The sequence below is a fragment of the Coloeus monedula genome, assembly GCF_965178545.1.
Source record: "Coloeus monedula genome assembly, chromosome: 3".
NCBI lineage: Eukaryota > Metazoa > Chordata > Aves > Passeriformes > Corvidae > Coloeus > Coloeus monedula.
This window is the reverse complement of record NC_138783.1, coordinates 86,017,409-86,161,587: the sequence shown is the minus strand read 5'-3', so window position 1 is coordinate 86,161,587 and position 144,179 is coordinate 86,017,409. Positions and strand designations below refer to the sequence as shown.

At 41.1% G+C, this 144,179-nt stretch overlaps 3 protein-coding genes across 4 annotated transcripts in view; 2 read left to right on the top strand and 1 right to left on the bottom strand.

Moving 5' to 3' along the window:
- The window catches only part of SLC9A7 (solute carrier family 9 member A7), an 80,210-nt gene extending 44,477 nt beyond the window's left edge, over positions 1–35,733 (bottom strand). The window contains exons 1-5 of the mRNA XM_082279184.1: positions 35,390–35,733; positions 2,671–2,870; positions 1,293–1,370; positions 552–628; positions 1–29 (exon numbers count right to left, since the gene is read on the bottom strand). The exon at positions 1–29 is cut by the window's left edge and continues 84 nt beyond it. Of these exons, the coding sequence (XP_082135310.1) occupies positions 1–29; positions 552–628; positions 1,293–1,370; positions 2,671–2,870; positions 35,390–35,660 (655 nt within the window). The 5' untranslated portion in view covers positions 35,661–35,733. The remainder of the gene's footprint in view (positions 30–551; positions 629–1,292; positions 1,371–2,670; positions 2,871–35,389) is intronic.
- An 18,347-nt stretch (positions 35,734–54,080) lies between these two features.
- Positions 54,081–69,534, top strand: RP2 (RP2 activator of ARL3 GTPase; the record flags this gene model as incomplete). The annotated part of the gene is made up of 5 exons (XM_082279492.1): positions 54,081–54,221; positions 64,295–64,960; positions 66,607–66,721; positions 67,887–67,972; positions 69,395–69,534. 5 exons carry the CDS (start codon positions 54,081–54,083, stop codon positions 69,476–69,478), a joined length of 1,092 nt encoding a protein of 363 aa, XP_082135618.1. The 3' UTR covers positions 69,479–69,534.
- Positions 69,535–75,701: 6,167 nt separating this feature from the next.
- JADE3 (jade family PHD finger 3) lies at positions 75,702–143,756 on the top strand. Of its 2 annotated transcripts, none has more exons than XM_082277535.1 (12): positions 75,702–75,745; positions 97,126–97,178; positions 112,497–112,556; positions 113,691–113,773; positions 124,277–124,434; positions 126,267–126,457; positions 128,603–128,814; positions 131,366–131,533; positions 137,270–137,386; positions 137,846–138,319; positions 140,612–140,729; positions 142,237–143,756. In XM_082277535.1, exons 3-12 carry the CDS (start codon positions 112,508–112,510, stop codon positions 143,127–143,129), a joined length of 2,463 nt encoding a protein of 820 aa, XP_082133661.1. In that variant the 5' UTR covers positions 75,702–75,745; positions 97,126–97,178; positions 112,497–112,507; the 3' UTR covers positions 143,130–143,756. The 2 variants fall into 2 exon arrangements, with proteins under 2 accessions (XP_082133661.1, XP_082133660.1); XM_082277534.1 differs by lacking the exon at positions 75,702–75,745 and adding an exon at positions 79,236–79,352.
- The last annotated feature ends 423 nt before the right edge of the window (positions 143,757–144,179 follow it).

The following is a 144,179-nucleotide window of genomic DNA, read 5'->3' as shown; positions in this document are numbered from 1 at the left end:
TTAGTTTCACAACCCCATACATGAGATTCCTGAAGAGAAAGAAGATAAAACATTCCAAGTCAAACAAGCTGGTGCATTTCAGACAGGCCAAGGGAAAGCAATATGTGATTCAGAAGACATCATGTAAAACCAGTAAGCAAATTCTGAAATCTTCACACAATTAGCAGAGTCTACATGTTTCTTCCATTTTCCACCAAATTTTCCCTGCTCAAAATTCCCCTCAGTATTATTTCACCCAACACAATACACAGGCCAAAAGCTCTGAGGTAAGAATAGTCTTCAGATTATTTCTCTAGTGAAATTCTTTGAGAGACAAGCCAAGGTCACCAATACAATTCAGGATTTCTGTTATTCAGAATATCCATATAAAAGACACAGTAATATGAGCAGCATAAGAGATTGTAAGCAAGCAAACCAACATGACCAGCTATCTGGAACTAATTGTGTGTGTATATATATATATGAAATATATACATACAGGCAAAGAGAGAGCATGCTTTATCAACTTAAACTTTTACTGTCGAGAGGAACTGATATCAGAGTTCACTTACCCAATAATAAAACAAGAGACTGCTGTTCCTAAAAAGGCGTAAGCCAAAATGGACCCCAAATTCCTGAAGAAGTGTCTCTGTGTAGGAAAAAGAGGTTTATATACTTTTTTCAGAAAATTTATGTCACCCATTCAGAACCATATAGCACACTACTTCACCTGCATCAATACACAGAAACATACCTCCATTCCAGAGAAACATTTCAATTACTGCTGTGTAAATTCAATCCAACTTCAAGAAATTGAATAAACCAGATCTGTGCCATGCATTAGATCCTACATGTAACTTATTGACAGAAAGCTTTTTGACAGAAAGCAGCACTGATTCATGGTGTCTTCAAGCAAGATCAGAATCTGGGCCCTTCTGCCATTAAGGGTCCGACACAGCTCCACTGGGATTCAGGGTTAGGTCTGCTTCTCAGCATAATTTACTGCATTTTGGACATTTGAGAAGGACCAAAACAATTCATAATAAAACATCTTTTACTTTAAATGAAACTGACATTAATGTCTGGCTAGGTTCAAAGGAAAACAAATCAGCAAAATTAACTAGAGTTTAATACATTTATACTCAAAAATATATGTATTTTCTCTTAAAACAATATGACCTAACCATCTCTGGAGGAAATAAGATTTTTCTTACTGTAAGCAAATGTCTGAAAGGAGACTACTGTCCTGAACAAATCAGCAATCTCACATGAAAAATAAAGGACCTATTCTCCTCAGAAGTTATTGCACTTACTTTCTTCAGGCTATAACCAGCATGAAAAATTATAGGAGGCAATAGAATGTTGAAAAAAACTTCTGGGTCAAATGTTACCTAAAAAATAAAATATGAAATTTCAATTAGAAACAGACATACACAAATTGTTAGGTCTTTTTCCTTGCTCATTTTCTGACAACCCCTATTTTTGGCTGTTGATACAGATAAGTTGACCCTCTAAAACATTGGCCAGCTCCATTTGCACAGAGCAGCAAAAAGTTGCAGTTCTTGTTGGTAAGTAACATCTAGAAAGAACAGGCATTATATCCATTACCTGTGATAATCTGGCAGGTGTCCCAAACACAGTCCTCTATTTTAAATTACAAATTTCTAGTAGAAATTATACTGGAGAAGATCTCTCCTATTGTGATACCTGATATTGGTACAGCTGCTGTTTTAGTTTACTTTTTTATGCAAGTTTAGCCACTGAATAGTTATTGTGAGACAATCAAGTCAGATACAAGACTTTTTCAGAAATTTGCATCGTACACCTCTTCCATGTATTTCAGTAGGAGTTCCAGATATCCAAGAACTACACTACACTAAAGAACAAAAAACAACAGTTAAAATGCAAACAGAAGACCTTCACACGTGTGAGACTAACGAGGCTCTCTTCACTCTCTGCCTAAGCACAGGTTAGAAGACAAACACTACAACTGTGCCCTCCTAGAGTAGGGCTCATTTCAGCTAACTTGAGATACCTACAGCAGACAGATACACATAGACAGCTAAGCTCTCTTCATAGTCTGCAGAAAGAAGTATTTTTAGATCACAATCCTGTACTTCAAAGCCTAGCTTTGATACACACACAAGGTGATTAATTCCTGACACTGAATAAAAAGGCAAATAACACATCTGAATAGCTGCTGATGGGTGAATTTCACTTCCAATACCAGACTGTCTCATTTGGTAGTTTAGAGGGTGGAAGTAGTAACTATTTCCTGACAACAAACAGATTTTAAAACCTTAGGGGAAAAAAAACCCAAAACAACAAGGAGCAATCACTTTCCACTAAGAAATTATCCTTTTCCTTATATTGCGTTTATACAAGACAGTGCTAGGCTTTTTTTTTCAGTTCAGCTGGTCTCTGTGAATTCTACAGATGTTAGAAACATACATTAAATCTTCAAACCAAGGCCTTTAGGGAAGCACTACATACATGTAACAGAGCAGAGTTTCTCCAGCAGTGATATAGTTCATAAGGTGCTTTTGAATTAAGCATTGAAGTGCTGTTACTATCAGGAATACTGACACTTGACACTACCTAATGTTCAAACGGGATAGAGAAGGGAGGAGGGAGGGAAGCAGAGATGAAGGAGAAACACTCAGCCAAGCACAAAAAATGGTGTAGCCTCACCTTCCTCAACATGTCATTTTGCTCCACGTTGTGGATCTTCCCAGGGCTTATTTCCCCTTTGAGCGTATACTCGAAGAACTTGCCGCTGACATTGACCAGCAGGGTGGTGAAGGGCCTGTCCTCCTGCGAGCAGCTGAATGGTTTGTCATGGCCACTCGTGGAGGGAGTCCCATATCTCAAGATCACCCCAACTATGAGTCCTGGAAGAGAGGTAAAAATCCAGGAGGCTGATTTGCTACTCCTGCACCTTTACAATTTTCAAACAGCATCCAAGGGATCATGGATGGACTTTACAAGCATATGTTCATCATAAACACATTGAAGTGAATTGTTACTATCAGTTTTCTGCAGAGGAAGAGAGGCCCTGAGCACATCAAAACCACCAATGAATTTGAAGAATCTGCTACCTGACTGAAGTGACAAACAAAAGGTTCCATTTCAGTTTTTGTCTTCCTCACCCTCATTCACATCTCAAAAGCGTAAACCCCCAGTCACATGAGAAGCCAAACATTAGGACACATCAAATACGTTTCACCTGCCTTAGGAAAGAACTGAGCAAACACACTATTGCCAGAAAACAATGACTGCTGGAAACATGTGACCATAACTGATCTGAAATGGTAACGTTTGCCATATTATTTTATGCGTGCAGCAAGGATGCAGTTTTTAGTCTCACAATTCTAGGTAAGTAAACAATGCCTGTTGCACAATCTTCTGTGTACTCCACAACCTTTAAAACTAAAAGTCAGATGACATGCACAAAGAAGCCACTACATGTCATTTGCAGGCATTTTCCACATTTGACATAAAAAAATACAGTAAGGTATAAATGAGCAATCCTAAGAGATCCAGGATTCAGGAACATAATACTTAGCCAGCAGAGAGAATCCAACCAGAAGATACTATCCATAACAAATGCATCAGAGACAGTGACAAAAATAATTTGTAACTTAATGCCAGGGCGCTGGAGGAGCACAAAGTTTTAATTGAGAACCATTCCTGTCACAATGTACTAAGAAAAGAACTTCTGCAGAGAGAATATATAAGAACAGCCAAAACAGGTTTTGGTCTGGCAAGTAAACAAATTGATACCCACTTACTAAAGACTCCCCTGTTGCCCTAGGATGATGGGCAATTTAATCCTTGCTCCAGACAACTGCAAGATGAATATTTGATGCTTTCATTGACAAGTCAGTAGTCAACGTTGGTTTTGCTCCCTGTAAACCCCACCTCTGCACCCATAGTTTCCCCAGATAGTAAATGAAGCTGACAGGTAATAACCAGAAAATGAATGAGGTAAAACAAAACAAAACAAAAAATCTACCCCACACAACAAAGAAGCCAAATAGACTTTTTGTTATGACATAGTGCAAAGAGTAAGCAAACTGTGCCCCCAAAAAGCCAACCCAAGGAACACACCCCATTCTCTTCAAGTCCATAGTGACAAAACTGTTTTAGTGCAAGGTACCTGCCACAGCAAGTAGCAGCTGTGGCACTAGTGGGAGGCTCATTTTCAGCCTTCCTTCTCTAATATCAAGAGAAGAGAGCAGCAACAAGATCATTCCAAAATAATTGGAATATTAAGATACGTTTTATTTAGAAAAGGGAAGCACATACTCAGAACACAGGGGAAGAAATGCCTGGAGCAAGACAAATCTACTGAAATTTCAAATGCTGATGATTTAAAAACACGGATTTATAGAAGCATCTCCTAGCACCACCGGAGCATTTTACAGCTACATATGATGGATGAGGCAGAAACACAGCTCTGCACAAAGTGACAGGTTACAGCCAGTCACCTTCAAGCCACTTGCACTACCAGTTATGGCTACAGACACCTTCACCAACCCAGCAAGCAGCCTAAGCTTTCTGCTGCTCTCACACTGCTCACAGCTAGGAAGAGCTATGGTCACAAAATACATCAGGAAGACTGATTGTGGTAAAAGCTGATCTAACCAGCATCAGCCAGAAATTCTGTAGTAAATCAGAATACAGAAAGAAAACTGTACAGATGAGCTTATACACAGCTGTGGCACAAAGCCAATTCTATGTTGCTACTCATCTGAGAATAGAGAGGGGGACACTGGTAGATGTAATAGATTCTTAGGGTCAGAGACTGTCCTTAGTGAATGCATTGCAAAAGCAGATGGGAAACCCCATTACTATTGCGTTATGAAGAGAAACCTGAGAGCCGGAGGGGTTTGCACGGTATAACTGGATATAATCCACTTATACATTTTCCTCCATAATAAAATATACCAATTATATTTATAACTAGTACTTAGCATTTGAAGTAAAACATTCTACCCCATATTCTCACTATCCCATGGCCAGTAACACAGGTACAGGGAATTTTCATATACCTCCTATTGATAAAACAGCAAAATTGATTAGTTTTTTGCACTGAGCACCATGCAGTTTAGGAACATGTGGGCCCTGCAGTCAGGGTCCTGTCTTGCAGCAGGTGCACCTGGAGCAGGTGCCTTTGTTGAGGCAAAAGGCTGTCAGAAGCAGTCAAGTGGGTAAAGCCACCCACAGCTCAGTCATTAAAGGAAATAAGTATGTAAATAAAAGGGGCCCAAGGAAGACACACAGATTCCATGGCCAACTTCATTAGCAGAATATTGGACATTTGTTAGTTCAAAAGATGAATTGGAAGAATGGAAATCTCCCTGACTTTACAAAGGTATAGGCATACCGCTATATATATATATCATATAGTTCCAAACCAACAGGTTTTAAACATTAAATAGAAACATTAAAGCACATGTTTGGCAGAAGTTATTAGTGCTTTTCTAAAAATAAATTTGAAGTCTTTGTGGAAAACTATATGGAAGAATTTTCAGTTTTCCAATGAACAGCACAACTTTTACATGATAAAAAGTTAGTGGACTTGTTATGTGATTTTCTACATCCCATCTCACTTGATAAAACAACATTAACGAAGCTCAGACAGCTCAGTCAGCCCTCCAAGATCACAAAAAACTGAAACCCCAAATGCTTTTCAGGCAGAACAACCTGCCTGATTTATAGCCTCAGAAAGTCCTTCTAGGGCCAGGGCATCCTCTGTAATTCTCTCTGGATACTTGATTTCAACCATTCCTGAAACATCAGAGTTGCAGCTAAGAGGAAAAAAACAGAATAGAAAGAGAGATACCTGGAATTTTTCAGTGAACAAGCCTAGACTAAGACTTACTTCTAGGCTGTTAACATAAGCATAAATTCAATATAGCTCTGTTGTTTATTTGGAAGCAAGGAACGGTTGCTGGAATCTAGGAACGGATATAGAAGAATCAGTGCATAAACTCTGTATTACTCCTGCCTGAGGGGTCACTGCTGAAGAGTTTATGGAGAACCTGGATCAAGAACGCAAATATTTTTCTGACTGCTTCAGAGCACTCTACCTCTTCAAAAAGAAAACCTCTAGGCCAAATAAATCCAGCACTGCCTTTTATTGGAAGACTGTCACAAGGGAGGAAAAACTATAAATGGATACAAATACTTCAAAATATGAGAAGCGCCTTACTTTCAACGTTTTGGGTTATGGAAACTATTGCAAGGGCAAGTTTACATCATTGCTCAAGGACTCTTAGGAAGGATAATCTCAAAAACTAATTCTTAATACCCTGTATGCATGACTTGCGTTCTCACTTTTAACAGAGAATATTTATGCCAGCAGCTTGCCTGTACAATGCTGGTCATGCAGGTTGTACACAAAGAATATCTTACTAGAAATGAAGCATTAAAACCTGGGAATATTTTGTCCCTTCTGAAACAAATCACTATTGATAATGAAAAATATTAGATTTCAGACATAGTCATAGAATCATTTAGGTTGGAAAATACCTAAGATCACTGAGTCCAGCTGTTAATCTGGCACTGCCAAGTCTACCACTAAACCATGTCCCTAAGTGCCACACCTACATATCTTATGAACACCTCCAGGGATAGTTACTCCTCCCACCTTCCTGGGCAATTCCAATGCTTGACCACCCTTTCAGTGAATAAAACAATCCTAATATACAATCCAAACCTCCTTTGATGCAACTGGATTGGGCAACACCAATCTAACAATACACCATTTAAAATGTCATCTTTACTTTTGGTTTTGTTTGAGTACAGAAGTCACTGAAGTGAGAACATGAATTTAGAAAGACACACACAACCATGAGTACCTTTTTCTGGTGAGAGCTGTGGTCTGTGTGATTTCCAGCCCAGTTCTCTGCGGAAGTAGCCTTGAGGTTTCAGGGAGCGCCAGCTGGCAGCTGGCTGCAGGAACCAGAGGCATTCACCCTTCACATCACACAGTTTGATCAGTGAATTCAACTTGATCTGTGAATCAGTGGACTGGATCAATCTGTGAGCTCAAACCTGTTTAGATACAGTTTATTTCGTACACTTCTGGTAAAGGGCCAGGCACTGAATATTGAGGGTCCTCCCTTTTCAATCTTCAAGCTGAAGGAGACGCGGTAGAGATTTTACTGCTGTTTGCAGCTACTCTCTGGGGAGGCAGAGAAGAGAGGGACAGAATCTTCTGGAAAGCGCACAATGATTAGGACTGAAGGCAACAAACTTGTTGCAGTGCAGGCAAATAAAATTAGGCAAGGTTTGTTTTTTAAAACAGTGAAGTGGCCAAGCACCAGAACAGGCTGTCACAAAGGCTGCATAATCTCCTTCCTTGCATATAGCCAAAACTCCCTTGAGTACGGCCATGAACAACCCAAGCTGTGGGGGCCTGGTGTGAGCAAAGGGCTGGACAAGACTACCTCCCGACATCTTTCCCATGAACATTTGGACCCCTCAGACAGATACTTTATACTGCAAAAGTTTCTTTAAAATCACCTTAATTGATTTCTGGATCAGGTCTTGGGGTTTTCTGTTGCTTTGGAGCTGAGTTTTTATTTTGTTTAAATGACAGACTACACTCCTAACTCATTAAGTCAGAGCAGAAGAAATAGCAATGAGTCTTATCATAAAAGCCAAAAATATACAGCAGACTAGGAAGGGGCTCCTTTTACTTCCTCAGTCCACCCTGACTTGCCACCTGCCTTGGGCTTCAACTGACCCTATCAAAAGCAGGCAAAAGGGGTGACCAGGAGATATTCAGCTAATTCCACATAAGTACAGGAAAGCAGCTATTGTGATACATCACATAAAGCTCTTGTTACTAATACTTCTCTCTTTTATTTTTAGTGCAATAATAGTATATTTTGGAAGGGACACTACAGCAAACTGCTGACAGGTTTGTGAAGCTGGGCAACACTCTCAGTGGTGAAAGCCAGTCTTCGCTTGGCAGAGGTTTGTCTTCCCTTAGTGCAGCCCACATAGAGGCAGAATAGCACATTTTAGGCACCTGAACACCAGCTTCTTTGGTGATAGAGAGTAAAATACTGTTTGCTTTTGAAAATACACACAAAGAATATGAACAAAAAAGAGGACTTCTTATATTTAAAAGTCTAGATTTTTCTTCTCTACTTCCGAACTGAACTTTTTACCAGCTTGAGGACAAAGAAACAAAGCTGAAAAAAGAAAACTTGGCAAGAAGGATGAAAGAAAGCCCTGTATGTATTTTCAAGGTGAAAGACTAATAATGATATACAGTGTTTATCACATAGATCACTTTTCTACTGGATGTTTGTGTGCATCAAGATACCACACTTGGCAAGCTTTACTTTAAATAGCCTGAACACCAACAGATAAAGTATTTTTCCTATTACAGTGTCAGCCTTTGAACCTCACAGTCCACACCTTTAAATTTCACAGTGATTTATGAGGAAGTTTCAACACTTGTACATAATAATTCAAGCATTTTTTTCTGATCCAGAACTGAGCCAATAATGTTGCATATTAAAAAAGAAAAGAGATCACATGTTACATACCATCTCCAGAAGCACTAGCAACTCACTCTCTCTACCATTTGCTTGCCATTCAATGTACTACCCTGTACAGGAGGGCAGAAGAACACCACTGTACAACCCCTTGAGGAAGGGTTAAGAAAGTTTCTGCAGAACTCCAGGCCTCTGATAGCATCTGCACCTCCCCTGTACTCAGCCTTGGTGAGGCCACACCTCGAGTACTGTGTCCAGTTCTGGGCACCTCAGTTCAAGAAGACTATTGAGGTGCTGGAGCAAGTCCAGAGGAGGGCAGTGGAGCTGGTGAAGGGTCTGGAACACACGTTCTGTGAGGAGCGGCTGAAGGAGCTGGGGTTGTTCAGCCTGGAGAAGAGGAGGCTCAGGGGAGACCTTATTGCTCTCTACAACCACCTGAAAGGAGGCTATAGCTGGTGGGAGTTGGCCTCTTCTCCCAGGCAACCAGCAGGACAAGAGGCAATGGCGTCAAGCTGTGCCAAGGAAGGTTCAAAGTGGACATTAGAAGGAATTTCTTCACAGAAAGGTTGATTAGACATTGGAACAGACTTCCCAGGGAGGTGCTGGAGTCACCATCCCTGGAGGTGTTTAAGAAAAAACTGCCACTCAGTGCTATGGTCTCTTGACACCGTGGTGTTTGGTCCTGAATTGGATTCAATCTCAGAGGTCTTTTCCAACCTAATTGTGATTCTGTGATTCTGTCTTGCACTCAGCATGGCCAATCTATTATCTACTTCCTCAATGGTGCAGTGTTGCCAGCGTGACATTCACCAGCTTGTCACATCACTGCAGAAGATGCAAACTTTGAAAAATGGGAAGCAGTTTATGTTCAGCAGTGTAAGCACATGACAAATTCTCAGTACGTTTCAGAAAAAAAAAAAAAAAAAAAATTAAACCCAGCATTTTTCAACAGGGAAGGAAAGCAGAGGATGCCGATTCTTGAAGTCTGGAAGAAATTTTGAGGCTATCCAAACCCTAAAATTCTGAATAACAGATTCAAGGTCAGGCTTTGTCATTGCCTTAGGGCTATTTTCGATAGGGAAGTTAAAAGACAGTAAACAAGCGGGTAGTTCTTCCTCATTGTAGGCAGACATAGCAGTATGCTATCAAGGGCATCTTTGTAGTAAGCATTTTATTCACTTTTAAAATAAGCCAAACTAAGCATAGTTTTGAATTTAAATAAGCAGATTATACAAAAAGGTTATTGGCACACTGTGCAGAACCAAATGTCAAATTAACTTGCTGGCTCTGTGCTGCCAAAAGTGTGCACTGTGCACTCGTGCCTCATCGCAAGCCTTTGGTTCCAAAGAACTCGCAGGAGTGTAGGGATCTAGCTCTTCTTCATGTTGTGTCATGTTAGTGTGATTTACATACTTACATGTATAGCAAAATGGTAAAAAAAAAACCTATGAACTACAGGGGCAGGCAGGTATGCTTTATTCTGTAATGCACACTCTTACTGATGATGGGGTTAAAGAACAGGTTCAAGGAGGAAAAAGAGTGACTTAAAAATACAACTATCAAGAGATTTAAACAGAAGATTGCTTTGGCTTTTCAAAAGTTAGTTTCTGAAGAACTATTAAGTTTCACATACAGTTTTACATTTGCACAGGAGAGCTATAACCCCAGAATTTTTTTTTCCAAATAATTTGGAGGGACAAGTAGACCATATTAGCAATAGAGCAACCACAGAAATATGACCACAAATATGTGGCAAAATGATAGCTAGTAGGAAAAATTGCTCCTTGTATTCTCCCCTAGAACCTAAAATCCAGAAAAAAACAAAAAAGAAGTTTAAAAGCATTAAAAAACCCCTAAACCCACAAAACACACACACCCCAACCCAACAACAATCTGTCAAACAGCCTGAACTGACAGTCGGCCCCAGAAGATGCTGCTGTCCTGTGGTAATCACATGTGGCCTCTGGTCCAAGCATGGGACTATGAGTCAAGTCTTCTGAGCCAAATCCCAGCCTCAGTAATAACTCAGTGAAAGACCTTGGACAGGCCAGAGAAGACAATTTAAAGAGACAGTCTCAACTTAGAAATAAAATATCACAGTTATAAAGGGCACAGGTATTTGTCAGAGATTACAGAGTCTGCAACTAAACTCAGGTGTTGGCAAGTTTAGTTACCACATAACCATTGTTTCATGCAACACAGATTTAACAAAGCAATTGCTGTTAAATACTTTATAAATGAAATTTTTAAAGCTCCTTTATACTTTTAAAAATATAAGTTTCCCTCCTTATTTATAAAACACAAGTAGTGAAAGCCATACACGTACTAATACCACACAGGTTCCTAGAGGCGTGAGCAGCAATGGGCCATCACAAAGACACCAACCTCTGCCCCACTGTGGCTCCCTTTCCTTCCCTCACACAGGAGTGACTCCCTAACAGAGTGCCAACTGCAACTGGTCCCAATCCCCTGCAGCAGCAGCAGAGCTGAAGCATTTCTTTCAATACAGACTTCTAAGCCAGATGAGTAAAATCCCAAACACTGAGATTCTTTCCCCCAGGCTCATCAGTGACCATGCTGGCAGGCACCAAGAAGAACTAACAGCAGGACCAGCAGGAGTTTTATGGTGTATAACAGAAAGCTTTCTGCTTAATCCTTGTGTTCTTTTACTGCTTTTTCTCCCATTTGCATGCTAGAATACTCAGCAGATCTCAAACAGGAGGCCACAAGTTCCTCAGAGTCTGAAAAATATTACTGTCAAATCTTTTGTTACAAAAAGATTTAGAGTAATAGCACCTGGCTCAGGCACCAGCAAGAAATGAGCTTTCCAGTCTAAAAAAAAAAAAAAAAAGAGCCCAGAAAATAATTATCCCCTCTCCTAAAGCTTCAGCAGAAGGAGTTATTAATCTGTCATTGCAAGGAGTCAGGCTTCAATCTAACCCAATTGAAACTCATTAAGCAGCAACAATCTCTGTGCTGATGCTGTCATTTAATTTTGAAGTTTTGACTTAAGGAGAGGAAGAAGGGGGAAGGGGCAGGAAATACATCCATCTTGGTACAGGTTTGGGTTCAGACATCCCACAATAGCTACAAGGAGTGCAGCTAAGTCTGTTTTCTCACTAGGAATATTTTGACATCCCAGCCTCAGGCTCTCACTCATTTGAAGAAAGTAATAGATATGTAGGGAGGCCTTCATCCTAAAAACCATTTCTGGCAACTTCTGATTAAGACAGGGGCCAAAACAAAGTCTTAGGAAGAAAAGAACAAGAAGAAATTTGAACAAGGTGAACAAAATAAAACTTCTATCAGGAAAGTTCTCCTTGAGACAACTGAAAACATTCCAGTACTTCTCTCTTCCCAAAGATCTTTTTGCACCAAGCCCTTTCTGGTTACATAACCTTCTACATGTAGAAGAGACAAAGGTTTCAAGCTGACTGAATTTTCAAGGAAAATAATTTTTTGCTGAGGTAAGCTCCATGTTCCCTAACTGTGGGCAGAAAACCAACCAGCACTTATAGATAAAATGGTTTGTGGCTTACAGAGAAATGCACTGACCCAAAAGACAGAAATAGCAGCAAGATGATGACTCTGGCTTTCTGTGATCATTATATCTGACCATAGAAGCCTTGTTATTACAACATCCAAACATATACAATCCAACAGAAGATCTACCCTGTCACATAGGAGCAACCTGCCCCTTACAGACATCTCCCAAAGCAGAGTCAACAAGCCACATGTTCCCCCTATTTCTCCTTTCTGGGTGACTGCTCTGAGCACAGGCACTTCATTGACCACGGCCTTCCCACAACCACACCACAATTCTCAATCCCACTGTACAGCTGTTCTAACATCCATCCCACTATATGTGCTTTGAACCAAAAAAAAAGCTGGCAAATGCTCCTCTAGAACCTTATGGACAGCTGTCCAGAGGAGCAAAGAAATCTACTATTACTTGTTTTCCTATGTAGTTTGAAATTTAAGCAGTTGTTTTAGTACTAACTGCAGAAGCCAGCAAATGACTTCTGCCATGGCCTGCAGTGCATGAGCAGTTTCATGACACTTCTGTCTTCCTGACTGATTCACATGAGTTGAAGAAGAAAGAATACACTTTGAGCTGTAACAAAAAAAGCCATCCAAAAGCTCAGCCTGCTAACAAGCAGCACATTGTCCAGAGGTCCCACAGCTGCAATTCCCAACCTCCTACACAGCCTGTTCCCACCTTCCTTCTTTCCTCCTAAATTGGCACAAGCTGTACCTTTTTCCATCTGAGCTCACCCTACAGTTTCTAGCCACTAACTTCTTCTGCTCCCACTGCACACTGATGCCTCCTTGCCTGCTCCAAACAGATCCCAGGTGCTGCTGCGGCCTGACATTTCTGCCATGCCTTACACCTTTTTTATCACCAGTGGTGCCAACATGGTGCCCAAGCAATCATATCCATTTCATCTCTTCTCTGCACTCCACCTCAACTCTAACTCCAGCGTGACTCACTAGTGGCACAGAAGAGGATGGGAACCTATGATTTCATGTCTCCTCCAGGCCAAAGGTGTCAGATGAGTGCTAATAAAATCAGAGTTACTAGAAGTGAAGAGCAGCCAAATGCTGCTACATAGAATAATGTGATCCACAGACATCCAGGGCAGCCACTGACACCACAGGGATTTGGTGCAAGACCCCTCAGCAGGACAGAAAAAGGTAGGGAGTAAAAGTCCATTCCAAAGACTGATCCCACGAGCTTCCTCTTAAATAAGCCATTTCAAGTGCATAAAGCATATTTTTTTTATCTATGCTGCCTTTTGGCTATTCATTCCTCTCCCCTGCATATTCTCTTGAACAAGATCAAGAACCTCAAGATCAAACATAAGAAATTCTCATGTTGAGACAGCAGGTTTTCTCACACAGTTTCAACACAACAGCTCTCAGCCCTACACTAAAATTGGACATGTGCAAAATAATCACTATAAAGCAGTTCTTGCACCCCAATGTAGACGAGTGCTCTGTCAGGAAGATACCAAGCCAGAAGAAGGATATTCATTTCACTTTTTTCATACCATAGCACTTTCGGGGCTGTTTCAGATAAGCATCACCAAAATACCCTCCAAACTTCCCTAAGTTTTTTCTTGTGACATGATTTATATGAATTCAAAAATATCCATTTTCATCAATAAAACTATGTTTAACCAGTTCAATTAGAAAATTGCTTCAGTCAACTTTCTCTTTAGATAATTAACTGCACATGATAATTACAAAAGCCTGTGAATTTATACATTTGCCACTAGAAGTATGAACAACTCCCACCTGACATAAAACTAGAGGACAGGGGATGGACTTGCACCCACACTCAAGAGGTAGCACAGAGAGTAGCAGGCCAGGAAACCAAGCACGGCTGCCCACCATGCACATCCTTCACCTTTTTTGTATACATGAGTTTAAGTAACGTGCCACATCACTGCTCAGATGTAACCGTCACAGCCTTTTCTTTTCACTTTTCCATTTAGATTTTTCAAGTAAAATACAGTATCAGCTAATTCTGGCTTCTATTCAATTTCACTTCTCTAAAGATACTCTTTTCTTAGACTAAGAAAATGCATCACAGAATAATACAAGAGCCAGTGACAGCAACATGTAATACTTTATAATGCATTTTACCCAGCCTGCAACGGCCATCCCAAACCACAGAAAAAGTACCTCGTTTAATAGCAACGTGCCTGTTAGGGCCCTGGTATCAGATAAGTAGTTGAAACTGACAGAAGAAAAAAAAAAACCACAAAACAATGGTATGTATAGATAAAAGGTTACTCCACCCTCCCCTAAGTGCTGAGACATTCTACGTCCATCAACACTGTTCATGGAGAGAGCTAGCTACCTCAGAGAACATGCAACTGGATTTTTGTTTTTAAAATTTACGTGCTAGTACTACTGCTGTTGGAAAACATGGTTAAGAGATAGATGACTAACTAGATACTTGGAGAAACTCCTCTTGAAACTTTAAAAAGTACTTACTACAAGATTTTTTTACCATGTGAATTTGCAGTTAAATGGCAGTGTATGTGCACTTATTAATATCCTCACAGCACAAAAGCTGGACCAGTAGCTAGCACATAAAGACCCCAGATTTACTTCAGTGGAGGGAAAGTATCTAGGGCAACTCATTGCAAGCTTCTGTTTTGCCTCCACCAAGCTTAGTTTTGGTACCAGCACCCCGTATACCTTGACATTTAGGGAAGCCACTAGAAGTGGTGAATGGCTCTTGCCCAGAGCCAGCAGGTAACAGCTGTCATCTCTTCCTCTTCCAAGCAGCCAAGTGTTAAAACAAAGATAAGTCAGCCTCGGATTTCCCATTCCTCCCATTGCCGCTCAAAGCACCAAGTCAGAAGAGAAATAACTTTTCCTTTCAGCCCTCTGCTTGAGGCTTCCAGTTCAACAGAGCATTTTCAGCACATGATACTTTTTACACCTCAGAAGACATGTTTTAATATGTCTCAGAGTATTACAGTTGAGTTCACATACACCTCATAGGCAGACACTGAATCTCTTTTGTGGAGTTCGTGTTAAAAAAGCCACAGATGTGCAATAAATGAAGTTCATTTTTTTCAGACACAAAATCCCTGGTGCACTTGAAGAGAGTTCTGATTTAACGATTTGCTTTTTAAAAGCCATTAGCAGTTTGTGAGAGCTCCCACACATTTCTCTTTCAGGCTGTTCATCATGCAGGGTGGGGGGAAAAAGAAGAGTATGCAGCTGCAAATAAAACAAATTACAGTGTTGAAGAGTTAGTACCGACTTAAGTCTGACAAACAAATCTAAAAGTTCAAGCTCAGATACAAAATTTAAAGACCTATTAGGACAAAGCATCTGCAACTTGCAACTGTTATAACTTCAGAGGAAAAGAAATGACCAAAAATTCACTCAAGACTCCAGGAAAAGAGAAAAAAAAAAAAAGGAAAAATTACTTTTTTTTTGTACTTTAGATGTCCGCTGAATGTTACTTGCTAAAACCTAAAAAACCTTTTGAGACCTAAAAGAAGCCACTTCCGTGGGTTTAAAGACTGAAATGTTTTGAAAGAGTTTAGAAAACTCCCAAACCACATAAAGAGCTTTTCCATTTCAGCTACCCAGCTTCTTACACAAAAGTAATTCAAAATGTTATCAACTATAGCACAGATTTCCTTGGTGAAATATGCCAATGTAATGACAAATACTTCTAATTTGTGCATTACTTTCTACTGGCTAAGGGTTTGCGGAACAAAGGAAGTCAGATTCTTTACTTAGACTGCCCAAAAACCAGAAGAGGCAGCAGTTTCAACAACAGCCTCCAAGTCAAGCTAGCAAATTTACATTCATAATGCAAAGGATGAACACTTTCCACTATGACAAGTAAGTCCAACTGGTGGGAACCTGCTGATGATTAGCAGTCCTAAAAATTGACTCCGGTGTATACAAAGACAAAAACAGAGCTCAAATCAGAAGCCTGGAATGAAAGAACCCCTATGTTCACAGATGCTGCCTAAACAAGTTTACTCAGACTGTATTCCTCCAAGATTCCCCAGGGCTTTTTACTGGAGACAAATACAAAAAATTGCCTTTATGGAGCAGGCTCAGCTGCATTTTCCTAGTGCATTAGCAGACCTTTATCTGCTGCTTTCACTGTTGCCATTTCACTGAGAGATACGAGTTGCCCCTCTCATTCATCTCCTGTGTTCCCTCTGGAAAAGTCTAGGTCCCAGTGAGCCACTCAGCAACAAGAGGACAACCAGAACACACAGGCTGCAGCACTACCTGGACACTCCTAATACTCATCCTCCTAAAATGGCAGTCTGAGCCTTGCCACAGTCCCCAGTGATCAGGAGCAAACCCAAGGTCTTGATGTGCTATACAAAGTATTCATTCTGCAAATTCCTTGAAGGTTTAATACAACAGGAGCATGGAGCCATTAAATTGATTACTGCTCTACCCATCAGACATGGTGTTGCAAGCACACCTCTAACTTTAGAGTCTGGTGAGAACTCTGGCAAAAGCAAAAGGTGGTTTTCAAAAGAGCTGCCCTCACTCTGAGGTTGCAGAGTATGCAGAATGAATTAAATATTAAGGCCAGACAAATTGCAAAGATGTCAACAAGACTCAAGACTTTGCAATCCAATACTGACAGGCTGAGCAGTCACTGTGGTATCTTCATCTAATATTGCTGTAGATTTTGCAAAAGGCATGACTGCACAAAAAGTAACTTGACTTTTTTTCAGACAAGGAGTAAAAAATATTTCTGTCAGAACAACATTTCACAGTTCCAGTTTCTGAGGAAATGTCTCATAAAAGCAGGGCAAGTTCTGTTAAATAAAATTTATATTTTATATCTTCTAGTCCTGTCCTCATTGATGCCTGTGATTTAAAATAAATTAACTGTAAAAGTTTAACTAGAGAGCTCCATAAAAGATTTTTAAAAGGAGATTTAAAAAAGAAAGTCAAGACTTCTTTAAAAAACAAACCAAAAAGTGGCAATAGTGAGAGCAGGTATTTTAGCTGTTAAAAGAATCACTTACTATGCTAGGAAGAAAAATCCAAACAAAATTATGAGTGTTTCCAAAGAGGCTTCCATCACAATTCTGCCATTGGTTATGAAAGAATAGAAACAGCTCTGTATATTTAGGCTTCCACATTTACCTTGATCAAAACTACAGCACTGACTCAAGGGACACCAGGAAACACATGGATGCTGGAGCAGGGATGGCACTGTGATCTAGCTCAGAGAGGGAGGAAAAGGGGGTGATGGCAAACTGACTGACAACAAAGCAAAGACAAAAACGCTTCCCAAGAAGCAAAGTGCAAAGAAGCTGTAACCAAAACCACATTCCCTGGCTTTTCTTTTCCCTCCATCACTGGTACCATTGCTTTATCTTAACTCTAGTGGTGTGTTTCTGCACAGAACAAAATTTTCTAAAGCAAACTGAAGTGTTCCACTCTGCACAAACAGCACAATAAACTTCATTTCAGTTTGTTTTAGAAAATTGCTCTCCACTCCCAGAATCAGCAGGCAGAACATGAGAACATTGCACTGGGTCAGACAGCTCAAACATAAAACCCAGCCTCATTCCAACACATGCCTTGGATTTGCTCTAAGATTAGCCTTGCTACACCTCACAGAAGATTCTGTGCACTAGGATCATTTGTTTGATCCTAGTGCAGTTTGTTAAAAATTGTTAAGGATATCAGCAAGGTGGGTCTCTTCCAAGAGTGACGAAGCCTTAAAGCAAAACCATGCTCTCTGCAGAGTTAGATTCCTAACTTGAACCCATAGGAGCCACCAGGTAAGGCCAACAACCACAAGCGCCTTTTCACCAGGGGACATGACTTGGCATTCGTGAACAAATAAGTATTTAGGGGTTTGGTTTAGAAGAGCAGTGGGCTTTCCAAGTTTCACTGATACATGAGAGGATATGTGGGAGCATAAGAAAAGAAAATCCCAATTGCAGGCATCAGAAAGGAACAACTGAAAGATGCAGTGAATGCTTTAGGTCTTGTTCCTTGCCACAACACCTCACCTGCAAGGTGAGGTCATAGCACTGCCCTGGAAACACACTGCAGGGTTTAATGTTCATGCGTACCTCGGGAGTAGCCATCACATTCCCAAAGAATAGGAGAAGGAAGGAAGAAAACTTCTCCTTCAGAGACACATGTTACATGGTTACAGCTTGATATACACCACATTCAAACTCTCTTCCAGAAGCTGACAGACACCACCAGGAGTAAAGCAGACCTTTCAAGTCAGCTGGTAATTTCAAGGTAATTTGCTGTTTTGGATACATTATCTCCAACAGTATCTAGGAGCTGATCCTCACTGCTGCTAGAAACACAACACCCTTGAGTCCAAGACAAAGCACAAGTTAGACTAGTACAGCTGAAACATGGGTGAGGCACAGTGGCACAAACACAATGATGCATTTTCTCAGAATGGACAGAAGCAGTGCGCAGGTTGATCTGGAACACTTTCAGAGTGTGAGTAGGACAGTCATTATTTTTACAGTATTCCAAGACCTGGTGAAATATCCTAGGAGTCCACATGAACATGGGATACAGTAATATTGGACACTGTTATTCAGTTTTCTGTGACAGAAGTAGCATGGAAGCTGGTTGATACGCACATACTATACAGTCCAGTCCTTCAGTGCGACCTGTCAAAATCATCAATAGGAACATGAAAAAAATGTTATCTGTGACATGGCTATGGTAATACAAATCCAGCCTGACAGCTAACAGCTGGGCAACTGATGTCTACAGAAGTGCAAATATTCAATTAACAACATCTATGAGCAATAATCACAGATGTCCTGATGTCAGGAAATGCAGTCACACCAATTCCTGTCAAACCAGGGAACACACATACATTAGCAGAGAACTGCAAAAAAACACACCACTGTGTGCTCAAGTCTAGTACTAGCAAAGATCCTAAAAATGGCAAGTGCATACAAAATAATTTCACTGAAAATCTGAAGAAAACTGTATTCAAAATATGCACCTAGGTGTCTCATCTAGTACTGTGTCTTCATCAAGGGAAAATCTTTTCTCTCTTGCTGGCTTGCTTCCTTTCCTCTCTCTCCCTCTCTCTGAAACAGCTGCTGTTTTCAAGCTCTTAGTTTGCTATTCAAAGGCCTTCATGCAAGAGTTGTCAGTAACAAACTATCAGTAGCAAAATACTGTTCAGAGAAGATTGTCTTCAAAAAGCACCACTAATGTTGACAACTTCAGTAGCTGTATCAAAGTACCTACATTTACTTGTTGACTCAACCGGACGAGATTCCACAGTGAAATCTCAAAGGCAAGGAAACCTTTTTCAGACCAGAATATTAATACTGTATGTAATAAATGACACTCACTGAAATGCTGTATTTTTCTACAGCATTAACAGGTGTTATATTTGGTTTGTGCAGTTGCTAAACCAGCTACTGCCAGTGGAATCGGAAGCCCCAGGCAGTCAAGACATGTCCGTGCCAGACACACTACTCACACGTAGTCTCCAAAACATTTACCAAACAATTTCACTTTAATTCTCTATTTTAAGTATCTTCCTATGTTTTATTTATTTGAAGTGCTGGTTGTAGTTGAACCAGACTGTTAACATGAGATATTCCTTGAATTGCTCCAGTAATGGAGCACTGGGAAGTGCTGCATGCCACGTAAGAGTACAGCAACTGCCCAGTGACCATTTACTCCTGATTAATATCTTATGCAGAAGAGACTTTTATTACTGAGGATAAAATTGCTAAAGTTCTTTATCCAAACATGATGGAAAAAAAGTCTGCATTTACCCACACCTACAACATCAAGGGCAAATTGGAATCTGAAGGCACACAGCTCTTGGTCACAGTACTATTTATATTTGAGAAACACAGGGAACATTTCAGACTCCAGAATCAACTCTGATCTTCAGCCAGCACAGCAAAGTGTTTCTTGTTCAGTGCTCCTGGCATAATACAGTGCAGCATCCCACTCAGAATTACAAGCACCTTTTTGATAAGACTTGTCTGATAAGACAAGCACAGCTAGCAATGGAAAGTAGAATTAAAATCTAAAATTACAAGCTTTCAGTGAGAAATAAACAAATCAATCACACTTAGGAAGAGAGACAGCATGTGCTGTACTAGTGTGTCTTGGATTTTACACCACCTCTGAGTACTCTACTGTGCTTTTAATAAAATGAGTATGTTACCCAATGCTAACATTTTTTTCAGCCCAAATACTCCACGATATACTGACAACTGAATAAATGCCTGGGACAATCTGCCCATTCATGACCACTGGAGTTCATCATTCCTACTTATTCTTCATCCTTTGCAGATGCAGTAATCCTTATGAATGCAGGCTTTCTTCAAATTGTAAAGAATGGCAATAGGGCCATAATGAGAATCCATCCAAAGTAAATCCAAGCCTTCAGAGCACGCACTGAAGATTTGCTGATCTGTAAAACTGTCAGCTAGAAAACATACATATTACAAACAAAACAGGAAAATGGTGGAAATTGAGTCAAAATGGTTTATGAAGCACTGCAGCATTTAAATGCTGTATTTAAAAAACCACATGTGCTTCTGTATGAATAAAGTTGTTCCACAGTACCTTCCCTCCCAAATACAGAGAAAGGCTACCTTTCCCCACTCCTTTTTATTTAGGCATCAGTAACGCACAGAAAGAAGGAATGACAAAAATATAAAAGAGGTTACAGGTATGCTGAAACATTGGTGCAGGTATTGCAGAGCTTTCTGTTGCTTCTGTACAAAAGTATGTTCATGTCAGGTCCTGACAATGATGTGTTCTGAAGCTGCAGCAATTAAAATAGTTCTTTAGAAAAGAAAAATTATTGCTGCAATGCCTATTCATGCCAAAGACCTCAAGAGAATTACTGCTTCAGTGAGCCTTTCCTCAGCAGCAGGCAAAACCAGCTTCACCGTGCTTTTGCTAGAACCCAACACAAACAAAAAAATTTCTCCCAAACTCTAAAAATATATTACACAATTGCAAATGCAACCCAGTAAAAATACTTTTTTTTTTTGCAAAGCTTTTAACAAGCTGTATCAATTTAAGCAAGAGGAATTGTTATGAAATATGAGCAGGTTAAGCAACAATAAATGGGAGATCAAATTGGATAACTGCTCCTTACAGCAAAGTGTTACCTAGCTATTAGACTAAAGTATAGAGAACCAGTTTTGGGATTGGAGATAATTATCCTGAGAAAGCAAATAGACTCTTCAGCCTACCATATTCTTCTGGAATAAATGGCTGTAATATTTCAAAAGGAACAATAGAACTTTGGGGATGAGCACAGCATTATCATTGCGACCATAATGTTTTAGGCTATGAGATCCAGATGGGTGCAGGAGAAAGTGTCACATTTGTTATCATAGCAAAGCATTGACAAAAGGTGCTCCCAATTGCTCATGGTAAATACTGACAGACTGAACTGTCAGATCCTTGGGAAAGCACTCAGAGTGTCAGGCTGCCAAGTTTTAGACCACAAACATATCAATTTAAAAAAAATGGCAGACAATATCACTACATATATAAAATCCACATATTCATTATCCTGCATAATCACTGGTCAGTACTAAAATATTTCCTTTGAGGACTGGATTCAGTTTTGATTACTCTCTGAGTAAAAGATCATATTTTCCAGCCATCTAAGTGGAAAATTCACCATTAAATTCAACTGAAAGTTAACAAGGTGGACCACAATTTTTCTGCCATAACAGTAACTAAAAATTTGCACCAAATCAAATGGAAATAAAGGACTGAGAGAATCTTGCAACACAAGCAATGCACACAATGCCCAATATTAAGACACTTGTGGCAAACACCAAAAACCCCACACAGCACCCAGGAAACCCCCCATTAATTGTTTTACCAATACCCAGACACCCTTGAAAAGAAAAAAAATTAGTCAGCTCTTTTTATAACTGTTGACTAGAAAAAAAGGCCACAAGAAGTCACTCCTCTCCTCTGTGCCAGGTTAAGACCCAGCCACAGAGAAGGGCGCTCCAGCAGCCCCATGCTCTCTAATTCACACTTGTCCCCTAAGAGAGATGGCAGCCTACCCGCTTTGCATCGCGACGATAAAGAAAAGAGTATGGGCGTGTTGCAGGCACAGGTAGATCTGCAAAGTCAGATTGTGTTTAGCTGGGGCCCTGTGTGATCCTTAAGAACAAAGAGCATGCACAGCATTGACTGCTTCAGAGTAGAGGTTCCGCTTTTCCTGGAACTGTAAAGACAATGCTGATGGAAATCACTGAGTAAAGACAGAATCACAGCTCACGATCTGAATCAGCTGTGAGTTTCCCAAGTGATCTTGAGCAAACCTTTCCTGTTGCACTTCAGATCTAGTATAATTTTCCATCTTTGAAAGGCAAAAATTTAAATCAAAAGGTTTTACAATGCTTGGATACTTCGTATTTCATGGAGCTGTAAATACACACAGGAACTGTTTTTCCATCCCATATAAACATGCAGTTTATAAAAAGTTTTTATAAAAACTGGGTTCTAACTTCAGGCTGATGAACATCAGTAGCCCAACTATTCCCCTACTCCCTGCTATCACACTGTTCCTGTAGGTGTACCAAGCAAGGAGAAGTAGAAAGAAAAAAAGCAGCAGCATAAACAGGTGACTAAAAATATTTTTGAGGGCTGAACAATTTACTTGTGGTGGTTCAGAGATGGTGCAACTGACACTGGCTTCTGAAGACCTTTGTCATTATATATCTCAACAGCCTAAACCCAGTCACAGCCAGGAACCCCCTCCTCAGTTAAATTCCTAAGAAAAAGTGTTCTTTTTCAGGATTTCCTATTTATTACCTCAAAGGTTTGATGTTACTGGACTGTGACCTGCAGACCAAATATAAAGGTCAAACAAATAGCACAGAAATATAGCAAGGAAAACTAGTCTAGTAAATCAGAATATTTTCTTCTTTGCAGAGATGCTTCTAGTTTTTCAGCCATTGATTTCCCACCCCTAAAAAAAAATCCATATGCCCCCCCAAATATTTCTGTCTTCCCATAGCCAGCATCTCAATCCATTTCAATAAGCCTGACTGAGTCCTCTGCCTTTGCCTTGGCTACATCTCCTTCTGCAGACACAGTTCAGCCAAGCATTTCCCTTGGGGTACCTGTTGCTGCAGGAATATGTTCTGCAACTTCTGGCCAGGTTAGGTGACTTCTTTGGTACTGGCTGACCTCCTGCTCACTGAAGCTTACAACAAGACTGCTTCATCCTCAAGCCCATGAAACCCTAAGTCATAGATAAATTTTCCTGGCCAATACAACTACTTGTCTAACAGAACATGTCCTGCAAATGTGACATCCCAGTAGTAACTCCTACTCCAAGGAACTTGGTCAGTTCAAGTTACAGTATGAAAATGAGCTTTGTTCCAGACATAGCAGACATTTTAAAAATAGGGTATTGTTTTCAAATTAATTTTCCTTAACTTTGAAGCCCAGCATTATGGAATGGACCTCTGGCAAAGAAGCTGATAACAGAAATAAATAATGTCTTCCCAAACCTTTTTAACAGCTCTAGAACACCCTCCTTGTTGCACCAGTCCACTGCCTCGGAACCGCTGTCCTGTTTGAGCAGGAACTTCCCATAAATCTGCATTTGTCAACAAGCTGCTGTTTCAAGTCTCTCAACCAGTAAGGCAAATACAATGTAACAGGCAAACAACCTACAATGAAAACAGTTAAATTTAGGAGCACACCTAACTATTAACTTCAGGTGTATCAGCTTTCCATCAGTCATATATTTATCTCAGTATATGATTCACAGACTTTTTATATTCTCCACACAACATACACTCAGTTTATGTATCAGGACAACAGAAAGAAGAGCCTAAGTTTTAGTTGACAAGTTTTTCTGGTGCCATTAAAAAAATACCATATCCACATGTAAAATGGTGTATTCTCTATACTAAATCAAATGCAAGAAAACACTGTTTCCAATCAAGTGAAGCATCAGAAATCTGTCTCTGTGCTCAGATAGAGTATTACACAAGAACAGGCTATTCTGGAAAGTGAGCAATTCAACTCTGAGCTGTGCATGCTGTGTGTGGGTGCACACACATGGGTCAAATGTGATCTGTTCAAGGATCAAAAATGCCATGCACGTATTGCATCATTTGGATTCTGGCACTTTGACATAATTATAAAAGCTCGAATTATTTTTCTTATGCATTGCCCTTTTCTACAATTAAGGGTTCTGAAGAGCTTGGAAGCTTTAGATCACTGAGAGATGGGGTTTTTTACAAACTTGTTACGAATGTGTTACTTAATATAAATGTTACAAATTAACTCAAATTTCCTTGTTGACTGTCAAGGAAAATTCTATAATATAACCCTGGTGGTAAATAGTCTCAATGGTCCAAGTTTTCTTCTCATAGCTGGGAAATCCATATGTTGCTCACGAGTCAAACTTTAAGCATTTTTTTAAAGTATAAGAACTAAAAACTAGGTCTTGGTCCGGACACAGTCTATTAGCAAATTAAAAAATGTTAGTTTGATTCTTGTTATGATTAAATGGTCACAGAGGGAGAGGCATCTTTATCTTTCACTTTACTGAGGACAGCTGAGAACACAGCAACAAAGCATGAGAAGGCTAAGGAAAAAAGTTTCTTATAACACAAACAGCAAAAGTTTAATCTGAACAAAATTCTCCTGTGCCTTAAGAACCAGAACATCAAAGGAGCCAATGCTGAAATGAAAGCCTGGACTGTAGATGTGTAGAGAGACACAGGAATTCATACTTTACTCATATGTTACCTCGACCTACACAGCTTATAGGTGAAGACAAGGCACAGATAGTTTCATCTGTGGTCGGGGGAATCAGTCACAGTGATGGAGACTGTGGTTGCAGGAGGAAGATAGAAGTGGTAAGCTATTTCAGCCATTCTGATCTTGAGCCAATCCTCACATTTCCATGAGGCAGGGAAGTGAGGAAAGGTTTTTAGTTTAGACTGGGGGGAAAAAGAAAAAAAAAAAAAAGGTAGGTCTGATGTATGGAGAGGAATCCAGGCTGTCAGCTTTAAAATAAGCTATTGGATGCACTGCGGGGAGAAGTGAAGTAACAAGGAAAGAGTGTTAGGAGATTCCCACAAAAAAGCAGGCAGTCAGCATAATACAATTTCTAGGAGAGCTAAAATACACGACAATAGTAATACCCACAGGAACCACTGGAGAGCAAGACTTAATGTGCCAGAATCATGAGAATGAAGAAAGAAGAGCAAAAGGAGGCTAACAAAATTTGTATAGACACCATGCTCCAAAAATTGTGGGAATCTCAACTGCCTCTTGGAATTGAGGCAGAGTTACCTAATTAGGTACCTAATGCAGAAAAAAAACTTGTGGCCTGCTAACAGAGAAGTAAAGACCACCTCTGACTTTGGCTAGTGAGCTCAGCAAACCTAATGCTTCAGAGACAGATTTTAGGTTTGTCTGTTTTTTGTTTTAAGAATATAACTCTAAGTTTAAGCAGTTCCTAGAAGGTTGAGAGCCTGATAGGGGGCCTTAGCTTCCACAGGCTAAGAATAAAGTGATCATAAATGCAAAGCAGATTGTGCTTATACCTCCTGCCCCAAATTTCAGTCTTTAGGAGAGGGGCTATGTCATATATATGAACAACAAATAATGCAAAGTTTCCCCTGTCCATAATTAGGTTTGACAAAACACTATCTAACATCATAAGCACCTGATGCAATGAGATTAGATATTTGTGTTTGAAGCACAGAGAAAAAAAGATGTCACTGTCCCATCTTTTGTACTTTGGAAGAGATCCCAAAGCCATTAGGATCAAAAAATGAAAATGTTGAAATAAGTATACTCAAGCATTTGCCAGCAAAAGCAATAAACCCTTTTTATGACTCCCTGAGGAAATGGGGGACATAATCAAGTACTAAGTATCACCAAGATATCTATGTTGACATTTTCTGTTTCGTGCAGGCACATGTATAATCAGAGTATGCTGCAATTATATTTTGTTACTGCAGCTTAACAAGCAGATCATCATTAGGAAATCACTCACTAACTCTTCAGTCATGCAGTGCTGAGGAAAAGATTAATTTTATATCTACGTATCTCTGTAAAAGATAATCAGAAAGATTGTGTGTGTGTATACACATTGCTTTAACACAAGTGAACATGGTTGAAAGAAGGTCAAAAGTCTCCAGATATAAAAATGAAATTCACAAACAAATTTTTGCAAAGTCAGACATACTACTGTGCAGAGACCAAAAGCAATAAGGTTTAGCCTGAAACAGTGTCCTGGCACTCAGTTACCTATATAAAAGCCTATTCCAGATTTAACATTATTTCACACACAACACATCTTCAAAATACCCATCTTCTTCCAAGAATAATTCATTGTAACCCATGTCTGGTGGGGATACGTTCCCTGTAAGACACCAGTATTGCAGATAGGAATGACAAAGCCACACCTTTTATGCTGTGCAGCAGTATAAAGATGACTGTCAAAGTATAAGTCTTCAAGACAAACTGAACAAGCAGAAGTGCCTGCTTGAATTTTGTGAGCCAGGAGAGGATGCTACAGCCAGCCCTGCCAGGCATGTCTTGTGGAAGGTCACTTATAGTCAGCCTCCTCTTCTCTTAATATGTAACATTACATAATAATAAATTAAAATACCAAAGATAACCCAGGAGAAACAATCGGGTGGCACTTCCCCAACAGAAATAAACCTTTACACCAGTTTTCTTCTTCCATGTTATTCTTGTATTTTCCAGACAGTGCAAAACTGCGGTGTAGCCAGTGATGCCAACTCCACGCCTGTGAATACCCTTTCCTCCCAGCTAGCCAGGGAGCCCTCTGTGTTTGCTACTTTGAACTCCTCCAGGGAGCCTAACTTCTAAAGGATACTTTGAAAGCATCAATTACACAGCAAAGCTGAAAGCCAATTAAAATAAGTTGGTATTTCAAGCCATGAATAACCAGTTTAAATATAGCATCTAGTAGCAAACACAAATACAGCATGAACTGTATTCTCTCTCTCTCAACCACTTTAAGCTATCAGCTTCATTGCTCCTACACAGAGAAGCAAACACAGTATCAGCAAGCCAGAACCTAAGTAAGTCTTTGGTGAATTGCCATTACATGGAAAAGCCAATCCAGATCACTTTCAAAGATGCCCATATGAAGCCTCTACTTCTCCAAATGTAATTTTTAATACTTCACACTAGATAAAAGTAGAGTTTGTAGTTCACCTACTTAATCAGCCAGATCCTGAGACTGCAAGTAACAGTGCTGGGTATACAAGGAATGTAAATACATGATCTCCATACTCAGCAGAGTTTTGGAAGGGACAAGTGTGAGGTTTTTTTCAGCAAAGACTGTAAAGCAAGTTCTCTAACTGCAGCAGAGGGTGGATTCTGTGGCTAAACATTAACAATTCACTCACTAAGAAGGCATTTTAAGAACAGTCAAGTTGTCTAATGGATAAGGAAAATCTTTTCAGAGTAAGACCATTACACAATAAGTAAGTACAAAGAAGACTGACACAAAGGAATGAGAAATAGGAGGGATTGTGCAGCAGTAAAACAACAGCAGAGAGGCATATGGCATTTAAAATGCAGGTCCCCCTTTCACTACTGAAGGACTTGATATCAAGTGCTAAGAAGTGTATGTGTGGGGGAAATAATTTCTTAGAATTGGTGTGGAAGCAGATAGCTTTCATTCTAATGGATTCTGAGTGAAAACCAAAAGCTAGTCATATCCATGTGGGACACTTGCTATTTTTAAACTATCATCAGTTATAACATCTTTCTGTTAGTATCTCATATTCAAAGCAATGGCAAAGGTTAACAGCAGTTTTCATATTTAATCCAGTTCTTGAATTAATGGAACAGCCTCCAAGCCTCAGAAGCAATAACTACATTCACAGTGTGTTGGCACTGCTCATGGACACGGCGTGTCCTGCTGCAGAGCTGACACAGGGAAGGCTCTCACACGAAGGTGACACCAAGCCACACAAGCAGCTTTCTCTTCAGATAGCTACTGATAGGAAGACATGCAGGTGCACACACCACGTTTCCATAATCAGCCAGCACATTGAAGACTGTCATCTTATGCATAGACAAGTTAATTGCATTTTAGAATACATTTGTACCATGCTCCTTTGTTTCCACCCCTTTTTCTAAGAATAGTCCACCAACTTCATAGTAAAAGACCAGGTGAACATGTCAAACTTACTTTTTAAAAAATCTCCTCAATCCTAACTTATTTTTTTTTAAGTCTAAAGGAGAAGTGAAGACAGCTATGGAAAGGCATGGCATTCTGATTAAGCAGACCACTTTATTTAAATATTTCCACAAAGCCAGCCCACCAAGACCCACAGCTTTGCTGTTCAAGCTCCCCCCTCAAGGAGCTTGCAAGGTAACAGAGGAGGAATCAGTAATATGCTCATAGTGTGCACTTACAATATGCAACAGGTATCTGAGTGCCTTCAGCTGCCTTTAAAACCATCTACTACAGACCTATTTCAACAAGGAAGAGGCATTTTGAAAAAAGCTACAAACAGAGAAAGTGGCAGCTGTGAAGTAGCCCGGACTACAGCAGACCTGCAAGTCCCACCAGTGTGGCATTAGGGCCAGGACCCTCCAGTGGCAGCAGATCTACACCATTGCTGAGCCATCAGGGGTAGCAGTGTAGCCAAGCCCACAGACACTCCTGGCAGCAGCACTGCATCCACAAGAGCTCTGCCAGGAGAGGGGTGTGGTCTTTCTCCATGTATCACTCACACACACATCTGCATCAAGAGAAACGAAGAGCTTACACCCAGCCTTTGAAAATGAACATGGAATACCAAAGCCATGAAAAAAGCACAAGAAACCACACATCTCCTCTGGCTAAGAACACAGTTCATCTCCTCAACTTTAATTTAGAGGGAGCCTTCAACTCCTTCTCCCCCAATAAAAGAAAAAAAAACCTGCAACAGTTTCTTCCACCGTAACTCCCAAGGCCCTTTAGGTACTTCTAAAGTAAAGAGAATTGTATGATTTCAGGACGCGGCAGAAAAAAACCACAAACCAACTGTTTCCTACAATTTTGCTTTTCTCCCTTCACAGTTAATTGCAGGCTGAAGTGCTTTTTAACAGGGGAGAAAAAAGCAGTGCATTTTAGCTAAATTACCTCTCTCTGGTAGTCAGAAAAGATCTGAACTGCTGAGAATGACTGTGTATTCTTTATAACACTAGTAAAAAACCCTTCAACATAAATACTGTTCTAAAAAAATTGCTTGTATCACATTATTTCAATGTAGACACCACTTAGTCTAAAGCAGGGCGAGAAAGGCTATATTCAGTATTTAATGGGGATAAAGCTTTAATCCTGAGTCACAAATAAGTACTATGTGCTGAGAAAAAAAAAAAGTAAGTCTACAAGCTGGTATTTATGGCTGTCAGCATGGAAACAACAGACTTGAGTCAGATACTGAGGTTGTCTCTTGAACACACAGGGGAAGCTCAGCAGCCCTGTGCTGGACTCAGAGCATTTTAGCATGTAAACAAGGAGAGAGCATCCGTGGTACACAACACCTGTTAAAGACCTAGATAGGAACTGCAAAATATTTTTACTTCTGGCTCCTAATAGGCTGAGATACATAGTTCTGGACTGCAAATTGCATCCTCTTTCTTTTCTAATAATGGTGGAGCTGAGGTTCCTGCTTCACATATCTGGTTTCTAAATCAGTCGAGGGTGAAGCTGCCACCTCTACCCAATGGAGAGAATGGTTGTTCATATAGCAGGAGATGGGGGTGGAAATAGCTCCCTACCAGAACCAAGGAAAAGGTTTCACCCAACTCCCTAAGATATTTTGAACTACTCTGCAGAGCCAATTGGTATGGGAGGCCAACTTTCAGAAGGAAGGAGTGGGGAAAGGGCTGCTGTGCAACAACAAAGTGAGATTTGTGGGGACTGAGGACACAAGAGGATCATAGCTAGCTGAACCATGACAATTTTCAGTCACAGGGAATCAAGCCCAGAGCTATCTTTGTGCGCTGCAGGAAACCATCCTGGCTTGCAGTCAAGGCCAATCCCCCGAGAAGGGAGAGTTTGAGTAAGTCAGGGGCAAGACTTACATCTGTTTCCAGTTGTGTCAGGAGCACACACAGCAGAAGTCTAGAGTTCTCTCTAGTCACTCTGTTAGTGAGCCCAGGACACACAGTACTTAAGAAAGGTTGCACAGATACACCTAAATGCTGCCCAGAGCTGGTGGTACAGGTGACCCAGAAGCAACTTCCTGCTGTGTGGATAACTGCTTTGGGTGAAGGCAATTTCAGCGTTCAGGTGCTCTAATCTTTCTACGGCACAGGAAGTGAGAAAGAACTATTAAAGATACACTACAAAGGAATACAGCTATAACCACTTCTGTTCAGCACAATACTTTTAAATTAAATATCTAAAAGAACAGTATCTGAACTGTTCAAGCTGTTTGAATGACCAATTACAGTTCGTTTCAGAAAATTTACAGTGCAGTATTGTGAAATCCAGAGATAAGATTACGCACCAGTTGCCACACAGATTTTTCTTAACACAGCCAAGAAAACTTTCCCTGTAACTTTTCTATGGCCATCTTTAAAACAAAGGCTAACTTTACCAAACAAAAAGGAGGCAGGTGAAAATCCAAACCTGATCTCTCCCATCAACCTCTTCCCAAAAACATAGACCCCAAAGACTAAGTAAAGAAGCACCAAGATCGGGACACCATCAGCACCTGAGAAGTAATTTGGGGCATCCTGTTAGACTTGATAGCTTTTGTATACTCCCTCACCATCTCCTTTTCCATTTCTTCATTTGTGCCAAGAGCAGAAATTACTAGAGTAGCTGCAGATGCTCTGCATCTACAGATCAGATCTGTCCTTGTGTTCTTTCAGGGAGAATCATTGGAGGACCTGTACAGAGACACATTTCTATTGCAAAATAGCAAAGAAAAACTGGAAGTGGTTCCAAGAGAAATATTTTGAAGTGGAAAAAGGAAAACCTCAAGCTCCTACAGGGCCCAGATAAATGCAACACTAACCTGTCATGGGACCACCTCACTCTGACTACAAGCTTGTGTACCACATATGGGTTACCTCCCCTCAGCTCAGCACACTCCAACCAACCCAACCAGAGCACTCACACAGGAGCAGAAGGCAGGCAGGCGTGTGAGCTCTGTGGTATTACAGATCTGCCATCTGTTTGTGATAACTTTCTAATTCAGATGAGAATTACAGTACACGCAGAGGAACACCTCTCCCCTTCAGCCTCTGTGTGGTTCCTACAATTACACGGTGCTTCAGAGCAGTACCAACTTTAACAGCCAGGTATGTCACCAAAGGCTTCCTCACACAAAAGAAATCCAAGTTGCCATTTCTCTCTTCTCTGGCTTATGCCATGATCAGATGGTATTCTGGTGTTGGTTTGATAGAACTTCTCATGAAGATGAAGTTAACAAACATAAAAATGAACTAATTTATCTTAATTAAATACTCTGCCCTTATAAAAACAAATTAACAAAACCCCCAAACACACAGTAACAACAACAAAACCCTAACCCACATAAACAAAGCAACCCAAATGCATGGTCATGAGGACTACAGACGAATTGTACTCCAAAGATATTTCAGAAACACCAGCAATTTATAAGCTATCCAGCTACCCCTGCCTGAAGAGCAAACTTGAAATACATGTAAGTTAATAAAAGCTATATAGCATTTCTTCTAAATTTCTCTCACAAGAAGAATTTATGGTTTTTCCACCCAGTCACAGGCCATAAAGCAAGCTCACAGAAAAGATTTGTATTACAATTAAAACACACTGAGCAGCCAAAAAAACTGAGCAAGACTTACCTTAAAAGCCTGTAACAATGTGATTTAAAATAATATTCGGGAAGAACAAGCAGGTTGCCAGAGAAAGGATAATGTTCTCAAAACTGGGTGCTCAGTTATGATCCTAAATCTAGTATTAGGAGGCTTATGCCAAAGGGGCTTATTAAAAACCAAGACTAACATTATTTTGCTGGCAGTGGAGATGAGTTAGGTCATCTCTAGCATGAGTAGATAGATACTAGAATTCTAACAGAGAGCACTGCAGCCAGATGAACTAAAAATAGACCTTTTCTGTATATTGCTCTGTGGATACAGAAACTTAGTCTGACACAGAGTATTCCAGAACAGATACAATGTTACAGCTTTTCTCTCATTTGTGTTCCACAAAAGGTAATCTATTCCTCTTAATAGATTCTTTTTCTTTCACTGTACCCAAGTTCAGTTTGCTTTTACTTTTCTCTGCAGCACTAGCACATGTGGCCCCCAGGCATTCCGGAACAACCCCACGGACAAGCAGGTACCTGATGGGACTGACACCTACGCTGATTCATGGGTGACCAGTTGCCTGAATTATCACTTATGAAAAGGGACAAAGTAATTGCCTACTGGCAGTGATACCACTGGATCTGCCGGGAAACATCTACATATCCAGACAGCTGCCTCCTAAGGAGCAGAGTACCAGGGGCCCACCACCACTTCCCACCCTTAAGTCCACCCTGAGCTGTCCAGGTGCACAGCCCATCATGTCCTGCTGCTCCTACCACACGGTGATGCTTCTCAGCAGAGAACCAAGAAGCTTGCAAAACTAAGTCGCCAGTGAACCTCTTCAGGACAAACATGTCTCGGAACACTTCACCCTCCAACTCAGACCAACGCTAAGAAAAGCAAGCATCACAATCATTATCACAAGTTGAAATACATGTGTCAACAAAGTTTCAATTCCTTAATTTCTCTTTTGTGGATTGGTGTTTGCTTGCGTTGTATTGGATTTTTTAATTGCTCCATAATAACTTGCATTAGCAATATTAGCAATACTGTTGCTGGAGCAGCTGATATTTGCTAGTATTTAACTTCCACAGAGCAGCACCTTTGTTGTAGTTTCAACACTAGAATTTAATTGTATTTAGCACTTTATAAGCTAAATAGATACTTGTGCTTTTAGGACTACAAACTGGCATATTGCCTTATCATTTTGTGTTTAAGGCAGACCAATCAAACATATGCACTTTAAATACATATATAGTTTTTTCAAAAGTGCATTTCTTAGATAGCAAGTTATCAGCAAAATAGAAACCCATCTATCAGTTTAACTGCTGTCTTTTAAGCAACAAGGAAGAGGGGACTTAAACCCAGTTATCAGAACTATAACAGAAAGTTACTATGGCACTTGCTGTGTTATTCTTTTTCCTCTAGAGAAAGTCTGTGAAATGCTTAAGTGAAGCCAGGTCTCAGCAGAGCTTTACCAGCATGGAGGCAAACCATGTTAGGTAGGAACTGAACCCGCTAAATAGGTTTCCTGGGATGTTTGCCATGACAAGGCAAGAGTCAGTTTTTTTGGGGGCAGAACACCATGTATTTTGATATAATAAGGGGACTCATTTAGAAGGCAAGTGTATTGAGGAATGATCTATGAAAGCAAAATTATTTAAGTGAGGGCACACCCAGAAAATGCAATAGTTTGAGCCAATTACTCTTTTTTGGATGCTGCCAGTGGGGCTGAAAAAGACATAGCATAGTGCCTTTCCTAAGACAAAATTTCAGCACTTGTACATCAAATTGGGAACCTAACACCCCTTTCACAGATCAGGAACTGTGTGTTAAAGCAAACTAATTTGAGTTTAATAAGAGGCAGAATGCCTCCAGTTGAACAATTTCTCATTTCCCACGCAGCTCATCAAAACACAAACCCAAATGCCCTTGATACCCTGACACTTGTATTGCATGCATTAGCACACCCACATACCCAAGATTTTCAGCATAAACTAAGCCACTGAAATGATCGTAAAACATCATAAATGAAGTTTCCAAAGGTGACAACACTAGGGTAATACCTAAACATCTTCAATACCACCTTACCCTGTCTCTTTTCCAATCAATACAGACAGTTAGTCTACTGTCTCCTGGGCACTCTTCAGCTGCTAAGCATTATCATGCCAACGCATAACTTACTTACATGCCAGTTGTTAATTTGTTGGTTTTCAGCAATGAGAATATGTAAAGTACACAGCAATGCAGCAAGGAGATCAGTGACTAAGAGCAAATTGGGATGGTTTAAGAGAAGCATCAGCAGAGGAAAATTCCACTGCTTTGCAAGCAATCACATAGCTCTCAAGAGCAGTAGTAGTCATCGCGGAGGAAACGCTTCACTTTTCCCCTCCCCTCGAGTGCTGAATTTCTCATGTATGTTTACACTCAATATGCTTATCCCGATCAACATCGGGCAGGTGTTTCACACGATTCAGCAGGAACAGATTCTGCTGGCGAAGGAGAAGAAGTGCCCTCGGCACTTGTGGCAGTAGCCAATCACCAGCAGACAAATAATTTTTCAAATGGATGGCTGCTCTTCAGCGCAGCCCGCTACGCTCTGCGTAGCAAACTGCGCAGCGAATACAACCGTGGAGTTCCCCGCGGAGCGAGGGCTCTGCGTCCCCAGTTCAGGCTCACCTGCCGCCCTCTGCGCCAGGCATTCACAGCACCAGGGAGAGCAGACCAGCACCATTAACATTTTCCAGCAGAACCCGACTTCTCTGGACCATCAGGCCCACATCGCAGGGGGGACAGACAACTTCTCCTGAAGGATTTACTATCCCTTTACTCATATCCACCGAGGAGAGGGGCCTGGAGTGGGCGAACTCAACTCAGTACAGCCCTCGTTCCACCAGGAGGGCTCGGGATGAGCCGCGAACAGTGTCGGGGCGTCTGGTGTCACTGCAGTCAGCCAGGATCCGCAAACGCGGGCCGCCAGTGACAGCAGGGCGCCGACAGCCAGGGACCAAACCCGGAGGCTAAACACGCTCCTTTCCGCGCTGTGCGGCCACAGCTCGGCGAGGACAGCGCGATGGCGCTTTCCAAAGTCATCGCCGCGATGACTTGCACGGCTCCGCACTCCATGCTGCTGAAGTGTACTGCCGGCCAGCTGCCTTTCTGCGGCGGGGAGGGTCACTGGAGTGCTGTCCCCGGCAGCACGGCCACGGCGGTGGGGCGCACCTTCCCGCAGGACAGCGCTCCGCTGCCGCACGGAAGGCTGCGGACCGCGTTTCCCCCTCAGTGTCCTTCTGTCCCCAGCCCCAGGAAAAGCACCGGCGAGGGGAGGGGACCCAGGAGCACCGGCGGAGACTGTCGGGCTCTGCGGCGAGGGGCTCCCCCTGCCCGGGGCTTGGCCTACCCGGGCGCTGCCGCCCGCCAGCCGCAGCGGCTCGGGGCTCCTCCGGCGGCACGGAGGGGCACGGCCGGTACCGGGCCCGCCGCCACCCCCGGCCCCTCCCGGCACCTGCCGGGGCTGAGACCTGGGGCCGAGGCGCGGGCGGTGCCGCGGCCCCGGAGGGACTCACCGTAGATCATAGCCAGGCCGGTCTCGTGGAGGAATCGGACGCGGCGGTGCTTGAAGAGCCAGATGGTGAGGATGGTGAGGGTGAGGAGCAGGATGAAGGTGAGCAGGCTCACGCTGTCCTGCCGGTGGCTCTCCTCCGCCTCCTTCTCGGTGGCGAGCTCCTCCATGGCGCTGCTGCTGCCGCCGCCGCTCCGCTCCGCCGCTCGCAGCCCCCCGGCTGCCAGCAGGAGCAGCAGGAGCAGCGGGAGCCGGCGGCGCAGGGACTCGGCCATGGCTGCGGGAGCCGGGATGTCGCGGCGCCCCGTCTCACTCCGGCGGCGACCCGCGGGCACTGCCCACCGCCTGCCCGGCTGGCGGGGGAAGGAAAGAAGGACGGCGGGAGGGGCGACCCCGGCGCGCAGGAGCCCGCCCGCTGCCGCCTCCCCCGGCCCCTTAAAGGCGCAGCCCCGCCGGCGCTCGCCTCGGCCGGGCAGCGAATGCTGGTCCGCCGTGAGGACGCAGTGTCGCTGCTTCTCCAGCTCCCGGCCCGGCCAGCCCCGCCCGGCGGAGGTGAAGGGGTGGGTGGGATTTCCCCCCACCGCCCCCGCGGGGCTGGTTCTGCTCCGGGAGCTCCAGGTGCCGCCTCGGCGGCGCGGGCAGAGCTGCGGTGCCGGTGCCGCTCTCCCTCCCCGCGGTGCAAGGCGAACCTGTGAGCGGCTCTTACACCGGGGCGGTGTTGGAAATCATCACCCCAGAGACCACCTTGCCAACTTGAAGGTTTTCATCCAGGTACATCCTACTGGACATTTGCTTTTAGAAAGCAAGACAATTGTAGGAAATGAATAGAGAGCTAGTCAGCAATTTTCACTTGAAATCTTTTTCTTTTCAGTAAAAAACAACATACGTTTACTGTTTTAAAAATAATCTCAATTTAGGGGAAGGAAAGAAAAGTCACTTTTTGCAAGCAACCCCAAATAAACACCTTCTCCTTTAGTTTTTTTTTTTTTTTTTCTTCTTAAATGAATCGCAACACCTTTAAAAGATGAAATACTGAGTAATGAAATTGTTTGGGTTTAAAGAAATACAAACAGCTGTAAAACTGGGTTTGTTTTTGTTTTGGGGGTTGGTTGGTCGGTTTTGGTTTTTTGTTTTATGACCTTCGGCAGGAGGGTGCTTTGCCTTTGGCTACCAGAGGAACACCCCCCAGCTTCCAGTGGTGGTGTAAGCAATGCTGATATTTCTGCTCCTGGGGCGTTTCTCCTAGTTGTTACTTTCAGTCACAACATCTAACGTGTATTTATCCATTATTTTGCATAAAAAGAAAGCACAACTACTTTGGCCACATGTTTAATTAGTTACATGCTAGGTCTTATCTCCTTTAATGATGCGCTCTTTCTTAACATCGTTGCCACGTTTCTGTGGATGTTTATTAGGGTGCTCTAGTTACAAGAAACTTTTTTCTCCTGCTAATGAATCTGAAATTGTCTTTGTGTCATATGCTATTGTTTAGGAATTCGCTTTTATATATATTTCAAGATGACAGCTATGTAAATCTACACTTCTATTTATATGTAGTCCTTTTAAACATGGTATTTATGCAAACTCTTCTTAACAACCTTAAGAATCCAGTGTAATTAGGTGCAATTATATTTAATATTTGATTGTGCAGGGCTGAAAGTTTACTTTGATAGTGCCATCATTTGTAAACCTCTTAGAGATGAAAAGCAGTAATTTGCCTTGAAGACCTAGCTATTAAACCTATGAGAACCATTAAAAATTACTGCCTCAAGACTGACTTATGTTAAATCTCACATTCAAAATTAACATTTCTGGTACAATAAGAGGCATTATACCACTAAATCTTTACTGTGTATCTTTAGGATATACAATCTACATACAATGTAACATATACCTTTAGGATATAACAACCTACAGGCCTCACAGCAGACTAGAGTTTTGCACTACCGTGCTAAGTATGTGTAATGCTAATAAAGTTGTAAAATTAAAAACTGAGTAGCAATAACAGGCTCTCCTCTGGGAGAGCTGCATAGTGCTGCATAGTGCTGGGCAAAGTCTGTCACTAAGTGATGCCTCTTTTTAAGGAGACAATTTCCATGTATATTGTAATTTTATCCACCTCTCAGCTGAGCTGCAGTCAGGGTCTTAAATTACTTTCTGCAAAGCCTTCCACCAGTAACCTGTGTTTTATTCTTCAACAGTTCTCTGCATACTATGCCTCTTGCTCTTCAGGCAACAATGAGAAATATCCAGGCAATTATTTTAATACTTAAGGATAATAGACAAATTTTCCTCTTTTTTTTTTTTTTTTTTTTCCCCCAGCTGAACTCTTGTTTATGGAGGAAAGCATTCATCCATGGTTTGGCGTATCAGTGCTACCATCAGCTCAAGCCTTGAACACTCACATTCCCATTTCCCAGGCTTTTTCACTGCTGTCCTGCCCCTGTAGCCTTGGATAGGTATCACCTTATCCTAGGAATCTTTCCCCAATTATTTTTACCAAACTAAAAATATAATGTTCACCACTGTTGTGATGAGAATGGTGATGGGAGCATGATTGTTTCTGCCAGTGTAGAGTATCAAAGTTTAATAGTGATGTAATTCACTTCTCTTCAGCTCAATGTTCTGTGTAATAAGTTGTTGCCAGGGAACTTGATATGCAGAGCATATTTGGTTCAGACAGGCCAAAACTTGCTGTCTCTTACACTCATGGATTGGTATCATGGCGCATAAATACTTAAACTGATTTAAACAGCATCATCTAGAGTGTATGCTATCAACTAAGGAAAAAAGGTATCAAGTTGAGCTTCTTTATACATCTCTGTAAACCAGGCTGCATCCTTGTAAGAGAGCCGTGTTGGCATAGCTCAGTTCCTCACAGCGGTGTAGCTCCCGGTCTCCATGCCGTCTTCAGTCCATTAGGGCCACCAGTAATCTCACCTCAAGGGGTAATTCCAACACCATAATAACCCTGCAGTTACAGTTTGTGCTCCAGACTTTTTTTGGCAGGCCTCCACCTGCCTTCCCAAGCTGTTCTGCACTAAAACTTCATGTTCTCTACAGGTGGGACCTCTGCCCAACAGCCACCACATATGTTGCAGAAGTCAGCCTGCCTGCTTAGCAAAACTGTCATTTGATTCTATTCTGCTTTCTTTCCATTTGTTAATTTTGATCTGGGCCCAGGCAGAGGTCTTTGATCTGCTTGCTGTTTTAGAGGCCCTTCTTAAGGCAGAAACAATAAGGTGTCCTTTGGGAGATGGAAGGCCAAGTGGATAACAACAGAGGTATCAAAAGCTTCAAACTAAAGCTATAAGATGGCAGTGAAATAGGTCAAAGGACAAAATATAGCCATTCAACAGAGTTCAGCCATACTTGGAGGGATGCAGGAGGATTTTTGTATTAAATGCTAATAAATATTTACATTTGCACATAGTTGGTAATTGACTTGCAGGATTGAGTCATATGAGTCTGGCCAAAACACCGCAGAGTGAGATATGGTTCAGCTTACCCTTTGTCTACCAGTCTTGTCTTATTAAAATGTTCATTCTGCCAGAAGCACCATCAAAGAGTCCATTCAGCACTGTTATAACTTCCTGTGTCAAGAAAGTCATTGTTATCACATGAATTGATACACACTTCGGATTTATTCTTGTTCCCAGAGTTGAATACTGTCATGTAAGGCAAATGCAAGGTCCTATTTTCAAGCTCTCTCTCTCTCCAACTGTTGGTGGTAACATCATCCACTCCTTGTCAATCACACTGGAGAACTGGTGCTCTATTGAGACCTTTTCTGTATTATGCAAGTCTGTTGAGACTGGCCCTTTGTGCTGCTGAAAGCAGCAGTTTTGAGATTTTCACTGATCTAACATGCTGTTGTAGGACTGATTCTGATGGAGAAAAGTCTCACTGTTGCTTGGGCTTATAAAAAAATGGAAAATCAAAACAAATCCTTATCTTAATGTGTGTCATGTTTATGCAACTGCCTTTGCATGCTCATATCTTCTAGCACGTTAATCCAGAATGCAGTAGGAATTTGATTAACAGGCAGGTCAGCCTTGTAGAACAGCTGCCATGTCAGCCACACTCCTTTCTTCCCTTTTAAGCCAAACCCTCCCCTCACTGTGCTTTAAAATGGCAACTCATTTTGAACTTATACCCAGCTTCTGGCACCAGTGACGTTGTCTTGTGGGCTACTTGCCTGTGTCCATGTAAGATATCCACATACCTCAGGACCCCATAAAACACACCCTATTGAGATGTGAGGTTAAACACAACTAAGTGTTCTGAAGCTGAATTCTGAAGAACATGTCATATTTTTACTGAAAACCATTTTTTTTTTCAAATCTCCAGCTGGTTAGAAGTGCTAACAATTGTGACACATTTTTCTGCTTGTACCAGTTCTGCAGAGGTGTCATATAGCTGAGAAAATGTCAGAACTGCCATTTTCCATCAATGCAAGTGCAGAAATCATAATTAGCCTTTCCAATAGACAAAAGTCTAGCTAGAGTAAAAGCTGCTCTGTGCTATTTGCAAGGTACAAGAGTCACGCATTGTGCAGCCACATCTCAGAGCTTGTATGTCATGGTAAATGTTCAAATTGTCTGAGAGGCATATGACTAGAAATTTTATCTCTATAAGAGTGCTCTGTCATCTCCTGTGTACCCAAGCAGATTTATTTCCCCTTCTAGCTGTATGTGATATCAGCAAGTGCCATTCTTTTGGGGACAAAGCAGGTTGTCTCTTATTTCTCAGAAGAAGGCAGTTCATTACCCTTGGCAGGTGCACATCATGGTTATGACTTTCAAAGTTGTAATCACTCGAAGAAGAAGCTAAGAAATCATTCTTCTCATCACTCTTCACTTCCCACCATATTCCCCATAAATATTTAAACAAGTGAGTACCACAACTCAACAAGTGCCACAATTCAACCTGTGCCAGAAGAGTCTGAAAAACATTCTGGAAAAGAGAAAGTGAGCCTCAGTTGAGGCTTGTGATTTATGATTTAACCTCATGCACAGAAGAAGGGGCTATGCAAACATCACTTGAAACTGCAAGCATGTACAGAGATGCTCTACTGGTGACAGCTGTCAGTTGGCCACTACCAGAAACAGTGTCTGCAAAAGGTTTCCCTGCATGCAGTTCTGAAGCGTAAAGGAGAAAAGATCGGGAAAAATGTGGGTACAGTGTTGTGGCATTCCGATTTGTTGTAAAATATTTCTATTCCATATTTACACAATTATACCAAACCTTTTGGCAAAAGAAAGCCGCTGTTCTCTTCTTGATAGAGAAACAGTCAAAATTATGCTTCATTAAATCTTAACTATGCTCGATATGTATGCCTGTAGGCATTGCATAGGCTAGAAAATGAGTCTTAGTAAGTAAAGTTATGCTAAGCATCTTCACTTCATCTGAATTAGGCAGCCCGGAGGCATGGCTAGACATCGGACAGAAAAAGGTTAGATCTGTCTTAGGAAGTTACGTCTGAAGGTGCTTATTTTTGCTCTTGTTCTGAAAAGAAGTGATCAAACAGGAAACTTCCAGTTTCTCCTACAGGAAAACAAGTTTTCCTAGAAAATATGAGATCTTAAAACATCCATGGAGAAGTGGGTTTTAGCAATAAATTACTCCCATCATACTGAACAACATGCTCTGCTGTTTTGAAAGAGGTTTGAGGTATAACTGGAGGTAAGAAGGTATAACTTGGCTGCCACAAGCTCCATTTCTGCTGAAAGAGCTGAATTATTAACAGTATACTAATACAGTCAATTTGTATAATCTAAACAGTTTTCTGCACAAATTAGAAGTAACTTACTAAGAGAGAGACAGAACGTCAGTTAACTGGCCGGAAAGCATAGGATGGCTGAGGTTGGACGGGATCCATCTTTCCCAACACCCCTACTTAAGCAGAGACACTTAGAGCTAGTTACCCAGGACCATGTCCATACAGCCTTTAAACAATTCCAAAGATGGAGATTCCACAACCTCTCTGGGCAACCTATGCCAGTGTTCAGTCATCTCCAGAGCAAAAACTGTGTTCTGATGGTCAGAGGGAACATTCTGTGTTTCGGTTTGTGTCCATTTCCTCTGGTCCTGCCACTGAGCACAGCCTGGCTCCATCTTGTTTACACCTTCCCTTCAGATATTTATAGACATTGATGAGATTATCAATATATGATAAAATGAGATTAGATTATCAACTATGAGATTGTGAATATCTAATTTAGCAACAACATTTATCTCCAGAGCTTTTCATACTGGCAAAAGTCTGAGAGTGGTGTTTCAAAATGAAATTTAATTGTAAATCTTTATTACTGTGGAAACTAAAGAACTGATTAACTAATACTGCTCATTTTGAGAGTCTGAAAAATCATGTAGGAAATTTGGAGATATATTTTTCGAAAGGCTACACGGGCAGCCAGTTCCACACAATTTGGGAGAACCCTGAGTCAGGGAGGCAGAAGGGGCTGCCAAGTTGAAAGATGAAGGTCAGGCATAAGTTCAGAACAAGACAAGGTGATGCCAGTACTGGGAGATGGTTGTTCTTTTCCAAGAATAAGCAGACTTGGGCTGGTGAAGACAGTGCTGCTGGGCAAGTCTTAGCTTCTGGGAGACCCTGGCTAATACCAATGGCAAGATCTAACGGGAAACACACTGGCTTCAACAGTTGAACCCCCTCAAAACAGATCTGCATCTATTGGAAAAATTATGATAGTAGGTCTGGGCCACATTGTGACAGAATGAGAAGTCTGATAGCTCCCTAAAATATGCCTATTGGACATGCAGCTTTCATGAGGATGATGCAGATAGGGGTGTTTGTTACTTGGTTGACTGCTAGGCTGCTGGCCAAAGGCAGAGAGGAGAAAAAAAAAAAGTTACGAAAGACTGAAATCAAAAGACAGAGAGTAGTTGTCAGCTGCTTCAAGGTGCAATCAATATAATTGCAGGCTGTAACCTCATTATAGGAAATATCCAAGACAGATATGTTACTCGAATCAGCATCAATATAGTCAGATCAGACTATTGGTATTGTAAGACAGATACCACCTACAGTATTGTAAGGAAGGATTTGATGTTATACTGCACTGTCTTTACCTGTTTATTCCTTATTTTAGTAAATAGAGTACTTCATTCTATAAAGAAGGTTTTCCATGTTAATATTATTTGCATACTCCCAGTTCCTCATGCTTCCCCTGTTGTTTGCTAGTTGAGATAAATTCCAGGTTTGGGCAGTAGAACAGATGGAGTGATTTATTGTGGCGTAGTTACTACTTGCATAAAAAGCTGGGACATCTAGAGGCGAGAGCAGTGTCTGCAGATCCCGTCAGTACAAATACATCTACTCGATGAGGGTATTACAGCACTTTCCAAAAGCAGCTTAGATAATAAGTACATCGCATGACCTCTAGTGGTATTAAGCCCAAGGCACTGTCAAAGTCACTCATAGCAGTTTTGTGCTGCTGGGGAAATGCCAAGGTCACAGAGGAACTATCACATATGTGATAGTTCTGTGCTGCTGTACCCCACCTTACTGCCAGATTTATGCCAGCGCCTATTTTGTCCTGTTGCCAGGGTAAGACTGAGAAAAGTTTTTAATTCAGCAAAAATTCCAAACGTTCAGCAGAGCGAATGTTTTGCAGCAATGTTTTCATTGTCAACTAATAACACATTGTCATTAATCTTTCCTGGTGTCACAGTATAACTCCAGCCAGCCACTTGCTCACTTCCTCCACAGTGGGATGGAGAAGAAAATCAAAAGGGTGAAAGCGAGAAAACTCTTTGGCTGGGACAAAGATGGTTTAACAGGGAAAGCAAAGGCCATGCAAAACAAAACGAGGAGCTAATTCACTGCTTCCCATGGAGAAGACAGGTATTCAGTCACCTCCAGGAAAGTTGGGCTCCATCACATGTAACAGTGACTTGGGAAGACAAATACCACCACTCTGAATGTCCCCCCTCTTTTTTTTAGTTCCCCCCAGCTTTATATGCCAAGCACGAAACCGTATGGTGTGGCATATCCCTGTGGCCAGCTGGGCTCAGCTGTCCCAGCTGTGACCCCACCACACTCCTTGTGCACCGCAAGGCTCCTCCCTGGTACGGTGAGGAGCAGAAAAGGCCTTGACTCTGCAAGAACTGCTGAGCAATAAGGAAAATACCCCTGTGCTACCAACACTGTTTCCTGCACAAATCCAAAAAACAGCCCCATATGAGCAACTATGAAGAAAATTATCCTGGCCAAAACCAGCACACCTACTATGGTCTTCATGTAGAGAAATAAGGAACCCGGAATTATTAAAATGCCCTAGGGTATATTACCGTGTCCTGCAGCTGTAGGGAGGAGGAGAGAAGATCCAGCAGGCAGGAATTGTGCTGCAAGATTGATTGATTGAATTATTTTACAAACTCTTTTATAGACTTTTTTCTTCATAGTCTAATTGGACAAAGGATCAGCCACCCCTTGGGGTGATTGGCTAAAATCCTAAAACATCCATTGTCAAAACATTTTCCTACTGTACTATAAACAAGACTTTTCAAGGCTGCAGATGTTTCATCGTTTGTAGAACTCTGCTACTATCTTCTGTGAGAGAAAAGTCTCTCATGGACTTAGAAAATAGCAAGAAAATTCTGGCTAGCAGCATTTTTGTATCCACATGGAATCACCAGTGAAAGAAGGAATGACAGTGAGAACCAGGAGGTAAAATTGTTAATGCTTTCTCTGCAGTGACTCAAAAAGTCAAAGATAATGTTCTGATTCCCTGTTTTTGTGGGTTCTATTTCCTTGAAGAAGTGCAGCCATCATTGCTGACATCCTCTCAGAGGGTCTGGAATCCCCACAGCTTGAAAAAGAAGCTAGAAGTGATCCACTGCCTGGGATATTGACTTTGGCAGCAGGGAAAGACAAGACCAGGTCTGCCAGAAAGAAACTACTGCCACGAAGATGAGGTGGAACTGGCAACAAGTGTGGCAACAGAAGACACTGAACACTGAGCACCTCACCAACTGTGTGATTAGGAAGCCAGGCTTTCCCACAGGACTGGTCAGAGAAGCCTTCTCACATGAGTTGCTGATGCAGCCTCTGGGCAGAACAGTAGGTTGCCAGACACCTTGAGACAGAGAAGCGAGGTTCTTTAAAGCCATGGAGCTTGTTCCCATTGTTTCCTTTCTCAAACATCATATTCTGTGGCCTCTGAGACATGCTAAGTGTGCAATGAGTCAGTCCCCAACGCCCCATCCATGGAAAGTATTTCAGTGCTCTGCCACAACTGAGAGAGATGCACTCACATTTTGATAAAGTGCAATTGCTCGTTATGGAAGACATATTTTGTTTTACTTGCTCTTAAGTGCAGTTTCACTCATAGTCTGGTGTTTGGGGTTTTCTCTAGTGCGTTTCTTTGGCATTCATGGCACCAGGCTATTTTGATGTCTTCTAATTATTTTCTTGTTGTTTTCCATTATTTACGCTTTAGTCCTTTGGTACGTAAATAGCTACAAAATAGAGAGAGGAACTTCAAAGCAAATTATTTTAAAAGGAAATAATTTTAAATAGGCAATGTAAAAATAGACCACAAACCGGTTTAATCCAGAAAACTAATATTGTGTTTACCGTATCTTTAAAAAGCATTTAAATTCTAATATCTTTTTTGTGTGCCTGAATAAGATTTTAAATGGATTTGTTTCAGGGTATGATCCAGGGTTATTTACCCTCTGTTTTTATCTAAATAGATATGTCACCTTCATAAATAACAAGTGAATATAATTTAACCAGTTGTTTGAAGCTGAGTTGTTATAGCAAGCACCTCTTTAACGTGTTTGTGAATTGATTTGGCCTTCGATTGTGTGTGTGAGCTGATTTGGCTTAGCTGCTTTTCAGATGTAAGCCATTTCTGGCATGGACTGAGCTTTCATTTACGTATAGCACCTATAACTTGGAGAGAACTCCTGGAAATAATCAATGACAAACAACTGAACATAAGAAGTGTAATTAACCTAAAACAGCCTTGCCGAAAATTTTGGCGTCTACGTCTGTGTTCAACACTGTTTACTTTACTAAGAAAGAAAAATTGGAAGTTGAGATAGGTCTGATTAGCTACCATCCAAAAGTGCTTTTCTGAGTTGAATTGCCATCCCCACATTTTTTTCCATGGCCTACAAAAAGATTGCTTTGAGTGACAAACTCAGAGTTCTATTTCTAACTAATAGACCTACCATACTATGGCTAGGGAAGTCTACCCCGGACTCTAGTTTGTTTGGCAACAATGGATTCCAGTGAGTATTGTGAACTGAAAAAGAAAAAAAGGCACTTCTTGATAACTTGCCTGAACTGAAGACGTTCAGTCACTAACAGAAGTACAGGAGAGACAGGTTTTTTCCTTATATGATTAAAACCAGAGACAACTATTAGACTTTTTCTGGGTACCTACATCCTGCTCAATAGGTCTGAAACAGAGTAAAGCGTGAGTCCCAAACTCAGCTATCATTATTAAATTTTAGTTCTTTTTTTTACTTGGCCTTGTCCTGATGCCTCTCTGGATTAAAATGTTTAGAGAGGTTACTGCAGTTTGAATAACCCCTGAGCTCCTAGAAGGAGAAGGATTGAAAATCATCAAAACAGCAGCAGGTTGAATGAGAAAAGACTTAATTTGCCTTATATCAAAGATATTCCCCATTTTCACATTGCTCAGTGGCCAGCTCTGCACCAGTTTCTCATTACTTGGCTGTGCTTCCCCTCTTTTGACTTTTAACTGTGGATCAATTTGCCTAACTACATGGAGGCTATGTAGGGTGTACTTACCCCCATTTATGATCACAGGATTCCTTTGGGATTTCACCTTACAATATTAGAATCTGTATGACTTGAAAGGAAGGTCCTTCCACATGTCAGATTTTACTAGTTCATACTTCTCTCTAGTAAATGGGTCTATTTTGCAAGAGAACATATCTTTCATTCAGCTCCAGTTCCTCTGTGTCTGAGCATTTTATTTACCAATTTCTATACTCCTTTTTTGTGCTCCTTCAATACAAATGACATTATTTGAAAACCAGCCTTAGTGTGAGTCTTCCTAACAACCAAGTAAGCTCTAGAGTTTAATCTCTTCCCAGTAATAATTACTTCAGTATTTTCTTTCCATCTGCTGTCTCTGCAGTATTCCTTGCTATTTTGTATTATTAACAGTTTAACTAATTTATTCCTCAGTCTTACAGTGACATAGCACTATTTCCAAAAACAGTCTAGAATGTTGATTGCACATTCTTCTGAAAGACAGAAAGGGAAGAAAAGGCAAAACAAATAGAGTCCTGTGTTTGTTTACTCTAACAGCAGGATTTTCTTACAATTAACACTGAATATTTAAATGTGCAGTTTAGATCTGATTCACTGGCTCATTAAATATGCTGATGAAATTTTATAAAATCTTGACCTGTGCGAGAGTTGTTCAGGCTCATAGATTCCTGTGTATTCCCTAAAGTTACTGTAGCCAGAGTACTGCCTTGCTGCAGCCCTTCAGTATATTTTGGCAGGGTTCCAAGATCCAGATCAGTGGTGCCTTCTACATTTTTGTTGAGGAACCCACTTTTCTCCCTTTTTGCCAGTCTCACTGGGAGCATCAGGCAGCCACTGTTCACACCCACAAGAACAATGCATGGCAGTTTGGCACCACAGATAAAGCCATCCCACAAAATTAATGTTAAGAGCTTCAGATTGGAAGAGCATCAATAAACTGTGCAAAAATGTAAAATGAAACTCCAGATAGACAAATTATGATGAATTGTGCAAAAGCAAATTAACATGTTGCCATCTCCAATTGCCCATTTGTCATGGTCTGCTGCACCAGAATTAGGAGGACAGTCTCTACCCCAGGTCTCAGCAATCCTTTTTCTGTGCCACTGCAGCAGCTGAAACCAATAGTGAAAGAAGATTGGTATTAAGTCAGACATTAAGCAAAAAAAAAAAAAAAAAACCCAAAAACCAAAAAAAAAACCGAAAAACCAAAACAAACCCCCCCCCCCCCAAAACCACCCAAAACCCACCAAAACCCAAAGAAATAGAATGTACAGTTAAAAATGCTCTAAAATGCCAAGTGATAAGAGCAAGCCACTTTACCAAGTGTTTTCTTGACTTCTCCACATTAGGACTGTGGCAGAGGGAAACTTTCTATGAGCTGACCTTTGCAACTGCTCCACTGAGCACCCCAACGTTAGATGCTAGAGACCTCAATAAAGGGTAAAGAAATGTAACCGGAGACAGATGCTGGCAGATGATTGTGGATACAAAAATGCTGCTAGCAAGAATTTTTCTTGCTACTTTCTAAGTCTGTGGGATACTTTTCTGTCTCACAGAAGATAGTAGCAGAGTTTATAAACCATGACCACCTGTGACCTTACCGAGCTTTGTTTATAGTACAGTAGGAAAATATTTTGACAATGGATGTTTTAGGATTTTAGCCAATCACCCCCAAGGGGTGGCTGATCTTTTGTCCAATTAGACTATGAAGAAAAAAGTCTATAAAAGAGTTTGTAAAATAATTCAATCAATCAATCTTGCAGCACAATTCCTGCCTGCTGGATATCTCTCCTCCTCCATATGGCTGCAGGATGAGGTAATAGATGATCTTGTCAATTTTAACTTGGATATATGGGGAATTAGAACACCTCTCACTTTTTACAGAAAAAAAGAACTCTAAGCTTGGGAAAAATGTAAGGGCTGCTGGGCTATGATGCAACAAGCTGTTAAAACTCATCTTAGTTTTAACTATGTGCCTAACTCTTTGCACTCCCTCAAATCCCACTGGAACCTGTAGGTTTTAGCATGTGCATACATGCCTTGCTGAATCAGCACTGCACCTTATTATCTGAATTATTGCCCTATTAAATATGAACTGAAGAGGTACACTTCATAAATTGTAATGTCACTACAATGCATTTTCATTTAACACTAAACTGCAGGGTCTGTCTGCTTCAGCTAGAGGCTCAGATGGAACACAAGGCTTTCTGGCAACCTGAATGTTGGGCAATACCCTGGTTATGGCAGCTCTCTTCATATCACAAAACAGGATCTTGGATATAGACTCTTGTGTGAGATCTATCGACCTGTAAGTGCTGTATAAGAATATGCTTTATAGCTGAAAACTTAAATATGCTCTGTTTGAATAACTGCACTGACTACATTAGCAGCCCTTAAGCCAATCGTGACCTTTCCAGCTGCAGAATTTGTCTCAGAGATGGCTTGAGGCAGTGTTCAGAATTAGTGTGGAGTTTGTATCACGCATCATGCTCCTTTATGCTAATATTAGGATAAAGTCTTTCATTCCTTCAGCCAACAATATTTAATTTATTCCTTTTAAAAATTATTGACTGTTTGGATCTTCAGTAAAAAACACTTCTAAAATGACCTGTAGTTCTATGTAGTGCCTTTAAAGAATAATTTTAAATAGTATGCTGTCTGTCTATGTCTCATGTACTCCATAGAACAATGCTCACTTTCGTCCCAAACACCAGTAACAGGAAAAGATCTGTAGACAAGATGTAATCTCTTACAGGGAAGGTAACGTTTGTTGGAAGTATGTGAAAGGCAATTTTTGAACAAACAACTTAGCAAACGTGAACTACTCAGTTTGGATATTTGTGCTTTTCCTTGTCCTATCAGGTAAGTTCTCAGTAACCTGGGACACAGGCACGCCTATCCATTGTTCCCACTTAAAGAACCCCAGCACTAAAGCTGTGAATCACAGATTCCATGCTAGGGACAGCTACCCAAAAAGCTACCAAAAAAAGTGCATTTCCTTGTTGACCAGCAGTGATGTGATTCAGCATAGTTACTGGTGACCAGGGCTAATTTCTGTATGCAAGGAGATGCTGAAAAGCCATATATTGCTTGAAAATGGGGAGGACATTAGTCCAAAATCACCGTTAGCAATGCAAAATAGATTCTAGCACATCTTGTCACAAAATTAGCCATATTATTTTTCTACCCAATCTCAAGTTGCAGACCAGCTTCTCTTGGTGTTCAGTCTGGCAAGAATCTCCAGCAGTAGATCTGCTAAAGAGACCAAAAAAGGCCAATATGATCTTGCAGTATGCAATGACTCTGTGTGAAAATCCTAGTCTGTATATTCATCATCTGCTTTTGAAAAAGAAAAAAAAAAAGAGAAAAAAGTGAGACTGAAATGCACAGATGTCTGATTGAAATGGTTGTTTTACACATTCATCTGTTTCCCAACACGGTTTTTTACCAAGTCTGCACAAACATTTTTGCTGTCCCACTGCATAGGTGGTTGGGGATTTAAATAAGCTGGAGGCAACAGGTGCTTTCTGTGACAGCTCTGTCTTAAACATGTATCAGAACATAGCCTCAGAGAGTGAACCCAGCGGTAAAGTATCCCTCCCTTCCTTTCTGTTGAATACTATGTAAGGAATTGAATACTATGGAAGGATTTGTCTCATCCATAATTCACAATTTTGTATGAGTATAGGTTAATCTAATCTTAACTAGAAATTCTTTTCAAAGCTTTATACCAATTTTAGATAAGTTGCTAGGATCTCAAACACAGGATTTACAATCTTTGCTGGTAGAAAACATGAAATAAGCTTTTAGAAAGTAGTAATATTTAAGTTATTTTGTTCTCTTTATTTTCATGTCTTAGAAACGATAATTTCAAGGTCTTCCCTATAACCAATAGGATTAAAAACCTGCTTTAAACAAGACACACTTCAATTTTGTCACAAAGGTACTATTACAAGAGATTTAAGAGACACACAGAGAATACAATGAGTCTCATTAAGAAGGCTGTGAAACTTTGGCTTTGTGTATTTTGTCAAGTTTCCAACACTACCAAGACAAACAGATTCTAAGCCATGATAGGAGAAGTGCAGATGTGCACACACTGAGCTCTTGCTTCCTCACAATACTTGCTCAAGATCTAGGCAGGTTTCCAGGTCCTGATGTTTACTGAGAACTCCCTCTGTGCTTTTGGGGCAATGCAGAAGAGTGTCAATTAAAAGGAGGAGAAGGAATTAGGATCTTATCTGCGGGCATGCAAGCACTACCAAGCAATGTGGAGATAAGAGCAGTCCATACAGAGCCACAGCCCATGCACGTGCTTTGCCCATCTGCCTGAGCATAGCATCACTGTCCCCCTGGGACGGACAGCAGAGATCTGAAAGGCTCCTTGCAAGCTGAATGTGCCCAGAAGGTATTAATACAGCAAGTCTCTTTCACCAAACACTTTAGAATATAACCTTTACAAAGAAAATGTTTTACTTTTCAGTTACCTAGCTACCACTTCTGGAGATCACAAAACTTTGTATTAGACTGTAATTAGACAAATTTCATGACATCTCCAAGAGGGAAATCACTAATTACAGCAGTTTGTTGAAACTAAGGTAAGTGTAGTCATGGTTGGTAGTGACTATGATACTATTGCAATCTTGTATTACTACACTTCAGGCTATGATTGTATCAAATCTCAAAGCCAAGAGGGTTGGGTCTGGCTGGCAGATGAATAGAGAATGAAGAACTGAACTACGCATTTGTGATTTCTTAATAAGTTATGTGCTCATGAATCACAAGTCATATTAATTTGCTCAGGAGTAAGTACTCTGGGGCTTTGGTGTCAGAAAACACCCTAGAGCTTGAGAGGTTGTGTTATGCCAGGGAAATAAAACCTACGGCCTCTCCAGATCAGCTGTAGTCATACAAAAATCCTGTATTTTTATGGGACTGATAATTTTGCAGGACAAGTATATTGGTCATGGCAACATGGTGTTATAAACATATATTATAGTATTGGCTTCTCACAAAGTATTAAAGTAGATATTATATAATGTTAGAAATGCTTTTTGCTGTGTGGATGTAGTTTTCTCTTGTTTTAGCAAGAATGTTAGCAAGTGTGAGCAAGTAAGAGAACCTCCAAGGGAGCAGAGGATGAGGCCCAAGGAGCTGCTAATCAACACTTTGTCCAGGGAACAAAAGGGCCCAAAGGCTGCTCTGCCCGGAGAACGGGCGGCCAGGAGGGTCCGAGAGCCGCTATCACCGCTCCGCCCGGGGGACAAAGAGGCCCAAAGCTGCAATCAGCCCTGACTGTCTGGAGAATTAAGAGATCCACCCTACCATCGACTCTTACCTAGCGGGCCCAACCCCAAGAATCAAAAGAAATAAAACCACAAGGCCGAAGACTACGCATGCTCTAAAAAGGCGGACCCAAGGAGTGGCCATGCAGATCAATTCCTGGAAAAGTTTTAATATGAATAAAGAACAGACAGTAAAAATGGTATAAAAAGGACTCACCTCGGGCATCAGGTGTGCTCTTGGCAGAGCGCCAAGGCACCCGGCCGTTATCCCTTTGCTTTATTTTATGTGTCTCTTATTGTCTTTATATTAAACTCTTTAAATTCTAACAGGAGAGTGAACCTCGTTTTTCACAATGGGAAAATCCCAACTCAGAAACTTGCATTTGCCTTGCATCTTCTCATTGGTAATATAAAAGTAACTTTATTTTTCTTGCATTTAAATACCTCTGTGAAGCATTACTACAGCAGTGGTGAGATATTTCCATTATAGACCAGAGTGCATCTCAGCAGGGAAAGAAGTCTCTTTACACACACAGACGATAACATTTTCTGTTACAGCAGGTAATCCAATAATTAGTGTGAGATAACAATGTTCTGATAACCTAGTTTTAAGTTTTGTTAGTTTTAGATTTACTAAATGGTATTTTAGCTTTTAACAAAAATGTATCAAATGTTGCTTTTTATTCCTTCCATTGATTTCTTTTTTTTTTTAATGAATGCACAGAAAGAGAGCCTGGTTGCCAAAAGACTGCAGAACTTTGCTAATCTGTATGAAATACACAGGGGTCTGGGAGGACTGTTAGACTTCCAGAGGGTGAGCTAGAAGAGGTGAGGGTGTATCAGACTCCTGAACTTGCAAACTGTCTCAAACAGTCCTAGCTGGACACACTGTCAATAGAGCTGGTGCACAGAGGATTCAATGAAGATCAGCAAGCCAGTGCCCAAGAAACCCAGAAAAATGGTTCATAGAGCAAATGCACTTTTCTACTGAGATGTAAAATTGTGCTTAGTGGTATTGAGGATAGCTGTTGACTTGAACTGTAGCTTCAAAAGCTCAGAGTAGGCTTCACTGCTGCGCAGGCATACGGTTTCGCAGTACAGCTGATGCCAGAAAGCGTGTCAGTCACCCCTCTCCCTTAGCAACTATTTCTGAGCAATTGGTTTCACTTCCTCCTTTTTGCTGCCGTCGAGGCCCTGAGCTGGACAAGCCTTTCCGCCGGCTCAACTGGCAGAGCACTGCTCTGCCACATTTCCTGGTTTCTCATCTCTCCTGCTCCTCCAGCAGGAATGTCATCCTTTAACACAAAATATCTCTGAAGTTTTGTTAGTGGGTATGGACTGCGTGTAGGTGGCCAGCTGCTGGGAGCAGGGGTGGTCTCTGTGAGGAAACAGGGCTGTCCCATGCTGGACACAGCCACTTCCAGACAGCTTCAACAGCCCCACCGTGGGGAATGGCTGAGCCCCACCGGTAACACCAGTGTTACCACTGGGAGAACGTATTTGAGGAAGGGCAGAACAACTACGTACCAGTGAGTGAGAGAGGAGTGAAGAGAAAAATGTGGGGAATACCATTGTGAACAGCAAGGCCAAAAAAAGGAGGGGATGGAGGTGCTGCAGCTGCTGGAGCAAGGATTTCCCTGAAGCCTACAAAAAGGACCACAGAGATGCAAATATCCACAGTGCAGCCCATGAGGGACCCCACAACAGAACAGGTGGATATTTTCTGAAGGAACTGAACAAAGCATCAGGGACAATTCTGAAGTCTTTCACCTCTACTGCAGGAATCAAATCTGTAAAATCTTGGGGAAAATGTCTTTGACTGGTCAGTCAGTCTGATAAAAAAAATGTGTGGGCTTTTCCTCTGGGGGAAAAAATAAAACAGCCAGAGAAAACCAAGCCAAACAACAAACTCACAAACCACAGCCCAACAGAGGAAGCCCGACTATTTGCAAAGGGAGGCACAACGCAGCAGAACGCTGGGGGTTCTCATGCCGCTACTTGCTGCTTCTGCTGCTCTGAACCACTTGCAACAAGCCGGGTCTCCTGGGGCAGCCCTTTCAGAGGGGAGAGCACGGCGGTGTCACCGGTCCCGTGGGGACCGCGCCGGTGTATCCATAAGAAAATGACGCGATGCAGGATTACTCGGTTTGTAGTTACACGCCGCACCGGGCGTTTTGCCTGCGACTTCCACAGCTGAAGCCGCACACGGCTCCAGGCGGGACACAGGTTTCACCCCGGCAGAGCGCTGGGTTCAGGAGCAGTCGTCACCTCCTCTGAGCCGCCCCCGCGGGACGGGCGTGGGGGAACCCTGGCCGGGGCGAGGGAGCGATGACGATCGCCAACAAACCGCACTTGGCCGCTTGCCCCCGGCCTTGTCCGCCCCGCGGCTGCGCTGCCTCCGGCGACACCCCGCCCTCTGCCAGTCACCGCCCCGTCCAGGCGCCTCCGCGGGCCGGCGGCGATGGTTGGAGCGGGACGGAGCGCGGAAGGGGAAGGCGGGGGGAAATGTCGCGGTCGCTACGGGAGACGGGGGAAAACCGGAAGCCGGCGGGGCGGGGCGGCGCGGCGCTGGCGAGCCCTTCCCTGCTCCCAGCCTCTCCCCGCCGGGTGGCGGCGGCGGCAGCAGCAGCGCCATGGGGTGTTTCTTCTCCCGCCGCAGGAAGCTGGCCCTGGGCGGCCAGCAGCAGCAGCAGCAGCAGCCAGCGGGAGCTGGGCAGGACGCGGCGCCCGGCGAGCAGAAGGCGCCGCAGTACAGCTGGGACCTGCGAGCCAAGGTACCGCCCCGGCTGCTGCCGCCGGCCGCGGGCTGGGGCTGGGGCTGGAGCCGGAGCTGGAGCTGGGGAGTATCGCCTCTCTCGGTGGGCACCGCCTCGCCCTCTCCTGCCGCCCGGCGTTTGCGGCGGGGTGTGTGCTCCGGCAGGGAGCACGCCTTCCCGGTCCTGCTGTTACGGTTCGGTCCGCGCAGTTCAGTGCGTTTATTTGAACAATTAAAAACTGTTTAGCCTAAGGATTTTACCAGGCAGTCTCAAATTGTGCAAGCGGAGAGGGCGGCGCGCTGGATGCCGCGGCTGCCGGCGGTGCGAGCATCGGTCCCCGGTGCGGGGCTGCTCCGGATGGGGGCTGGCGCTGCCTCCCGTGGGACAGGGGGCGGTGGGCCTGCAGCTTGGCTTTGGCAGTCTCCACGGGTGTCTGCCTGCCTTCGGGATTCCTCATACAGCGCGAAGTGCCCCCGGTGCGTGCTTCACCCGAGCACACCGGGATTAAAGGCTGGGGAGCTGCTGGTGCCGGGGCGAGTCCCCGCACCTGGCATTGCGGCGGAAGTACAGAACTCGTGCCGTGTGTCCTGACTGTATTGATTCCTCCTGCTAGGGTGTTTGCGCTGTTGGTTTGTTTGGTTTTTTTTTTGTTTTTTTTTTTAAGCTAGAGGAAGTAGAACTAACTTATCAGCCCCTAAAATGACAGATGAAGACAAATCCTTCCGCATGCTGTCTCCAGAGCTCCTGGAGGCAGTCATGAAGACTCAAGTAGGAAAGCATTTAAATGCCGGATTAAATGTATTTCTTCCTAGCCTCATTTCAGGTTTCACTTCCTAAATATATCATGACATTATAGCCCTGCTGGGCCTCCCTTCCTTTCCTCTCCAGCTGCCTTCGGGTGGGGGAAGCAGAAACTGGGGCAGGTGATAAACTTAATTGATGAGGTTTCAACAAAATCCTCAAACCTTTAGGCCATATTTTACACATATGGAAAAGAAAATGTGTGAACTTATTTGAATGTTTAGCTTGCTTGTTTTTTAGAGTTGGCCAGGTGCTCTAGGGTGTCCCTTAAGTCTTCCAAGTAGATTAAGACAAGCTTAGATGGAGATGAGTTAGAGAGTGTGCGTGTGGCCTGGAGGAATCGGTTCCTTGAGGATAAAGATGAGCAATCTGTGTTGGGCTTGTTGCTTTGACTGGATAGTGGATATTTACAGAGCAGACAGAGAAGGGGAGGATAGCAGCCTCTCACTCGTATGGAGACTGTTCTTACTGGGGGAGGGGCTGTACTGAAGCCATATTTTAGAGTGGCAGAACAAAACTTAGTCTGTCTAAAACTAAATTACTAAATCAACCTTTGGAATAATATTTTTTAATTTTAGAGCAAATTCACCAGCTAAAGGGCAACAGGTATGTGTAGCGGGTTGGGTTTGTAACCGGGCAGAAACACCAATTTAGTGTAGTGGTTTGGTCCAAAATACTCATTACTGTTTATCTTCTGTGAGATAAGAATTAGGAGAAATGCAAAGCAGGCACCAAACTTGAAAGAATATAAAGAAGTTTATTAACAGACCTAAAAGAGGGAAAAAAAATTATACCATACCTTCAGAACTCTCCTCCTCCCCCCACCTTCCTCCCTTCTCCCACTGACAATGTAAAAAGACAACCCTTGAGATGTTCAGTCTGTTTACCACTTCCATAATAACCTTGTTCAGTCCATTTAGAAAGAGAAATCTCTTCTTGCTCATGCTATGAAAACATTATCACAACGAGACAGCCACCCACTTCCAAATATTGTTCAGTCCATTTAGGAAGAGGAGTCTCTCTGCTTGCATGTGAGTCCCTTCCCCCGACTTGCAGCTTTTCCTGCAACTGCTTTCGAGGGTCCACTCTTGAAGTTTTTTGGGGTACAATTTTGAAGTTGAGCCGTTCAGAAACAAAAGTTTTCTTCACCCATCTCTGGGAGCATTTCATCTCTAAGAACAGAGGCCCTCCTCCTTCCCTGGGAGCAAAGGGTCTTCTTCATCTTCATCGTTAGGACTATCTCTGGGAGTATCTCTAGGAACTGAGGTTTTCTCCTTTCCCATTTGGAGCAAAAGTCCTCATCACTTCCATCTCTCCCTGTCCAAACTTCTCATGAAATTACAGCTGTGTCAGCATCTGTCTATCTCGGCGCAGGTGCTTTTGCTTACGAGTTGAACACTCCACCCCCCATATCTTTATGGAATTACAACAGGATGCTCTGATATATCATAGCTTCACAACAGACTTTCAGCTTTAAGCATCTCCTCTCTCTCTTCCCTCAGGTTTTCAGCTCTTCACAGCACTAAAAGGGTTATCCTCACCTCGGCCTTGCAGCTGTGTGCCTTATCGCTGTTGGTCACCTGGCCTCTGCCGACAGCGGTGCCGCTTTGCTGAAATCTTGGCCGCAGTGGAGGGGAGGGGGTTCCGAGCCGCTCCGGCTGCCCACAGCCCTGCTGAGGGGGTCATCCTGGAGCCGTGGCCTGGCCCGAGCAGGGGCTGGGCCCCGCTGGCCCCCGCTGGGCCCCGCAGCCACCTGTCCCAGCAGCGGAAACGAGAGAGTGAGCTGTGGGGGTTTTGTCTATTCTTAAATGTGGATCACAGAGGCGGTCGCAACTTTAAGTGGCTTAGAGAATTGTCCATATTCAAACTGGCCAGCTGATAGGTTCTGTCAGGTCCCAGAGGAAGTTGTAAGCACCCCTTAGCAAGGACATCCCTTCAGGGACTATGCTTGCTAACCTATGACAGTACAAGAATTTTTACCCCATCTATTTAGACACAGCTAACTTTGAAAACTAAAAGAAAGAAAGTCAGGATATAGAAAGACTTGATTCAGAGAATAGACTGCCTTGTTGCTAAGGAGATGATTGTTGTTAACTTGCTGGAAGTAGGCTCAAGCTAACATATGAAACTGTTACAGCACCAACAATCTACCTCTGTCGAGTAAAAAAAAAGCTGTCAGGTATTGCATGTAAAACTTCCTCCTTTTCTATAAAAGGCTCTTTTAGAAACCAGAAGAATCAGTGAATATGGGCTGTGCTAGTGAACTGTGTAAGCCATCAAATTAGCTGCTTCCTTTTTTACTGTACAGCCTAAGAATGGCTATTTAATGTTTAAGTCCACTTCTCTTGCTCTTTGCAGCCTTATTTTTCATTGAGCTTTTGGGGTTTTTACCTTAAACCAGGAAAGCACTGGAGTCACCTTATCTTGGGTGAAGGAGTACGGAGCACTTGGTGCACTAAGCTTGTCGACCCCAGTTTGTATTAAGTGATACCATGTCCATGTTAATGTAGTAGCTTTAAATGTTGTCCTGTTGTCTGTTGCTTTCTCATTTCTGATGTGACACATATACTTATTTATTTCACAGTTTGTGTTTGTACACAAAGTTATATTGAGGTCAGTTGGAAAACTTGTGGCATCAAGACTCCTTTTTGTTCGTCAAGTGCACTGAATTGTATTCTAAACCCTGAAAACCTCAACTCTGTCAACAGATGTGCTAAGTGGTCTTTTGATGTTTATTTCCACCATTTGGGGATGTGTTTCTGATTTTAGGCTCTCCTACTCAGTGGTGCAGTTGTGGTTATATAGTGTAGTTTTGGAAGCAGGTTTGGCAATTGTCTGTAGTTTTTGTAAACTATGCTCTGTATATTCTTACAGGTGGGTATGTCTTGCTGCTCAGACACTCCAGCTGTCTTCCTTTAAACTAATGTCATTCTGACATGGCAGAAAAATGTAGGCACACTTGTGAGCATGTTTGTGTGATTAGGGATGTGTAGAGGAGTGACTGAACCTGGGGGTTTCCTCCAAAAAAACTATTTCTTCTGCTTCTGAAGGACATCATTGCTAGTTGAGCCTATTTTAATCATGTTCTGATGGCAAAAGATGGTTACTATTGATACTGTCTGCTAGTGTAGCCCTAGACAAAGAGTAATATGATGATATTCCACTGACCATGTAACTCTTGTGTAATAGTCCCAAAAATGGACCATGTGGTAGAAAAATCTAAATAGAAAATACTATAAGGTGCTGGTAATTTAATTGAAATTAAGGAAAGTATATGAATTTGAGCGGCCTTTTCAGATTTCTGTGTGACTTTAAGTGAGGACAGAAGTTTTAAAATATGCAAAATTTAATCAAATTTAGATAGCATTGTAAATCTGCTGGAGTCTCTAATGCTTACTGAGCCTTGGGTTCAGAGAACTGTATGAAGATTACTTATAGTGCAGTAGAAGAGCCAAAGGATCAGATTATCTTGAAAACAGAAGGGACAAGGATGAGTATTCAGTTTCTTGGTGCTTTGGGATTCTGAGTCCACAAGTATAAGTAGTGCACAGTTTATTCCAGAGTGTGTTATTACTGCATTAAATCCTGAGGACTTTTATCTCTTGATGGCTTTGGGCTGACTTGAGAGTCTCCTTCTGACCAAGTGTGGGAGAGGAACTTGGTGGTGCTCAGCCCTTCTCAGCCTTCTTCAGCTAGCTTTCCACCTGGGTTCTTCTCCTTTCCCACTGTGTGACTAGCAGCAGTAACTGAATGTGGGTATGTACAGACAAGAACTGGGCGTTTGTGTCTTGTGATGGCAGATACACTCATGACCTTCTCCACAGGAGAAGAAGCACAAATAGCTGCATCATCTTTTTTGCTGTTGTCTCATGCTCAAAGAAGTAGGATTAGGTTAATTATGATCACGGTGGCGTTTAGAGCTTAGAGGAACTTTCCTTCCCAGATGTTTTTTTTACTTTTAGAAGGAACAAGTGAAGTTTTGTTTTATGTCAACTGACTTGCAATTTAACTGGTTTAGTTGATAGGAAACATGCAGCTATCATTGTTACTGTGCTGTGTAGCTGTAGTTAAACAACTAAAAAAACTAAGAGGTTTAACTTTTTGCCTAAATCATAGATAGTCCTTTGTTACTTACCTTACATTTGAGGATTCTTTGTGAATGGTCTGAGCTGACTCGGGTATCTTGAATTGTCTAGATCTTGTTTAGGTAGCCATTTTGTATTTTATTTTGGAATATTAATAAAATAACTTTTTTTTCCCTCTAAGTAATGAAATATTTTCTCCTTAAATCCAAGGTATCTCCCTTATGCTTCCCAGAGCACCAGAACTACTGCTATACTTCTCAGAATGTGGTGAGATCAACTGAGAAGCAGTCAGAAGGTTCATATTAAGCAGTATTGCCAGTTAGATCAAAGCCTGTAGTAGCTTCCTTTCTTCTTTCACTTTTTCTGTACACAGCATTTGGCAGTGGTTTGTTATATGTGAATTACTGTTTTATGCTGTTTTGGGCATTATGGAAAAGTGTGACTATTACCAAGAAGGAAGGAAATGAGCATTCAGACTGTTGTATTGGCCACTTTTAAAGTCAGGGTGTGCAGGAGATGCTCCAAAATGAAAAACTGTTTGCTAGTAACAGAAACCTGCACTATTCTTTGCACTTTTTCTTGTTGTGCAAGAATCTTGAAATCTGCCAGTGGGTGAGAAACTTCAACAAGCAGTCTCCAGAGGATGTTGCAACTCATTACTTAAGGGCACCAAACCCCTGCAAGTATGAATATGCAGAAGTGTCTAGGCCTGGGAATGCACTTTTCTTTCTTATTTCCCTTATGTTAATTCCCCTGCTGACAAAAATAGCGCTTAAAGCTTCTTAAGTTGGTGTGCCTACCCTATAGGTGCAGCTTTTAATGTCACTGGGTCAGCAGCCAACTTTTGTATGTCATCAGCTGTATATAATTCATCTCCGAACTGCCATCAGTACTGACTTAGAAAGATAGGGGATGATTTTTTGAGAATTATATTTAAAAGAGAAGACCTTAGTGTAAGTGGTTTAGAAATACTTTACAAACTGTTTGCTCAGCAGCCTAGACACGGGTAGCTAGGGGTGAGCTGTAACCTGTTAAGAACAGCAGTACCTTCTCATATCTGTGGGGGCGTATCACTGTTGACTGAAACTCCTTCCCTGATGGACCCTGTGAAAAAGTCTTGCTAAGACATGAACTCATCCCAGAAAGAGTTCAAGATGTTGGGATCCTTTGTGATTCTAGGCACAGTTAACCACTAACAACTGTGAAGGTCTAGTACTTCTAAGTCGTCTTCCGAACGGGAGCTGCCCAGTCTTGGTGCCAGTAAACTGGATAATGGTGGCTGAAGAGATGTATGTCATGTGCAGCTTTCACATAGTCTCTGACCTTCTTGCAAGACAAGTGTTTGCAGGAAGGAAAGCTGCTTAACGCACCTTGCACTTGTAACAGGATGTCCTAGAGTTGTAAACAGCCATGAAAACCTTGTTTGCCCTCACTTCTCTCCTTCTTTTTGTTCTTTAAAATCCTTGCTCCTTACAATTTGTCCTCTAGCCCTTTGTAACAGACTTCACACCATTGTAATTGCTGATAACCAAAGATTAAACCTCTGTGCCTGTTTTGAGAAGGAAGAATATTAGCCCTGTAAGCAGGGCTAACTTTTTCATCGTCACATCTGGTTATTTTAGGTCATTCTGTGGAGTAATCCCTGAACCTGTGCATAGCCACTTATGCTAGAAGGTTTCAAATCCTGAGCTGTGCCAATATCTATTAATGTATGACTCTTATCTACTCTAAGAACTCTTTACATTCAGCTGAAAATAGTAAAAGTTACCTCTATGAATAGTCATCTTTTGAATTTATATCAGCCTGGGGGAAAAAAAGACATTTAAAAAAATCTGTTAAGGGCTGGAGAGTAAAGTGTCTCTTTGAGTGAGATGGGTGGATTTGGACGAAGTTTTTTGAAACTTTATCCAAACACAAAGGACAAATATATGAGTTATCAAATAATTGAGTTTTGCTGACCTGCCACATGCTTAAGATTTTATAGCACCAGACGAATGGGCAGAGAAATGTACATAGCCCTGGTTATGGTTGTATGAGGCTGCAGATGTTACTTTCTTCTGTTTCTTTTGGCTTTCCTAGCCTCCTTTTTTTTCTTTGTTGCCAAGACAGAGCTTAAGAAGCAGTTGGTGTTGACTGTCAGGGGAAGGAAGGTGGTTGCAGTGATTTAATATATTAACCTGTTGATGATACCTGAAGATTTCAGAGATGGTGAACACAAATCAAGAAGGCCGATGGCATCCTGGCTTGTGTCAAAAATAGTGTGGCCAGCAGGACTAGGGCCATGGCCTGTACTTGGCATTGGTGAGGTTGCATCTCAAATCCTGTATTCAGTTCTGGATTCCTCACTTCAAGAAAGACACTGAAGTGCTGGAGTGTGTCCAGAGAAGGGCAGTGGAGCTGGTGAAGGGTCTGGAGCACAGGTCTGATGAGAAGCATCTGAGGGAGCTGGGGCTGTTTAGTTGGAAGAAAAGGAGGCTCAGGGGAGACCTTAGTGCTCTCTACAACCACCTGAAAGGAGGCTGTAGGAGGTCAGGGTTAGTCTCTTCTCCCAAGCACTCAGTGACAGGACAAGATGAAAAGGCCTCAAGTTGCTCCAGGGGAGGCATAGATTGGACATTAAGAAAAATTTATTCGTGGAAAGAGTTGGAACAGGCATCCCAGGGAATTGGTTGAGTCACCATCCCTGGAGGTATTTAAAAGAGATGTGTAGATGCAGCAGTTGGGGACATGGTTTAGTGGTGGACTTGGCAATGTTAGGTTAGTGGTTGCACTTGATGGTCTTAGAGGTCTTTTCCAATTTAAACTATTCTATAATCCTAGGAGCATATGAGGAGCTGTTGGATGCTTCCTCAAAATCACAGTTCTGCCTTCATGCGTGTTTCTCTGGCAGGTTTCTTTTACCCAGGAGAAGTGAAATATTTCTATCTGCTATAGTCTCTTAGGTTACCCCTCCTCTCAGGGGCAGTAACCCAGGGTGGGGAGAGAGTATTTAATCTATTTCATGCAGTCCCTCCAGTCTGTACTGCATGTTAATAAATACTCTTGGTCTTTAAAAGGATAACTGCAAAGCAAAATTAAGGGAAATGGGCAAACTCCATAGCATGGTCAACAAACTGAGAAGTAAAAGCTGTGTCAGGGCAGCAGTGTTAGTTCTGGAAAATAGGGAAATAAAGATGAGCTTCTGAATCTGCTAATAAGGTGAATTTTTATCTTTAACTTGACTACTGTTCTTACTCAAAAACTCTCATTTGAGACTGTCTGTAAGCTGTGAGTTTGCTGACTAACCAGTGTTTTTCACTTAGGCCTAAATAAAATTGCAATGTGAAGTTTCACACATCCCTACAAAGGCCTCTGTGTAGGATGAGCTAGTGCTGCTTCAGAGGCTTTGTAGAGCAGAGTAATTCAGTCGGATGTGCTTAGGTGCCAAGTTTCAAAAAAGCTGTAAGTTCTGGAAACACTGAACTTCTCATTCCTAAGAGAAGTAACTGTTCCTCTGTGCCTCTTTTGAAGGCGGGAAGTCTGTCTCCCATGGTTATTTAAAAAAAACAACACCCAACATACAAATATACACATACATAAATGTTCTAGGAGATGCCTGGGAGGAATATGTCCAAAAGCAGTTTCAATACTTATATTCTCAAGTAAGAGGGAATATGAGTGTAAATAACTTGCATATGGATCAAATATATAACATTACTTGAGACTAAAGACTTTGGAGAGTTTGAATCCAAAGCATGCTGTGTGACTGAGTCTCCATGCAGTGTCCCTTATCTTTTGAGTCTCACAATTTTATTTTTAACACTTCCAACTAACTTTCCTGAATATATACTAGTGGTACTACATATGACTGAGGAGAGAATTCTAGGAAATCATCTTCATTGTCTCAATTTGCAATTTATTTGGAAGATTATCGGTTGCAAAGCTCCTTTCCTGTCTGAAGGTCACATATGTTGCATAGAATGAAGTACATTTTATCAGTTGGTAGAGATTTTTAGCTTCCTTGGGCTGTTCCAGTCAAAAGCTACCAAAGCTGGTTTAGGGAATATCTGGTGCTAGCCCATTCTGGTTTATGCCTTTTGCTGGTCTCTAAATATCGTGTCAATGTTTGACATGCTAGGGAGGAGAAGTTTCTTAGAAATTGGGCTACACCAAAACTGTTTATGGTGCAGCAAATTTTAGGAGCCTCAGGCTGATAATCAAATAGCAGGTTTGTGAAGTGGTCTTGTGGTAGGCTCTTTCAGGTCCTTGGACACTTCTAAGCGCTATTTTAATGAGCTTTCACAAGAGGGCAGAGTAGAATTTGCTCCAGGAATTGCAGTTGACTTGAGACTTAACTTAGATCTAGATATAAGCCAGCTCAGATTCTTTTGGTTTTAGGACAGCATGGGCTGTATTATTCATGCTTTCCACCTGTATTGTATTCATCCTAGGTGCTGTGTGGCTTTTGAGTTGTTGCTCCCTAAAGGAGAGTCCCAGTCCCACAGCCTCTCTCAGGTGTTCTGTGCCAGTGAGAGGGATGCTGGAGTGTGGAGGAGATCTGCAAACATGCCTCTTGTACCACCACTGCCAGTTTTTGCTTCTTTCACATAGCTAAAACAATCTCATATTTTTTTTAGCATAAAAATCTTGTCATTGTTAGCACAAGATAATGCTGTGGCACAGATTAATGAGCTTTCTGTAGTTTGCAAATATAATAGAGAAGATACTGCTTGACTGCAACAAGGTTTCCTTGCAATGTGTTGAGGTGTGGTGAAATATGACCAAGAAAGCTACTCGAAAAGGAAATACTGTGTATCTCCAGCTTTACGAATCTGTAAGTATGTTGGACAATTTATTTATTACAGTTACGACTCTAATACCCGGAACCATCATCCTCGTTGAAACAGTTTAGAGTCCACAGATAAAACTAGCTCCCCTTGCCCCATTCCTTTATTAAAGGACAAACTGAGCTGTTGTGTTTTTTCCCGTGGAGCATCTCGTAAGTGTAGTTTCACTTCTTAGTTGTACCTCAGTGCTGTGTATTCCAGTAGTTTAGCTAAAAGAGTTGCTTCTGATGTTTCATCACTCACTGAAGCCTCTTGTGGCAGTTTATCGTGTACAATTCAGTGGCACTTCAGTCAGTGCAAGTCAGTTGGCATATAGCATTATAATATTCTTTGTATTTGAAGACTTTAACCTTCTTATTTTTTTTTATTCCTCCTTCAGATTGACCCCAAAGATTACACTTTTTCCGGACTTAAAGATGAAACTGTGGGTCGACTGCCTGGAAAAGTAGCAGGGCAACAATTTGTCATTCAGGACTGCGAGAACTGTAAAATCTACATATTTGACCATTCTGCTACAATCACTGTTGATGACTGTGTAAATTGCCAAATCTTTTTAGGACCGATAAAAGGCAGTGTGTTTTTCCGTGACTGCAAAGATTGTAAATGTGTGGTTGCCTGCCAACAGTTCCGCACGCGGGACTGCAGAAAGCTGGAGGTGTTCTTGTGCTGTGCCACCCAGCCCATTATAGAGTCCTCCACAGGTATGAAGTTTGGATGTTTCCAGTACTATTATCCTGAGCTTGCTTTACAATTTAAAGATGCTGGTCTGAGTATCTTCAATAACACATGGAGCAACATCCATGACTTTACCCCTGGGTCTGGAGAAAATAACTGGGGCCTTTTGCCTGAAACTGCTGTAGTCCAAGATTATGTTCCTTTGCCCAGCTCTGAGGAGCTGAAAGCCGTCAGGATTTCTACTGATGCTACAAAGAGCATAATACCAATAACTCGAGGGCAGAGACAGAAAAGCAGCGATGAATCGTGTTTGGCCGTGTTTTTTGCTGGTGACTACACAACTGCAAATGCCAGGAAGTTAATTGATGAGGTAAGCAACCTTTGTCTTCATTCAGGTTTTTCGATTCCTAATTAAATTTTCCTCTGGACAGCCTCTGGTGCTCCCTAGACGGGGAATATAGAGGCTCTGTTTGCCTACTGACCATACTGATCAACTGCACTGTTTAAAACCTTAAAGCAAGATAAGGACTGAATCTCGTTTGATCAGTCAGTTGCTCTACAGCTGACATACTGTGAGTGGCAAATCTATCTTCTAACAGTTCTGGTGTAGTTTTCTGTCATGGCACAGCAAAATGATGCTCTAAAGAACATGTGTAGTTGATTTGATGAACTTGGTCAAATACAGAGTAAGTGATTGACAGTGCTTGTGAAAGGGATGTAGCTGATTAACTTGTTAGCTTATTGCCCTGAAAGTGTCAGCTAACAAAAGTCTGTCCTGAAAGTTTTTCCAGTACTAACAGAGTCTAAAAAAAAAAAGGGGTGTTTAAATGCATCCCCTGTGTCATCCAGTGTTGTAACTTTTTTCTGAAAGGGGCAGTGAGTGTTTGTCACGGCTGGTCAGCTGTCTTCAATGACTTAAATAGCTTTTTTATTGGTCTTGGTTTTTTCTTTCTTTCTTTTTTGGTCTCTTTTTTTTTTTTTCCTGTGAGGCAGCAGCTTCCAAGCTTGGCTGAGTTTGTACTTTCCTGGGGCTAAAACCTGGGAGTAGCTGGCTGCTTTCACCATCCTGAAGTGCCAAGGGATGTCACAGAGCAGAGCCAGTAACCATGGGCTACAGCATCTGACAGTGGTGTCTGCAAAAGCTGCTGATCACAGTGTTGTATGATCAACTAAACATCTGGTGGAGCTCTTTCCCTTGGGTTTTTATCTGCAAGGAAAGAAAGCTGTAGTGTGTCTCCTTGCCTTCCCACTGCCCAGTTGGACTTTTGTGGAGCTACTGAGTGAAGGGAGATAATGATACTTATGGGTTGGATTTTTTTCTGGCAAAGGAATAGCTACAGAAAAGAAGGTAATAGATGTGTTTTCCTCTGTTGGTAGTTATTTAGATATTAGAGTTAAGAAGATGCTAAAAGACTAGTTAGTGAGTTTCTGTAGAAATCCAACTGCTCTGTAGACTAATGGATGTTTTGGAAGTAAAAATGTATTTGCTCCTTTCCCACATGCTTTTAGTTCCATATTAGATGTGGAGTAAAAATGAGGGGGGGGGGGCTAGGATGTGTATATGTGTTTTCAAACATTGTTAACTATTGTTCCAAAAACTGAAAACTTCAGCAGTGGATAGATGAGTGTTTGAGCTAATGCTTGACTGAACTATTGCAGACTAAAGAGAACTGACTGCTTGTTTCCAGATGCTGACTGCCTTTAACTCCCATTAGTTTCTGCTTGTGAGGGATTGTGGGGAAAAACACATAATCCTGGGCCCTAATATATAAAACAAAAATATTCACATTTATTCCTCTAGGTGCACTAGGGCAGAGGAGAAAATCTGGATGAGTGGAATGAAAATAAACAGAAGTGTAGAAAAAGCAAATGGTCTCTGAAAAGAGCAAAAAGGGTCCCTTTGCTCTGTAACTTCATGTGTGGGGGAAAAATGGGTCTATTACAGTGTAATCTGGATACTCAAGTTGAACTCTGCCTTAGAAGCATTTTTAACATGAATCCTTTCTCTGTTAACAGATGACAAGTAAAGGCTTTCAGCTGGTACAGACTAAAGAAGTCATAATGAAGGCAGAGGATGCTCACAGAGTTTTCCAGCAGAGTGCATCAGAATTCACTTCACTGCTGGAAAAAGGTGAGTATGTTTTCTTTCTTCTCTTGATATAGAAATCTGTCACTAGAGAGTTCTGGAGAAGAAAGAGGAATGAAGGAGAAATTTGTGTTTCAAGGGCATACTGTAAAACCTGTTGAGATGAATTTTGGAAGCCTCAGTGAGGCCCTAAACCAGCCAAAATTCCTGAAGGCATCAGAAATTAGTTATTTGACATGTATTTTGTGTCTCTGCTCCCCCCTAGTGGTCCAACTGCATAGCTCAGGAGCAGTCGCACATGCAGACCTGCCTGGAATGGTCAAAAGCAGCTCATGCTTTTATCCTATTTCGAACTTGTCAGCTATGCTGCTCAACCACTGAGCTGTTCAGCATTTCAGTATAAATATCTAAGCAAATCGGTATAGATGTACATAAAGCAGATAAGCATTTAAAATTCTTGTTTATAACTGGTGTACTGTCAGAGTATTTCTAAAGCCTTTCTATTGATATGACTGCAGTTGGGTTTTGTCTCTTCTTACAGAAGTACTGACATCTTGTTATCTGTTACATGCTAAAGATCACTACACGCTCCCGAGCTTGGTAGCAACATGCAGGTTTATTCATGGTGACATGAGAGGTTTGTGATGTTCATTGCAAGAACAGGACAAAAGTCATTGCAGTTACAAGATGATAGTCTAGTTTCTGGGCTATATTGCAGTCATATGGGAAGAAATACCATGTTCAGAATGAAACCAGAGAAAGCAGATCTGCAAATAGAGGGTGAGAACAAGTCTAAAAATCAGGCAATTCGCTATCTTGGGACTGAGGCAAAAATGCCTGAATGACTCAGTCCCACTCCAGATGTCTGTGAAATGGCTCACTATTTGAGTGGTATAGTCTGACTCACTTCCATGAGGCCTTGCACTCCTTAGCATTTTTGTGCTATTGCTGCCTTTCGAGAAGTAAAACTGGAATCCTGCCCAAATCTCTGCCAAAAAAAAAAAAAAAAAAAGCATGGAATTGCAGATAACACTGTACTTTTTTTTTAACATTAAAGTGTTTTTAATTCTTTATCTGCTGTTATGGGGCTACTCAAGCAAAAAAATAAAATACTTCTTGCAAGCTTCATAATTCCCTATGGATTAAGAAATCTACTGTTTCAATGCAAAGCTTAAAAGTAGTATTGATTTTAGATTAAACTATTTTCCAGGTCCAGTGGTTGCTTTGGAGTTCAATGGAGATGGTGCTGTGGAACAATGTCGAAGCACTATAAATGAAGTTTTTAGTGGGACCAAGGTAAGCTGGAGTATTGCTTTATTCACCGAAAATATTACAGAATGTCTGAGCTATTTCATGGTCAAGATATAGTGTTGACGTAGTACACAATCTTTTTAGATTCACGGGTAGTAAAATTGGAATATCCTTTTGTTGTCATTTTGGTTTTTTGTCTTCAAAACCCAAATTACTTGTTAGTGACAAGAAAATTGTCCTAGGAAAGAGAGTTCTGAATCCCCATATCCACTGAAGAACACAAGATTTCCACTTAAAACTGTTATTTCATGTAATAGCAAAATCAAGTTCTATAAATATAGTACAAAAAAGTTCCACTTCAAGTCTTGGATTTAGTCACTTAGCTTTGTGGTGTCCTGTCTATTAAACCATGACAAAGATAATATGATGGGATTTCAGCTTTTTTCTGTGTTTACTTTTGCTGTGTTGGACACCACAGAATGCCTTCCTTCAAAGGCACTGCTCTTTTTTCTTCTGTCAGCTTGTTTCGCTTTAGCTTCCTTACACCACACCTCCTCTTTCCTTGCTGCTCCCCCTCTCTGAATGGCAATGGTTTTGGGAAAGTTTCTGGAAACATTCAGAGCACTCCTGGTAACAGGAAAGTGATAAACCCTTTGCTTTCAGGCAGCTGTTCAAAGAAGACTAGAATGTCTTTGAGACATAGCATCCATACAGCTCCTTGTAGTCTTCCAGTTCCTTTCAAAAGAGTTACTTGGAACTAGGCTAGGTTTCTGGAAACCAGTCATCTTGTAAAAAGTCATAGCATTTAATTTTATGATTGAGGCTATTGCTTGCATGTTGAGATTGGTGAACAGCCACAATGCTCTCTGTTACACTCAACTGTTTGAGTATTGCCTGAAACAATTGTTGTTGATCTGCTGAAAGCTTTCAAAGGTGACTGTCCTAGAGCTTGGACTTCCACATACATTGATAAATATTGAGAAATGCAAATGTAATTAGAGTTATTTTTTTAAAAATAGTCATCTGCTGGAGAAGCAACAAAGTTTTTTTGAGGGTAATATAGCACAAGGAAGTCTTTATTACAAACTCTCCCTTTCTGTTAAAGGAAAGTAGTAGTCTAAGGATTTTGTGTATTTATTTTTCCCCCACTGTCCTGGAGAGAGTTGACTTTACCAATCAAAATACATCTAGACACTAACTGAAGCTGTGACCCCTGAATAATGAAGCCCTGAACTCCTGATCCTGAAGGCAAGGGTTAGTGCAGCTACCATATGTGCTAGGAAGGGGTGACGGTAACAAATGGTGGGTGCATCAGGGCTGAGAGAATTCTAGGACTTGTTCTGTCAGGCAGTGGAAACCAACAGAGTTGTCTCTCTTGAAATGCAAAACTAAAAATAAGCATTACTGATTCCAAATGAGCAAAGACTGGTTTAACTGATGCATAACTTCTCTTGTTTAACAAAACAGATTTTTGTATCAGAAAGCAAAGCATCAGCATCTCAAGATGTGGACAATTTCTACAACTTCGCTGACATGCAGATGGGAATGTGAAGTTTAGCGTGAAGGTGCTCACGTACGGTTTGTCTCAGCACTTGGATGTCACTTGGCTTGAATATTGCAGTAGTTTTGTCATTTAGTTTTGTCTTTCTCATATATCCCTTTTATAAAGCCACTGGTGGTTTTAATACCATATTATCTGAACTGGAGTAAATGGCATAGCTCTCCATGTCCATTGTGTTTGAAATTTAAGTTTAACTTCAAAAAACAATTCAGCTTTTCTACTAACTTTTTTACAGTGATTTCTAAACATCTGTCGGCACTTGAATGTTTCTTGACAACATCTAATGGTTATACATATCTTAGTGCAATGCTGATCCAAGTTTGATGCAGTAGTAATTGTTATCTTTAACTCAGACACACTGTTTAGAAAGTGTATTTTTGTGAAACTTGACCTTCAAAACTTTCCCACATGCAAATTTGTCTTCACTGGGGGTTTAGGAAGGAAGCTGTAGTCATTGACTTTTTCTGAAAGCTTAGTCTGAAATGAATTGTCTTTGTAGAATGCTTTCAAAAGCAGTTTGTGACTTTGGCTTACTCTGCTTCAGCACGTTTTTTGAATAAAGTTGTTTGCAGCAGCATTTATGGTGAGAGTTGTCACAACAGCATTCTGGTCAGTGAGTACTTGCCAGGCTTTTCTGCTTTGAGGTGAATCCTGAGCATGAGTGCTCTGCTGAAGCTACTCTAAGGTCTGCTGAGGTTCTTTGGCAATACAGCTGCCTCTGGCATTGACAGCTCACACATGGGGATATACATGAGGTTTCTTTGCATGTGGAGCAATAAACCTCTGGCACGTTGTTGTTTGCTAGAAGGGACATACAGTAGCCAGTAGTCAGAGAAGGACTTTGATGGCATTAAAAACCCCTTCTTCCTTGCTAGACCCCAGGAGAAGGCTTTTACATTCAGAAGTAGTACAGAAAGTGCTATGCACTACCATAGGATTTATTTTGTATTAATTTTAAAGACAGGCTGAAGAAGTGCTACCAGCATTTTGTGAGATGCATTTGAATGGTGTTCAGTAATAATGCTTATTGCTAAATAGTCCATATTAGAATGCCAGTCTATATGGGTATTAAATACATGATTGATTTATTTTTGCATATTACATCCTGACTGATTTTTCTACATGAACTTAAAGCTTATGTCTGGGTTTACAAGCCCTCTGTAATACTTGAACCAACTGTGCATGCAGACACACAAAACCAAATTTCGCAATTAAAACAGTGACTTGCCAGTTTGCATAGCCTTTACAATTCATTGAATGGATTGGGGCTGTGTTGAGGTGCTAAAGCAATTTCCTCATTATGGTCATCTGTCAAAAGGGAAATCTTAACTGAAAATGAGTCTTGACTCATCAGTTTCACAGCTCTGGAGCTCCACAGTGGGTGGCTAAAAACACATCTCTAATTTTTTTGAATTAGCACATGAAAGAATCTGTTCTTCTGAAATTCATAATCCTGTAATGCCCAAGAGAGGTTGTGAACTGTCATTTTGTTGCTACTGGGCAAATGCTTGCCATTAGTTTAAACTAGAGAATATGTCCTTAGGACCTCTTGTTACAGTTATGCATAGATTAAATAAGGAAGAATTTCTCCTGAATAAACCATTGGTGTACTGAAGGTAAGATAATTGCCTTAATCTGAAGATAATCTGAAATGTTTTTATTTGACAAAGTGAAAGAAAATCAAGCCACCACCAGAATCCAACTGCTAGCAGAAATTACCACTTACCTGCACTTAGCCAGCCAGGATTTTTTTTTTTTAATAAGTGTGAGATAAGGCTGTGAAAAGAGTTAGAAATTTTACCTTGCTCTCCAAAGTACTAGCACAGCTCATCAGTCAACATGTACAGGAATTAATCTAGACATGTACAGTAAATGTATTATTTTGGTATGGGACAGTACATTGAAATTGTATAATGTACTTCAGAGCTGTCTGTGTGTGATTTATATCAGCAGTGCATATACTGGACCACCTTGGTCTCTAAACTTTTACATACAATATTTCCAAAGTTACCTGCTGACACACGATTATGTGTATGTTTATAGCTTATTTTTTGTATCATCAACCTGCTCTGGAAACAAAGTGCTAAATGGGCTTTTGTGACTACTTTTGCTGGAGGACAGGATGATTAATTGAAAATTAATCTAGGCTTGAAACAGTGGAATAACTTTTCTACATGCTGGGAAGAGCAGTGTTGCTTTTTTTTTTTTTCTTAACATGGACAGTCTGTTTACCGACATCAAGAACTTTTAATAAAAAATCCCTAAATAATGAAGGAGTTTCTTAATCCAATTATTTATCTTTTGATTTCCATTTCTTGCTAACAGGTGTTAAAAACACTTCTAGCTTAAGAGTCAGGAATCCTTTGCATTACAGAATGGTACGTGTTTCATGTATTCTTTGTACATTTGTTGTGTAGCTTTTAATGTAATTTGTATTACACTGTGAATGTGATTCATAATAAACATTTGAAGTATTTAAACTCTGGATTCTGAAGACTTTTTAAACTTATAGTATATTGAAAAACATAATTACATTATATTAGGTATAAAAACTGATTTCCATGTTTAAACAGGGATAGATCTTGAAATAGATACTCATAGTTCATCAAAAATAAGCATTAACTCTCTAGTCATTCATCCTCTGAAAAGTATTTTTTGACAGCAGGGATTTTTCCTCAATCAGAGATTGTGGTGGTTATAGTAGTAAAATTGTTAGTTTAGAAAGCAGGTTTATGTAATCTCTGAAAACCAGTAAAAACCTCCTAAAAATAGGTAAACATTTAGTAAGTCTCCAAACATGGCTTTAAAGTGGTCAGAAATGTGACTCTTCCAAGTAGAGATGGTCTAGGGTAACTCTCACTAAGCATAAATGCTTGGAAAGAACATAAAGTACTGTATCAATATAATTGTCTTTTGAATATATTGAGTAAAATTGTGAAGCTTTAAAGTATCAAAGCTTTTGGTTTACCCTTAGCTATTATTGTACAATTATACGGTTTATAAACCATCTTGTTACCCCAGCTGGATTCAAGTTGCCTAATAATCTTTTTTTATGTAGTGTCTAAGTCATAGCAAAGCTGCCCTTAAGTATTTTCACCATTTTTACCAATCACATCCTCAAATACTAACATGAAGAAGTATCTGTGCCCCAGTTGCTAGAAGATCACCCACTTTCTTTTGTCATATCTACTATACATGCATTTTTTGCATGACTTTAATCCACATACCAGGCTGCACTTACAAAACTTGGATTTTTTTCAATCCATAAAGCAGCCTTACCCTTTTATTACAAAATATGTGCTTAAGTAATTCTGACTAATAAGGGGGGAAAAAGTTTTACTGACTTAGGCATGAGTAAGAACTCTGTAGCTGAATATTTTCTTACTTAAATGCTGGCTTTTAAGTATTTAGGCTTTATTCATACAAAATTCAGCATTCTGCACAAATTTAAATCAGCAATCATAATAATATCTTCTAAAATATATTGATTTCACAGGCTAATTTTCCTAAAAATTTAATGCAGGACATAGTGAAATGAATCTTTCAATACCTAGGAGTAGTCCAGTTGCTTACCTGATTAGTTCCTAAACTCTACATCTTTTGCTATCAAGTTCCTTGTTGATTCATTGGGACCTTTGTGCCATTTCCTTTTTGAATTACTGAGTAAGCCTCCTGAATCCACAAGGGTGACATAGGTCTTTGGAGGTCTGTAGGAACAGCTCTTCTAAGGCATGTTTAAACTTGATCTAAAACATGTAAATTCTAGTCCAACAGTTTCAAAAGCTATGAATAAGTGCCGATTGTAAGTATTGTCTCTAGCATCTGTGGATTTGAGTGGGATGGTGCAACTGGCTGTAGCACTTCCTGAAGTTGTGTGTTGTAGTACTGCATTTTGCTGCAGTGTATGTTGGAAGGCAGCTAGCTCTGGGAGTCTACCCCATTCCCTGGGCACTGATTGCAGAGCTTGCAGGATGAGCTATAGTAATTTGCTGAGGACAATTTCTGAAAAATAATAATTTGCTGTTTTGCCAGCCTGGAGGTTTTTCTTTAAAGCTCAACTCTGTCTCTCAACACAACCATCTACATATGGCAAAACTTTGCAAACATCAAAAGTGGTAGAAGTAGAATGTGCAGGAGAATTAAATGAAAGCTTGGGAGTCATGGAGCGTTAACAGTCCAGACATTAATATCTTGGTGTCCAGTTGGACTGTTTTCATCTCTTCAGAATGCCTGGTTGCCATAAGACTGTTGCTGGTAATGTTTGTGGTCACAGAACCTTCCTGATGTGCATGTAGTCATTGCTGCTTCTGAGTAAGAGAAAAGAAAAGGAGGGGGAAGTGAGAGGAGCTTTTAAAAAAGCTCTGAAGTTTTTTCTGAGTACATAAAGAAAAATGTGCAACTGCTCATTCCTTTTTCTTTTTCTTTTTTTTTTTTTTTTAATGCATCTAGTGAGAATCCCCAGCTATGTACAATTTCATGGCCAGAGTATCAGAGTACTTTCCCAGAACGTATATTAAGCAATGTGACCAGCATCTGTCAAGTACAAGTCATCCTCTTTCCAATTGCTCAAAGCTTTAAAAGTGCCAGTGCTGCAAGGTTCTAGGAGATCTTTCAAATACGTGTGGATTTCACTCGTGTCCTTTTGCTAAAACAGCTGTAGAAAGTTCGTCCTTCAAACAACAGGTAAAGTTGATAGATAGGAAATTAACGGTGAGGTAAAAGGCTCTTGAACAGTGTTTAAATGAGTGCCTGATGTTCCCAAACTGCAAAGGCTGAAAGCAATGTGCTATTATAGGTTCTATCCAAATGATGAGGCTAAATTTAAGGCAAAGCACCTCTGCAGTACTGGGAGCTCAAAGGACTCTGTGTCTAGATGACAGTGTATGTATCTCTCTGCTTTTCCAACTTCATTTTATCACAAGTATTGTGGTAGTGAAGTCACAGTTCATAGAGTCATGTGGGAATCCACACTTTTATTTTTAGGAACCTTTTGTCATAGGGAAGAAAACTTGGAAAGCTTGGGTTTGTTTTTTTAGTTTGGTTTGTCTTTTTTTTTTTTTCTATTTAAGTCATTAAACTCATGCGTCTCAAAAATAAAAATAAAAATTAATCCTTTTGGGGGATGTGGAAAGGTGGAGTGACCACAGAGCTGTGATTTCTGAGCACTGAAGGGAACAGCAGCCCTACTCTCCCCTACTTACATGGATGCTGTCTGCTGTGGTGAGATTTCCCCCTAACTGCAAATACATAACCAGAGAGGCAGCTAACTTTCCAGGTCTTTCAGGCAACTTTATTTCCTCACTAATACAAGCATAAGATGTATTCTTTGATTCTTTTATTGTTAGGTACTTACTTCCATGCATTTAAGGTACAGAGCTATAATACTAATCGGTTTTGAAAGCTACTGGCAGCCCTCTCCATTCTGTGCTACTGTCTTAGAAGGAGAAAGATGAATCAAAGATCTCCCTAAGCACAAAACTTTGAACTTGTCAGATCCTGGGAAGTGAAGCTGGCACATTTTGCTCTTAAGAGAGTAAATGGTTCATGGTTTTTTTTGTTGGTTTTTTTTTTTTTTGGTCTGAATGTGCTGATCTTTTTATGAGGGAGATCTTCCCCCCCCATTTCTGAAGTCCATCCATAAAAAAAAAACCAACACTTCAGGGGCCTTTTTTTATAGGGTCCTGGAGATAAAATGGAAGGGCTGTACTATGACCTGAGGGCATCTTTTGATAGCTGCCCCAACAAGTGCTAAAGGATTGGATTCAGTGTTTAAAGACTATCTTTTGAAGCTCTGAGTGTTCTTTGCTTCTATATCTACTACTGAGTATCAGAAACATTTTTAGTCACAAGGGTTTAAAGATGGCTAGCCATCCTTATTTGAGATTATGCTTTGCATTTTTTTCCACACAAGAATGAAAGTTTCTCCACAGTCATAATTAATGCTCTCGTTTGCAGGTGCGTGTTTGTGCTTTATGGTTCAATAATTTTGCTCACTGTGAAAGGAAAATAAAGGCGTTAAGCTTTTCTGTCTCTTGCCAGTAACTGCCAATGCTTGCTCTGGTTTCAAGGACATTGTATCAAGGTTTCATCAATGGTATCTGCTCTGCTAATGGAGTTTTATGCAGTGTCTATGCATTTCAAAGAAAAGTGGTATACCAGGCTTTGGTATCTGTGTATTTCTTTTATCAGAGTGAACTAGAATCGCTGGCCATGGCAGGCTTCTATGTGCAGGCTGGGAATGCTACAAAGACTTGGAGGTAAGGGTTTGAATTAACTTATGAGGCCTTTCCAATACTTATTTCCCCTGACTACTCCTCTGTGACATTCTTGTCTTTTGCTTCTCTGGCATCTGATCAGTGATAGCAGATGCAGTATAAAAAAAGTACTTTTTAGTGTTGTTGTTGTTGAAATTCACTGGACTACTTGTAGGTATTTCAGTTAGAGGTGCTTCTTTTGTGGCTCAGATCCATGTTAAACTCTGCATGACCATCCTCTCAAATGTTAAACGCTACTTCAGTGTAACTTCCTTAATATCCTAATATACCACAGGCAGCTTTTGTACAGCTGAATTACGACTTGCTTCAACTTGGGTATGGTATATGTGCATACATTATTTTGTCCCGATCATACCTCTTCTCATTTGCAGATCATTCTGCCCTTCGGAAGACTTCCTGTTTGTGCTACATTTTATCAACATGTTAACATCTGACTTTGTAAATTCCTTATATTCTCTAAGCGCATTAGAGCATCTGTAGTTCATCCTTTGGAGAACAAACGTAGAAGCTTTGTTGCCTATGTCTTTAAAAATAACAAAAAAGAAAAAAGTACAATCTGCTTCCTATACACTCATCTTGCTTGGTGTTCCTGTAGAAATACATGATGTATTTCTATAGGAACAATGTAAAGCATTTATTGAAATTTGTAGCCCCACAGACTTTCTGATAAGGGTTTTCCTATGTCATTTATCTTTTGGCTATGAGCCCACCATGTACAGCTGTGGATTTACTAAAGAATTAGAGGCTTGGATATCATCTTCTCCTGACATGTGACAGCCAGTGTAGGGACATGTGTGTGATTCCAGACATGGAAATGAAGATAGCTGCTAAACACCTTTCCTGGGTTTGGCTGCATCTGCTTCTGATGAGGTCATTCATATATAAAGTAATCTGGCAGGAAACTTCTTGTAGGGATGTTTCCTTCACTGATGGGACTATACATTCTTTATTGTCCTTCAGAATGATGGATACTTTAAACACTATAGATGTATATGTGTATGTATATATATATACACACTCTATTAAGCAGGTTTCATGGACACAGAAAAAACAGAAATTGTTCTGAAATCCTGATGAAGATATTGGTACTTGAAAATGGTTTTTGTTTAGTTTAACTCAACCAGACTTTCTTTCTTTTATGACTAGAAAACAGGTCTTTAGTACATGAACTTGGCTTTATCACTCTGAATTCCCTTCATTTTGGACTTCAAATATCTTGTCTAAAATTCAATATTGCCTGCCCTGCTGCCTGGTCCACCTGGTTTGATATAGAGGATTCCACAAGTGGCGGTGGTAGGGAGAGCATTCTTGGTGTTTTACTCGATATTGTGGTTTTCTGAAGCTGCTCAGAGTGCTTTTCTGGCAGGTAAATGAACTGAAGGCAAATGAGGTGATTGCTGGTGTGTGAAGGAAGTCATACGTGTCAGCAGTGTTGTTTAGTTGTGGTCTAACTGCATTTTTAGAAAGCTATGCCTCATATTACACTCAGGAATATTAACCAGTTATTCAAAAGAAAAAAGACTTTTTTTTTCTTTTTGCAGCAGGTAGTAGATGCATGGAATTCCTTGCCAGCAGTGATTTACAGTCATAAGCCTACATGAATTCATTGAGAGCTGACTGGGACAAGTACTTGGAGAAATGATTTGTTGAGGGTTACTAAACAGACGCTCCACATACTGCTTGGGAAATGTGATTAAGTACTTGGAGGCTTGTACTCAGGGGAAGTATCTTACTGTGGATGCCCACTTGGGCCAAGAGGAAGTCAGTGCGAGGTGCCCGTGACTTCGTAGAGCAGGTGCGGGGCTAGGTTGAGCTAGATGGAACATTTGGCTGCAACAGTGCCTCCTTTCTTATGATCTGTTTCTCCTCATCTTTTGGCTGCTGTCAGGAAACATTGTAGAAATGCAGCTCAGGCATGCCAAACTATGCTTTCCGTGCTTGCTGCTTATCTCTTCATTTTTCTCCTTTGTACTCATTATAATCTTGGTGTTTCTTCTCTGTGCTTGGCCTTGAGAGAAGACCTGTACCCCAGATTTGAGTCCCCAGGTTCCATTTCTTTCTCTGCCAAGTTTCCATAGCCCTTCCATGCTTCAGTTACTGTGTGCATGGAGAAATAGGGCTGCAGTAGGACTCTTTGCAGCAGTCCTACTAGTAAGGAAGGCAAAAGGGGTTTCCAGAGTGTATGACGCAAGCAATACTTGGTAATAGCAGTATGGGAAATGAGTGTGGGTGTGGGGCGTAACAATGGAGGAGGTTTGCTGAATTTTTGCTACTGTTTTCTTTATTCTGATGCTTCCTACTGTGCTTCCTACCTAATGTTTCAGTGTAATGGGCTGAATGATTTAACACTGATAGCTGGCTAAAAGCTGCCCTAAGGTAAACTTTATGCTCATTATTTTAGAAATTGTGCCACTTGGACAATATATTCTCAATTTAATGGTGGACTGGGCTGAGATGGGTGCACTGTGCCTTCAGAAGCTGCTGGAAGGTAAGAGAGATGTTGTGAGGTGCCTGGCCACCTCTGTCCCTGCCACCAGCTGCCCAGTCCAAAGTTGAGTCTCAGTAGCCAGTGGCTTCAGGGATGCAGACCAGGCATTGCCCCTTGGCTCATCTTCTGAACTGGCACCTCAAAGGGAAAAATAACACCCGGGAGCAGTGGGAGCCAGCTCCTGTCTCTCATCTGGTTTCAGATATGGTTCTCCCCTCTCAGCCCCTGACACTCACTGGAAGGGCTGAGACTTCCAGACCCTTCACAGAATCAATTAGGTTGGAAAGACCCCTGGGAGCATCGAGTCTAACCCATGACCAAACGCTACCATGTCAACTAGACCATAGCATGAAATGCCACGTCCAGTCTTTCCTTTAAACACCTCCAGGGACGGTGACTCCACCATCTCCCAGGGCAGCCTACTCCAATATCTAATCGCCCTTTCTGTGGAAAAATTCTTCCTCATGTCCGACCTAGACCTCCCGTCACAGTTTCAGACTATGCCCTCTTGTCCTGTCGCCTGGGAGAAGAGACCGACCCCCACCTGGCTACAGCCTCCTTTCAGGTGGTTGTAGAGAGCGATAAGGTCTCCCCTGAGCCTCCTCTTCTCCAGGCTGAACAACCCCAGCTCCCTCAGCCGCTCCTCATAGGACATGCGCTCCACACCTTCACCAGATACGCTGCCCCTCTTCCTTCCCCGCCGTCCGCTTCCCGCTCGCTCTCCGGGCGAGGGGCGGCTCTGCCGGCGCAGCTGGCAGGAAGGCCCGGTGCGGGCAGGGAGGGAAGGGGAAGAGGCGGGGCCTGGAGCCCAGCAGTGTCAATAATACAATAGGGCTCTTGTGCGGCCGCTGCCGCCGGAGGAGGAGCGGGCCGGGCTGCGGGCGCGCCGAGCAGCCGGCACGCAGGGCGGGAGCCGCCGCCGGCCACGGGCCCGGGCGGGCGGGCGGGGGCGATGCGCGCCGGCGCGGGACGGCACCAGCAGCACCCGCAGCAGGAGCCGCCGCCGCGGCGGGAGCGCCAGCCCTGACGGCCGCGGCCGCCCACGCCAGCGAGCAGGGCAGGAGCAGGCGGCGGCGCGCCGGGCCGGGCCGGCGGCGGGAGGTGAGCGCGGCCCGGGCTGCCCGCATGGAGGCGGGGCGGGGGGCGGGCGCCGGGGCCGCCGCGCCGGGCCTGTGCGGGGGAGGCGCCGGGCCTGCGGCGGCGGCGTTTGGCGCCAAGGCCGGGCAGGAGGGAGGAGGAGGAAGCGGCGGCGAGCGCGGGCAGGCGGCGGGCGCTGCGGGTACGTGGGGCGCTGGCGGGGAGCGCGCGGAGCCGCGCCGGGGGCGGCGGGCGGGCAGCGCGGCGGGCAGCCCGTCCCGCGTGGGCGCTGCGGCCCCGGCCGCGTCCGGAGGGAAAAGTTGCGGCGGCTCCGAAGCCGGGCGGGCGCTGCGCCCGCGGGGGGCGGCAAGGGCTGGGCGGCCCCCGGCCAAGCGCCCTTTTGTTCGCCGCAGCCCGGAGAGGCGGCGACCCGGCGGTGCCCGAGCCGGCGGGGCCCTGCGGAGCGCGGCTGGGCGTGGCTGGCGGGCGGGCGGGCAGACAGACAGACAGACAGACAGCCGGGCGCTTGTCCGCCGCCGAGCACCGCTCCGCCGGTATGTCGAGGAACTTGCTAGAACTGAGTTTGACAATGAAGCGCTAGCGCAGCCCTCCCGCCTGCCCGGCCGCGCCGCCAAGGTAAGTTTTCTCCTGAGCAGCGGGGGTGGATGGCGCCCCAGTGCCCCCTGTGCCTGTAGGGAGAGGAGCGGGAAGGTCCCGACTTCACTTCTCCAGATCAAACCTTCCTCTTCTGCATGGTGTTTGCTTTAATGCTGTTCATCGTTCTGCAAAGGCATGGCTTCGTTCTACGGATATACCGCGACCGGTATGGTTGGCGGCCGGGGATGTAGAGAAAGTAATACTTGCAAATAATAATGGGATGATTAAAGGGAGAATTTGGTACAGGGCACCGTAAAGTACATCTTAACAGGCAAATAAATGACATTTTTTTCCGTCTTTTAACTAGAGTTATTTTATAAAAAGCATTTGTAGTTATTTGAGGAGTTCAGCTATTGTTTGCGAATTGTTATAATGAGTGGCTACGTATTTTTATTAAAATATCAGTAAATTTGCACCGTACTTCAAAGCCCTATGGTTTTTTTCATGTTCAGGAGAAAAGGGATGCTGAAGACAACATCCAGTTGTGACTAGAAAGCCTTCAATTACTACACACTAGATACTTGAAAGCTGTTGTACCTCTCGGTTAATGTAAAAGAGCCTTTGCACTAAAACTGAAAGATTAAGAGAAATGTATTTTGTCCTGATGCTTGCTTGCAAGATGCTTAATCAGCAGCCAACTTTTTACGTCAGGTTGGTGCTTGTGGGCTGTTCTGTAGAGCATCTCGAGCACACCTGCTCATCTCTGCAAAGTGAGACCGTATCATAGTGATGGTTAGAGAGCTAGCTTGAAAATGTGAGAGCCTTAGGCCAGAAAGGGTGACCTGAATGAAAGCATGTTTGCATAACTTCCAAGCTTGCTACAGAGTTCCTTAAGGAGACATCAGAAAAGCCTTTACCTGCACTTACCAAAGGGAGAGAATGCAATTTGAAGTCGCTTTAGTTAAGAACATACCTTTTCAAAGTAAAAGCAGGCTAGTACTTTTAGAATCTGAAGTTTGTGTTGGCTTTTGGTTTTTTTTTTAACTGAACTTCTGACCTCTTTTCAGACTAGACATGACATGCCCCATTTTTATTGCGAGAGGAGGAGAAGAAAGCTTTCTTTGCAAAACTTGGACTTTAGATGCAGTAAAAGTAATCAAAATAGCAGAACCGTTTCTATTACCTGTCCTTCGTTTGATGTTTCCTCTTTCTAGGTTCCTTTTACAGAACAAGCCTCCCTCCCCCAGCGGGAGAAATTCCTCTGAGCTGGGTCTGACTGTAGGTCTTTTTTTGTTTTGTGTTATGTACATGTAGCAGATAACCCACAAAGGTTTGCTAGAGAACTCATGTAGGAACATAGGCAGTGGCATTTATTGGCAAGGATGCATGTTCATTTGGGATCTCATTAAAACCATAGAAATCCACTGTGAATGTAGGAGCCTGAGATAGATAGATAGATCGATCGACCTATCTCAGTGTAGTGGTAGAGTAAGACCAGGTGTTTTCTTCTCTGTGTTTCTGTGGACTTCCTCTCAGCAGTGGAAAATCAGGAAGTTTGTGTTTGGGATTTATTGGGATACCTGGGATTGTTGTGGACTTTTTGTTTTGATTTTTAGAATACACATAGTTTTCATAGACCTGGGTGATTCGCTAATGGAGAAGAATTTACACGAAGGCTTCTTATTTACAATTGAGTATTGTTTTTACCTGTACAGTTTTATATGTTTATACACATGGGCAGAAACACGTGTGTGTGGTCACTGTAGTAGTAGCTACTGCATGCTGAATGCTGTAGAGCATTTTCCCCAAGAGCTTGCTGCAGCTGGCCTGGAGGATGTCTTGACTGGTGCCCTCAACTCTTGGCTAGTGTGATGTCAAGTGTCCAAGGCCTTGGTGAAGATGGCTGGATTTGTTAGGCCTAGTAGGGAGAGGTGAAGTTAAAACTTGTACAAGCTGCCTTGAGTTTGAAACACTCCTACAGTGTTCCCTGTGGTGTATTTAAGTAGCTTATTTCAATATTTGAAATTAATTTCTGACCATCATGCCTCACTGGGTGAGGAGTGGGACATGGTGTCTGCATATTTTTGGTTAGCTTGGCAAGACATGAGATGTATCTGGTGAAGAAATGTGCACCCATTTCTGTAGTGCATCTTTTATCATCCATGGATGGAAATGTCTTTTGAACGTCTGTTTCTGTGGTTTGTCTTTCTCTTTTCGTCCCTAGAAGTCTCCTTTAGAAGTCGGTATGTGGTTTGGGGGGCTATTACTTGAATGGGTTTGATGGTGCAGTGTGATGCCCACTCTTCAGAAAATACCAGGCAATTTGATTGCAAAGAGTTGTATTCAACTGAAATTTAAAAGTTAATACCCTGTAAAGTATAGGTATCATTCTCTCAATGCATTTTATAACCTAAAGTTTACTGTTTTGTCTAGATCAGTGGTAGTATTTTGTCTTTGTCAGTGACTTCTTCCATTATGGACAGAAATGGGCTGAGCCAAAACTTGCTGTTTGCATGTGCTGCTTAGACTCTCCACTCCCGCAGTTTTTGTGGGAGCTATAGCTAAGGGGACTCAGGGTGCTTTTCAATTCTCTGGAGAGGGGAACCTCTGAAATGGTGTGGTGTTTCTCTTTTCTGAAGATTTTAAGTGCCTATAACGCTTGAGGCTTCATGTAATTGGAGCCATAAATGCAATTTTTACATACTTTACTTAAAATGGAAACTAACAAGTTAATAATAGCTCTTATCGGGGGTATTTATGTAATGGAAGCCAACAGATGCTATTTGCATCTTGAAGAGCTGATATACAAAATGTTATGTCAAGGCCCTGGCAGGTTTTGTGCTGGCGGAGGCTGGGTCAGGTGGGAGTGGGAGATGCTGGAGATCTGTAGGGCTTTATGGCACATCTGAAAAGTGAGATAACTATATGAAATTTTGCATTTTAGCACATAACTTATTTTAATCTAATGCTGCTAATAAAAAGAATGTGAGAACTGATTTCTTTTATATTTATTCACATTAAATGATTGGTTACACCTGTCACTTTAAAATTACTTTTCTTTATGCTATCTTCTAGCTACAACTGCACATCTGACATTCAGAACCCCTAAAAAGTGTGTCTATAGATACTATTTTTATTGATACTTCAATTTATTTTGACTACAAGAAGGTATCTGGCAAATAAGTTTCAGAAGTGTAGTGTGACAATCCGGGCGTTGCCTTCTGTGGAAAGATGCGATATAATTACCAAGCACCTCCTTGTTTCCCTGGGCTGTTCACTCTTTCATATTCATTTGTTTCAAAGTTACCCCCGTCTAGATGACATCTGAACTTTTCCAACATTTAATATCTTATTTCAGCGTGTAGGAGACCAAGAATTTGGGGATTAGAGCAGTCTGGGATGTGTGATCTTGGACCTAATGAAAGCTCCTGCATTTGTAGAGCTATAATGCAGGCTTTATTCGGATTTAAAGGAATGGAAGAGACCCCGAGCTGTGAGCATGACTGCGGAGGCTCCACTGGCACTTGCTTAGTCGCCCTCTTCGGAGAAGCAGGAGAAGGTGGGAGGATAAGCTCGTGACTGCTGATGCTATTTGTTATAACTTTCTCCTGGATTAAATGCTGGGATGCTTGCCTTAGCTTGTTAAACTTTGTTTGAAAACTTTGGAGTGCTTTTCTTCAAAGTACACCTGTTACAGCATTAGATTAAAGAGCTATGTTACTTGATTATTGAATGGTGAACATAACATATTGTGTCGTTAATGCCTCTTTGTATTTTAATTAGAGCCCTAGGAGATGTTAAAAAACAGGTTTATACACATGCTTGACTCGTTGCTAAACTAAATATGCTTGTCACACAGTGTTGAGGGAATTACGTATTATTTTGCTAATCTACTGTCCTGGGCTTCCCCCAGTTGCCTTTCTTTCCTTTTTCCTTTTTTCCCACCTTCCTCTAAAAAGTTTTTGCTTGAATATTTTATGAGGGTCTGTCTTATCTGCTTAAAGCTCCTGACTGTTGATAGCCTTTGCTGGTGAAAGGCTCAGGCTCTTGCTTATGTCCTAGAGAGCAGTTTTCATGCCTGCACAAGTGGTTTGGTGCACAGCAAGTCCAACAGCTTCTGAGGGTTAGCACAGTGCAGTGGATTAGTAGAGGCTGGGATGCCTGAGATGCCCCAAAGGGAGGGGTGGTACCCCACACACCAGGCACTGCAAAGTGAAACAACTGACCAGGAACATTTATTGGAAATAGTTACTTTTGTGTGACTGTGTTATGGAGAGTTTTCCAAGCTGTGTTTAAATTTTCAGACAATTCTTGTTTCAGAATATGCTGTTGAGTTGATGACAGAATAGTGAGAGGAGAACTGCATAGGAGAAGTTCTGCCTGGGTGCTGTCTTTTAATTGTGCCATGTAGTTTATCATGTAATACTGAATGACTGAAATTCTTTAAATATGTAGATAAACGATGGATTTACTACAAGTGTTAGACAAAAGTTACAGTAACGTGGCTGTTCATAAGCACTTGAAAACCATAACTAAACTATGAGCTTTCATTCATACCACTTAAAAAATACAAGTATTGGTTTAACAGACCAGACAGTTTTTAAATAATGCTTCCTCTATAAACCATGGTGGTATTGAGAAAATTATTACTTTTAGTGTGCAAATATTTAAATCTTCCCCTACATATCAAGTATAGCAGAATAAAATGGTAGTATTTTCTGTCTGCTGACATGCAGAAAACCTGACGTCTTGAACCGCTGGATACAAAAGTGTATAGGAGAAACGTGTACCCTGTCAAGGGAGGAAGCGTCCCTAGTGGAACTCTTTGTGTTGTTTAATTCTCTTTATTTGTTCTGCTTTTAACTGCTTGTATTTATTAATATTCTCTCAGTGTTAATTTGCAGGCCTTGATATTAAAGTGGCTGTAGAGGACTCATCATAGAAAATAGTGCCCATGTCCTACGGAGATTTTGGCTTTAATGAAAAAAACAAACCAACCAAAGACCTTCTGGAGCTTGAAATGCTCAGTATGTGAGTGTGTTAGAGACATACAGGAAAATGTTAGGCTCAGCAATTATCTGGCAAGGAGGAGCCTCAGCAGAGAGGTAGGAGTAATACCTCTCCCACTCTTATTAATACTTGGATAGAAAGAGCAGTAATAAAGTGGTACTCATCTTCCTGCTTTCATACAAATAAACTCTTTTCCCAGAAGGAAAATAGTGACTGAAATAGTGATAACGAGTGATTACTCTGCCGTGCAATGTAAACTTGTTAGGTGTTGTTTGATAGGAGGGAGAAAAAAAATGCTCATTTCAAGCACAGATAATAGCTTTTTATGTTAGTTTTTTGTTTGTTGGTTTTGGGTTTTTTTCAGGAACTGCTGACCAGTGCTCTGAAAAGGAAGGGTACTGGTTGTCAGTGTTGGCGCTGTGTTTTGACATCGTTAACCTTGTTTGGAGGAGTTCTAGCAACTCTTCAGCTTGGGCCTAATTCAAGAGCAGTTGTGTTCTTTTACAAAAATCAAATTGCCTGTTATTTAAGCAACTGAGAGGGAGATACTTAAACCTGATAATGAAGTTGCAGTCTTCCTTATGTTAACAACGTAATCATTTCCATTGTAGCATGACATGAGCAATCTTAAGAAGTAAGTGAAGCTTTTTGCTTGACAAATTTGAACTTGAAGCTCTGTAACAGAATGTGCTGAGAGTGAGGGAGGAACCAAAAAGTTGATCTTAATATAAGATACATGTTTATGAAGAGCAAGATTGTAATGGCTGTTGGTGTACTTAGGAAGTAAAATTCACTTCTGCTTATGGTACTGATTCTTTTATGGAAGTTATTTTTTTAAAATATTATGCCTGTATTACAAATACTGATTTTCTTAACTTTCTTTGGTTAGTGCTTGTTCACTTTTTTTGGATAAAAAAAGAAAAATATGAAAAACCTGTGGGATGAAATTATTCCATATTTTTATACAAATAGAAATGATGCAAAATTATTTTGTGTGCCCTTTGCAGCTGGTATCCATAAATGCAGGTGATTTCATTTTGGTCCTTGTAGTTTTGTTCTTTTTAATGCATCATACTATAATTTCCAGTGATATTTTATGAAAATTGTAAAAGTTTTTCTTTATTCAGGTATTTTTCAGATACCTAAGTTTGTTGAAGTTAGTAGTAAACATATTTTTGATCCAAATACTTACTTATATAGCTAGTGTACAAAAAATTTACTTAAAATGGCAACTGAATGAGATTTTGCCAGTGACTGGCAGGTTGCATTCGTGTCTGTTTCTGCAGTTTTGATGGAGATCTGACTTGCTTTATTTGGTTGTACAGACCTATGCAGAGACAGAATATCTGTGGTACAATACTGTAGAAAATGGGACTCTGCCCTGAACTCCATGAAAGAGGAGGTTAAAAATTACTTTAGGCTTCAGTACTTGGTATTCTTAGTAGTCCCTCCTTTGTTGCTTAAAACTGAATACATATGGATCTGATGCATGATGTTTTCGTTTTTCTTCCTCTGTATATGCTATAAGACTTCAGAAGGTGGGACATAACTTATTAGAAAGCTTACACTCCTGCCAATCAGCTCAGTATCAGTCAGAGCCCCGTGACTCCCATTACATGGATTAACCTGGCTTAAGTGCTGTCTCAGAGCCTTTGTTTGGCGTCTTCTATGTACTTGTTCTAGATTTTCAGAAGCCTCTATACGTAACAGCAAACAGGGATGTGCATTAATTTAGGTTACTGAAACCTAGTAACTTTTGCAGGTGCCATTTCACTCTCTTTTTAAGATTATTGAACTACTTTTTTTTTTCTGTGTGTTCACTTCTGTGTGCTTGAATTCCACATTTGAATCAGTCCATTTTTGAAGTATGAATGGGTTAAGAGTAGGAGAAAAAGTCTGAAGAAACTTAAAAAAGGAAAAAAGTAAAGCCTCAGTTGCAGATGAGAACTTGAATATGATTTGTAGTTCTTACTTATCTCCCTCAGCCATCCATGTCTTTGATGCCTTTGTAGTCTCCCTTTGGCTGTCCCGTCTTCTTTTTGACTTAACTTTCCAACTTTCTCCTTGTTACTGGAGAAAACAGTGTTTCCAATGAGTGTCTCACAGTCTTCTTGGGACCTTACAAATCATCTAGGTCAAATTAAATTTGTCTCCTGTACCAGACTACAGACAGTATGGACTTCCAGATTGTTTGCAGTCAACCTGAAGGTATTTTGGCAGACTTGTTGGTTTGGGGTTTTTTTTGTGTAAGTTTGCTCACTCTGATAAAGGGGGCCTTTTCCTTCACCTGTGTTTTTATGTGAAGTTTTATTTTTTGTGGCTGCTACATGTGTGGGGGTTTACATATATGTGTATGTACAAAAGCACCATGCACCGAAAATTCAAGTTGTATTTTTAAAAATTCATTAAAAGAAGTGTTTGTGATATAAAACTTTTTTTCTGGTGAATGCTGATATTGGTGTGATGACTATTTAGCTACTGTTTAACAAAAAACCCTTCTATGTTTTGCCTGTACATAGGTAAATTGTGCTTGGTTAAGGAAGTTAAATCTGTGTGTTTGACTCAAACACACATCAGCAATTGTATTTACTTTGGTACAGATTATAAGAATGTTTCAAAACAAACTTGATTTTATACAGGGAGGAACTGCTAGAAAAAGTGAGACAGTGGCAAAGCTTTGGTTTAGTGGAGTAACTTTTAAAACATATAAATGCATCCTGGTTATTTATAAGGTATCAAATCCTTTTTTAACCCTTTGCTACCCTATGATAATTTTTTTGGTCAAAATGATTTTTTTTTCTTTCCCCCTTTAAATAATTGTAGGGAATCTATACTAAGCTCATTCTATCAAAGAAGTCAGCTTTCATAACAGTTTGAAGGTGTTGCTCTGGTGTTACTCTGTTATATTGATCCGATTGGTCATGTACACCTAATTCTGAAGAAGTGGTATTAGTGTCAGCCTTTGCACAAGGGCTGTACAAGTTGAGCCAGCTTCACTCCTGTACCAGATTCCTTTGGTCATAACAAAGCATCTTTAGAGCTATCTTTTACAGGTTTTAATGTCACATTAGGGTACTCTATGGCACCTCTGCCTATTTGTGGCCTCTTATAGGCTCGTAGGGATTTAATCAGTCAGAATTGTGGATTTAACTGCATGATGGCAATTCTCAAAGGAGAAAAAGCTCAGCTCCTTTGTTTACTTCTGCTTTTGAGCTTTCCAGGTCTGACAGGATTATAGAGGTTTTTGTGCTTCAGGTAAGCAGAAGTACTGTAAAACTCTAAGGGAGCAAACCTATTAAGGCAAGTTTTCTCTTTTTTTTTTTTTTGAAATGCCAGTGTATTGTGAAGGGCAGTGTTACCTGCTGTCCTCCTTGGAACTGGTGAAAGCCCATCCATAATGACGTGGGTGGGAGAGTATCCAAGTCTAGTTTTATCCCTTGTTAAACAATATCAGAAGTTTTGCCTCCATAAAGGCAACAGCTTTGCATAGTGGAAGTCTAACATTAATAAACTACAAGAAATTAGAAAGGTCTAAATATTTTAGACAATTCTGTTAAAAGTTTTTCCTTTTGACAGTAAGTTTTTCTGACAGTGGGTGCTTTAAAAAAGGAATAGTTTTCTTGCATTGCAGCTTGATCTTGCAACCCCCCACCTTTCCCCAACATATTTGCATCAGGAGATTTTTAGGAGAAATAAACTCAGTTTTGTCATTTAGGAATTCTGCTTATAAATTCATTAGATAAATGTTCTGCTAATTTCTGGCTTTGTTTTGGCACTGGTTTTAATTCCCATTGACTCCACAAAGACCAAAGTTTCCATGCTTATTTCTCAGAGCTTGTCATACATTTTGTCTAAGTGAGTGGGAATGACTTTGGAAAAGGATTGACACAAGTTTCTCCTTCATAGCAGTAAAACAAACCCAACACAGCCCTTTCCGACCATTTAAGATCATCTTCAAGGAAGAAGTCATATTTGGTTGCTGCTATGGGAGTTGCAGCCACAGAGGATGAAGTTGATGAAGTCTTGTTTACTGTGTTATAGTGATTGCTGCTTCATTAATCGTCATTTGATTGTGCTCCAAGCCTTGTGTTTTTGCGGTCTAAGTGCAAAGCTTGGGTGCTTTATTTATTTATGGAGTTTCTTTCCACGGGAAGGTGACAGTTTGAGTGCTGGTGTGGTCTGACCATAAAAGACCAGAGAGGCTTTCGTTATGAAAAATCACAAATACCAGTGTCCCAAGTTTGATAAAGGATGTCAAAAGTACTTTAAATCACTGTCTTAATCAAGTGAAGTTAACACTATTACTTTTTTCTTGCCCCTCCCCCCCCCCTTTTTTTTTTCCTCTGGGAGGTGTCATTCTGGTAAATACTGACTAAATGGTTTTATGTGAGGTGAGCTGTTTATGATGGTTATTTTTCTGTGGCCACTGAGACCCCCTTAAGGGCCAGGAATATTCAGTATATGTACATTTACTCAAATGCCACATAGCTGAAGCAGTTGAAGAATCTCGAAAGAGCATGCTCTGTAGCCTTTCTGAATCCCTGTGTTGTACACTGGTGAGCATCACAACTTAATGTATCCCGAAAAGGAGACAAATCTTTTCTTGACTACTGTCATCCAATTGAGAGGTAACTTTCCTCCTGTAATCCAGACATAAATTATTCTCAATCTTTTTGTTTGTAGTATCCTTTTTTTCCTACTTGCATTGACCAGGATGGGAACAGAGGCTCAGCAGGCTCATTTGTTGTATAAAAGTGGGTGGTGGTTTGAGCCACAAGGTCCTCCTGACACTCCCCAGCAACTGGTGGTTGGTCATCCTGCAAATAAATGGTTGAAGCAAAATACCACAACATAGGTAAGAAATGCTTGCGCAGACTGCTCTTCTGGTGAGGTGATGGGAATGACCATAGATGCTTGAATGCTGTAGGTAGGCAGCAGCAGAGTTGTGCAATGGAAAGGGTTTGAGGAAAAGGGAGAAAGCACTGGGGCAGACTGGACAGCAGAGGAGGACTGGGAAAATGGGATGAAAACTAAGGACTGCCTTTGCAGATGTGGCAACTGCTGACACCTTAACGTGATACTGAAATTGATGCCTGAAGAGTGCATCTGGGGAGAGGAGGAAGAAAGGTCCAATCATGTCTCTGATTCCTGAAGATATCCATTTACAGGACTGCAAATCAGTAGTTCAATCTGTGAGAGGAGAGATTTCTGGCATCATTCCTTATTTGGTGTGTGAGCTGGGTTTCCTGAACATGCTGGGCACTTTGAATCCCACTGTAAAGACCTTTCCATTTGCTTCATGAGGAGTTAAAATCTTGGGGGGTTTGCTGTTTCTTGTTCTAGAGCCAGAGCTGTAGCTTGAAGGCATTGAAAATACACAGTTTGGTATTATTTCGGTCCAAAGTTTAAATATGTCCCTTCATATTTTATATTGTCATTGTGTGGAGGATCCACACACACTGCTTTTAGCATTTGTGACTCTCTGGTGTGTGTGGTGGGGTCATGGGACTTGCTGTGGAGAATATGGAAGTGGCATAGCTGTGCCATCAGAAGCATAACATCTGTTATCTTACCATACTTTAGAAGTTCTCACAGTTGAATAGTTTTATTTCTTATTTTAAGATCCCCACTAAAAGTCCCTAACTGTGTACGAATATAGTTGCATTAAATAATAGAATTTGGCTATGGAAAAAGATCCCTCTAGGTCGTCTAGATTATTGCTTCTGAAATGTTTGTTTGCACCTCCCTTCAGAAAATAGTGTGGAACAGTACTGCCATCACTAAGCTACAGGAAATGCACACGAGCACATCTGTTTAGTACAGGAGGTACAACTCGAATGAGGTGGCTTGATACTTAAAATCCAGCTGGCCAGCATGTGGCTGTGGCTAACAGCAGAACGTGTAATGTTCTCCTTCCTCAAGAACTGCATCTATTTTGTTTTGCTCCAGATCCTCATAAATAGCTTGTTTTTGCTACTCTGTGGCTCAAAGACCTGTTTTCAAGTTCCTGATAGTAGGTAGTGCCAAAATACTTTTGTTGTTTCTGCCTGTACCCCATTCCAGGCTTTGTGGATTAGGAAGCCTCCTGCCTGTATTTTTATCTCAGTTTAGGTCTTGTACTGCAGCATTCTGCCTCATGCATTTGTATTCTCTTTCTGCTACATTCCTCTGCGTTGAAGTGTGTCCTGCTGCAGGGAATACCCACTCTTCGGAGAGAGATGCATCCTGCACCAGGCTGAAGTAACAAGTCTCCTTAACGTTTCGTCCCGCAAAAGAGGTGGAGGGACCTGAGCTGCTGTGTACTAACTGTCCCTGCATGCAGCTGTACACCATAGCATCTGGCAGGGATATATATGTGTGTGTATGTATTTATATGTATCTCCTTCCGTCTCTGATGTAGGGAAGAGAGATGGAATGGTGGAATAGCTACCTGGGATTGCTTTGCTCTCACCAGCATGCAGCGGTACTCATGAGTTCTGTGGAGTAGCTGATGCGCAGTACTTGTGCTCCACAGCACCATGTCTGCATGGTGAGGTGCAGCCCTCAGCGCAGACAGTCCCAACAAACCACTTTGTGCAGTGCTCTTTATACTCAAGTCCCCTTTATTGTTGGCTTGCCCTCCGGCTGGGTTGAGAAAAGCTGAGCTCTGTGGAGCATGTTGTTTTGGCAGCGCAGCAACCAGGACTCTTGTCCAGTCTTTGTTTAAACGTCAAGAGCTGCAGCTTTCAATCCTCCCCCTGGGGATTTGGGTCAGCAGTTCTGACTCTCAGGATGTTTCCTTAATGCTAAACCTAAATTTCTTGGTTTTTTTCTTAAATTTATCCCATTGCATTTAATCTCCTACAAACCCAGGGTTTTGTTTGACTAATTCTAATATCCTACCTGTATATGAAGACTGTAAACAACTTTGTGTCTTAAAGTAGGTGTTTGTAGGTTAAATCCTGTGTTTGCGTTGGTCTAAGTAGCTTTCCTCCATAAGGGCAGTTTTTTCAGTCTGACTCAGTTTTTTGCATGTATATGTTAATTGTGTTGTGTAACAATTATTTTCAAGTAATCAGTAAGATGTTTTGAGTGTTTTGCAGAATGGTTGGCACTACACACAAGCTAAATAACTGCTGTGTTGGGTCACCATCTGAGTGCCTGGGGCCCAGGACTTCAGAGCATTTCATAAAATGTCTTGATGTTACTTGTTAGTTGCCTTATGAAACCTATCCTTCTAGACATCCTGCTGCATTGTTTGTCTGAAAGTGGGGTAAGCTGCTGTGGGAAATTGTTTTCCCAGCAAGTTTTAATTGGTTGCTGGGAATTACTAAATCACTGCTGCATAAAGGTGTCATGAAATATTTTTGTGACAGTGGAAAGAAGTGAAGGTACTAGAGAGTTGCAGGCTTTACTAAATGCTTTCAAGTGTCTCAGATCTACCTTAAGGTGAGATGGACTATGTTTAGATTTTTACAATGAAATTGTGAATTTATACTGAATTATTTTGTTGGCTAAGCCAGTGTGGAAGAGAGATAAAAATTGAGAAGCTGCAGAGTACTGTAGTACACTGTAGTTAGGACTGTTTAGGAGCTTGTGAAGAAGAATAAACAACAAATCAGTTTATTACAAGCAAAAATCCAACACTGTTTGCTACAAAGACTTTGTAGGGATTTTACAAGACTTTTCTTAAAGCTTACTGACTTTTTCTTTTCTACCTCTAATCCCTGTAGGGTAAGTATTGCCTGGAAATCTCTCTTTAGTTAAATACAATGGATACTGTTTTGGTATTTGGATACTTGTTCTATTATGATTTTTTCAGAACTACAAGGGAGAGAGTACCATTACCTTCCTGCATCATACTATATTTATAATCTCAAAAACTACTAGCTTTATTTCTGATCCTGTCTTGGTAGTATTAAAATTTTGATCTGCCTTTTGTAAGAGGTCTGTGTGATGTTACTGGTAGTCCATGGGGAGCTGTCTGTATGTGCTAGATATCTGAAACAGTCTGTAAAAAACCTGGAAATTATAAAATTATTTTCTAATACCTTTCCCATCTAAGCAGCATTATATCCCTGGGATTATTTATGGAGAAGATGATGTGGAGCATCACAAGACCGACTTTCTAATTCATTTTTGAAAGTAATTTGTGAGGTAGGAATTGCACAGTAGATGATGTAAGTTATCAGGCAACCCATATTACCAGAAGCAAGCTAAGGGAGCATGGATTACCTGAAATGCTCGCAGGAATGTTTGTAGCTGCTGAGAAAACTGAGAGGATAATTGCTAATTAGTTTCAAACAAGACAGGTGAATTAATATTTGCTATTAATGATGTGGGTGAAGGAATGAGGACTCCGTTCATTCAATACCCGAATCAAGCTGGATGGAGCTACATGTCTACTTGAGAAGATGCTTTGAACTTAAGAGTTACTTTAACAGATTGGAGAAGGAGCCTGGAAGGAGGGGTTGGATGGGGCTGAGCAGGTCGTGTGAAGGGGTAGCTGTCTTCAGCACGAAGGTTTGGCTGCACACCTGCAGGCTGGGAGCAGTGGGCCCAGCGGCAATAACTGCTCACAGCCAGGACATGAGGCAACAGTCGTGCTGTTGCAAAAGCAAAGGCATTGGAGTTTATACGTAGGATTATTATCTGCAACTCGTGTGGCAGTAAAGAATGTTTTTCTGTAAAAAGAGAGGAACATTTTGTGTGTAGGGAAGGATTCAGCTCGGAGAGTTTGTCCAGATTTGGACATCACAACTTCATACTGGTTTTGCGTGCCAGCCCTGGAAAGGGTGGTGGACAGCAGCAACTAGAAGAATCAGAAATGTAGAAAATGTGTCCTTTAAGCAGGGGGTGAAAGAACCGGGTTTTATTTAGTCTGGAGAAAAGACAAGGACGTATTTACATGAGAGTTCAGTTATTGTTCAAACATAAGGTTAACTGTGTAAAAAAGAAAAGGATGATATCATCAGGGCCCAGTGCAGGGAGAGACCTGGTAAAGGCTTGAGCAGCACAGGGGAAGATGTGTGCTTAAAGTGCTGGGACAAACTTTGAGGGTCATGCAGCGTGGAAGGGACTCCCTTGGAGCCTCTGTTATGCAGAGTCTGAGTTCTTGGTCCTATCTAGCTGTCCTTTTTCAGGACCCTGACAGACCTTTTTTTCTGCGACCATCTCTGTTTTTGCAAATGGCAGTGCCGTGTGTGGGATGGTTGACAAGAAAAGCACGAAGCTCTGTTTTCAACCAGCACAATTCTTGTTTTGGTAGCTTGGCTGTTGGTAAGCACTGTGGTAAATTACAGAGAGAGCGATAGTATAACAGTAGTGATAACTGCAAAAATAGATCTGTGTTCCAAGTGGCCTTCTGTTGTTAAAAGTTGTATTTTAAGAAATAAATCTTGCTGATGCTTTTTTCCCTGGTGACGCTTAGTTTCCAGGCAGTATTTATGAAAAGCTACTGTGCATTTCTAAGTTTTTCTGTGTCTACACAGTCCTTTAGTTCCTATAATTTTTTTTCCTGTTTCTTCATGCCACAGTTTCTGTTGCTTGCCCATTAATTTTTCAAATGCACCTGGAGATTAGGAGTTTGGAGTCTGTTGGCACAGTCTGTGTGGAGGGGAGGGTGAGCATCTTCTGTGCCTTCTTTGCCCTGCTCCTGAACTTGCTGTTCTTGGGGAGGTTGGCACTCTTCCATTTTTTTTTAATCTGTTGGGGAAGCACCCCCTGATCATTAGTTTGAGGTGACTTAATTTAATGTTTCTCAATCAATATGTTAAGACTAGCTTTCAAAACAAAGTGGGGGGGAAACAGTGTTTTGTGGGGGCAACTGTATTTTTCATTCTATTTTGTTTATTTGTTCATGGTTATGAAATAAGTAAAGTTGGGACTGAGATTATGACTCTATACTGTAAGGATTAGAGAAGGAAAAAAAAAAATTAGTTGAACCTTCCAGTATTTCAGAGTTCATCTTGGCATTTAACTGAGCAAATAAATGTGTTTTTAATGAAGAGTTCAAAAATATATTAGTTTTGTGGTTCAGCTGGGAGGCAAAAGCTGTGGTTTTGTTCACACTTAAAAGTTGTAGGCTGTGTTGCATTTTAATGATGCCATTTGAGCTGCCACAACCAGGGCTTTGCTTGTGTTTCTATGGAAAACTTATATTAAATGGGTTCAGTCGGGACATTAAAGAATTATCCCATAATGAAATATGTCATAAGAAAAAATCAGTCAAAGTCATGTTTGGAAAACTTAGCCAGCCATTTATTAATTATTTACTTATTTTCTTCACTTGCCTGCCCTTCTGCAGTGTGTTTTGTGGGTGAGGCTCTTGGCATTTCTTAGCTGGAGGGTAGAGGCAGAACACCAGGCGGGGTAGTACCCGGCAGAGCAGCAGTGGGCTGCTAAAGTGAGCCCCTCTGGTCACCCCCACTCCCTGTGTGTCAGGTGTTTCTGCTGCACCTGAGCTGGATCCCTCTGGATGGAGATGGGAGGCTCCTGTAGATGCTCGTGCCAAGTGCACCATCTCCTGCACAGACCCTGTGGTTTGCTTCAGGCCATGTGTGTGGTGGCAGAGGGTATCTGCTTATCTCAAGTTAAAAACCCGATCCACGTAGTGTGATTCATGTTTCAACAACCTTGGCTCTGGTACTGCTTTGATCTACAGATCTTCTTGTGTTGCTCAAAGTTAGTTGCTTAATGTGGGGTATAGCCAGAGAGTGTCAGGAACATGGGAAGAGGAACCTAGGAAAATTTAAAAAACAAAAAGAACTCCCAAACCAACCAAGCACCTTTGCTGCCCCCCCCAAAATAACAATACACCAAATACACAAATACTAAAAACCCCCAAAGGCAAAACTTCAAATCAAAGAAAATTAGTAGAGCCAAAACGTCAAAATTTTGCACAGTCAATGTACAGGAGCTGTAATATATTGTGTTCCCCTTCTCCTTCCCCCCTCCGCCCCCCCACGATTGTAAGGAAATATTTTCCTTTTATTTTCCTTTGATGCCACAGCCTAAGTTGAGCAACAATAGTTTTAATAAGTAATGGGATGTGTGCCACTCCTCAGTGGGTGGGTGTTTGTATCTTTTTCTTGTACTGCAGATGGGTGGAGGAGCACAAATGTTAGAGTATGGTGCTGACACTTTGGCCAGAAACTGCCTTATTTCAGTTAGAAAAACATTGTCATATCCCCTTATTTTGTTCTTGTTCTTCTGGCAGGGTATGCAGTTACCGCTTCCTTGGTTTTTACTTGCAGTTTTGCTCTCTAATACTTTCTATCACAGCTCGTAGCTGTCCTGTTTTTGTTAACTTTTTGCTCTGAGGCACGGGGCGGACTGCCTGCCAGGACAGCCCCTGGTCTGGCTGCTGACATCCCTGAGGAGTGCTGCAACTCATCTGTTGGGTGTGATGGCTTTAATGCCTTTGCCAGGTGCATTACAATAGGGCACCAAACATACCTGTGCCTGATCCTGCAGGAGGGCAATGCAGGCAGTTGGTGGAGGGAGAAATTCCTTCTGTTCCCATACTTAATATTGCTCAAGGCTCAGGACTAGATTAAAAAGGGCGAGTAAGCAGAATGCCTGCCAGGGAAGCTAAGCTATTCGGGATTGTCAAGGAGAGGTCTGGAGGAATGTAATGAGGAATTAAATCAGGAGCCACATGGAGCTTTCCCTCTATGCTTATTTTGTTTGCCCTCCTATGAATTTATAAGCATGCATGGTTCATAGAAGACCCTCTTGAATGAAGAAAGCATCAGTGTATAAAGAGAAATCAACGCCTTAAGCCAGATGAATAAGCATGCATCTATCTGAATGTGTTTGTTGAAGTGTTTTTATTCCCAAAGCAGGATAGAGAAAATACTAATTAAAATTTCATTTTGTTGGTATTGGTAAAGTTGGTTTCCATTCATGTTAAGAGGGACGGCAAAATCAATTTTGAGAATATTCTTATAAATTTGTTTTTAGTTGTAATGCTTACTGCATTTATATCATAGTATGTGCACATATAGCTGATACAATTCATTTTTACAGATATTAAATGATAATTGTGGAATTTAAGGCTTTATATTCTGGATATATCCCTTGGTTGGGAGAGTTGCAATAAAAATAAAATACACCCTTCACTTACTTGCCAAAAATTAAATTGTAGCTCAAACATGAAATGCCTGATGTCATTCCTACTACCTAAATAGCACTCCTTTCATTTTTTTAGGAGCTTGTGATGTCATCAGCTGAAGCGAAAACATCTACCTCATGACCTGGCATGTAAGTGAAGGAGGAACTGATACTTAAAAATAAATAAATAAATGTGTGTGTTGGTGTTTACAATGTGTAAATTGAATCTATATACCTTCAGCTTTCAGATGTCACCTTTTAAATGAAAGCTTTCTGAATTTTTAAAGGAGTATAAAGTCTTTTAAAGAGGAGGAAGTCATAAAAGAAGCCGTTAACAGTAACGTTTCAGCCTGCAGAACTCCTTAATAATCTCAGTTAAAATCTATTTTATGTATCCCATAATGCTTGAAATGCTGGTAAGCATAGATGGAATAATTTTATCTTACCTCAATATTTACACGTGTTGCTTCAACCCATTTTTATTCTGTGCTTCTTTTCTGGATATAAATTCTGATAGTTGTGATGAATGCATACTATACACAGTGATACCCTTCCTAAAATTAAATACTCTGCTTATGCAGAAGATTTAGATTCTTGATATACTCAAGATACTTCATAGTGAACTTCCTGCAGCTTTGTGACACTTCTATTTTATTCCCTTAAGTAAGCAAAAATATTTCAATCCTCTGCAGAGGCATTTATAGATTTTTTTTTTTTTTTGTCTGCCCACTCTCTGCTTTTCTTTTATGTGGCTTTAGAGGATTAAAGTGCAGTCATTGCTTTGAGGGGCCAATGTCAGCGGTGAGCTGAGTGTTCCTAATTGGTGCCAACACCTGTCCCTCATTATGAAGCCTTGTTCAAGCTGTCCAGTGAACCGAGGTAGCCGATCTCCCCTGCATGTCTCTAATGTGATTATAAAGCCCTCTCCTCATGCAAGTTTTATTACTTATTCAACTTTTGGACTGATGTGGAAAGTGAAGCTAAACTGAGCCATTTGGCTGGCTACCAAAGATCATAAGGAGTGCCAAAGAGAAGGGATTCACTCATCTCAATTTCAAGAATTTTAGTTCAAAGGTTGCTTCTGCTTTGACTGTTTAAATTTTTAAAAAAAGGGGGGGGAGGGGAGGACTGGTTTTTTTTGGTTTTTTTTCTAGTTTTCAACGTCAAATAGTCTGAATTTAGAGATCAGATCTACAGACTCCAGCTGAGCTGTGAACATCTGACTGCAGCTGCTATTGTGCATAACCCATTGATTTTCTGCAAATAGAGCTTTGGCCTTGACTACTCTTGCACCATCGCTTTGTCTTCAGGGGGTCAGGGCGTAGCAATTCTTTCCTACACAAAACCAGCATCAGCCTCTCCTCCCACTTGATTCTGTACTGTTAGCAGGGCTACGATGCATTGTGCTTTGCCATTGCAGTTGGAAGAGATGACCTCAGACAGATTTCACCAATGAAATTAATGGCTCAGATGAGATGGATCATTATCATGTTTGGGCTTTACAGGCAAAAGTTTAAGCGTGGTTACGTTTTTCTAAGTAGTTTAAGTAAGTTTTTAAGCGTTTAGCTTGTAGAATTCAAGTGTGCAGCAGTACAGTGCTGGCTGGAGGTTTTGGGTTATTTCCCTATGAGGGAGGAGAAAGAATAACTTCAGAAGTGTATCTTGGAAAGGTTTGAGATAATAAACCTGTAAGAATCATACGAGAACCCTGTTAGTTATCCAGATTTGGAAAGCTGTAAGAAAATGAAAGTGTAGTGGATTCTTAAACTTCAGACATGGAATTGGAAGTATAGTTATTAAAGGGATTGAATATCTGCAGGATAGAAGAGAACCCAAAAGAAAATCCTGAGTGGATAGAGCCCTAATATGCATCTAGGCTGTATTTGTACAATTGTTTATTTGATTTCTCCTTAAAAAAAAATTAAAAATCAACAACTCAAGTACACTGGGAATGATCTAATTTTTTACTTAATAATTTTGACCAGAATAGTTCCATGAACAGCAATCAACAAACTTTAAGGGCAACAGTATGTCAAGTGTTAGAATCTCTGCTGGTTGTGCTCATCATAATCAAAATCTCATCTAATAAAAATTCTCATTTCAGTATTTATCATGGCCCTACAGACACCCATCTGATCTGTAGTCCACAGAGGTCAGGTTAGGAAGTGATCTATTAAAAAACAATGAAATCCATAGCACAGAGAGGAATTATGAGTTATGAGTATGTCTGGTTTCGGATTATTTCCCTTACTGAATTAGGCCAGTTGCTTTCTCCAGTAATGATCAGCAGTGGACACCTAGGAAAAGAAAGCATTATAAAATTCTATTGACTCTGTTTCTTGTAAAATTTTGGTTTTGGGACTTCCAGCAGATTGACATGACATTGTGTTTAATAGCCCTTGTTATCCATTATGCCTAATTTTCTTTAATCTCTTTGCTTTTCAACCCCTACGATATCCTATAACATGGAGTTTCTCAAAGTCATTTTGTACATAATGACTTTTTTTCCTTCACTTAATTACTTTCCCTTGAAGTTTCTTCTGTAACTTTTTGTGTCCCTTGCTTTCTGGGCTATGAGAAGCAGTGAGTAGTCTCTTCATCCTGTTGCTTCTCTTTGCCACTTAAAACAGATCTCTCTTCTGCATCCTCCTTTCACAGATAGTCTCAGTCTGTTTCATCTCTTACCCTAAAGCCATGGCAAACTTTATTCTAGAGCTGGGGTTTCCCATTCTGCAAATAATTCTCCAGTGGTGTTGAGGGGAGCTGGAAGATACTGTGTCATAGGTTAGCAAGCATAGTCCCTGAAGGGATGTTCTTGCTAAGGGGTGCTTACAGCTTCCTCTGGGACCTGACAGAACCTATCAGCTGGCCAGTTTGAATATGGACAATTCTTTAAGCCTCTTAAAGTTGTGACTGCCTCTGTGATCCACACTTAAGAATAGAAACCCTGAGGCAGACTTGCTCTTTCTCATTTCTGGTGCTGGGACAGGTGGCTGCGACCCAAACCCTAACCCTAACCCTAATGCCCGGCCAGGCCATCCTGGAGCCAATGGACCCTGTTCCACCCACGGAACCCCCTCCCCCCAGCCCTGCTGTGGGCAGCCGGAGCGGCTCGGCTCCCCCCTCCCCCTCCACTGCCATAAACCACATTCCAGCTGCAAGGCCGAGGTGAGATTAACCCTTCTAGTGCTGTGAAGAGCTGAAAACCTGAGGAAGGAGAAAGAGGAGATGCTTAAAGCTGAAATTCTGTTGTGAAGCTATGATATATCAAGAGTATCCTGTTGTAATTCCATGAAGATATGGGGGGTGCAATGTTCAACTCGTAAGCAAAAGCACCTGCGCCGAGATAGACAGATGCTGACGCAGCTGTAATTTCATGAGAAGTTTGGACAGGGAGAGATGGAAGTGATGAGGACTTTTGCTCCAAATGGGAAAGGAGAAAACCTCAGTTCCTAGAGATACTCCCAGAGATAGTCCTAAAGATGAAGCTGAAGAAGACCCTTTGCTCCCAGGGAAGGAGGAGGGCCTCTGTTCTTAGAGATGAAATGCTCCCAGAGATGGGTGAAGAAAACTTTTGTTTCTGAATGGCTCAAACTTAAAATTGTACCCCAAAAACTTTCAAGAGTGGACCCTCGAAAGCAGTTGCAGGAAAAGCTGCAAGTTGGGGGAAGGGACTCACATGTGAGCAGAGAGACTCCTCTTCCTAAATGGACTGAACAAAGTTATTTGGAAGTGGGTGGCTGTCTCGTTGTGATAATGTTTTCATAGCCTGGGCAAGAGAGACTCCTCTCCCTAAATGGACTGAACAAGGTTATTATGGAAGTGGTAAACAGACTGAACATCTTAAGGGTTGTCTTTTTACATTGTCAGTGGGAGAAGGGAGGAAAGTGGGGGGAGGAGAAGAGTTCTGAAGGTGTGGTATAATTTTTTTTCCCTCTTTTAGGTCTGTTAATAAACTTCTTTATATTCTTTCAAGTTTGGTGCCTGCTTTGCATTTCTCCTAATTTTTATCTCACAGAAGATAAACAGTAATGAGTATCTTGAACCAAACCACTACACTAAATTGGTGTTTCTGCCCGGTTACAAACCCAACCCGCTACATACTTTCTTGTACTCAGCCTGAAAAGAGGGATCCACTAATGTTGTTCATCCATAAAGCTTTCTCTGTGTGGCTGAGTGGGTGTAGCAAATGAAACCAGACAGGCTTGTGTTGGTGCTTGTTGCTACTGCTCTTAGGCCTTCCCAGAAGGATGCCTCTCTTGCAGCTCTCTGTGCTGTTCTCCTCCTACAGTAGTTTGCTACAGGTGATTTGGGAATGCCCAAGTACCCTATTTTTAAAGACATTCAATTAATGTGTGTGTTTTCATCTTCTTCAGACCTTCTAGAAGTGTCTCACAGGTGCTGTGGCGGTGTATGTACTAACGGGAAACCATAATTGGCATTGGGATAGGCAACAGCACTCTGCCTCACTGGCAGGGATGTCTGAGGGAGCAGCTGCACATGCCTGATCTGTGATCTGCTCGCAGATCGCAGCTTCTGTGTGAACAGCCACTCACTTCTGGTGTTGCAGAGCTGGGGAGGTGGATGGCCAGAGTCTGGGGTGCTTTTATTCTGCCCCACTCCAAACGCAGGCTTGGTTGTGCCTTCTCTCCTTTGCAGAGCCCCTGGTAACTGGTATGGCTACAGCCTGCCCCACGTCCTGAAGCTGGGCGAGGTAAGAGCCTGCAGAGAAGGCAGCTTCTTTACAGGCCTATGAAAAAGTCCCTGACCAGGTGGAGTTGCATGTACAAAACATATCAACTGCAGGTTTTGCATTGCATCATGGAGTCTTAAGAGTGATGCTGCGATAAAGGTGGTTTTGTTTGTTTTGTTTAGTTTCATAGTTGAACTTCCAGTTGGAACCTTTTTTTTCTCTCTGCTTCTCAGCAGATATTTTAGTACTCCTCTTGACAGCATGGGATTAAATTGCAGCAGCTGCAGCATCTTGTAGCTCTTACCATATGAATAAACATGTCATGAAACACATCTCTACTTCCATGGCTTGTAGGCATTTCCATTCTTCTGAGTACAGGAGTGCAGAGTGGACAAGAGACTTGCTTTGGAAGCAGACTCATTACCTCACACCTTGGCAGCTTTGGAAGGTCAGCTGTGATAGTTCCTTATCCTCAGGGAATGGAAACAAGGGTGAGAACACTCTACTTTGTGTCCACCTGTTCATGTCCCAGTGTTCTTTGTGACCCTCCCTGTGGGTTGACACCTTTCCTCCTGGGCCAAAAATGCCACCTCCATCAGCTCAGCTTCAGCACAGTTTGAGAAGGACATGCTTTCTATTAGGAACTGTAGAATGACAATGGTCTAGTCTTACTTAAATCCTGTTTATTTCCACAGGACAGAAGAGGAAGGAGTAATTTAGAGGAATGTTAATAGTCAGTCCTGATAAGTGTGTCCCTCATTAAAAAATATAAAAGTACTTTGGCTTCAACTCGGCCATTTGATGAGAAATTGAACCGTATGTGGTTTTCAGGATGCATCTCTTGACTGCTTTCCCAAACAAGATGTGGTATTTTTGAAACCTTGGGCAAATACAATCATCCTTTCCTCTTTTCAGGGTAGCACCAGCCCCAGTGGACAAGTCTTTTATTTATTTAGTATTGCTGCACCTCATGTTATGACAGAGAAAAATTCTTTTCTTTGACTCTACTTTGTACATAAAGTGGACAAACGTCAGTTGACCACACTATCTCTTTCATAATGTTTTTTTCCCCACCTCAGTTTGATGATACAGAGAAACCTGGAATGGCATTTATTTTTATAAATCTATTTTAAATCTCTTCGGCTAAAAGACCCTCTGTGTCCTTTGATGCGTTGTATATTACGGATTGTAGTACATAACATTAGTTTAATTGACCAGACATTAAAGTTAATTTTAATTCATTAGTTATTAAGACAGATATTTTGTCTCCTCAAAAGGTTTTTTAAACTAAAAAGTATTTTAAGGAACTTTATGGTAAATGTTTTCTCCTGTTGTGATGTCTTCCGGTTTGGCCTCAGTGTCAGGGTGTTTTGATGTGGAGAACCAAAATAATAATGCAATTGCATATATACGTGTTGTGTGAAATGCTAGAAAATGTAGTAGAATTCAACCAGAGATTTGAAATATTCCAAATACTTTTTAGAGTTCTGGCTGTGACAGTACATTCCCTTTAATTTCTCCTGTCCAGTGGTCCCCCCAGTGCACTCTTTTTACTTGAGGAAAACTTCAGTGTCCAGATTGTTTATTTCAACTTGTAAATGACAACCATTTCTTGTCAGATAAGGAAAGAAATTATCAACTTAATGTTTTCTGTAGGAAAATATTTGTGTTCTTACTTTCTTTGAGTAGAGTATAAAAATGCATATTGATGTTTTCCACCTTTTACAATCCCTCAAGTTTTGTTGGTGATAAAAAATTTTGCAGTGAAATGGTTAGCCTCTTCAAAGCATTATAAGCAAGAAAAAAATGAGTCAAAACAGATAAAATATTTAATGCAGGTTGCTGTTGATTCTTTTATTTGAGATTTGGAAAGAACAAAGCAAGAACAGTGAAACCTACTTTAATATATTTATTAGGGAGTACCAAAAAATTAAATTACTATTTTAAGCAAGTGTTTTGTAGCATATGAGGACTTTTGCCTATGCTATTAATAGAAGAGTTGTTTTTCATAATCCCAAATAGTGCATACATTTCTAGATCCTTTCTTCTTTGATAATATTTCCTGCTTGTGATCCTAGCTGCAGTACTAGTTCCTGCACCTGTATTTTGTCATGAAAGCATGCATTAGTACAGCTGAAGAACAGAGAAAGATGCAAGTGGGCAACTGCTGGCAGCATCAGGCACATGGGGCAAAGTGGGCTTCACTTGAGCTAGTCTAATACTGGTTATTGCTTAATTTTCATGTAAGTAGCGACACTTCTGTGGGGTTTTCTTTTCTCCTCATCTTCCCCCTCCCTGCAGTTTCATCACTGTGCAACAGCAGGACAATACTTAGTGACTTAGTGCATCACAGGGATTTTTCTGATTTTTCTTCTGTTTGTTTCTGCATGTGCATCAGCAGGAAGGGCAGTGAGTGGCAAGGTTGCAGAATATGCGCTTGAGAGACCTGGATGCAGCTGCCTGCTGGTGCTGGAGGCTCCCGGAGTGATGTACGGCTGCTCTGCGCAGCAGCTCTGAAATGTCAGGGCTTTCAGTGCTTGCTTAATATGAGCTTATCATGAGGGTAGATACAGTGAAGACTGAAAAACACTTAGAGCCAAGGTAACGTGTATCATACCAGTTCTTAAAATAGAAAGCCCAGCTACGCGCTCAGAGGTTTTTCTGCTCAGTCATATCGGTGAAGTGTGTGCTGCTCCTATTTCTTGCCAGTGCTTGGCGTGCCCGTGACTGCAGTCTCCTTGCAGATAAAAGGCACGTGGCTGTCTTTAGGTGTCGAACCCCCCTGGGCAGTCAGCCCCTTGTTTGCCTGGCTTAGCACAGGGTGTGATGACCTGTACTGGTCCATTTTTAGTAGCAGTGCATCTGTATCAGTCTTTCTTCAAAGCAGACGTTGTCCTTAGCTTAGCTTAGCTTCATTTAGTAAGTGGGCTTGTGGGGGTTTCTTTTCTTCTTTTGTCCCTTGGTTCTTGAATGTCTTAGTGTTAAATGAGGTAGGAATTTTCTTCCAGGGAAGCCCTGTAAGACAGGCAGCACATGATCAATAACTGCATCTCCCCAGCTGAGGGCTCTTCTGAGCAGATGAGCTTCCTGAGCAGGAGTAGCTGGGGTTGTTGCTTTCCATGGCACTTGGTGCAGGTGTGGTTAGAGGGCCGTATGTGAACTGGCCCTGCCTCTTGGGTGTTTCCTTCAGGGATCAATTTGCTGTTGTGTTGTTTCCAACAGCCTGACAAGAGACAGTTTGTGTGCTGCTGACCTGAGGAAGTGAGGGCTGTTGTGGCTTCCCTCTGTTGACAATGTCCTGCTGGCCACCTCAGCAGGTGGTGGTGCTTGTGTGTTCGATATCACTGTGACTTGCTGTTGGGAACTTGTTCCTCGTTTCATCATGCTGGGGACTTTGTTGCTCTCCCAGAGGGGGGACCTACAGCATGAACCTGGCTGGGGTGGGCAGGCACAGTACACTGCTGAGGGCCATGACTCCCTTTCCTGAGGGATGTACCCTCATTTTAGCCTTTTCCCTGCCTGAGAGTGATGCCAGGGGAGGGTGAGAGGAGCTGGGAGGTGTGCGTGAGGAGTGTTCACCAGGGTGCAGCCGGGCAGAACACACTTCAGGCGTGTAAGCGTGGCAGTGCCAAGCAGCACCAGACTGGTTGTGGTTCTAGGGCAGGAAGTGTTTTTTTTCTTTCTTTTTTTATTTTGTATTAAAAGCAGACTTCCATTCAAATCAACATGGTGTTTTGAAGGAAATAATTTTGTGTGTCCAAATCTCTGCTGCTGTTTTAGGAAAATGATAGTCCTGTTGATAAACAGCTGGTATAAAACTAGTGTTGTGTTCAGGAGTAGAAAATTGATAATGAGGACTGAAGCTACTGAGAGTAGCTCAGAACCTCATACACACTCATACACACTGTATTTGCTTGAATTAAAGACAGTCTGATGTTGTTTATTTTTAATTGACTGCCCAGATCAGTATCGTCTTCAGGATACTAATGCTAAAACTGCGTGTTTAATGGACAGAAATATTTCCATGTCAGCCTGGCCCACTTGGCTCCTCTGTGTACAGGCCAACATGTGTAGCTTGCCTCAAAGATGAAAATAAGGCTGCTCAGTTACTGCTGGGTGTCAGGAAAGCACTGGGAAGACAGTGCAGTTTAATTTCTTCGTAGCCTCTTGGAGAGTTTCTGTTGAGGTAATGGTGGCACTGCACGTGTTGACTTGTTCTTTTGAGGATTGCTGATTTTTAACAAGCTGCTTAGTGTGAGGCAATTTAGAAGGCCTCTGGTGTAAATCTGCTCCCCTACCCTTGCAGTGGGTCAGTGCATGGATGTGGTACCAGAAATTAAAACTGTACTTCTGTTTTCAAGGTAGGAAAGGTGCTTGGGGTGTGCTGTATTTTATAGTGACATCAAAGCATGTTATAAATGTGAAGTAGCATCACTTACCCTCTTTTTATACTTGGAAGGCAAAGTGATGGTCATTAAGTACTTTGCACTAGACTGAATGATGGAACATCATGGTAGAAGGGCACATGAAATGATGTCAGGGTTCCCTTTTGGCCCATAATCCACAAATGACTGTGTGTGTGGGTGATTATATTTGGGGTTTCTTCATCCTAGTTTTATGATCTATCAGATGACTTCAGTCCAGAATTTAACAATTTCAGGAGATAAGTCATGTTGGAATATGATATTTTGGACTTATTTTTTTCTTCTCATTTTTAAACCTGCAGTAGCTTTGAGGCAGCTGCCAAATTGCTTTCTATTAAGAGGTAACATACAAGGAAGACAGAGCTTGAGACTGTCTTGTTGCTACTGCATTTCATATAGACCCATGTTATTAGCCAGATTTCTGTAATGTGCACTTCCTTGCTTGCTACAATTATTTATTGCCTAATGACAAAGGCATTGTCTGTTGCTGGTATTGCTGCTTCTAAAAATTGGTGCATTCCTCCTTTGTTGAATTACAGATCATTATGTTAATCAAGACTTAGTATGAAATAGTAGCAAGAAAAATTTTATTTTCTGGTAGGCCCTGAACAGTCTTCAGAAAATAATACAGTATTTTATTTTGGGAGTTAGGGGAGACCGGGATAGACATGGTCACTCTATTGTGGGCTTCTTGAGTAAACTAGGAGTACACTATGAATTTTAAAGAATTTTGTAGTTAGAGTGAAATAAAAAAGCAATCACAGAATTGTTAATGTTGTTACTTTGTTTGCTGAACATCCTCTTCTGTGAATTGTTTAACTTCTCAAACCTTTTCAGTGTAGCAAATACTGCTAAAGCAGGTTCTAAGTGAGTATTTTTTCCAGTTTAGATAGCCTTTTTGTGAGATTGGATAGGATATTAAAAAATAATAATAAAAAACCCAAACACGAATGATCTCTCTTCCTCTAGTTATTTGAAAGGTTGTATTAACTCTATTCATATTTCGTAATTTCCCTGGCAGTTGACTATGAAATCTGACCTATTTAAATGGTTTTACTGTACTACATTTCCTGGAGACCTTTCAAGATAATTTGCTTCCTAATCTAAATTTAACAGTTACATAAACCACATTTTGGAGACTTGGAAATTGCTACCTACTGCCTCTGCCTTTTTTTTTTTGTAGACAAGCCATATTGTAAAAATGTAAGTACAGAATTTTAATCTGAAATTTGCATGTAGCTTGTCACTTGGTTTTCATACATAGATGCTGTTTTTCTTTTTAATAAAATAAAGTAGGTTACTTTTTGTCCCACTTGAAAATTTCCATAGTGTTGTGGCCAATTCCATTTTTGTCAGGCTATTTTAAGATGTGAAGAAGTAAAATATTGCAGGTCTAGGATATATTTGCTTTGCAGTTCCTTGAATTTTCTGGTTCTGTTTTTTCCATCTCTATAGGTCCTAACAGGTACTGAGTAGCATATGGGTATGTTTAACCTTTGTCTGCAACAAACTGAAGCCAGGAAGAACTGCTACTCTTTGGAGATACTGTTTTGTTCAGAAATCTTGGCTGGCTCTAAGGATTCATTTTGTGTGCTTGTCACTGATGTCTTGCCTGATCTGCTGTACAAATTCAGACTCTGTGATACCTCATCCTTGTGTCTGCTGTTGCCAATGAACTATCCAGAGGAATGTATTAAAAAAAGAGGCTAAATGTAATAGTTTATTTGGTAAATGTAGTTGCTTACTCTGATGCAAATTGAAAATGAGAAAATATTTGTCTTGTTTCTGCAGGTATTTGAAATGGGTTTTTGTTTTGGATAAGGCTCTGAAATTTTGTTACCTGTCTGCTACTTACACGTGCTGCTTGAGAGATTTTTTTGAGTAATCCGTGGTAGCTAGCTTTTCAAAAGTGGGAAGTGCTTTAAGTCAGTGCAACACTGATTTTCCTCAGAGTCAGGAGAGAATGGTGGTAGAGGCAAATGGCTGCTTCTTGTTCACTTTATCAGTGCAGATACTTGTGAATAAGCAAAAAGGATCAAATGAAACTTAGAAATGATTCATTACCTACATATCCCTTAGAGTTATGGAAATACCAGTGTTACCGTCTTAAGATTCTTGCACATGCTGGCTGAGGTGTTGATTCCTCTTAGCCTGAGATCCATGTTTTAATTTCAGCCAGGTGAGTGCAAGGGTGGCTTTTTCTTGGCTTTCCTTGAAAGTGTTGGATACAAGCATTGGTTCTGTCTCCAGGACAAAATTCCCGATATGTACAGTAGCCTTCTGGAAGCCAGGGAAAGCTGGCAAGTGAAATGTTGCTGTCTGTGGCTGAGGTTTTCCTTGGGTTGTTTTCTGCTTAAACACACAGAAGTGTTCAGGGCATCTTGACCTGTGTTCAGTCATTAAGGTGACAGCAGGGAATGAGGCTGATTTCTCTTTTTTAAAGTTGCAGTTCAGGTCTTAAGCTGTTTCAAGCAGATTGGGCATAAATGTGCAGCCATGGCTTGGCAAATCAGGAGTGCAACAGGTGTGGAATATGGTTCAAGTTTAGGAATAACTGTAGTAATTCATATTAAAAATGATGCCAGCAAATGTTTCATTGCAGTAATTGCCTGGAGAGTTGAACATCTTTTTTCTTGTGACATGATGATTTCTTAATGTCGCTTCTGTATTTTGGTTTTTATTTAGAAGATCCCTGAAGGTGGGCATCTTTAGAATTTGTATATGTTGTTGTACAAGTGATTGATAAGCTGTTAGTCCCTCTGTGATAAAAAAAAAAAAAAAGAAAAAAAAAAAAGGAAAGGATGATAATTTTTGAGGTAATCTGTGTTTGCGTATATGGCCTGTGTACTCTTCAAGTCCATAGCCAAAGCACCCCTACTTACTTTCTAAGGTAATGAGAACCATGATCCAGTGGCTGAGAAATAAGGATTTTCTCCAGGCATTTTGAGGGGGGTGGAGCCACATCTCTTTAGCTCTTCACCAACATTTCAGTCTTGAGTTGCTTTACTCTCCCTGGTTTTCTTAGCTTGTACATTGGAACTACTAGAAAGTTTAAATCTTAAAAAACTTTAAGTCTATTCAAACAAGAAGTTCAGCATGCACATTTGCAAAATGCCTGGACAAACTGAAGGATGCCAGTCTGCTTTGGGGATTTAGGACTGAAGCTGGGAAAGTTTGACATCAATTTCCGCAGTGGGGGGGTGATATGTGTGTGTCTCCTGTTTTTCTGAACTGAGCAGGTTCTGATTTTTCAAAGGCAGGTGAGGTGTGATGCAGGAGCTTTCCCACTGAAAGGATGTTACTTTGGGATCCCTCCCTAATGTCTAGGGAATTGAAGCATCATTATCAGTGAGCCTTTCTGATGAGCCCTCATGCTTTAGGGTGGAAATGAGCTGGAAGTTGTGTGTCAGTCCCAGTGTACACAAGGTACAGCAAAGGGGTTCTCTGTTAAAAAGAAGAGTGAAATCCCCTGTAGAGGTAGTCTCTACTGAATGGTGCTGAGGGTCTCGGTCCTCCTGCCTCACATGGGGACATAGAGTGAACTTGTAGCCTGTTAGTCACTTAAATAACCTGTCTTACCAAACACAGTACACCTGTAATTTTTTGTAACTGTGGATTTTTATTCACTGTTGATGTGGTAAATATTGCTGAAATCCAGTACTATTAACAATTCAGGGCTTTTTGCCCTCAGTAACTACTTTTTCTGTCTGCTATCATGGAGGTGTAAATCTCTTGCCTAAGCTGCTACAAATCCAGTTCTCAAATAGCAGCTTGTTACTTTTGTTTAGTTTTTGTTTGTTTGTTTGTTTTTCCACTCTCATGGAGTTGTTGGCAGAGGTGTGCTTTCTGTTGTGAAGTTTTTGTTACACTTGCCATTTCTGTGTAAGCTGTCTTTGAAGCGTAGGCATCTCTGCTCTTCTTTCCCAGTTGCCCAGGCAGAAGTCCAGGCTTTCTGGGTGTTCTGTCCTGTAGTTGGCTCTCTCAGCCTCATGTTTGACCCTACTTTGATTGCTCATGTTGTGCTCTGCAGATAGCTGTCCTTAGTACAGAGTGAAAAGGTTTTATTGCTGCATGTTTATATAGACTCTTAAGAGATGGGAATTGCCTGCCATAAGCTTTTGTCACCTTTTAACAATTGCTCAAAAATTCACCTGAACATAAAACCAAAGCAAGCAGCAAGCACTTTTATTTCTTGCTAAGACATAGAAGTGGGCAGTACTGCTTGGCTCACCTAGATGCTTCTTTTTGTTGTCTCCCAACGTCTCATAACATACCTGATGGCCTTTAAGCACAGGTTGTTTGGAAATGAAGCCTGCCAGCAGATAAGTTGTCATGAGCAGAACCTGCTTTTTTTAGGGAGAGTTGCATGCTCCACGGGGCTGGGTTTGGCCTGGAGTGCAAGCTCTTAAACAGGCAGTACAATTTTATTTGCTCTTGATTAAAATCCATGCCTTTAAACTTTGCAAGTTGGCAATATGAAAATAGTCTTCTAGACCTGCCTTCATTACCCTGCAGCAAACCTCAAGTCTGGTATCGCCAAAACATGTAAAAAGACAAGTCCTTCTGACCCCAGTCCTTTCTACCTGTTGAACAGCTTTTGTCCAAGAGCTTAATGGAAGTTTCTTCATCTGTGCAAGTGACCTTACATTGCTTGCTGGAAGCAAAGCCCTGTGGTGGTTTGGGTATTTAATTTTTGATGTTGGTCTTTTCTTGTACACTGGTCTGCACATACAGCATGGCTGCCTTGTCTCCCCTATGTTGCCTGAGCTGTGAGAAGGTGAATTAATGTGGAATTATTTGTTGTGTAATGGAATTTTATACCTTGCTTAAGTGATGATGCAAATTACCTTTGTCCTGTGTCTTTCTGTCTTCCCCCCCCCCCGCCAGGTTAAATACCTGACTCAGAAGTTCTGTATCTGCTTTCTTGAAAATGGGAAGCATTGCTTCCTTTGTCAGCTTTCAGGAGTGTGGACAATGTCTTTTTTTTGTAACAGGTTGAAAGGATTGATTCGAGTGATCACTGCATTTAGATTCAGTAAACTCACTCCCTTAAATACAAAGACTGCTGAAATTTTCTGCTAAATTAAACACTTGTGCTGCAAACAATTCAATTTCAATCTCTTCAAAGCCTTTGGGCAGGCTTCTTTTATCTGGAAATCTTGTTTATCCCGTGGTATTTGGATAATCTCAAGACCCATTGTACAGTAACTAATGTGGAGTGCTTATCAAATGGGATATTTAGCTGTGTTGCTTTTTTAATGGCGTGTGGTTATGTTTAAGCAATGAAGCTGCTTGTATTTCAGGTATAGGCAAGCTGGCACTTAGAGTACTGCAGACATTTCAGGTTCAGATATCTGTAGCTTACTTGTGCAGATCTTCTGCTTAAAAACAAACAAAAAAAACTGAAGAGAGTTCTTGTCTATTCCTGCAGAATTACTTTTTACTTCTTTTCTCTATTGATTTTCTCATTCATTCCATTACAAACATAGGGGTGATTTTTATTTACTGCTATTAATTGTAAACTGTTATTGAACCTTATTTAACAAACATAACATTGAATATTATAGAGTGGCAGGACTAATAAGAATGTATATGGGTTTTTCTTGGCACTTGCTTAGAGTATGTATCTGATAACTGTTTTGATTTTTCTTTTAAGTAGAGGTGCAGAAATTTGTTTTTCCCTTCTCTCTGTAGCATTACATGGTCAAAAATGAATTTCAAAAAGTTCAGTACCTTTTTTTAATGCAAGTGGTGCAGTGCCACTGAAATATACTCTTGATCAATTCTCAAACTTCTGGATGGTGATCAGTCACTACTTTCTATGATTGTCCCTATTTAAAATCTGCCTCTTGCTTTGTATCGATGCCTTAGGGTTTCTTTGTGCTTTGTTTTGTTTGTTTGTTTGTTTAGGGTTTTTTAAGGTGTGTTATCATTCTAAATCCTTGCCTTGCTGTGCATCCACCTTATTTCCTGGCCTCCACCCGTCTCTCAGCTAGCTACTGCCACCATGGCAACTCTTCCTCCAGCTGAACAGATGGGACATTGAGTCGAGCAGTGCACCGCTCATGCCCTGCCGGGAATCAGCTGGCGGGTTGCACTTATTTCTGCAAAATTAAAAGCAAGCTCTGCCCAGCAGAGGCATGCTGGTTTTGGGGGTGCTCAGTTTCACAAATAATACTGTGATATAATAGTTGCTTGCAGAAATAAAACATAGTGACTGAACTGGGATTATTTCTATGCTTGAGACCTCTTCAGAGGAGCTTTGCCTTTAGTGTGAAGAACTTGGCATCAGCCAGCAGCTGGTGATTTTCTGGTAGAATGGTTGCCATAAACTTTTTTTTTTCTCTTTAGGATGCGTCAGGATGAAACGCCACAGGCATCTAAGCACCAGTGACAGTTCAGACAATGAGAGTAAGTAATACCTGCTAGTTTTCCTTTGGTCTATCACCCGCTTGTGGTTTCCTTGTGTGGTTTGAGGGGAAACTGTTTCACCTCTTAAAATTTAAAAGAAAAATGTTGCTTGATTGATTGCTTTTTGCATTTGTGGTCTTCAGTGTTCTGAACCATGTTACCAGAGGAAAATAAGGCAGAGGATCTTATAAGGGGAATTTTGAGTTTACTTTAAATTTCCAGAGAAACTCATGTCTTTCTCATTCATAGCTGGCAAGAAAAAATTTGTAAATCAAGAGAAATTTTACTGCCCAGGGTTCTATTCTGTGATTATTTTTTAAAAAGCATCCTGTTGTCTCATGTTGTGCAGAGCTTCAATGTTATAATAGTTGGGGGTGGCAAGTTATTTGAGCATTGATGTGTTAGAATTATAATCAGTATATTGATTGTTATGTTATCTCATACTGGTTCTTGATCTACTCCACTTCAGTCTGTTAAATAATTTAGTAAAGTTACATTTTAAGTGTTCCTTGGCAGATGTCTTCCTGAATATCATCCCATTTTATCTGCAAAAAACCCAAAACAGAACAACCCTGTATGGCAGGGTATTGTTTATTTCTTATAAACCTATGCCTACCTAATAGCTCTGTACATAATAATAATTCATTGCAAGTCATTGATGTATTCTCTGCTGAAATAACATTTTGCCAGAAACTTCCAAGGTATCACCCTATGGGTTTTTTGCATCTCTCATCAGCACATTTTAGTATCATTGCTTTGTTCTTTTGGGGGTGGGGGGGGGTGGGGGGGAAGTTGAGCATTTTCAAACTCTGTTTTACTCTTCCTTCCACTTTGTTAGAAGGGAACTAAATGAAGGAAAGCAGTCTGTCTGCTTGTTTCTGTTTACTCATGCTTGCGTTGGGCAGAGCAGAATGTACCCATAAGCTTGGTGTGCTGTGGTTTTATAAAGAACAAGTGGAACAGGAGGAGCTGAAATTAAGCCTACAGACTGCCTAACAGGTTTTTTTTGCCCACATCTTGTCAAAAATTGTAATTCAAGAGATTGGAGCGACTTGTGTTTTACTGGAAAAATTAAATGAATTTAACTGAGCTATAATGATCCTTTTTAATGTCTTTTTTTTTTTTTTTTAACAGGTCCTTCCACTTCCTTTTCTTCTTGTTCTAAATACAGGAGCAAGTCAAAAACACCAGCAAATGAACAAAAGAAGCCTGCTGAGGTAAGAACTGGGTTGGTCACTAGTAGTTTTCTGTCATGCAGTTTTCATTTTTCTGAGCCTTGAAGTAGTGAGCTATGAATCGGTTGCTGGTGGTCCTTTTGCCACCTGTTAAATTCTCTGTGAATCCACATTTTCTTCACTTTGAGTACTACAGGAACTCTGGTGTTTGATGTACCAAAATGATTTACAGCATTTGCAGACAGTAACATGTAGTTTGTCCTTTCCCGGAAATTTTAGTATCATTTTGAAATTGGCAAAAGCTGGTGTGGTCTTAGGATTCGAGAGTATAGCACAGAAAAGTGGTTCATATATGTTTGGGAAGGATACTGTCTTTCTGCTTTAGGATTAAACAGTGGGACAATTAAGTGGGTAGGATATGTATATGCAGCATTTGCTCTGCTACTTTGTTACTCTTGGCTTTTTACTGTCAACAAAGCTTTTTTTTTTTTACTCTGCCGTCTCCACCTGTTAGAACCTCAACACCTATCACCACTGTCACTGGACCTGTATCGACCCATTTAATAAATTGGCGTTCATGCACAATTCAGTGCCCAAAGCCATCCTGTCAACCACTCCACTGGTAGCCCCTCTTAGTGGAATATTTGTTGGCTGCCTTCTTCAGATTTTATGCTTGCTTTCTTGAGGGCTGAAGTCAGATACTAACTGCAAATTGGAGAAATATTTCTTGTAGCTAATTTCCCTTACTTGTTATCACATTGCCTCTGAATGAGTCCTTCAGAATTTTGGTATCACTGCTGAAAAAAGACTGACAAAACCCACTTTATTTCTATAGAATTTAATGTTATGTCCCAGAAGTTGTGTACTTTACCAGCAGCTTTTTACCTGAGTGGTTACTTACTGCTGTGCAAGGTTGTGTGAAATGTGTGGATTGTGCTCCTATAGCTTAAGCTATTTAGCAAACATACTTCATGCTTCTTTTCTAAATGCTGCTAACTAGATGGGTTTGTTTTGGTAAGAACAAGGTAAATGATACAGAATGTGTCATTTCTTTGGGAGCTTAATTCTTACTGCAAGTCAATTCAGGAAAACTCACTTATTTCTAAAATAAAATGCTAAAAAAGTTCTGAAAAATAAAATTGTCTAGAACTAGCTACATAGTGTTTTATTTGCAGCCACCAAGAAGGTTAAGAAAAGCCCACTAAGTTTTTTGCCTTTAAAATGTTATGAGGATTATGGTTCTGTAAGAATTTTAATCTTAAGACAGCTTGTGGCTACTGAGGTCTTGTAAGTGTTGCTCATGTGTGCCTAGGCAATAGCTTTGTTACCAGTCAAGCTGTGCTAATGGGAGCTGAAGCACATACATTGCTGGGCTTGTTGGTGTTTCACATATACCTCAGTGCTAGTCCCTTCCCAATCCCTTCTTTCTGCCCAGCCATCCAGTTTCCTTGTTGTATCTCTTCGCCTTAGGGATTGCCCTATTACAGCCTTCTTTGAGTTTGCTGCATTCTGTCTCTATGTGCATATGTACATTAAAACAATAATTATGAAGATGTGGTCCAGGTATGTAGCGTACAAGTGTTGTTTACGTAACCTCTAGGAATTAAAACGAGCAGTGTTTTCAGTTCCTCCTTTTGAGATCATCTTTGCTGCTTTCCACCAGTTCCAGGGCAAAATCTTGATTCCTTTAATGCTTGAAAACATAAAACTTGGAAGAACAAAATCTGGAATATAAACTTGAAATTTAAAAAGTCTATTTCATAATGTAATCCTTCTAATAATACTAGAATCTCTTTGTCATATTTGATTTAAGATTCCCCTCCCGGGGGGGGAGAAGAAGGAAAAAAAAAAAAAGGAAAGAAATCGCTAACTTTAGAATATATACTCTTTGGAAAGAGTGTCCTGAGTACAATATTTAAAAGATCTCTGAAACAAATTAAGTTCTCCTGGAAAGGGAATGGAAGGGAAGGTGACAGTAGTAAGCTCTACCTCTTGTACTTAAGACTTCTGGCTATTCTTACATTTTTCCTTTTCTTCTGCTAAAAGCAAGTGCTCCCTCCAACCCCTTGAAAAGCATATGCTGGCAAGTGTATTATATGAAATGCTTTTGTCAGCAGAGCATTGAAATTGATTATTTATGCATCAAGTGGTGACAAGGGTGCAAAGCAAATACTGAAAAGGGACCCCACTATACACCCTTCCGAAACTCATGTTGTAACAAGCTTTTTGTAGTAATAGTTGTCTAATACCTATTAGATAAAAATTTAAATTGTCAGGCTGACAGCATCTCTTTAGCAAGGCCTCTCTGTAACAAGTTGGCATTGCTCTCCTTTCATTCACCTCTACTTGCCAGGCAGCAGGCTGTTTCTTGAGTTAGTGATGCAGAAAATCTAGAAGGTCAAAGCTATAAATAGCTGTTTGGGAATATTTTTGTTCATGGTTCATTTTTCTTTCATGCCAGTAAGCCTTGCTTCTTCAAATAAATTGCATGCGAACACTTAGACTTTCTTCCCCTTCCTCTACCATTACCAGCCCAACCTGAGTACCTGGGTTCTCTCCAAATAAAAGCTTGGGTTTGGTACTCCAACAAGCAAGTAGTGAGTGTATGTGCCAGTGTCCTCTGAGGTTGGCTGTAAAAAGTGATGAGTGACTGCATCTGAGGACTGCTCTGCCTTGAATTGCCTTCCAAATGCTTTAAAATCCAGGTGGGTTTGGGAATGGCCTCAGTGGAGTGAGGTCATCTGGTGTTACTGCCAGGCCAAGAGGTGTCGTGTTACAGTGCAAATGTCAAAGCCCAGCTCCAGAGCCTGTATCAATCCAGAAGGGATGTTACTGAGTTGGACCTGGTTGCAACTTACTCCAGTTTCCTCTTGGAGAAGAAAGTGAAAACAAGGGAAGCCTGTAATGATGCTTCCTCAGACCGTGGTGCTTCTGTATGTAATGTCAAAAGCAAGGCTGTGTCTCTCACTGCTCCCCTTCTGGATTACAATCTATCGCAAACTACTGAAACGGTGACTTAAAAATTCTGTTATTCAATTAGCTTTAGCATTTACTTTGAATAAATTAGCTCTGTTAAGGCTAGAGGCGCACCAGTAATACAAAGTCATAGCTGGTTTGGAGACTTCTATGATGATGTTGGCCACATACCGTTTGTAGTGTTGCCCCTTAGTGGATTTAAACATAGATAGGAGGGACTCGCAGGCCTCAGCAGTAGGCTGTGTGGGAGCAGCAGGGTAGGAGGCATTTGGATGTCTGGCTCAGCATGAAGCCTGTACTTGGCAGTTTCCTGTCTCCGTGAAAGCTGCAGCAGAAAATGATAGCAGAGTAGTGGGAATAATTTTTGCAGGGAAAACCCATTAGCTGGACCTTCCTGAATGACTGACCATTTCTTTTCCCTTATGCTAGTGGGGTCACAAAGTAGCCTAAGAGATCTTCATGACGCTCAAGTTTATGTATATTTTTTTTCAATCCTGTCTCCCTCTTGAAACTGCAAAGAAGTTAAGTTAGCATTGAGCTTTTTTTTTAAAACCCTTCCCATATAGCATGGCAGTATTTTACTTCTCTTTGCACATAGGGTTTTGAATTTCACAGCAAGAGTAGTTTTTAATCCCTCATTGCTGATTGTGACAGCTGTATTATTATGTAAAATGCGGCTTGTCTTCCGAAAGTAAATGGTCTGCATTCATTACTTGGGTACATGAAACTATTTATGTGGCATTTAACTGCCACATAAATCGTAGGTCTTGATCCTGAGAAGCACCCTGTAAGACTAGACTCTTGGCAGAAAATGGACTCTCTTTGCTGTTTGAAAGTGCTTGATTTTGTTTTGTGAATGAATGGGCAATGTGGTTAAACCATATTGCTGTGTGTGTACCATGTGTAATAAGAGACTGTCAGTTTTATGTGCATGCTTACCTTAGAAAATTCTGAATTAGCCAGGACATGTGTACAGGCTTCTCAAGACCTCTAGCGAACATGCATTATCCATGAGCTACTGTTTAGCCTGCTTGGGTTAGTTGATTTTAAAGAAATATGTAAGGTTGGAGGTGCAAACTCATCAGTTACTTTTATGATCTTTTTTCCTTTGAGATACTCTCTCAGGCTATTTGAACTCTTTAGGAAGAGGTGACCCAAATGCAGAAAGGTGTGGAAGATCTTGCTTGTGAAAAGGCTGAGCTATTTTACCTTTGAAGTGAATGAGCAGGCATAACAGTAAAGTATGAATGGTTTGGAAACAGCAGAGCTAGAGTGCTTCAGTCCTGCCAGTCCTTGTGTTGTAAGAATTGGAGAGGAAAGGCAGCCGGGGGCATTGAAAAATGAGGCCAAAAGTTAGAAAATCTGTAGCAATTAAAAGGATATCCTTTTCATGAAATTAGGTTGTGAAGCTCATCTGCTACAGGAAGTTGTTGAGACTGGGAATTAAACAAGATTAAAAAAGGAATTGGACAGATGATAGCAAGTACAGATTTTTTAAAGTATCTGTATAAATTAATACCACTTTAAAAACTGATAGTTAGGATTAATCCCAAAATCCAAAGCTTATGTCTGATTAGCAACCAGAAGGAAACTCGACATGTTCTTGCACATTTTTCTGGCTCCTGAGATACTGTCAGAGACATGATGTTAGGTAGGGTTGATTTAGTATCCAATTTCCTGGCTTTTCCTATACGTGCTTGTAAAAGGAGGCTAGGAAGATTCATGGCTACTTAAAAGAAAAGTACAATATTTCATTTGCTTGAGTCCTGGATAATTCGTTTAAATGGTTTTAGGGAATAGAGGTTTTAACATTAGGATTTATTGCCTTGCTTGTCCAAATTGTGTGGATGTTTGAGAACTACACATTTAATTCTACACATATTCCTGTCTATCACAGCATTTTTAACATTTTAAGTTTTTCAGTCCAGTTGGTATATGTGCCTGGAACTGTAGTTTCATTTCCATTTGAATTTTATGTTGCCTTTTATTTACTTTGCTGCCAGAAATTCCTCAACCAACCAAAACCCAAAGCAAACCTGCTTTAAGTTTCTACACTTCTCTATAAGGTAGCTTAGTTCAGAAACTTCATGCCCAGGTTGCAATGTGTCAACAAGAAAAATTCTACTTTTCCAGGATGAGCTCACCAAATTCTGTTTTTGGAGCTTCATCCCCTGTAAATGGGCAGTCTTTTGCACATACTGTCAAATATCCATACAAAGATAAACTACTGAGATACTGTATGGCTATATTATACTTGTAATAGGTCATATTAGATTTTAAATTTTATGATGTGATTTTTAGGGGTAAACCTGCTGCTTTGTAAGTGCCTTTGCTCAGGGCCTGTACTTGAGAGCTGCAATGGTAGAGTAATCCTTAATGTTTGGGGATGCTTATGGGAATGAAAGTTACTAGATCCTTTCAAAGGACAATAAAGAAAGATTATTTGATCCTCAACATGATGGAAAAACTCTCGTGTAATTTATGGAAACTCAAGTGTTTGATGATGGAATTTCAAACTTGGCATTCAAGATGGATTGGGAAGGACACCAAAAATCCAGGAAAATGCTAGCTGTTCTCTGCTTAGAGAGGCTGCTGGCCTTTATTCCATGCTGTTTGCTGTAAAAGATTTAATATACTTCTGCAGGGAAGACAGGACATAGTAGTTCCCTCCTGCTTTTTAAAAAATCGTAACTGTGTTTCTGAGCAGGGGGTCTTCTGACTTCCTAAGTAACAGGCGTGAGCTGAACTGCCTGTTGCTGGCTCCTGCTGGATGCAGGGGAAGCCTTAGGACTGAAGCAATTACATGCTATCCAACATAAAGTGGGCTTTGATTGTAACAAGAGCAGTTAACCCAAAATTTACTTAAGCCTTGGAGCTGTGTTTCCCAGTCCTGGCCTAGATGCCTGTGACAAGTGACTTATTCATGTTAGGCATTTGTAAGCGGTTGATCAAAGTATCTGAAAGCACAGAGAGTGTCACAAGAAGTAGTATCGGTTCTCTTTACATTTTTAAGAGATGACACAATCCATTTATTTTTCCTCACACGTGCATTTGGGCAAGGCATGCTGAATGAGCAGTAGTATCAGTCAGCTTTGGTAGTAGCTTGCAGAGGGATATTGGAAAAGGTATTTCACTCATTTTTTTCTTAATGTGGTTTTAAGTTTGCGTGGTGATGAACAGAAGGTGCCGGACAGTCTATGCAGATCTGATGTTTGAATTGTTCATCAAAGGTGGGGTTTGTAGAAGGCCATTTTATTGTCAAGACCATTCTGTGTTTTCAATGCTAGTATTTACTGTAATTCTCTATAGCATTATTTGTATTGTTCCTGATGTCTTTAATGGATAAGGATACTTCATGCAAAATCATATTCTTTGTTTCAGAGCCTTGATTTATTCATAGTAAGCACAGCAGGGTCCTGTGAGGAAGATTATATATTGCATTTCCATAGAGTGCTTCCAGAAGGAATTTGGGTTCAAATCATAGATGGCTTTTGGTGAAGCATTTCAAAATAAATTCTAAGTTAATTTTCCTCGGACATACTCTTCTAACATAAGTTCCAAATAGGACTCAGAAGTCTGCAAAACAAATAAAACATATGAACCGTATCTTTGATACCATTGTTTCGTGGTGTGTTAGTGCTTTGGGAGAGCAGAGCATCCATATTTCTCAAGAATTTTTGTAGAATTTAGCTTTTAAAGGCTTCATAGATGGCAGTCTGCAGAGCTGGCTGGGAGGTTCTCATTTCCTCAGCAAACCCAGGCAAACTTACTGCAGAGCGAAACACTAATATTGACCTGTCCTGGTTTCAGCTAGGGTAGAGCTAATTTCTTCTCAATAGCTGTTGCAGGGCTGTGTTTTGGATTTGGAATTAATATGGTGTTGATGACACACTGATGTTTTGGTTATTTGGTAATTCGTGTTAATCCTAAGTCAAGGACTTGGTTTTTTATATGCCTCATGCTCTGTCAGTGAGGAGGTACGCAATAAAAAAAAAAACAACGAACCACAAAACCTAAAAGACTGGGAGGGAGCATAACTGGGAGAGGTGACCCAAACTGACCAAAGGGGTAATCCACACCATGGACTTGTTACATAAACTGGGGGAGTTACCCGGAAGGGGAGCTGGTCTGGATTTGGGAAGCAGGGTCTGGCATTGGTCGGTGGGTGGTGAGCAACTGCATTGTGCATCACTTGTTTGGGTTTTTCCTTTTTATTATCATGTGTTACTATTATTTACCATTATGATTGTATTTTACTTTATTTTCGATTATTAAACTGTTCTTATCTCAACATACAAGTTTTACTTTGATTCTCCTACCCATTCCACTGGGTTTGGGGGGGAGGACAGGGGAGGGGTTGAGTGAGCAGCTGAGCTGTGTTTCATTTCCACCTGGACTTAAAGCCAGAACATGACTAAAGAACAAGGTCTTCTGTTCTAGATTTAAGCCCCAGTCCTAAAGCATGAAGTATGAAATAGACTAATTACTATTTCTCACTGAAATAGTAAAGATTAGATTATGAGACAATGATGACATAAGCAGATACATTTCATTGATGTCGTTCACTCAAAGTGCTACACTGTTTTTGGTTGAAGCTAAAAATTCCTGGCAGTAAAATGAAATTTTAAGTTCAGGCCAAGCAGTCTTGCATCATAAGGCTAAAACTCATTTGTACTTTCATGCTCTCTCTTGCTAAAAATTATTTTTAAAAAATCCCACTGTCACCAAGTAACTACTGTGGAATGCTCTGAGTGGTGGGGAGTTTTCCACTTCTGTGTGTACACAGCCGGCTCTGTGAGCTGCACTCGGCTATAGCTGAGCTCTGCAAGGCCTTTCTCTGTCGTGTGCTAAAGACACCAGCTGAGTCTGGTTGTGAGGAGGGATGTTTCTGGATGGGAATACCTTGTTAGGCTAGCCGTGGCATGCTTGTTTTTCAGGTATTTTCAATATGTATGGTATAACAGGTGATGTTAAAATAAAGTTATGGGGTTGTACTTTACATAAGGTAAGAAGTAGAACTACTTTGGGGTGGTTGAAAGATGACCACTGCACTTCATGGGCTAACTGAAAATGAAGGTGGTCCTTGCCAAGAGTGGAGAGTGTGTACTGTGGAGAAGACTAGCTGTCATTCTGTGGACACAGTTAGTAAAGGAGCAGTATTGTTTTTCAAATAAATGTTGGAAAAGAAACAGCCACGAGGACAAGCTGATTGTCTAAATCCTGAGGGCGTGTGTGCTGCTCTTGTGTAGATGGCTTAGTTCATAGCCTTGAGGGTGACTGCTGAAGTAGAATTTACTCGATTTTTTAGAAAACTCTCCTTGGGTGCCCTGGGTATTTTGGTTTACTTCCAAAACAAAGGAAATACAGACTGAGTATTCTCATACGTTGCCGTCTGAGAGTATTTTACTGTTGGAAGACCCTGCTTTGCCGCGTGTGAGGAAATGAAGAATGACGAGAGCTAAAGATTGTAGTGATTCCAAGTGTCTGCAGGAAATCCTCAATTGCACTGTTGATCACGAGTATGGACAGGCAATTCTTAGGAAGTCTTAGGTGAGTTTTATAGTCCCCTAAGGTTTCAACAGTTACCTTTTTATTGGTTAAATCGTTGACCTTCAGTGGTACCTGTACTGTCAGTTGTAGAAATCTGAAGCAGAGAACTTAATATTGTGGCGGTAGTGATGATGTGGTCAGTACTTACAACAGTCAAAAGAAACCCAGAAGTTCATGCTCCAGGGATTTTGTACTCTAAAAATAGATACAGTTCACATACATAATGGATGATCAGAAGATTTGCTGCTAAGCAATGTAGTTAGAATACTGATGCCTTTAATAGCCTTTTTCATCTAGTGTTTAAGAAATAGTGGGTTTGATATGAAGTACTTCACTTTTATATTCTGGCAGTGTCTGAAAAGGTAGTTTGTAAAGCACTTACCTGAGATAAGATTTGAGAAATATTTTCTGGTAATTAAACCAGTCATTGCACTTTTCCTGTATCAGACTTCTTCCTTCTGGTGTTCTTTGGAATTGTGCCCTATTAGTGCTTCTCATAATTCTGGCTCTGTACCTGTAACACAGAAAACTAAAAATGCCTTTTAAGTGGCATAAAAAAAATTACATTTTATTTTTGGTGTGTACATATAGTGCTTGAAAAAAAAAATGGATGCTTTCAGTCTCAATGCTTTCACTCTTGACATTCAGATTTTAATACAGGCCTGTTAGGTACCTGAGGAGTTTTATATAGAGGGCAGGAGTGAACAGTCTGTTCTGAACCAAGGCAGATAACACATTAATAGCACATACAAGAGCCTTGAGTCTGTGAGTTTGAGTTCCCGTGGTCAGCTTGCTCTCCTGACCACCCATATGAGATGCAATTGTAGAACATAATGAAGTAACGCTGATGTTCCAGGTCACCAGCAGCTATTTCAATACCTGTTTTAGCACAGAGCCTTTTAAAATGATGTTTACTTGATGATTTCCAAGAACAGCTGAGAGTTTTTGCAGTAGGCATAACCAGTCTGGTACTGTCAAATTGAAAAGGGTACACGAAGATATTGGCCTCTGAGATAGTTTATTACTCTTCTGGTTATAAAACGGAATTAGTAAGAAGAGAGTAAAACCTGTCACAACTTATTGCAGGGATATTTTCCATTTCATTTTATTGCCCTTTGAGGATTTGATTTCTCATTACAATAATACAGTTAATTAGTTGCAGTGTCTCCCTAAAACCAAGTCACAGTCACTGTTTTGCTTTACTGAATATTAATCTGGTGCAGTGTAGCAGTAGAGGAAAAAACCCACAGGGGATACATATGCCATGTATTTAAATTGTACACACCTGTAGTTGACAGATATTGACATTCAGTAAGCTTTGAGATGGCTGATAATCATGTTTACATGCTTGTAAAAACTTAACTCCCTTGAGCCAAGTGTTATGGCTGGAGATTTGTTGCTGATAGTTTGCTTTGTATGAGGGTGGTGTTTCCTGAAGGATGCTGAGGCTGAATTTTGTCCATCCCTGCTTAGGCACAGAGCAACACAGGTCTTGTGTTCCAGCAAAGGCAGCTGTTTGTCTTTGATCTCAGAGATCCCAACCAATAAAACTTCAGGTGGTTTTAATAAATGAGCAAGTGCCTATCCATCAGTTTTGCCATGGCAACTGTTTGTAGCCCCTGATGAATATGACAGTTTAAAGTAGGTGAACTGAGTGAAAGAAAAGGATATGCTGCCTTGTATCTAAGTTAGGGTAAAGCCCACAGAGTGGCAATAAGCTGACTGAAAATAGGGTGAGGAGTCTTGAATCAGATGCAAGCCTCCTTTCTCCTCTCTCCTTCTTCCGATTAGCCTTTGGGCAGCACCATGGTTTTGAATTAGTGTAAACTTCTTACTGTACTGTACCTAATACACTAAAAATCAATAATCTAGGTAGTTTCAAATTGACTTGTGTTGGTAATCTCTGAAAAAATCATCAATGTATGTACATTGTTTCAGTGTAGATTAAGAAAAATACCTGCCACATTCTTTAGCGCAACGCTCTTTCTCAGAGCCATCTTTTCACTCTGTTTCCTACAGGTGTTCCGCAAGGATCTCATTAGTGCCATGAAACTACCAGATTCTCACCATGTCAACCCTGATGAGTATTACGTCTTTGCGGACACGTGGAAACAAGAATGGGAGAAAGGAGTTCAGGTTCCAGCCAGTCCAGAAACTATTCCACAGCCTTCTCTCAGGTATTGGTGATCAGACGTGGATCATGTGCACAAAATGTCAACTCAGAGGAGATGGTCTCTCAAAACCAAGCTGTCTAAGTGCAGTCAGCTTTTCTCTGTTGGTATGTTTAAATCTTCAGTGTAGCAGCCTTCAGACATGTTCTTAAACCACACAAGTGCCAATTTGGAAAACATTTCAGTCCAGATCTCACTCTGTCTGCACACTGTTACAGTATCTACATTGTGAGTGTAAAAAGATTTTTTTTCCTCAGTCACATGCTGCTATGGATGAAAAGCTGTTTTTTATTTGAGCATGGGGAGTTGAATAAATTAAAAATAAACCCGTATCTTATGCATATTACTTGAAAGGTTTCCCTACACAGAGTGATGATACAGAGCACTAGGCATGCAGTAATCACTGATACGTGGTAAAATTACTCATTTGTTTAAATAACCTAATTTTGGTTATTCTCAATGTTTTAACCCTTTCTACCTTCTCTCACCACAGTTGGCTGCTTAACATTATAGAAGTTCAGTGATCTCAGATTCTGGAGATAAATAAAGAATCTTCTGTTCTCTCCCACTGTGTTTAGACTAGGGAAGCACAGCACTGTAGTCCTGCATCCCTTCCTGGTGGAAACAAAGCGTGTTTCAACGTAGAAAGGTTATTGCCAGCGTGGTCTTCAAGATGAAGATAAATGAATTGTCCAGTGAAAGCGCTGAGCCAGCATAATTTAATTTCCAGCGAGGCTATTGTCAGTACCAAGTTATTAAAAGTAAATATATTGCATCTCATACCAGCAGTATTATATTAGAGGAAAAAACTGGTATAGATTTGGCTGGACCAGAGAAAAGAAAAGCTCACAAGGGAGTTAGAGGAAAAAATGAGCAGGGTGAAGGGGGACGAAGACTGGCAGAAGGACCTTGTTTGTGCTAACATTGATAATCCACATTGTCCAGTAAGAATTATGTGGGATACAGCTTGACAGCTGCCCCTTCTTTGCTGCCTTATTTTCCACAGTTTTTATCTTTTCCTTGTCCTGTGGAGGGTCGGTTCCAGAAAGCATGTAGAGCTGCTCATGCATGGCACTGTTCCTTTCTGTATCTCTCTGGCTTCCTTCCATGTATAGGGCTTTTTGCATTGAATTCAGAGAAAGATTGAACTTTATCTAGTTAAGATTGTTCTTTCCATTCCAAAATCAAACTATTCAAACACTGAGTTTTATCTCCGAAAATAGTTGAAAGGTTGAGAACACAAATCTTTTTCTCCCTTGCTTCTTGGATGACCTTCCCCTTTACATTTTTGCTTGGCATCAGAATGTTTCTTGCATAACAAAAATAATGTATTTGTAATGTGGATAAGGTGTCATTTACAAAATAGGGGTAGACTGTGTATCCCAAATGGAGGACAAGGATTTTTCCCAAATGCACACAGACACTACAGTAGAATAAATTAAGCTTTCGTGGAAAAGCTGGTGTTTTCAAGAGATCGGTCAGCAAGATTACCTTATAGCATTTAGGAATAATATAGGACAAAGATTGTATTGGTTTTGTGCATCATACTTTCTGTGGGTTTCAGAAACAGTTGCTTTGTCATACTAGCAGCATTTGTTAAATTGAAAATCATATGCACAGGCTTACATTTTAAAAAGAACTCTGTATATGCAGTAAACCTTGGAACAATTTGGGTGAAAAAAAGGATTCTGTAAATGTCATATCTCCCTGACTACACCTACTGGTTAGTTTAAAATGTGTGAAACACCAGCTTTCTTTGCACTTACAGCAAATATTTTATGTCTTTCAAGGATGGGTCTTAAAAAGCTGTAAGTACTTTTTTTTCTTTTCACTCACAGGGTTGTAGCAGAAAAAGTAAAAGAAGTACTGTATACACGACCCAGGAAATACATCCACTGTTCCAGCCAAGAACCCACAGAACCAGGTTACATCAACATTTTGGAACTAGCAGAATCTGTGTGTCGCTATGACTTGGATGACATGGACATCTTTTGGCTCCAGGAGCTAAATGAAGAGCTTACAGAAATGGGTAATTCCATAACTTGTTCTCATTTTAAAAGCTGCACTAAATTTTTGCTGTTTGAGTTGTCACCTGCTGTGTAAGGTCTCTTAAAGATTGCGGAATTAGAGTTGAATGGAAATGCTAAGATAAACAGGAGCTAAAAAAGTAATTACTTTCTTCATCTCTTAATGTTTTATATTTTTCGTATTGTGCCTAAAAATTTCTTCACAACCAAAATCATCTGCAACTTCTGCAGACTGAGGCAAGAGAGAAAAAGCCCACACCAGGTGGAATTAATTTTAGGACTTCAAAAGTTAAAGATTTTATGTAGGGAAAGCAGATGTTTCCATTTCTTAAACTTGGAACGTATCTACAAATTCAGAGTTCTGAGGAGCTTTCATGCTGGGTTCTCAACAGAGTAATTAAGTTTCACACATGCTAGCCCATTTAAAATCAGCCAAGTAAACTTTCTTTTTCCATGCAAATTGTGGGTATAGAGGTCTATGAACAGGAATGAGCTATGGAAAATAATATTGGAATTATCACTGGAATAACTGAATTGTGGTGGAATAGCCTGTGTGGCTAGTATTCTTCCATGGGTGATTGCAGGTCCTTTAGGGAGGACAGGTTGGCATCTCCTGGATTTTCTGTTAATAAAATAGGAAGGACCTGTAGAGCAGTGATGATAATCACTGGCAGCATTGCCTATAACAGCTATGAAATAAATAGTGGTGACAGACCCGGAGGGGAGTGAGGAGAGGAAGTAGTTTTTCTGGTCCTGGACTTCAGGACAGCATGTTTCTACTTAAGTAACTGGGTGGGATCTGGGAGGCAGCTCTGAAGAGTGGAATTACTGAAGAGACCTAGCAGAACTTTAAGGACACTGTCCTCCAAGCACAAGAAAGTTCCACTTTCACATTCAGGAAAACGAGTAGATGTGTTGGGAGACTGGTTTGGTGAAGTAGGGAGTTCATGACTGAGCTCCAGTGCCCAAGGATGTATATAAGAACTAGAAGCAAGGACAAGATTCCCAGGCATACAGGAATGCTGTTAGCAAAAGCTATTAACTTTTCAAGGGGGCATCCATGGAGATTTTCAAGATCTGACTAGACATATCTCTTTAACAACAGCCTTTTTTGGATTTACTGCTGACTCTGCTTGGAGCCGGGACAGAGGCTGAAGCCCTCTGAAGGACCCTTCCCACCTGTCTGATTCTGTAATTCTTTTAATTCAGGGAATGAGAAAGTATTAGGGCATGGGAGAGAACAATTCAACTCTCCCTGTTTATTGTTTGTAACAAGGAATCACAATTGGTAGGCTTAGTTAAAATATTAGCCTCTGCGATTAATGTTACATTAATACCCCAGCATTTGAAGGCCTGAGTAAATTGTAAGCTGTGAACATCATGATCAGTTTTGACCAAAGATTTTGGTAAGATGCAGTTTGGAGATGTCTTATAGCTGTGAACATTGTAGGATTTCTTACACAGTGCATGTCCTGAAGCTGCAAGCTGAGGGCTAGTCTCATAGCAAATACTTTCTAAGTGGTCATGCCTATGCTAAGTTTGATGGTGAGTATATATAGCATGTGTAGTGTTTGAGTGAACAGATAGTGTAGATTGCAATAGTATATTTATCTACTACTTTATTTAAAAAAAAAATCAGAAAAATAAAAGCACTTTTCATAATCATCATGCTTTGATCACTCTATCACAATGTACCTAGAGGTACTGGGTGGTGCAACTTCTGTATCATTATAGGATATGAAGTATTCTTGATAAGTTTTATTTCTAGGGCATTAGTCTTCAGAAGAACACAGTGTGATTTTTGGATTTCATTGGTGTTTCGTAAAATGATGCAGGTGCAGGAAAGGTTGTATGGGAGCAGCTAGCAGTTACAGCAACTGCTGTCTTTTATGCTGTAGTATTTTCTTCAAGGTGCAACCTTGTGGTTTATATAAAACTTAAACTTCTACTCAAGTAGGACTTCTACTTGTATTTATAAAACAATGTTATAATTAGTCTGTGAGTGAAAAGTCTGTTTTTATTTTATTTTTAGATGCTGTGTCTACTCCATTAGTTGCTCGAAGTTGTCTTTTTTCTCTTCCTGCTTCTCTGACTCAGTCACAAGCATCTGACTGTCCTCTAATTGCCCTTCCCTTTCCATGTTGTAGGATGTGGGCTCCTGGATGAAAACACGATGGAAAAGACAATTGAAGTGCTGGAGCGGCACTGTCATGAGAATATGAATCATGCCATCGAGACTGAAGAAGGGTTGGGTATCGAGTATGATGAGGATGTCATCTGTGATGTGTGCCGGTCCCCAGACAGTGAAGATGGGAATGACATGGTGTTTTGTGACAAGTGTAATATTTGTGTCCATCAGGTTAGTGCCTGCAGAAATGTTGACACTGTCCTGTGGTCTGAGTTTACCCAGACAAGTGTGGAATTTGAACAGGTATTAAATGTTAAGTGGAGGACTTTGCGGTTTTCTACATACGGAGGGTGGTGTGATACTGAGGTCAATTTTTGGACTCTTAACAATTGCAGTAGATTAAGTTGCCGAGGATAGTTAACAAGTGGACAGCTACAGTCTAACAGGAATGCAAAGTGTGTTTTTGGGACATGCAAGTATTTCCTCTGTGACTGTAAACAATTTTCCCCCCTATTACTAAACCTGCTTTTGAAGATAAACAGGGCAGGAAATACTGGCTTGCCTATTCGTGAGAAATCTAAAGATCATTTGTTTCAGAGCTATGTTTTTTTCGTTTACTGGCTAGTTAATTAGCCAAATTTAGCTATCTGAAACCACGTGTAGGCACTTCAACAAAGTGGTCTTTTTCAGAAGGCATCAGCACCTGCAAAAACCATGGTCTCAGTCTGAATGGTGCTCATGTTTATAGGTTTCAGATGTAGCCAAGACTTTACACTGCCTGAGCTCACCACAGTCAGGTAGAGGTATTCTTATGGTCAGAAAAGGGATATGAATCCTGTGATTTGTATACATCCTATTCTGGGAGTTTTGCTATAAATTGAAAAGAGATCAAGAAGGTTCTTCTTTTTTAATGTATTTTTGTACTGACTGCAAGTAATATTTGGAAAACATATCTGGGTGAAAAAGGACCTGTCAACTCCCTACTCAGAGTAGGCTGGCTTCCAGCCCGGCTGCTTTCCTGATCTGAGTCCCTGTGTAAAGCAGCTGTGTGAGCCTGAGTTGGCAGTAGGGTGGCCAGTGACAGGAATGTGGCTGGATGCTGGGCTGCCTGCTTTAGTCCTTGCTTGTGGCTGTTAAGGAGTAATGATGGATTTGCAGTCAAAGGCTCATGGTTGTCTGCTGACAGCTAAGCTTGAGTTGATGGTCTGCTGCCTCCTTGCCCCTCACTCTTCCCTGTGCTGGATCTGCCTGAAACAAACTGGAGAGCGTGTCTGGGCTAGAGCTAATCCTAACTATAACAACAACTTGTTTCATTTTTAATCTGGATCAGCTTTGGTTCAACAAGTAGCCTCAGGTCTGTTTGTCACACAGTTTGGAGGTGGAGGGGAGGAGGAGTGTGAGAAAATTCCTCCTTCATGGTACCCTGTTGTGCTGGCTGAAACACATTGTGAAAACACTGTTTTAGTAGTCTAGGCATCCTTTGCTTATCAGTTTAAATTAGAAAATAGTTTCAGTCCATTTCCAACACCCTAGATATGATTTTAGATGTAATGCCACTTCTGCTCTAGTAACAGAAAGAGTTCTTGTGGGAATGTGCCACAGAGGAGGAAAAGAACACTTGTAAAATTTAGATTGCAGCTCCCCCTGTTGAGCTTTTACAGAGTTGTCACATCAAGGAAACATTTATGTTAGACAGTCTTGACGCATTTAATTCAGGAAAGTCCCCCTCCCTGCAAGGCTGACATAAATGTGCAGTGTTTTATGATATTGTTTAATATTAAATACTAAGATCTTATAATCAGAAGGCTGGAAAGGCAAGTATGGGAATTTTATTCTAGATTTAATCTGAGGGAATGGTTAGAAATAATGATCCCAATCTTTTGAGTCTTTTAATGCTATCATTACCCGAGATAGTGTTAGAAATGATGAGATTTCCTGTGATATCCACCCTTTTGATAAAACCTTTATTTGGAGTGGTTGAGTGAAATTAGACCTTGGTGGCAGCCAGTGATTTCAGATACGCTCCAGCTTCATGGGGGGCAAGGGGGATGAGTATGTACAGCAGGATCCATCACTGGTTCCATTAAGAACCACGAGGAATCTGAATGGGAAATCAAACTATTTATTTTCCTTTTTTTATTTTAATTTTCAAACCTAGCAAAACTTAAGAAATCTCTCATTTTCCATGTGGTTAATACTTGGGAAATAGGCATAAAATACTTGTGGTTAATACTGTGGTTAATACTTGGGAAATAGGCATAAAAGCTAGCATCTTATAATTTTGGCATATGCTTTAATATTTGTTGCAATATTATATAAATAGTCAAAGAAAAAAGTATGCAAACATTGCAGGAAATTATTTTTAGTCAAGTAGTTCATACCCCTTCACATCTAAATAGAATTATGTTAGAGTGTTAAGTTCTTAGCAGTAGGAAATTGTGATTTTAGAAAGTATGAAATACAGAAGCTAATTTAAAGAAATGTCTATGTTGTTCACTTCAGAAATTTAAAAGTCACTAAAAGCAAAGGTGAAGGTTCGTAACACCAGTGCTGTTGTGCAGTCACAATGGATATGTTTTATAAGCAGATGTAAAAACGATTGCTTTTGAGGCTGTTTCTCTCTTGGATCACTTGGCTTGTTTTAAGGTAAAGAAATCACAGAAAGATTAAGTGAAGGCCAGATTGTGCCTTTACTTTTTGCAAGCTTTCCTCTGTGTGAATATGAATGCTTGTGTGTGAAATCGTTTCAGCACAATGATTCCAATATCTGTTTTTCTCCAAGGCTTGCTATGGTATCTTAAAAGTACCTGAAGGGAGCTGGCTGTGTCGCACTTGCGTCCTGGGAATACATCCTCAGTGCCTCCTCTGTCCCAAAAGAGGAGGTGCCATGAAAGCTACCAGGACAGGGACCAAGTGGGCACATGTGAGCTGTGCTCTTTGGATTCCGGAGGTAAAAACCTAATTTCTGTCCTGTCCTCCTCCTTCTTGTTCCATCATCTGCCCTTTTACATTCTCGTGATTTAAGGTCTTTGTCTGACATAATACTGGGGTTTATTCTGATAAACCTGCTCAGTCTGTGAAGACTCGGATAGAGTCCAGCTTATGTTCTATTAATGAGTCACTTTGTCACCTCCATTTACTCAGTAATCACTTCTTGGTGTCGTTATGGTATCTGTGACCTGCTAGAAAGGACTGCTGAAATATGCTGTATCTTAAAACTGCAGCTTCATTGTCTCTCTTATTTTTTGATGAATTTGTGTGCTCAGATGCATGTGTAATTTGCATTAATACCTCCACTTTTTTCTTAGTTGTGTTTGTTTAAAGAATGCCTGCACTGTATTATTTCTATAGGATGTATGCTAAAATTTGTAGTTAAGGTTTCTTTGAATTAGATTTTTTCTGAATGGTGGGGAGATGAGAATTTTTATCTCCATGTTATGCTTCATAAGTAAAGGCTTTTATGATAAATCTGTACATAACATATATGGAGAGTGTCATAATGAAGTTTTACACTTCTCCTCAATTTTGAATCAAGTTTAGCATCACAGTGTAGTTCTGTAAAACAGAAAGTTCACTTAGGTATAGATGGAGTTTATGTTTAATTCTGCACTTGGAATATTTACATTTTATTTCTGGTAAGATTCTCAAATGCATTATGGCAGGTGGTTTTAATGTGAAGCAGTAGCCAGGTCTGTCAGCACCATGAAATCAAGGATACAGTATTTTCTGAATCTTCTGCTCCCAATTGCAGACAGGCCTAATGTGTGCACAACTTTGAGGAAGATGTTAAGATTTTGGTGTTTTGTTTTGGTGGGGTTTTTTTTTAACTTAGCAACCAGATATAATGTGTAATTCTTAGTTGTCTCGGATGTTTATATCTGCTTCTTAAGGAGAAAATCTTTGCAGTTGCACTTTCCCCTTTCAGGCCTACTTGTAGTTTCTGGCATCTCTTTGACCTTCAAGGAGAGAGGAGCTGAGAAGAAAACAAAAAATATTTATTTTTTAAAAATCATTTCTCCTCCTGTACTTATTAAGTGTCTTGACTGGAAGCTCTCCTTGGCTCTGAGCTGACTGTTTTTTCTAAGAGGTCCATTCTGCATGTGTTTGCCATGTTGTTCTCATCAGCAGAAGAGGAACAGTGAGGTTTGGGAGCAGGTGATGGCAGGGCAGGAAGCACACACTGGCTTCCTGCCTGCCCACCTCCCTCTGGCTGAGGAAGAAAAGCTGCTGGGGGACACTCACGGTGGGAGAGCTTGAATCCAGCTGTTTCCACAGCCCATTTAGTGATTCCAGGCTTTGGACACCTTCACCCCTCCACACCAATAGCAAGTGTGTCAGGCATAGTGAAGAGGTGGCACCTGCCTGCAGGGAAATGCCTCTTGGAGCCATTCTCTCTCTTGGGCTTGTGTGTAGTCACTTGTAAAACAATTCAGGTACCAGAGAAGCCAGAAAAAACCTTTGTAAATCTCTACTAAAATGGCAGGTCACTTCCTGTCTGGAGTGGCCTTATGTGCTGCAAGGGGCAAGAAAGACATAGAGCTTGAAGACCCAGGGATGGATGCTTTAGGGGAGAATGTGTATTCTCATATCTCATTTTTTCTCTTCCCAAGGTACTAGCATGCTGGAACTCCGTGAAAGAAACAGATTAATTATAGAGTCACTGGTATTTCCTCTTGTGGCCCTAACAAAGTGGAGCAAGGCAGAATGCAGGGAGGAAGGGGCTATAAACATGTCTGTGTCTTGTGGCAAAAGGTTCAAAGAGGCTTCGTGAGTCACCAGGTGTAGTCTAGCATTGTTGCAGTCAATTGCGCCAGGTATTCTCCTGCATTAATTCATTCAGCACTGTCTTAAAATGTGTTTTCTTCCCTGCCTTCCTTGTGCGTTAATGCTGTTTAAAGGCTTTCTTTATGCTCCCTTGACTGATTGGGACATTTAAAGGTTTTTACTTTCCAAAGTGTACTCATTGTTGATTTATATCCTCGTTTTCTTCTGCCTTTACTTTGCTTTAGTGTAAGTATGTGGTCTGTTTCATGTTTTTTTAAAAGGCATTCTTCTAAATTAAAAAAAAAAGGAAACACAGATACCAGAAAACCTGTAATTGAGTGTTTTGAAATTCAAGGTCTTTCTCTGCCTTAGATAACCTATTACAGGTATGTCCTCTGCCAGTCAATGTGGTGTTAGCTGAAGCAGAAAGTGCTAACCCCCCTGCCTGTAGAGGAAAGATGAAATTGACTGTCCGGAGCAGCTGTTGTGAGTGACTGTGCTCAAGCTACTGGGCTGCCCTTCCCAGCCTGATGGAGATCCCTGTGTACTGGTGCAGCTGTTGGTGGGCCAGTTAGCAGGGAAGCAGAGGACAGCAGGGTGATTGATCATGTGCACAACAGTTGAAGATAATAGGCTTCAACAACCCATTGTCTTCACTCTCTCCCACTCTTAGAACTTCTTCAGAGTATAGCAGTCAAGATCTAACCTGATGCAAGGTGAAGAAATGGAGAAAATGACTACATGTTATGGCAGATGGATCATTTCTGCCTTGGAATGGGAATTCTTGGGGGATGAAAAGGTTGGCCTCTGCTCTCTGGATCCCTTGTGAGCAGCAAAGTTCAAACAGACTTTGCCTTGACTCCTCTCTGCAGAAACATGCAGGTGGCACGAGGCCAGTATAAATAAATTGCACCTGACTCTGTAAGTGCCTCTTTGTGCTTTTACAAAGTGGGGTAATATCAACAGCCAGCATTACAAGCTGAATGAACAGTATTTCCAATATAAATGTTTCCTGACCTTATGGGTCTCCTCTGGGGAAGAAGCAGGGAGAACATTTAAGGGGGCAGAGAGGGACAGGGAAAAAAAGGTCTATGTAAATTCCCAGCTCCTGCTGGGAAGCCCAGGGGAAAGCTGGTATTACTCAGGCTCCAGAAAAAAATCATGGCAGATTCTGGTTTCTTTTTGAAAAGAATATAGACAACCTGATACATTGACACAATCCCTAATTCCTAAAGGAAGTCTTGTCTCTTAGTGTAGTGGTAACAGCCAATCTTAGTACAATATTGTTTCAAAAATACCTGTGCAACTTGTAACCAGTTGTTTTGAGCATGGTCAAGTTAGGCTCCTTTCTTTTGAAAGTAAAAAAGCTACATTTGATCATGTTTAAGAATGATGACCATGTTTTTGTTGAATTATTTGGGCATTCCAGGGACAGTCTTGTCACTTTTCCACCAATTTATAGGAAGGCCACAAGAGGTTAAATTGTTTGTCGCCTCTATCTCATGAGGGCATTACATATTGCCTGCCTGTTCTTCTTTAAAACTTGAACCTTCTGAAGCATCTCAGTGTCTTCCTAATGAAGACTTTTGGAAATGCCATGCAGCTGGTTCACCTCAGTATATTCCAGAAGATGTGGGCTTGCACTTGGCAGATCAGAGAGGGCACTACTGTGACAAACATATATCTGAATCAATTTATGTCATTAATGCATGAACTGCTGGTCAGCTTTTTTTTTTCTAATGTGGAGATGATGAACTGAGTAATCTCTTGCAAAGCTGTTTTTTCCACCTACTTAAATGATCATTAAAGCAATGTCTGATAAGGAGAGAATAGCAAAAATATTCTGAGCATAGCAACTATGACTTAGCACTGCTATCTTTGGGTAAGTCTACCTCACTGAGGAGGTCTGCTGAAGCAAAGCTTTTCATCCTCAGGGATTAAGCAGGTTTCAAAATGAGTGTGTGCATCAAGTGATTGATAGTGTACCCCCAAAGGGAAGCTAGGAAATACAGCTACTGGTTCTTGTAAAGTCACCAGTTTAATTATCACATGTTAAACTAATTCATACAACCCCGATTTCCATGGGTGGCTCTTATTGTGAAGTTAATCTATGAAAATTACTGTAGCGTAATGCTCTTAAAGTTTTCCAAAAAACCAAAATAATTGTTGTTGAAATCTCATCCTTACCTGCTTTTTTAAGCCATCAGCTTTCTTCTGGCCTCACAGTGCCACAGAGCATGACCTAGGAACCTCCTTTCTTTGAATTCTTAGGTTTGACACCTTTGGGAAGAAGCCCATATCCCACCACAGGAAATACTGGTCTGCTCTATTCAGATGAGTTGCTTTTAGAAAGTGTGGAGAGCTTCCTAGCTAGTATCAGCATTGTGGTTTTGCTTCAGCCAGGTAGCCCTCCAAGGCACACGGCTGCAAATTCAAAAAGTGTTGTAGAAGTGTCAAAATCCAAACTTTTGGAGGCTGGTGTTCCTGGGACAGTTATCCCACTGAAATCTTCTGCCATGTGCCATTCTCATATTGGCCCAGTTCTGCATGTTAGTCATTCAGAGCTGGCCAAGTTTTTGTTTCTGTCCTTGGATAAATCCTGTCAAGAGGGGCTCAGGGATGCCTACAGATACAGATATATCTGTTTTGGTGTCCAAATCATAGAGGACAGTCCTCATTGCCCTGTATAGACAACAGGCAACTGAGAAACTTCTATCATAATGGATATGTGGAAGTTAATATAACCAAGAATAGGAAAAGCTATTTTGTCTGTATCTGGTTTTTTTTTTTCTTTCTTTCTTTTAGTAATATCTTTAATCTGGTCTACCAGAGACAAATTGATCATCCAGTCTAAGTATGTGAACATTAGCACAAGACAATACATCCTGCTTTGCAATAAGAGAAGCTTGTTGTGTTTTTTCTCAAATTATGTTTGATACAATCCATAGTTAGGAAATCAGTTAGTATAGGATCACCTCTTGCAATGGGAATGCTTAGTGGAGAGGCAGAGCTGGGAAGCAAGGCTTTTCCTGGCTGCTGACTGATAGATCTGGTTCTGTCCCAAATCTTGAGTTGACAGGAGTAGATACTGTAGCAGATCTAGGGATTTTATAGAAAGAACTTTTCAGGAAAGTGTTCCTGTTTTGTTCTGAGGGGCTTGTATTTTGGCACTTTGTAAGTTAGACCTGTGAAAGCAGCACCGGGGAAAAAAGCCAGAAACAAAACCACAAGGGAATCGAAAAAACTAAAGTATCATTTGCTGCAGTCTCTCAACTGGTAGTGGTTTAGGAATGGTATTCCCCAGTTTAGTGTTCCTACTGAAGCACTTCAAACCATGTGCCACTCCCCCCTCCTCTGCAGCAGGCTGGAGAGGAGATTTGGAGGCACAAATGGTAAAGATCACTGATCTACATAAGAACAATTTACTGAAAGCAGCAGTGAAATAAGAAAATAAACAGTAAGAGCTACGCTGTCAGTAACGAAGGAGCCAACACTACCTGACCACTCGCTTCACGCCGCACTTACCCTGACCAGAAGAGAGCCCTTCCCCCTGTCCTCAGAAAATTATGTGAGCTGGTATAGACTAACCTCTGAGTACTAGCCATGCTCCCTCCTGGCTACTGCAAAAATTAACCCTGTCCTGGCTGGAACCAGGGCACTGGTTCATAACAAGGGAGTGCTGTAAGTGCCTCGAATGTTTTGAATAATTGCAACTTTTAGTCACCAGGTTAAACTGATAGTATTCCACACTATCACCTGCATGTGGGATCTTTTGGGGTCCCTTTCTAAGAAGTATGAGCACATGGAGATCTTGCAGGAAGAGAAATGAATGGATGGCTTTCTTCTTCTGTTATAAATGGAGAGCTTGGGGGTTTTTTTCCCCTTTGATAACAGTTTTCTACGCTGTTCTGTTTCTTTACAGGTTAGTATTGCTTGCCCAGAAAGGATGGAGCCAATCACAAAGGTGTCTCACATTCCACCAAGTCGATGGGCTCTAGTGTGTAGTTTATGCAAACTGAAAACTGGTGCTTGCATTCAGGTACGTACTTGTCCCATAGTGACTCTGCAGGGGTGAATTTGTCAGAAGGGCAATTTCAGTTTTGCATTTTGTTCTTCCTGTGTTCAGAGATGTTTTACAATGGAGATGACTGTTGGATAGATGTGTGCTTCTTCATAGCCATTTGCTATCAAATTAGTTGACTGGACAGAGATTTAGGAATTAGTCTGGATTGCTGCCTTTTGAATAAGGCTGAGATGTTTAAGAGGCACTACTATGTGTATCAAAGATGGACAGAAAATTCCTTCCACTGAACACTCTTTGCAAACAAGAAAATACTAAACTGGGTAATACCATCTTCAAAGGTACTATTTTTAAGAATGTGTAGGAAATAAGTTTTGGTAGGGATGGATTTTCATGTAGTTGAGGTAGTTATGTCCTTTTTTTCTGGTTTGCTACTACTGTTAGTAATTGAGGCTTTTTGTTTTATTTTGTATGCAGTGCTCCGTGAAAAGCTGCATCACTGCCTTTCATGTCACCTGTGCCTTTGAGCATAGCTTAGAGATGAAGACTATCCTGGATGATGGGGATGAGGTCAAGTTCAAGTCATATTGTCTAAAGCACAGCAAGAACAAACAGAATTCACTGCCTGATGTTGAGGAGCACCCCAAGAGCGTGTCAGAACAGAAGCAAACAGAGAGTGAGAAAACGAGCCTGCGAGCCCAAAAACTCCGAGAGCTGGAAGAAGAGTTTTACTCACTAGTAAAAGTGGAGGATGTTGCAGCAGAGCTGGGCCTTCCTAAACTTGCTGTAGACTTCATCTACAATTACTGGAAATTAAAGCGAAAAAGTAACTTTAACAAACCATTGTTTCCTCCCAAGGAGGATGAAGAAAATGGCTTGGTGCAGCCAAAAGAAGATAGCATTCATACTCGCATGAGGATGTTCATGCATTTAAGGCAGGACCTAGAGAGGGTAAGAATTTAACTTGTAAAGTTTTGAAAACTATTTGCAGGTGAGCAAGATCTTTCTTTGTGGATGAAAGTAGGAATGGGGAAAGCAAAAGGAGATGATTTTAAAAATAATAATTTAAATAAAATTTTAAAGTAACGCCAATCTTTTGATATGCTGCACTGCCTGCTGCAGAGACTTTCAGGACTTGCCCCTCTCAGTCCAGTGAAAGATCCAATGTGAGAGGAGTGCTTCCTGACTTGCCTGAAGGCTGTTCCTTTATGTGGTTTAAGATGCATATTTCTATGCACAATGGACATATTTGGTAATTGACTGTATGATTTCAGCTTCAGTTGAGTAAATGTTTAAAAAATGAGGAAATTTATTTGACCCACTGTAGTAGTAGTTAGTGATACATATCGAATGAGAAAAAAATGTTACTTTTATTAAACAAAAAGTAAGAGTAAGGCTTGTTACCACTTGGAGGCTGCCCCTTAGGTTGGCCTGTTGGGTAGTGGTGACCCTCAGTTTTCAAGTCCTTAGAGGTAGATAGTGAATATAAAAAAGGTAATAAAATAGATGTGATGAGGAGAGGGGAAGTAAAATCAGAAGAGAGGTAATAGTGTTGTAAGAAAAGGAGAAACAAATATTGAGAAGAGAACAACATGAAAATACAGGAAGATTGTTGGAGCCGAGATTTGCACCTGTCAGTGTAACTGTTGTCTTGAATCTGTCATAATCAATCTCAGATCTTTTCCAGGACTGCTTTTGGTATGGAAGCTTACTTTAAGAAAAAATTTCAAACCCATAACATGCTTCAGATGGAGGATTGGTATTTGGGGGTGGATTGTTTTTTATTTTTCAAGAGACCATGTCAGGCTTTTTGTTTGATAAACGTTTGGTTTGCACCAAATTTTGTTGAAATTGATGTACTTATTTTGGGTGGAGGTGATTCATAATTTGAAATGCCTGTCTCCAAGTTTCTAGACTTCTTGTGCCACAAGATTTTCTACTCTGTTATATCTTGGGATAAATATAAATTGGGGAATCTTGGAATTTTGTTTCTGGGTAAAGAGATTCCAGTTCTGAACAGATGGAACTGGGTGCTGGGGAAAGTATGTTTGACACATACCTTTTAACCAGCCCCTATGTTGTTCCTGTGTTTTGAAAGAACTCTTAGGTATTTATCAAGAGCTTTCAGTGTCTCTTATTCTATTACCTTAGGTGGAAGTGTTGCTATTAACTCAGACAAGTAGTAAAAGTAGAATTATGTGGAACTGATCACAGCATGGTTTGGGTTGGAAGGGACCTTAAAGACCATCTAGTTCCAGCCATCCTGCCGTGGATGGGGACTCCTTCCACGAGATTCCTCAAAGCCCCATCCAACCTGGTCTTGAACTTCAGGGATGGGGTTTCAACAACTTCTCTGGGCAACCTGTTCCAGTCTCACTGTAAACAATGTCTTCCTCATGCCCAATGTAAACTTACCCTCCCTCAGTTCTAAAACATTACATCTTTTTCTGTTACTACAGGCTCTGGTCTCTCTCTCTCTTATAATCCCTTTTCATATAATGAAAAACTGCAGTGGGGTCTCTCTCCAGAGCCTTCTCTTCTCCAGGCTGAACAACCCCAACTCTCTCAGTCTTCAGCAGAGAGGAGTTCCAGCCCTCTGACCATTTTCGTGGCACCCTTCTGGACTTGCTCGAACAGGTCCATGTCTGTCTTGTGCTGGGAACCCCAGAGCTGGATACAGCACTCCAGCTGGGGTCTCACCAGAGCAGAGTAGAGGGGCAGAATCACCTTTCTTGCCCTGCTGGCCATGCTCATTTTGATGCAGCCCAGCATACAGTTGGCTTTCTGAGCTGTATGTGCGCATTGCTGGGTCATGTCCAATTTTTTACCCACAGTTATTCCCACGTCTTTCTCCACAGTGCTGTTCTCCATCCATTCATCCCCCTGCCCATGTTGATCCTGGGTATTGCTCTGACCCAGGAACAGGATCTTGCATTTGGCCTTGTTGAACCTTATGGAGTCAATGCAATGGAGTCAGAAAAGAAACTGGTAAATGGGTCAGCCAAAATGAAAATATATTCTGCTGTCTTGCAAAATGTTTTCAAGGCATTTGTTGAATTGGCAGGAAAAAAAAAAGAAAGGATTTTTTTTAATGCATTGTTAAGTATGTTTAGTACTATTGACAAGAACTTTACCAAGGGATCTTCCATATAATGTTGTTTTGATTCTCTTGATGATACACTTTTTAAACTGCTTGGATTTATTTTCTTATTGCTTGCTAAGTCTCCTGTTATTACTCTGTAGGTAAGAAATCTCTGCTACATGGTAAGCAGGAGAGAGAAACTGAAGTTGTCCCACAGTAAAGTTCATGAACAGGTCTTCAACTTGCAAGTTCAACTCATTAATCAGGAAATGGCTGCAGGTAATCATATAAACGTAAAGTATTTATAAATCCTGCTTGTATTTAAACTAAAACAGTGTATTCTCTTTATGTTCCTGCTTAGTGCTTATAACATGTAAAAATGTCTTTAAGAATTTTCTTCAAGTACATAGTCAATAAAAGTAGCAACACAGAGAGAACTCTTAAATTGCTTAAAATATTTGCTTCAATATTTTTTTATTTTATGGCTCTTTCTGGGTATTTGCCTACTGCTTATCAATCAGTGTGGCATCCAGATAGCAGAAATGAGCTGGTGGTGATCTCCAGGTTTTTGCACCCTTGGGTTGCTGGTCCGTGGCACTGGTTCCCCACAGCAAGCTCTGTCCTGCAGGTTGGTTCTCCAGCTGAGAAAGCTTTTTTGCTTGCTGTCAGTAGTTGGTTTCTTCAGGCAAGAGAAAGAGTTGACTGATGGGAATTGCTGCTGCTCTCCTGTGCCTTCATGAGCAGCGCAGGTTTCTTAGCTTGCCATCTGCAGTTGCTCTCCTTCCTTCAAAAAGAGTTCAAGTACTCTGGTTATTAATAGTGACTAGTAACTGTTTAGGAATGCCGAGGTGCCAAACCGTACTCTGCCCTTCACATTTACAGCAACTTTTTAAGATAAGGAACACAGTATTTGGAAAGAGGAAGAGAGTATGCATACCAGTGTAATTACTGGGGTTTTTTTAATAGGAAAGGCAGCTATTTTCCTGTGAAATTAAGATCTCTCTGGTCTTTCAAGATACATACTTCTCCAGTTTAGGGTGAAGTCTTTGTGCTTTTTTTCTCTGCTCCTGAAACGCTGGTAGGTTTCATTAGTACTGATAAGGTAGGGTTTTTTAAACTGTTTTAGCTCAGACTAGTACTTCGTGGAAGCAGTGGCACTCTGAAGCTCCTTGTTTTTGTGCATAAATGCATTTTATTAGAAATGTCTACTAAGTTTACTCTATGTCTTTACAAATACAAGTGCTTTTTAAATGCTTATTATAATAGCTTGATACTTGCATTGGGTGCTGTATGCATGTATTATTGTAAATAACTCATATGTCAAGGTAAAAATTTTAGACTTTTAAAGCTTAGAGAATTTTATAATACAAAGCAGAGAGTTGAACCAAGTCCAAATTGAAACTCAGTTTGAAGCATTGTTTTTTCTTCATCCAAAACTGAATATGAACTTTTTTTACAGCTTTGTTGGAACAACTTCAGTCACATCTCAAAACTGGTTCAATTCGCTGGCTTAAAGCCCCGTAAAAAGGGCACATTGTTGTTTTTAGTGGAAATATTTAAATTCTTACCTAAATTCCAAAGTGGTGGATAATTTGGAACAGTTTGGTTTTCCCAGCTTCTCCTTAGTGTCCTAAAATAATTTCACACTAATTATTTGCAAATGCTTCTTACTGTTGCATCACCTTATAATGGCCTATAAAACTTGTTACGGATGACAAAAGAAATTACTGTTTTTAAAAGCGCCTTTTTTCTTTTTCTTCTGCTTTCTTGTCCGTTTCTCCTGTAGGCCATACCCTGACAAGTGCACTAGAGAACACACTGTTCTACCCACCTCCCAGGATCACCCTCAAGTTAAAAATGCCCAAATCAGCATTGGGAGACTGCAAAAATAACTCGCTGAAGCCTGGCAACAGACCGCTTTCTCCTGACAACAACAGCACTGTTTACAGCAAACGGAGTGTGCCAATGTCAAAGGAATCGTTCGAAATTAAAGCAAAATCTTATGCCAGGTATCAGCACGACAGCAGAAGTAACGGGTTGCTGGCAGGGATTGGTAAGCCTCGGAGCGAGGCAAAGGATTCTGGCCCCACGCAGCTGATGGAGTTTCACCGGGGCCAGCCATCCGGGAAGCCTTTAGCACTCCAGGCTGCTTTGCATGGACAGTCTTCCATTGGGAATGGGCGGGTGCAGCAGGAGAACTCAAGGCTGGTGTCCAAATCCAATGGTCTGATGGGCAGGGCTGGAGATGTGAGCCAGAGAGACAGCTCCAGCCAGACGTCCTACGAGCAAGAGTCCGTGCTCACGGCTCACTTGGCCAGCCAGAGTGGATTCCGAAAATCCACCATAGAACATTTCAGCCGGTCCTTTAAAGAGGCTACCAACAGTCTGGTGAGGACCACGGAAGATCTCCGGTGCTGTGATAAGCCAACGAGAAGACTTGCAACGAAAGATCGCTTGTGGAGCAAGCAGACACTTGAAGGTGCTCCATACCAGGACAACGATGGGTACTGTCCTGACTTAGAGCTGAGTGACTCTGAAGCAGAAAGTGATGAAAACAAAGAGCAAGTGAGGTTAAGACGAAGTAGCTCAGAGAGAGAAAGCCCAAGTAAGGACTTTGGAAGAGATTGTCACAATAGAAACAAAAAGAATATGATATCTCACAGTTCGGTACAAAGGTGATTAGAAGCCCCCACGGGGTAATTCAGCCTTTATGTATTCCAGTGTACCAGTGCAAAGCTCAGCATCAAAAGGTTCCAGAAAATAGTCTAGGACCTATGTTAGGAAGAGCTGCAGTAGGGGATGGGAGAGGGGAGAGAAATCAGAGTAGTTTTGTTCAACTGTGAATTGGTTTGCAGTCTTTGCAAGGTTAGCTCACTTATCCACAAAGTCATGTGGAAGTCGTGTGTTTTATCAGAGGGTAACATCTGGGAGAGCACAAGGCGTTAATTGTGCAAAAATTCAGGAAACCGCTTCCCCCTTGCCAGCTTAATGTGCGAGGCACCGTGTTCATGTGGAGTCAGTCTCATGGTGGTGGACAGGTTTTAAAGAAGTCCTTGCTTTGCTCTAACATGTTGCAAGAGACTGCAAACGGAGACACTGAAACTGCGTTGTTACGGCAGCTGCAGTATGGCTTTGATCCAGCAATGCACTAGCGGATGTGTTAGGAAGTTAAGCATGTGAGAAGTCCTGCTGGTTTCCCCTGGGAACGTTTGTGCTCAGATATCCGAGCACATGCCGATGTGCTCTGCTGGATCAGGCCCAAAGTGACTACTAAGTGACGATCCCCTTCTGCAGGAGGCTTCGAACTGCAGTGGCGTTTGCGGGCTCCCTGCAGAGGGCGGAAGCGGGCGTCGCTGGCGCTGCCAAACTCGCTGACCTCTAGATGTGCCCCCATTCCCTGCTTTTGCTGAAGGTTGTGTTTCTCTTCACAATAATTCGCTTATTTTGTAAATATACAACTTCTAGTACTTCAGTTTTTTTAATCTCTGTACATAGATGCTTGTTGTGGGATGCACTTGTAAATATTTTACCCAGCTAACAAGTACAGATGGCTAATTTTGTGGATAGTGTTTACAAAAGTAGATGTACTACTTCAAAGAAAAATGCTATTTGACTCTTACATTTAGGCAATCACCGGTGATGCCAGGTTCCTCTTGAAACTGAGATTTCATATCCAGAGGTGTTTTTACCTGGTATTTTTAAAGTCAGCTGAATTAGAAATAATTTTAG

Excerpts from the sequence above, each read along its gene's own strand:
- JADE3 (XM_082277535.1), top strand. The coding sequence starts at position 112,508 with ATGAAACGCCACAGGCATCTAAGCACCAGTGACAGTTCAGACAATGAG. Across the intron at positions 128,815-131,365 it reads GTAATATTTGTGTCCATCAG|GCTTGCTATGGTATCTTAAA; the intron begins GTTAGTGCCTGC and ends TTTTTCTCCAAG. Across the intron at positions 131,534-137,269 it reads GTGCTCTTTGGATTCCGGAG|GTTAGTATTGCTTGCCCAGA; the intron begins GTAAAAACCTAA and ends GTTTCTTTACAG.